A 144,179-nucleotide genomic window follows, 5' to 3' on the forward strand; every position below is an offset into this window, starting at 1 on the left:
GTTGAGTCCTAGCTTCTCTTCTAGTTCCAACTTCCTGGTAACAGCATAGGAAGCCAGTTAGATATGGCAGAACATGGGAGAGACAAAGGCAGTGGGAGAGGGCAGTGAGGGGGAGAAAAGGAGAAAGAAAAAGACAAAAAAGGAAAGTGTGCAAGCCATGGAAAAATATCAGGTTTGTTCAAGTGGAGTTGGTGTTGAAGAGAACAAAGAGAAGGAGGTAGGGGTGTGGAGTATCTCAGGTCGGAACACACCTTCATCCTTCTCTGGGCATTGACTTCGGATGCAGGAAGATGCCCGACCTAATACCATGCTCCTCCTCTGAGGGCACTCCATAACCACTTAATATCCATGCAGCAGGTGCCTGCTTCAGTTCAGGATGTCTTGGAAGCTCACCACAGCTTCTCTGTTGCAGGGACTTGAATGCTGCTGCTACCTCATTGCCATTCAACTCCTCCATGGTTCGTGCCCTGCAATCTACATTTCCTTGTAATGCTATTCCCAAGAGCATTCACCAGTAAACCTCTCTGCATGCATGCCAGTCTCAATGTCTCTCTGTCTCAAGAAGTCATGACCTGATACAGTGAGTGATCAAATTTCAGGAAGATTTCCCAAACTTGGGATGCAGGAGCAATATTTCAATCTCGGATGCTCATGAAGGATTACCTGAATTAAGAACACCAGTATAAAGATGAACAAGATTCAGAAGTGCATGCACACCCAGTACCTATAAAACTGTCTCTCATAATACAATGTTACTAACAATAAAAAAAAAGTGCATGCACAGTCCAAGAAAGATGTCCTTAAATGTCACTGAACTTGACATGAAACGAGACTTCTGTACACCCTCCCAAGAGCCTCTATGGGTCCACATTCCCACTGTAAATGTCAGAATGCTTCCACTGCAGGGAGTTGCTTTTCTTCTAGATTAGAGATCACCCATTGTTGGGTTCTACTTGCAAAAGTCTGAATTGAATGGCTGAGTTCTAAAGCCTCTGAACTGGATTAGGAAACTGCAGCCATTGTTAAGGCGAAGGTGTAACCTCCTCCCTGGCCCTCTGCACCTGCAGACCTTTCCATCACAGGGATCTTCACTGGTCACATTTGCCTTCAGCATAGCCCATGGGTTCACAGCTTAGTGGGGGTTGTGCCCAGTCTGCCCAGTTTGCTATATCTCAGTTCAGTAAGATGTCTGGATGCAAAACAGTAGTAAGGGATATAATCAGAAAAACAGTTTAAAATTCGTATTACAGGATGAGATGATGAATGGGATGGAGCACAGAAGAGGAAATGAAAGTACGCAAAGTGGGTTTCTGGCATGCACTCCTGGATGGATGATAGTACCACTCAGTGAAGGGGATTCTATAAAGGACTCAGACTAGGGGATGGGAACAAAAGATAGTGATATTATTTTTCTGCACTTTGAGTATTTGATGCCCCTGAGACACATAAAAGGGCAATTTGATGTGGAGAGAAAATTTAAAATCTACCATTATGCTTTTCCGAAAAAAAAAAATGACCAAAGCTGGAAATTAAAGTCACATGAGTTGAGTTCATCTGAGATGAGAGACAACCTGAAATCAAGACAGGGACAACTGCTACATTTTTGTTAAGAAACATTAATTATTTCCAAAAAGCAAAAAAGAGGAGAGGGGGGAGAAGACAAAGGTGGGTGGAGGAAGGAAGGAAGAGGAGAGAGGAAGGGAAACAGGGGAGAGAGAAGGAAAAGGAGAGAGAGAGATTTCCTGCTTGCTAATTCACTTTCCAAATGATTGTAACATCCAGAGCTGGGCCTGGCTGAAGTCAAGAGCCAAGAACCCTATCTTGTTTGCAGACACGCGTGGCAGGGATCCAAGCACTTGGATTACCATCTTTGTCTTCCCCAGATTAGCAGGAAGTCATATTGGAAACAAAGTAGCCAGGATTCAAACACCTGCTCTGATTTCGGATGCCAGCATCACAAACAGCAGCTTAGCCTGGGGTAGCACAATGTTAGTCCTACAATGATGATATTTAATAGCATTTTCTGGAGGAGTATGCAAATAACACAGAGAAGAAGCTTCCACAAAGTTAGAAAACAAAGAGACTGTAATGTTACAGAAACCGAGGAACAAGTACTGAGGAGAGAAGAGAGAGAGAGAGGGGCACACACTCATTAGAACAGAGTCATGGACAGGACAAGGGAGACAACAGCTGACAAAGGTCTACTGACTGTAGAAAATGGAAGGTCAGCAGGACCCTTTCAGGAAATGACACGAATGAAAGCCAAATGAAATGTGGAAGGAGAAGCACTTTGGAGGTAAAAACAAAAGTGCCCCAAAAAAGGCACAACACTTCAGAGAAATCTGGCTTTCCTGAGAGGTTCCAGATAAAGGAAAGAAGCATGAGGGAAAGAGGTAGAACTTTGGCTGTTTCGTGTTTTTAACAAGGAAGTTTTGAGTATTTCAAAAACTCAGTAGGGAAGCTTCTGGTTAGAGTTGGAGTTGAGTTTATAAGAAAGAAAAGGAGTGGTATGTCTTGCATAAAGTGGGAAAGTCTGGGACCCAAAGTACAGATGCAGAGAGGCAGAAAGGCAGAGCAGGTGGCAACATCTGTCAGCCCCTCAGAAGATAATGAGGAGGTTCATCTAGCGCTGTCTGTCCCATGTCAGATGAGTAACTGAGATCATCCATTGGCGAGCAATGAGGAGCTTGCATGCAAGATTCAAGCCAAGTGAAAACAATCTGAAACACAGGTCTCAGGAAAAATGAGACAGTGGGCTGACCTACGAGATGACTTCCAGGGAGCATGAAGATTGCATCTGGTGCCCGGCACAGTAGCCTAGCAGCTAAAGTCCTCACCTTGCACACACCAGGATCCCATATGGGCACTGGTTCATATCCCTGCAGCTGGCTTCTCAACAGCTCCCTGCTTGTAGCCTGGGAAAGCAGTCAAGGTTGGGTCAAAGCCTTGGAATCCTCACCCACATGGGAGACCGAGGAGCCGCTCCTGGTTCCTGGCTTCGGATCAGCTCAGCTCGGCCATTGCAGCCTCTAGGGGAGTGCATCAGTGGACATAAGGTCTTCCTCTCTGTCTCTCCTCCTCTATGTATATCTGACTTTGCAATAAAAATAAATAACTCTTAAAAAAAAAACTGAGTCTGAATAGAGATGTGGATTTGCCTTGGAAATGATTTTCCCCAGTATGTAACTATCTCCAGTTGTAGAATACTGGAGGTAAAATGAAGAAAGGAACTTGATGGAGCAATTTCTGAAAAAGAAAATTTCACTGAACAGCTTCATCTCCCATTCATCCACAGGGGCATCAACACCGGCTCTAGGTTTTAGTTTCAACATCTGCAAAGTGAGGATAACAAGAGACACCATTCTAAGTCTTGGGCTGTGAGGGACCCGGAAGAGAAAGCAGAAGGCAAAGAAACCTGCAAGTGCCATAAAGGATCTGTCTTCACGCATCATGGCCTAGGCCACCATTGTGTCTACAGTCCTAACCAACCTCAGTGGAAGAGAAGAAGGACAGAAGCTACATGATCATGACCCAGCCTTTACTCAGGGTAGGAGAAATTCCTGGTGATATTCTTAGGAGTGTCTGATGAACTCAGAAGCACCAGAGACTTATGAGAGAAGCTCTAGTCCATGGGATATGATCATCACGAGTAGTAATGGAGAAAAGTGATGGAAAAAAATGTGAATCAATGAATGAATGGATACACATCTCCCACTCACACACACACACACACACACACACACACACACACACACATCTGCATACATGCTATGAACACAGAGCATCCTCAGATCCAACCACAGAGAGCAAAGATGGGCAACAAATGTGCATGTGACACGGAGTCAGGTTTCATCTGGGCTTTTGTGTTTCAGGTTCACTAGGCACTGGGTGGGAGTAGAGCAGGAAGAAACACCATCATTCCATTCCTTTAATCTAAAGAAGTCAGGTTTGCATCTGAAAATCAGCTCGTTATTGATCTTAACCTTGTTAATATTCATGAAGTTCTATCAAGAGGTAGGAGATTTTAACACAGTGGCCCCCACACTCTAAATCAATTTTCATTGATTTCAATCGGCTTCTTCCATACAAGCATTGATGCTGCCCCCCTTCATGAAAGCCTGTTCCCAAGGTCCTTTGAAAATGCTTGTGTGGTGTAAAGCGCTGGCCCGCCCTGCTTGCCATTGTCTGGACTGTGGGTGCACTCAGAGTTGGGGGAGACTGTGCTTTGGCAGCATTTGCTCCTCTTCGGGGTTATGAGGGTCTGTCTGCCTCCTGAATGCATTCAGCCACAAAGTCCCCTCCCCTCAGATTCCTGCTGGTAAGAAGAAAGGACCCTTGCCATCTTAGACACACCAACTTCACGACAAAACTGATGTTTCCAAACACCTAAATGACACTCTCTTTGAGAGCCTCCAACAAGTTCGAATGATAACCCACTCTGCCCTCCAACACATCGAAGCTGAGCGCAGAACAGGAACCTACAACCCAAAGCACAGGGGCTCAGCCCCTGATTTGCAGCTCTGTCTTTCTCACAGCAAATGTTTCCTTTGAAAGCCTGGAGACCCAGTGCTGATGACTTTGTTTTATTTTTATTGCATTTTCTTGTAATTTTATCTATGTTCTTTTATTTATTTTATTTTATTTATGAAAGTGTTTGCCTCCTGCTTCAAAAAAATATATACATTCAAATAGCGTGCTGTAGGGCAACATTAGCTCCTGATTACACCCCAAGGAAGGAGAGTTATAACTGATCATGGCAATGCTTGTGAGCAGTCTAATGTGATCATTTGACTTTCATTTTCCTGCACACAAGGGAAAATCCCAGTGGTCCCCAAGGCAAGGTGAAAGCGACAGCATTACTCTGTCTTAGTCTGTTCAATGCATACTCAGTTCAGCCAATTACTGCAGATAAAGCCTTCGAGCCCATTCCTTAGCTACCTGGGCACTTCTTTCATCACATCTACTCTCAGCTGCCTTCGGAATGCAGTAGTTCATTCATTCCTTCATTCTTCCAAACATGCGCGTGCATGGGCACCTATACACTACTCACACACACAGACTGGCCCTGAGTCCAGGAGAGGAGGGGAAGATGGACTCAGCCAGATCCTCTCCATTCAGGAAAGGTATATTTGTCATCTTCACTGTCATTTACTCAACACATTCATTTCCTTAGGATTTAGAATATCTCCAATAGAGTTCTGGGGAACTGGAAATTCATCAGGGAATAAGAGGAGTGGGTGGGAGCCTGCGACTTGTTTTTTAACCAACAGAATTCTGCAAGAGTAATGGGCTGTTACCTGATGACCGACATATAAGATCACAAGACCCTTCTTACTTAGATTCCAGTTCTTGGCTGCTACCCTATAGAGAAAGCCCAATGGCAGCAAGAGCATCCTTTGGCCACCCGCCAGCCAGAAACCAAATTTTACCGACAAACAGGTCCTTCCCAGTTGAATTTCAGATATATTTTATCATGGGTCATCTACATTCAGTAGGACCAGAATTGGAGCCTGGGTCAATTCATTTCAAACTCTTTATTTTTATTCCTTCCACTGTTTCTGTATAAAATTGTAAACTGATCCTACTCTGCTTTATTTTAATTTGTCATTGCAATATAGCAAACTCATAGGAATTGCTCCTATATTTGTTCACCCAGCATGTACTGAGCATTTATTTTGTGCCACGTGTATTTTAGACCTTGGAAATGCTATGGGGGCTAAGGCCACTTGCCACTGCCTGGTGTGGATAAGTGACAACAGGTGGGTGGCTAAAGGCACAAGTACACTATGTGCTTTGGTATTTCTACTGCTTAGCCCAGATCTCAGTAATTCCTTTATTATTATCATTTTTAAATCAATGGCTCTGTGTGTTATGGGGAAATAATAATTTCTGTCTTCCCACTCAGAGACTGTTCCTTTAACTTGTAGAGGTGAATGTCTCATCTCCATCTTACTACCGTTCACATCCCCATTGCAGGAATTCGCTTCTGTTCTCCCTATAACTCCGGATAACCCTCAAAGTCCTGAACATGACCTCTGAGCTGCTGCTACTCCAGTCTCTACTAGCACAGTTATTTATACTTGGGTCGCTCTTTCCTCAGCAGCTGTACACATTTCAATTACGGTATTTTAAACACTCTATGTGCCCGTTTGCTTTTTAATTTCTTCACTCCGCTAGGCTGGGAGGAGTAACTGTAACTCCAGTTCCCATCTCAGCAAGTAGCAGTTCATCAAATGCTGAATGAACTACAGTTGGCTAGCTCATTCATTCCACAAATATTTATTAATCACATTCTACACACCAGGAATTTTTCTAGCTTTGCGGGTTCAGCTGTGAACAAGAGAGGCCAAACATCTCAGGCCTCGTGCGGAGCTTCTACTGTATTGATTCCACTTGAAATGTCTGCTTCTGTCAGGTCCCTCTGGCCAGGCTTTAATTAATTTCCTTTGCACTGTCTTTCAATTTAATGCCAAGCCCTGGCTACGTGATGTGGGATTTATCTCAGGAAACTGTTTTGTACAAACCCTGGGAAAGCTGGGAAAAGCCTGAAGAATGAGAAGGCCATGTTATTCACAGACACACCCACATGTGTCTGTCCAAATGAAGTTGTCTTCTCGGAAGCAGCCTCTGCAGGAAGCCACACGCCTTCCCAGTGAAACTGCCAACATTTCAACCATTTTTTTTTTTCGGAACGGGAAGTAGAGCTGGTGGCACACTTAGGAAAGGACTTAGCAGGCAAAAGCGCTCTTTTGCAAGTCTGTTGACCACACGATAATGCCTAGCAGCATTACTTGGACAAGGAAAATGAATGAGCTTATCACCTACATGGGGACACAGGAGCAAGAAAAAAAGGAAGAACTGCAGGTGAGTACTTGTGCTGCCTTGAAGACCAGTGGCGTCATCTCTCAGCAAATGCCCCAATAATTACTTGCCAAACAGGCCCTACTATGACATGACCTTATACCCTGTATTCTGATTGGTAACTTCGCTCTCCTGGTTAAGTATGACAATGATAGTGAGAGAACTGGAAGTGTATTAACAACCCTTCCATTCCCCAGCAGGCAGAAACAGAAGATGGGGCTCATGGAGAGCCTGCCGGACAGTCCTAGTCGCCGAGGAAGATGGCAGCAATGTGGCTTCTGGAAGGGTGGTTGAAACATCCATAAAGGTCCCTGCCCAGAGACACCAGGGCACCTTCTTATTATCTCAAAACTAGAGAGCACACACACCATTCCCCTAAATCTCAGAAATAGACCAGAACAAATCAATAGTTAAGGTCCTGCTGAGAGTGGAATCTTCCCTCTCTCTATTTGGACACCACACTCGCACTGAAGGCAAGGGCATGGTAATGTTAAAAGCAGTCTCCAGTTTATCTGTAATTTCCAAGTATTCCATAATATTCTCAGGAATATAATACTCTTAAGAACCTAATGCCCAATAGACTAAGTATCAGAAGCCTTACATTAGGCTTAATTTCAATCCTCTCTGTTCTTCCATTCCTTTATATATATAGAAAGTAACTTATATATATATATATAAGTATATATATATATATATATATATATCCTTAGACAAGTTACTTTCTTCTGTTTCCTTCATTTAAAAACAGATAATAATAACTATCATAGTATTACAATAGCCCATGGACAATGAGGAGAATCAAATTAGATAATACATAAAAATACACTTAGTACAATATCTTTTGGTAGATTATCAATAAACATTACTTACTACCATTGCACTAAAAATAAACATTTTAGAGCCAGAGCCTGAAGGACCTACAGACCACACAACACCATGGATTGAATTACAGGGACTCAAAGGGATTATCTAATGGGTTGGGAGTATGAGACACATTATCTTCAACAGGGTTTCAGGCTGTTAAGATTCTGAGATTCTTTCTTGCTGGTGGTACTCATGGTTTCGTCTGATTCACTGATTCTACTTCATGTAGTGTTTCTCAGTATAACTAACTACCCCCTATTTATTGATTCATCCCCTACTCCATTTCCCAGACTTCAATGCAGCACTGCCGTGAGCAGGTTTGAGCACACGTAGGAGAGATCAAGGAGGGTAAAGACCAAACAGCTGAAATCCTCAGCTACAAGATGTGCACATCTTCAGCTTTATTTGTTATGGCTAAATTGGCCTCCAGTGGAGTCGCACCAATTTGCAGCTGCTCTGACAGTGTGCAAGAGCCTCTCTTTCTCTACACACTCAGCAATAAGTGGGTGGGAAATGGTGTCTCATTTTAACTTGTAGACCCATGACTTATTAATGTGCTCGAGCATTTATATATATATGTATATATATATACACATGTTGGCTCTTTGGCTTTTGTCTTCTGGACTTCCTTGTTTGTATCTTAAATGTGTTTTTTCCTGGTGGAATGTTTGTATTTATATCATTGACTTATGGGAGTACTTTATAAATTCCAGAGAACCTTGTGCTATTAGAGCAAATATGTATTGCTATAGAAAAGACTATTTTATCTAGTTGAATTTATCAATCTCATCCTTTGTGCTTTTTTCGCATTTTTGTACACTGTTAAATCGCTCTATGCTGAAATCATAAACACAGCCTCAAAAATGTCCTTCGGAAAGTCCTATTATTTTGATATTTATTCTTTCTAGATTTGATGTTGGTCTCAGTTCAATATGTTCCTTTTCTCTAAAGGAGCATCCAACTTCTGCCACCTCCCCTCACCCCCACCCAATAGCATTTATTGACTAGAACATACTCCGTCTTCACTACTCATTTGTCACGCCACATCTGTCTTTCACCAAATTTCCATACATGTTTAAGGGATTTTTCTGCTCTGTCCATTCTGCTCCTTTGATTTCCTTGTCTACCTCTGGATCATATTCACACTGCTTTAATTGTTGTATCTTTGAAATAAACCTTACTGTAGAGAAGCTGTAAGAAAGTCCTGCTCCTTACTCACAAGTACATCTGTTACTCTTTTTCCCTTTAATTGTTCCAAGAATACGACAGGGTCAAGTTCTACCAAACTAAACAAACAGCTTTTGGATTTCAATTATATTTACTTTCCTTTAAAGTGAATGCATTGTTCCTTAGAGGATAAAATGTGCTGCTAGGAAAAGGAAGCAGAGGGGCCCTTTGGTATCTCTGTATTGTAGTCACCTCTGAGGCAGGAATTTTCTTTGGTTTCTTATACTTTCTTGGTGCATAATACATTCTTAGAGAGCTGAAGAAAAAGAATGGTTTATCAAAAGCAGGCTTCAGATCATTCCAGAGTCACAAGTCAACTTTAAAGACCTGCTCAGTTTCCTATCACACTCTAAAACTGGATCCCAATCTGCTCAACCTTGAGCTTGCAGATACTACAACCTGTTGCTGGATTCCAGCTACAGATAGGGCAGCAACTGCCAGGATCCCAACCCCGGACCTTGCTTTCCACATGACACCCCCCAGGCAAGGGCATTCTGAGCCCTTTTCCTGGTTATGCCCTTATCTCTACTACCATACATTAGTATCCTATTAGTTCTCCATGAAATATCAGGCCCTTCACCTCTTCCCCTTGTCACACTAGCCAGATTGTATTTCTGAAAATATGGCCATGCCCTCTCTCCAGAGATACTCGATTTCTCAAACTTGTGTTGCTAATACAGTAATCATCAACCATCTGGGACATTTAAATTTATACTTTAAACAATAGTTTAGTGCTTCAGTCACATTAACTATATTTCAAGAGCTCCGCTGGGGTTGACATAGACATTGAGGCACCACTTGGGATGTTCATACCCTGTATTAGAGTACTTGTTTCAGTTGCTGGCTACTCCATTTTAATCTAACTTCCTTCTGATGCACACCCTTGGGGTCAGCAGGTGATGCCTAAGACTGAGCACCTGGGATCCTGCCACCCATAAGGGGGACCCAGATGGAGTACTGGGCTCCTGGCTCTGATCTGGCCTTCCTTGGGTGTTACAGGCCTTTGAGCAATGGACCAACAGATAGAAAATCTCTCCATATCTGTCTATCTCTGTTTCTGTATCTGCCTTTCGACAAAAAGAAAAGCAAAGAAAGGGAAAGAAAAGAAGAGAAAAGAAAAGAAAAGTGAGCCCTGTAGCTTAGTAGCCACGCAAGGCTGCCACCTTAGACACCTGCCTACCACAGCAGAAGCTTCCGTTGGACAGTTCTGTTGGAATCTGAAGACACCTAGCCTCCCACAGTCACAGCCACATATTTTTAAGACCTCTGTGCCCTGACATCTTGCCCTGCCTCCATTTCTTTCCCCATTCTCCCAATATATTAAAATCAGGCATTCTCCCTGTCTCCTTTAGGCAGCTCTGACTGCCTAACTCTGATCTTCGGCTCAGGCCCTTCCTAAAGCCCAGAGTACCTTGCATTCCACAAGGTCTCTCTGTCTGAATTGTTTTCTTCCTTCAAGGCTTTGCTCAAATTTCACTTTGCCTCTAACATTCCCCTCCTCCCGGCTAAGTTATCTCCTTAAAGTATCCCCCCATCCCACTGTCTGCTTCTCTAATGCACTCAGACATTATGTCTTCTTGTTAATACATACCCTTACTCATCTAAATGCATCTGGAGCAAAGTCTGAGCCACAAGCAGCTCTCTATCCCCAAAGCCTAACTCAGTCCCAGGCACCTAGACATGGTCTGTCTGTAATTACAAAGTCCAGTTAAATGCATCCTCCCGCCCCTGTGTTCATCTAAGCATCTCAACACTACTCTGCCCCATGACTTAACCTTGGCCTGCCCTCACCTTCTCTACTCACTCCTCCACATTTAATTACATTCTCATCAGATGTGCAAAATGGGCTGCTTGGCTCCCTGTGTCGTTTTAAGTGTTTGGGTAAACAACAGAGAGATCCTGTTCATTATAAAGACTTCCTCACATTCATTGCAGCCAGTTCCGGTCTCCCCTGATTGTAAAAGAGATAGAACCAGCCACTTGGAGACAGGAAGAAGTTTATTGAAAGGGACAACAGCAGCCCTGAAGTGATAGAGCAATACTGGTTCATACACACAGTTCATAGAACACCCAGTACCCTCCCAAAGGCAAAGCACAAAAGGACAAGGAAAGAGAGAAAGGGAATGGGAACAGCAGAGGGAGAAAATAGAGATAAATAGCGAGAGGAAGAGAGCCAACACAGAGGAGAGAAAGGGAGAGAGAGAAGCAGACTTACGGATGAAGAGAAGGAATAGACGGCCTGGGAAACAAAGTGTCTGAGACAAGGGGTGGATGGTGAAGCTGCTCAAGCCGCAGCCTTCCTTTTGCTATGTACCAGACCGGCTCTGGTTCACTGCAGAGCACAGCTGAGAACGGGGAAGGCTGGTACACAGCAAATTAGAGCAATCACCAAAAGAACAAATCAGTAACCCAATTCTACCAGAAAGCCAGCAGGAACTCTCATTGTCATCCACATTTGTCTAATTACCTTGCTGAAAAGAAAAGCTTGGATATCTAGAATGGGCTCTGGCTGTAGTCCTTTTAGAGTGCTAGCTGGCATTCTTAGCAATGAATTGTGACCTTGCTTTGGGCAGCACCAATCTGAGGCCTCCTTGGAAAAGGTAAAGTGTGACCCAAACTCCTCTTCCTGACCCTGTAACATCTGGGGGTTTTCAGAGTTTGGAATATGCCTGATCAAATGATGCTTAGTCACCGAAGATCGGCAATTTTTTAACGACAGCAAGAGACTGCTTTGGGGCCATATAGGAAACTTGGCTTAAAGTTATAAAACTTAAAAAAAAAAAAGTAAACTTCACCTTGTTCCCATTCAGACACATCAAACAGCTGTTCCAAGTCCCATCGCCTTGGTGGCCACTCTATGTAACTTTCTTATGTGCTCAGTCATTTATTGAATACTTCCTGGGGCAGAGACTCGTGCCTAGGGCTACCACTGTGAGACAATCAAATGTTCCTTGCAGATGGGGAGTTCATTATACAGGGTAGACCAGCAGACACTAAACACAGAGCCATACAAATAAATATCACACTAGGAGTACACACAGGTGCATCTTGCCCCCAAGAGGATTGAAAACAGAGTTCAAAAGATCCTTGTACGACAGTGTTCGCGGCAGCACTACTCACAGTAGCCCAAAGGTAGAAATGACTCAAATGTTCATCAACAGATGAACAAGCAAGCTATGTTATACACATACGATGAAATATTATTTTGTCTTACACAGTAGAAATACGTGAGCTGCAACATGGATGGATTTCAAAAAATATTATGCTAAGTGAAAGAAGACAGGTAAGGTCACATATATTATATAATTCTATTATGTGAATTATTCAGAATAAGCAAACATATAGAAATCAGGTCCAAACTAGTGGTTTCCCTGGGCGGACGAGTGGGAGGAGAATTGGAAAGTTTACATGGGTATGGTATTTGTTTTTGGAGTAATGGAAACGTTTTGGAAGAAAAGTTGCACAACGTTGTGAATATGCTAAATGCCACGGGTTATTCATGTAAAAGGTTAAGTTGGCATTATGTGAACTTTGCCTCAGTGAAAAGGAGCTAAACACTGGAATATTAAAGAGTAGATTAATTTGTATTTTGAGTCAAAGAAAGGCAACTTTGAGAAAGTAGCTTTATGTGAAATCTGAGCCATCAGTGGACATTAATATAGGGAGGCTGGAGGGTGGTAGACTCCATAGAGTGAATAATACCAGGAACAAAGAAGCTTGGCACATTTGAGAACTAAAGGTATTAAGGTAATGGACGATGTTTAGAAAGCAAAGGAAATTGTGGCTTTAGATAGGACGGGACTGGTGGGCTGGGCAGAGAGCTTTATATGCATTTAGGTGTTTTGTTCCTTAAGCATGATCTGATACCCATTTGAACATCAGTCTAGTTGCCTGAGCAGTAAAGGTTTGGAAGGTAAACATAAGTGGAATTGGAATTTTGACTAGACACTTCATGGCTTTCCCTCTCCTTTCCTTCCCTCTCCTGTCATCTCATCTCACTGCCCTCTCATATTCTCTCCGTTCCTCTCCTCTCCTCTTCTTCATCTCTTTCACAAGTGTACTCTAGATCTCAGAAAACAAAACAAACAAAACAAAAAATTTAGGAGGAAATAGATAACCTGTTCAGATGTGAATCTAAACTCAAGGACCGAAAAGAAAAACATGCCTCTTGTATGTCACGAGAAACGCAGCAAAGCATAAAAGCAAAATGAATATAAATACAAAACCCAACAATGAAATCACCACTAATTGTGGATAATACAATTGTATACACAGAAAATTCATGACAGTGTACAGACCATGTATTAAAATCACTAAGAGGATTCATCAAAATCTGTACAAACAACAAAGCATCAATATACCAATAAAATCATATATAAATAAATTGGGAAAAACATAGCATTTACAGTTACAACCAAGAATTAGAGATCTCACATGAACCTACCAAAGATGTGGAAAATGCTGATGAAGAAAATGATTAACAGCTATTGGAGGACATTTTAAAAAAATTACAAGTGGCGAGTTGTGTCCTGGGAAAACTCAGTATCACAAAGATATATGCACCTTATATTTTCAGTGAAAGTAGTTCCAATTAAAATCACAAAAGTTAATTTTTTTAATGAGGCTTGATAAACTGCCATCACAATTTGGAAGGAAGGGAAGAATGAAGGATGACTGCCCCAATAGGATATCAGTGTTTATTCTAACATTTCTACTGATGTCTAATGCAGTCTTTAATATAGTGATGAATGTATTGACTAATGAGACAAAACAGATCCACACACTAGGGGACTTGGTGTGCATCAAAAGTGACATTAAAAAATCACTAAAATCAAGGCAGGCATTTGACATCAGTGGTTTAGGATGCCACCTGGGACACCTGCAACCCATTATATCCAATGCTTGGGTTTGAGTCCCAGCTCTGCTTTTGACCCCAGCTTCCTGCTAATGTACATGTTAGAAACCAGTAGTTAATGGCTCAAAGTCTTGAATCCTTGTAACCTATGTGGGACACCCTACTTTGGATCTAACCTCATGGTTTTGGCCTGGTATAGTCCAGCAAGCATCCGGGAATTATAAACTAATAGTTGGAAGATCTCTCTCTCTCTCTCTCTCTCTCTCTCTTTCTCTCTCTCTGTCTCCTATTAAATAAAGAAATAACATGAAAAATACATAAAAAGTTTAAAAATTTTTAAAAATCATTCAAATTATTGAAGAAGAATGGGCCCACTCAATAAAACAAGGTCAATACTGTGATAGTGTTGTTAAGCAGAACATTTCTAGTAGAAAGCAAATTCACCACAACTTTAGAGAACAAAAGAAAAAGACTTGTTTCCTGAGCCATTACAATCTGAAAATAACTTCTGTTACTTTCTTGTTGCTTTTGAGGTGTGATTTATTTGAAAAGTAGAGTGACAGCACGAGAGAAAGATCTTCCATCCTCCAATGCATCTTCCCATTGCTGGCAACAGGCAAGGCTGGGCCAGACTGAAGCCAAGAGCCTGAAGCTCTATCTGGGTCACCCATGTGGGCAGTTGGAACGCATGCCCCAGGCCCATCATCTGCTGCCTTCCGGATGCATTAGCAGGCAGCTGGATCACCTAACGTGGCAGCTTAATGTGCTGTGCCCAAAGCCCACTCCTGTCTTAATCGTTTCCTATAGGAACAGAACTTTGGCTGAATTCAGAATCCCTTCAGTCCAGTTTTGACAATAAAATTCAATTGCCATTGTGTCGTTTATTTCTCCTAATATTTCTTGGGGTGGTAAAGAAGTCCAGAGCTGGATGGACTTGTCCTGTCTGCTTAACTTTTTGACATTTAGCCTCTTCCCTTTTTTGACACTTGCCACATTCCTTTTTATTTTTTCTTTTTCATTAAGATTAGAAACAAATGACCACAATGGATCTAAGTGTTGCTTTGTTTTCTTTAATGCCCACTATGACTTCCAAGGAACAAGTCATTCTTTGTCTTGGAAAGATTTCTTCTATTAAATCACTGATTTCTGGGTGTTTTTTTTTTCTTATTTGGTGGGGAGGGATCTCTTTTGCAGATACTAGTTAGATCTGCTTTGTCTCTCTCCCTCCTTTCCCTTTCTAGGCTATTCTGCCATTACCTACATGTGTTTGACCCTCTCCTGTCTGTTTTAGGCAACAATGTCTGATTTGTACTTCACATAACTTCTTAAAACAGGTTCTGGGAATCTGTGTTCACACTCCTCTTTCTTATGTAACTTAACTTTCTTTTTTTAAACTGTCTACTTCGGGTCATTTCTCTTCCTGTTTAAATCCAATCATCCCATTTCTTGTCTCTGGTTCCACAGAGCAGCTCACTTCTCAACACAGAAAATACAAGAAGCCATTTTTGGCATTGCTTTATTATTATTATTATACCCTTTGAATATTACATATTCTCAATATTTTCTAATTGGGAATTTTTCATGATGTTGATGTTGGTGCTGGATTAGTTATATGCCTTTAAGCAATGAGATATGTAACCAGGGCTGGTGTTTTTCCATAAGCCTTTTAAGCAAATTGTCTTTGCTTCCCCTTCTGGTTTCCCTTTGGTTGTTCTTGGCTTCTCAGTTCTCAAACTGGAGGGCTTCTTCATTGTAAATTTACAACACTCTCATTGTTATTGAGCAGCCAGAGGGGAGTTGGGAGGAAGCCTGAGCCATGAGGAGTGCTCACAGAAATATTTATCTCTGTAGCAATTTTTTCCATGGCCAGTGAAGCTGTTGTTCCCAGCTCAATGTTTTGTATTCACCTTTTATTTGGCACAGCCTCTACTCCAGTGTAAACTTTGGCTATGTCCAGGATCCTTCCTGGTGCTACTGCTTGATACATGGAGGAAATGTAGCCTTGAAAGGGTTTTCTTTGATGTGCAACTACTTGAATACTAGATACCTGTAATGTCACTGATTACAGAAGCGTCTGATCTCTGTCAATATGGGCTAGGGAACCCAGGCACCAACTTGGGAGACTCTCTTTGCGTTCAACACATCGATTCCATGCTAGGAAAACAATGTTTTCCCAAGCATGACCTCCAAATCATTTATTTAATGCACCCATCATCAGCATTCTGACCTCTTTCTTCAAATGGACACATTTCTTACGCTAGGCTCTCAGTTTGCTGCCGGTACCAATGATACGGAATGCACAGGTCACTGTCTGCCATATAGCCTCCCCATTCACCCAGTTCTCACCCCGCCAAGTAAGCACCTGAGTCCTTGTGTCTTATACCAGACAAGAACAAGACCTAAGTTAGACCATTGGTGTTCTCTTCAGTTCAATGCCTCTGCACTGTGAACAATGCTTTCTCAAAGTCTCCCATAATTTTATTAGACCAAGTTTTCCCTTCCTTCCCACCAACTTCACACCCCTGTTATTTTTGATAGGAATGTGGCTGGGGGCAGGATAAAGACTTCAAAGGAGTTTAAGAGGAGATGCTCTCTGTGCTTATACTGCATTGAATCTTAACATCTGGATTTACTCTGTACCCCTTGTTGCAATGTTGTCTGTACCACACCTATCTTAAGATACCAGTGTTTGCAGGTAAGGATCTAAGTAAGGCATAGGGTTTTAGTCAACCCCACTAGCATTTTCAGAAGAACATATACAAGATTAATTCCCCAAATTGCAGAATTTGAACAAACACAAAAGCTATCCACTAAGGAAGAATTGGAGGGAATCCTAGTTTAAATCATTTAGGCGCTCTCTCTCTCTTTTTTTTAATGGAATACTACACAGAATATGAATCAAGTATTTCAATATTTAAAGAAAACAGAAATACCTTGGCTTTAAAAGATCTAAAAATGTATGTCAAACTAAACACTAAAGCAACAAATTATTAAAGATCTCTATTATCCGTGTTTTTTTGTTTTGCTTTTATTTGTTTTTGTTGTTGTTGTTGTTATCAGGTGGGGAAGGCAGATACAAAGAGTTTATGTTTTACTACAGTAAACAACCCTATGTAACATTAATAAACCTGAAATTGGAGAAAAAGTAGAAAATGGGACTTAATGCTTTTTCTGACAGGATGACCGTGTTGCTGATAAAATAAAGGGGAAACCTATTTTCATGTGTTTCAAGGATAAATAGCCAGCCCAACCCACCCCTCCCCTTCCTTCCTGGTTGTGGACTAGCAATATGGAGTAAGAAGTTTGAAACTCAAAGGAAGAGTCCTTTAAGAACCTTTGGTCAATGCGGCCAGGAATCTACAGAAAGTACTGACCTCACTTAACAGAAGTAATGAACTGACATAGATCATCTTTACAAAAAAATCAACGTGACAGCCACCATGGAAGAACCCAATTGGATCTTTTTATGAGTTTTTTACCCAGTGATGGGTACTTGCTGGTTTCCATGTTTCTTTTGGCTCTCACCTCCCTAGATGTTGGCTAATGAAGAATATGTGTTTATTCTAGAGAAGATAAATAGTCTGTAGAACGAAGACAGTGAGAACTATCTGTTAGGGAAAAGATGAGGTTACCTTTCCCAGGATTGATAAAATGTGACTTATTGCACGTATGCAAGGATTAGGGCTAAGGGTAAAAGTCATATGCTTTTATGTACTGTAAAATGTGACATTAGGTACTCTCCAAGACATGCCTATTATGATGTTCGATCCTAGTGTTTTGATAGTTTTTGTAGAAAAAAAAATCAATTCTATTTTCTAGAGTAAAATGGGAGATTTTCACACTATTGGTTCACTTCTGCTGAAAATTTACAATTATTGCTTTATATAAACCCCCCCTTGCTTTAGAAAATATCTTCCACTATGTTATTAGGAAAATTGCAATCATCCGTTTTAGTACCCTTTAGGCAGGGCTATGGGAAGCCACCACTGAGAAGAAGCAGGGTTCTGTCCGCCTCCCATCTTGGAAACAGCACTGGTGACGATTATTTATTTACAACAGCTAATACAATTGGTAGTAACGACTTCGTAGGCAACCTCTAAGTGCAGGCAAGATGAAAAATTTACTAAATTGGAGAATAAAAATGCATAAGAAAATGTACAGAATCAATATTTCATGGCCTTTGCTTTACCTTGCTGTTCACAAATCTATTCCCGCGTATGCATTAAAATTTAAAGCAACGTCATGCGACAAGTTCAAGTCCTGGGTTATTTCTCGTTCCTTCAGCTTTAGAGGAGTTTGGTTGCTGCTTCTTTCATTAAGTCATGAGGAGCAGAGGTAGGGGACACTCAGGAAGCCAGTCAGCCAGGTGACTTTTTTTTTTTTTGACAAAATTGCGTCTGACACACTTTTAAAGCTTGTTTTGATCATTCTGCCTCTGTTCTAGTTCCACCTGAGACATCTTCATCCAAGTCCATACCAGGTTAAAAAGATTGTTTTTAAAACCTATGAAACTCTATTTAGTAGGAAATCAAACGTTTGCTGAATAGCTTCAATATGTTTATCACTGAGTCACAAACGTAAAACTTAATTGTACTGGAAAAGGGGCATAATTCCTAAATATTCCATGTTTCCATGGCTGCATGAAACAATATCCTGGAAGAAAATCATCAAAAGAAAAGGCAGACCATTGATATGATATGAACACTTGAGGCAGAACATCTCCTGATGCTGTAAGTTTTGAATAATGCAAACAGAAAGGTAGAAACTAATAGCTTTCTTCTCCATACTGCATCAATATCTTGAAGAGATTTAAGATACAACAAACCATTGTAGCAATATTCAGAGCTATTCTGCTATTGTTGTTGTTGTTATTATTATTATTAATTTGTTTTGGCCTATCCACAGGAATTTGGAATTTGTCATTCAACATTTCAAATATTTACCATGATTCTAAGGACCGTAAACTATTGTATTACCTCGCTAAGACATGGCTTATAATTGGAACAAGAGAAACAAGCAAACGTGGTCACCAGAGAGCCAGCACTGACATCTTCCAATAAACGACTTCTCAACAGCGCTTCATCATCACGGAGCGTAACATCATGTAAAGATTTGTGAAGTCTTTCGTGTCAATAGCAAGAGATTATTGTGAACAGGGATCTCTCTCTCACACACTTTGCTGGGAGTTGTCCAGCACACAGACAAATATCAGCAAACAACAGCACAAGGCAGCCAACAGCCTTTCTGTTTAGGTCTTGAGTTATTTCTAAACTCTCTTGGGTCAAAAAGTCGCATCGTTTCAGTGCCCCATTCCCATTTTTATTCTAACTTTACTTAAAAAGGGAGGTTGGAAATCTGTTCAAAGATTTAAGGTATTTAAGTACAATAATCTCAGTACAATCCTTACTGTCATTCATGTCTGCTTCAATTTTTTTAGGTCAAGCCAATGTCACAAGTAAAAGGTAGGTTAGTGGAGCAGGTAAGGAAATACCGAAGTGACAGAAACACATTTTCAAGTATTTTACTCTCCATATATTCAATCTGTTGCATAAATGGGTTTATAGACGAGAAGACAATCAGGAAATAGACAGTTGAGGATGTCTCTTATTGAAATTCTTTCTTAACAAGAATGGATGTGAACAACAAGATGGATATGAATTCCTCTACTAGAGGCAGAGCAAATGATGCTTTAGACAGAGAAGACACTTTAGAACTGTGTCCTAAAAATGCAGTCCTTGGACTTGCAACTCAGTAGTAACATGGGTTTGTTACAGATGTACACTTATCTGCCCACTCAAACTTCTAGCTCAAAATATGCTTTCCCTCATTATCTACCTCATTGGGAAAGACTTCCTACATAGAAAACAACATCTATTTAAAGTGTAAGTTTTTATGAACTGCTAGTTGCCTACAGCCATGAAATTGCCATGAAAATTAAAACACAGCAGACTTTCATCACCCCAAAAGATAACTTATCCATGCCCGCTTACCTTGATTTCCTTTGCCCCTGTCAGGCTTGTAAACATTGATCTGCTTTCTGTCACTACAGATTAATTTACATTTTATGTCGATGGAATCGTAGAGATGCTCACCTTTGGGTCTGGCTCCTTTCGCTCAGAATAATACCTTTGAAATTCACTTGTGCTCTGAAGCATTTGTCTGGATCATCTGCTTTTCTTGCGGGACACTATCCCATTGTGTGTATGCACTACCTTTTATTTCTGCATTTACCAGTTCATAGCTATTGGTGTGTTTCCAGATTTTTCACTATTATAGGCAATGCTGCTTTAGGCATTCATATGTAATCTGTGAGGACATACTTCATTTCTTTTAGGGACCGGAATGACTGAATCATCATCTGTGTGTATGTTGTTTCCCAAAGTAGTGTTATTGCTCTACATCCCCTCCAGCTGTGTATACTCAAGTTGTACCACATTCTCAGCAAAACTTACTATGATTTGTCACTTGCATTCTGCTATTCTGGAGGTATATACGGCACCTCTTGGGAGTTCTGGTTTGTGTTTCCCTCATACTACTGAAGTTAAGAGAAACACATTTTATCAAGATCCCACATCCATTGATCTAAAGTATTGAGCAGACGGAGCATGTTTGGCTCAGTGAACGGCAAAGGCGGTAGAACAGCTAGACACCATGATAAGCTCAGTGGAGGATGCTGACCACGGATTAGTAGTAACTACATCTGACTTGCTTAAATGCTTTCTACAACAGCATTTGAACAGATGCACCACACATTGGGCACCTGTGATTGTTTCTTACAACAACATTTTTCTTCTTCTTTTGGAAAAGAGAAACAATTTAAGTAACTGAAAATCTTTCATATATCAATACTAATTAATATCTTTAGCCATAGTTGTCATGCTTTTTAAATTTCCTGTCACTGCTATAATGCATCACCACACACTAATTTACTATACTTTTAAATACTATTTATTCCCATCTACAAAGTAACATAGAGACAAGCAGTGGTCATCCATTGGTTTTCTTGCCAAACCTGCGTCAGTCAGGTCAAGAGTAAGTTTAAGCCAAAAGCTAGGAATCCCATCTAAGTCTCCCACATGTGCGGCAGGAGCCAAAAGCTAAGCCAGCTTCTAATGCCTCTTGTGATGCATCAGCAGGAAGCAAGATCAGAAGCAGAGTAGCCAGGACATGGCCAGTGCTCTGAAATGAGAAACAGGAGTCCCAGATGGTAGCTTAGCTTGTTACAAAATAACATCTGCTCCTAACTTATTATCTTAAAGTTCTTCAAGTCAAATGTCTGGAAATGGACCTAAAATCAAGGCATTAGTAAGGCTGGGCTCCTTCTGGGTGCTCTGGGTAGGACCTGTACTTTGCCTATTCCAACTTAAGGGTGTCCATCTTCCTTGGCTAATGGTTGCCTTCCTGATGGCATCATGCCAACCTTTGCTCCCTTTCATTCCCTAATTCTTTCACTGACTCTGACTCTCCAAGCCCACAAGGAAAATGCAGAATAGCTTTCTGATTTCAGCGGTGTGGGCAGTGGGGAACACATCAGGTTTTGTTACAGGTTCTTCCTGTAACAAAAACTTCACCTATGAATAAATTCAAGTAGAAGTATAAAATGTGGAGGGGAAATAGGACTTACTAAAGGCAAAAGACAAGTTCAGACAAGTTCAGGAGAAAGAATGAACAAAAGCCAAAGAACAAAAAGACCCCAAGCAAGGAAAACAAAACAAAACAAAAAAGCCTTGACAAGGTTGGGGCCATCCTTTGATACCATTAGGAAGCATGGGTTGTGGTGTCTTGTGTGAAACTTCACTGAGTATTTAAAAGGGGTGGAGTTTGGAGCAGGGTTTGAGAACCACCTACTCCCATGCTCTTTTTTTGGGAAATAATAGTAAGTTTGAGGTGTATGAAGGAAGTGGAGTGTCCCCATGGTCATTTTATCATGATGGCATTATAATGACCTATGTCCTGTTGCCGTAATGGGGATTATCAATTGATGCTGGTCACTGGTTTCTAAGTTAGCAACATTGTAGAACTTGCACTTTTCACTACACAGAAGTCAGGTGGGGTTGAGGAGGTGTCCTTGGTGGTGTATAGAAGGCTATCTCGGATGGTGCACATGAAATGTTATGCTGGCAAGTCTGGGTCACTGAAACCATCCCGCAGAGTTGTCAAACTGCAGGAGCCCATGTTACTACCACAGGTGGGATAGAGTTCTCAGCCAGTGGCCCCACTGCCAAGTCAACAGGCCAGGACTACAATCAGTGGCTCAGCTCCTCCTCCTAGCCATCCACCTTCCCACAATACCAAGATCCTTACACTAATCCCTCCTGCACAGGTCCTCTTGTAACATCAGTTAAGATATGCTGTCAGCTTCTTAGGGGACTAGAATGGAGGCACATTTGGAGATCAACTATTTCTCCTACCACAGACGCATTTTCCTCCACCTTAAGCAAGGTTTGGATACATAATGAATTTTGAATTATTTGTAAATCCACACCTTTCTTGTTAGGAAAAAAGTTAGTTATGGTGGGGCAGATGTATATGGCTAGAGAAGGCTCATTAATCCTTATTGTAGTAACAGTTTATTTAGTTCTTCAACCAACAAATATAAATTTACTCATCTAATTATTCAAAGAACCCTATAAGATTTTAAGTTAGCCGTTAATATTTTGATGTTGTTATTTTATAGATAACAAACACAAACACAGAGAGATTAAGAAATTCACCCAAGATTACACAGAAAGGTAATCTTGGAGGCTGACTTCTGACCCAGGCTTTCTGGGTCTAATTTTGATTTTCTCATGTTTTGGTCTAAACATAGTTGTTAACTGAAAGAAAATAACAAAGAGAGGCAGGAAAGAGAAGGCATTTAACTAGAAAGTGAATTGCAGCACGTACCACGAAACTCATAAGAACTGAAATATTTGAGAATCAAAAGCTATTAGGAGAAATCATTAATGTATTGTTTTAATTATTATAATTCATTTATTTCAGAGACAGACGAGAGAACTCTTATCTGCTGCCTCATTCCCCAATCCTCTGACCACCACGGCACTGGGATATGGTTAGGGTTAGGGATCTAGGAACTCTTCTGAGGGTAGCAGGTACTCAACTCCTGGAGCCACTACTGCTGCCTCCCGTGGTCTGTATCAGCAAGGACCTGGGGTGAGGAGTCAGAGCTAGGTGAGAACCCAAACACTGCTGTGGGATACCAGCTTATCAGAAGTGTTTTGATGTTAAGCCAAGCATTAAGTCAGCAATTGGAAGATGTAAGACTGTGGAAAAAACTATAGAATGGGATTTGGAGGAACAAATTCCCATATGATTACCAGTGAAGCCCCCTCCTGAGTATACAAAGAAAACCATCCTAACAGCTCATATTGCTGCTCAGGGCACTTGGAGTTAGCAGTGCTGTTATCCCCTTCCTCCTGGTTGATGCTATGCTGAGCTGAGGTGACCCTCAAGGTGGGAGGAAGCAGGCTTCGCGTCACTCAGTGGTTTCTCCTAGTTATTGTCTGCTGCTTTTGATTAACTTTCTCCTCCTCCCACCCCTTTTTAATGCTACATCAGGAGCATTTTTCTGTAATAAAAGAGGTTTTCAAAAACATGACTTGAATGGCTGCTGACCATTTGTCATCCAAATGTGCCATAACTGTTTGCTTAAGCGACAGTAATTGTAGAAGACTGGAATGAATGGCCTTGGTGAAGAGTGCAGCTTGTCCTTGGGAAAGGAGGCAGGTTGTCTCCCCCTTCCCAGTTCAGTGTCCTCCCTGGCCCTGCTGTGTGTATTTGGGTCCAAGGTGTTTCCTGAACATGTGTTTGAGAAGCAATGATTGCCATGCAGTGACTGCTGTGTGTTCCCTTCATCCTCACAAAGGGGCCATGCTATGAATGTTCTACACACATGGTAGGAAAAGGCACACTCACTCTCAGCATGGGCTTTGCAGGTGCCGTAGGACACAAAGGGTATTACTGACTTCTAAGGAAGGAGAAGTTGCCGAGCTGACACTAATTACACTCTCAGAAACAACCTCACTTTGGTCATTATTTTTTTTAGGCCAAATAGTCATTTGTCTATATTAATGATGAATACTTCTCAAACGGTATAAAGCGTAGAATTCTATGATTTTTTTTACAATGTTATAGAATTAATTGACATAGTATTGAGTAAACAATATGTTAAAAATAATGCAAGTTCAATTCTTCAAAACACATGGGTTGAGACAGTATCAATGACAGGTTCAAAAACAAACAAACAAACAAAAATTACAGGTTAAATCAAGGCAAACATGTGGTATCTAACCTTTTGGTCATTATTATTATGCTCTCTAATAATAACTCATTTACTAAATGTATACAGTTTGGTGAGCACTGTTTTTGTGTGCTTTGAGTAAATTCTCTGTGAGAATCTTCCTAAGAAATACATGAAAGATATCATCCGCATTTCACAGCTGAAGGAACTGAGACTTGGAGATTGTCCCTTTGTCCAACGACAAATAGGTGGCAAGTTGAGGCTCCAAATTTGGTTCAATTTGATCCCAAATCCTGTGCCCTTATCACCTCTTCAGGAATACTCTGGGTCCAGTGCTACTTGCAGCAGAGCCTGATCTCAATGGTGACCACACAGAACTCACAAGAAGCACGTGTGGATACTCAGTATCTCACACTAGGAATTCCCAGGGACATCTCTTCGCTAGCCAACTCTCCCACTGAGGACCAGAGCTCTCTTTGGAACAAAACAGTGGCCAGTGGAGTTCAGCCTTGCTACCTGGTTATCTGTTGCTGACTCTCCTTAACCTATGGATACTGCTAAATAGCAAAGTCTAGCTGAACAACACTAAAGTTCACTCTGTTCTCCCAGCTGAAGAGCTAGATACCACCTTCTTTATTTGCATATCAGGGTCCACTGTCCTGCCTTACCTGGATTGAGATTTTTATGCATCACACCAATTACAGCCACATATCCCATTAGCTCAGGTAAATACACTCTCTGTGCTGGTGTTTGGAAATGGTTTACATGCGTGGAGGTGGAGTAAGATACCAATGGGCACATAAACCATTAGCCATGCAATGTAGGTAACACTTTCATTTTCAAGTTAAAATCATATTACTCACATATCCGCCATCTTTATGAATTTCCATGTTTTTCCTTTCATTCACAATTGACCATAAATTTAACTCTTCGTATTTTACATTCAAAATTGACCATAAATTTAATTCCTATTGCTAAATAAGGTAACTGATGCTAATTAAGAAGGTTAGGTCTATTTTATCTATGTCATAGAGGACAAGGAAAAAAATATAATATCATTGCACTAAAAGTCAAGAGTGCCAAGATCTAAGAAAAGGAGGTAATCACTTATTACTTATTATAATTCATTAAGCTTGTAGGAAATATTTAGATACTTAATTGGCATTTAACAAGATAGCTATAGAGAGTAAATGAGACATTAAATTCTCTTCTTAAATGCCCATTAGGTTTGCTTTAGAAATTAATTGATATCTAATTCATTTGCCATCAACTATTTTATCCCTTGCCAACTTATAAGTTCAACATATTAATGATAAACAGTGGCAGAAGAATGGGAATTTATGCTTATTGAGCTTTTTCATCAGCTTTATTTAGTTATTTTAAAGTTTATTTATTTTTATTTGTTTTAAAGCAGAGAGGACAGAAAAGGAGAGGTTATTTTTCACCCTCTGGTTTACTTCCCAAATATCTACAACAGCAAAGCTGAACCCAGGGACTTAATCTCAGCTTCTGATTTAGGTGGGAGGGACTCAAGTACTTGAACCATCGCCTGTTACTTCCTAGGGTGTACCAGAAGGAAGCTGAAGCCAGAGGGCATCCCAGACTGGAACCCAGAGTCAGCCTAATTTTAGAGGCAAAAGTCCTCATGATGCTTTAGTCATTGGAGTGAAATTGTTGTTGGTTTTGGAGAGTGAGAGGTTCTAACCACTCGTGTGGTTGAGCTTCCCCAAACCCTCAACATCAAAGGCCCACATAAGGCTGGTGAACAAACAGCAGGGTGGTGTAACCAGAAAGCTTTTCCACAAAGAGTAGGTGAGATATCAGCACAGGTTCAAACTGAACTACAAGGGTCCCACGGCTCCCGACCCAGGTAAAGAACAAAATGAAGTAAGTAAACTGATTGCTGATAAATAGAAAATAGAGCACTGGAGTAAAATTATAGGAAAGGGATAGCAGATAAGCTTTCCACATCCCATTTTAAAAGGATTAATTACCCATTTCCTGAAATGGCTCCATCAGGTTTTCATGCACCCCACAAGGGCGTACTCCTTGAGGCAGCCTACAGACATGAGTAATTACAGGAGGAATCATGAGGCAACTCTGGTGGTCCATACGTAACCCAAAATACCCATGGAATTGGCCAACAAGTCCCTGCGGACACATGACAGTTCGCTCTTCCTCTGTCAAGTCCTGTGTCTTTCTTTTTCCTTCCATAGATATTGATTCCTTATAAATATCCGCACTGCAAAATGCTAGCATTGTCTGCTTCTGAAAAGTCCAGCAAGCGCCCCCCAGGGAAGGATAGGGATTCTGGGTTCACTCTGAGTGTTTGTGGTTCCTCTCTGATGTGGCTACTAGGTCCCTTCAAATCCTCCCCCGACTATTCTTGGGGCTGTACAGGGTGTCTGCTGGGCATTCCTGGTGCTATAGCATGTCTTCAGTCCTCTTAACATTCCCTGCTCTGAATCTACTGTTGTAGCATTTGTCCTAAGTTCCCTATTTATGGCCCCATTTTTTCGTGGGACAGAAACTGCCAGCTAATTACTTAATTAGTTTATTTCACCTTGGCAAAAAAAAAAAATCTAGACTACATCTGTCCTAGAGTCAGGTGCAGCCTTGTGATTACAGTCTAGAAAATAGAATTTAATTGGCAGACATATGACATAGAGGTTAAGTAATGCACAGTGGCCAAACACCAGATGGGACTTGAACATCCCTCATCAGAGCAGCTGGATTTAAATCCTGGCTCCACTCCTGATTCCAGCTTTCTGCGAATGTGTACCCCATAAGGCAGCAGGTGATGGCCCAAGTACATGGGTCCCTATTTGAGTTTTTACCTCCTGATTCAGCTGGCCCAGCTCCAGCTATTATGGGTAGAGGGGTAGTGGGCCAGTGAATGGGAGGCCCTTTCTCTCCCCACTTCCAAGTAACTCTTTTTTCTAATCTCCAATTAAAAATAGATTGTGATCTTTTTTAAAAAAAAAATTTAAGTTAACAAAATAGATGTGTGTTTCTGCCAGTCCTGGCATATCTCACCCATGGTCTTTCAAGAGCTCTTCTCCTTTGCCCAGCTACATGCAAGTGACTTACAGGAGTTAAGACCACAAATGACCACATCCTTGTGGTCCTTCTTCACATCAGGAATACACACTTCTTTAGGTGAGAGGTAAAAATTGTGTTGTTTCAAATTACTGAGATTTGACAGCTTATCACCTAGAACATATAGTTCTTGCTAAACCAAGATAACTCCCATCAACAGACAGTTCTGCTCATTGCTGGGCACTCACCTGATTACCTACACTCCTTATTGGTCATCCTTTGTGCCAATAAGACACGGAGACCTAAGGTCTCAAAATGACTGCATATTCTCAGTGTAGAACAGTCAACAAGAGCTCACAGAATGGGAAGCGTCTCTCTCCCTGAGTGACACAGTGCTTTGAAGAATGAATCTGAAAGTGATGCTCATATCCTGATACGGTGTCTAGAATCAGGTCACTGCAGTTTCATTGAAGCAAACATTCCCTTCATGGAAAGCTTACCCAAGAGATAAACAGGTCAACAACATAAAATCCTACTGAGACTCTCCCCCTTTCCCTTCGTGACTGTGAATCTGAATCAAGTTCAGTTATATCTGACTCTTTTCCTTAATCTTGTATTTCCCACATATGACCCCTCAATTGGCCTTTAGTGCAGACAGCCTTCTGAAGTGTTGGCCTCCCTACAGTCTCACATATGACTCCATGAGAGAAGGGACCTCACTGGCCTGATCCATCATTCTATCCCCAGCAGCTAACAGAGTGCTCGATACACAGAAGATCTGCAAGGGCGCCGTGGAATGAACAGCAGGTTGTGCCAATGAGTGAGGAGCATAACTATGAGCAACAGATATCTTTTCCACATCCTGAACTGTGCTCATTCTTGAGAAAGAAAGGGTCAGGCCAAGCACCATGCGATATTGAGAATTCTGTCCCTGCTATTTGCCTCCTGGGTTAGTTAATGTTTAGATCTATTTATTTTTATTGGAAAGGCAGATGTACAGAGAGAGGGAATACAAAGATCTACAATCTGCTCGATCACTTCCCAAGTAGTCACAACGGCTAGAGCTAAAGCTGATCTGCCAGGAGCTCCTCCAGCTCTCCTGAATGGGTGCAAGGTCTCAAGGGTTTCGGCTGTCCTCTACTGCTTTCCCAGGTTACAAGCAGGGAGCTGGATGGGTAATGAAGAAGCTAGGACACGAACCAGCACCCATATGGGATCCTGATGCATGCAAGACAAAGATTTTAGCCACTAGGCTATCAAGCCAGGCCCAGGTAATTAATTTTGTGAGAAAGTTCAAACACTCATTCTAACATTTCTGAAGGTGTTTTCTTTTTTTAAAGGAACTAAAATAAAGAGACAGATAATAGACAAATAGGTTTTCCTACACACATACAGACACACAAACACCCACGCTTTACGGATTCTGTTTATCTAGGGAATCCCGTCTAACATGCCATTAAGGAAACATATTTAAATTCCCTTACATCTCTCGCCTTTCTCCTGAAACCTCTAATCCTCCAGGAAGACAGAAATGTCACCTTCTACTGGGACCCTAAATTCATGATTTGTTCTACTCATCTGGAATTTTTTATTGACTAACATAGAATGCCTATTATATGTTGCAGTTACTTTCTTTGTGCAGTTAGATGGAAACCTGCTGATGCGAGTTTCAAGAGGGGGAACACAAACACGCCTCCTAGTGAGGCACCTGGCTTATTTGAGGGTTCAGCGAAATCCTGGAAAGGGCTGAAATGTGTTCCTGTAAGATATGTAAGAATAGTCTACAAAAGCTCATTTTCCTTCTTGCGTCATACCCTGAAAGTCTTTTGTAAAATGTACCCAAATGTCCTCGGTGGTGGGACACAGAAGTCATGTAAAATCAATCACTCTCAATGTTTACCAATAAAGCCTTGTGTGCATGCCAGCAAAGCAACTGGAGTTTCAGTCAATTTTGTCAGCTGTAGTAAGCCAATCAATGAATTGAAAAGTTATCCTAGTGGTCCATCTTCTGTCTTTTCATACTCTCTTACATGATCCTCTACTGTATCATTTTGCACATATTGTATGTAGATACTTCTCAGTGGATCACAAAAGCAAATGTCTTTTTCATCTCAGGTTCTCAAACACTGATGAATAGAAAAAACACCTGGGGGTCTTCTTTTACGCCTCAGCATTCTTCCAATTCCCAACATCCCCCCCAACAGCTTTACCTCGACATTCCAAATTCACTCCAGAGGGAATGGATCTTTGGCATGTGCGTAATAAGCCCTTCCAGTTGATCACAACTCCTCTGGTCCACAGACCACTCTGAGAAGCTCTCAGATGCAGAATCTGAGTCTTTAACTAGATTCATTGACAAACTCAATAAAACAGTCACGTCAGTGACTCTCCCCTAGAGTTGAAAGGTCACTTCAGTTGCTTCCATCTCATAGACTAAGAGCTAGCTGGTCTTTGTAACCACAAATTGTTGCTATGAGTAAAGTGGGAATTACATCTCTGCATAGACACAGGGAAACGAGATTGATCTCAGACTCCTTCCTGTGAATCCAGCTCTTTTAGTCTTGACTGATCAAATGTAAACAATAGAAGTAAAAGACCTTAAGAAGAGAGACCAGGAAGGAAACATCGAGGTTCTCCCTCACCCTTACATATAACATAGTATATAATATTTTATGCAGTATACTTTATATAAATGCTCACTTTCCTACAATGATTCAATTTTATGGCCCTTTTGTGAATATGAATCAAAATGCAGCTGGTCAGTATCATATAGGAAATAAGCCAAAAGCCCCCAGATGACCCAAGGATATTCTGAGTCACCAAATCAGAGTATGAGTGTCCATGATAACCTTAGCCAACCGAGAACCAAGCTCCACTGTGAAGCTCACAGAAAGCTCAGCTTATTAAAATTCTGTCTTATGACAATTTAGGCTTTAGACTTTCAATGAGGTTAATATTATAAGATGGAACAAAAATATGCCAAGGATTCTATTGAAACCAGTGTGCTGGATAAGATGTAAGGACCACAAGAGAAGGCTGGTCCTCTCTCTGCTGCTCTGTTCATCTCCAGTGTGTTGGATTCTGGTCCATTCCCCCCTCTAACATATTCTAATCATGGTTAAAAAGCTGTAATTCCAGCAAGGGCCCAAAGTCTCTAGGAAGCCACTCGAAATGTAGCTCGTGACTAGACGCAGGTGGCTGAGAGATTTGAAGCCCATGCCAACACTTAAAATAGAAAAATGAGAAGTGGTTGCTTTTTGCTAAGAGGAAAGAAGTTTAAATATTTCCCAAAGTGAGTTCAACTTAATCAAAATTATACTTGCTTGAAACGTTCCAGAACAAAATGAAAGGCACATTTATAGTCAAAACCAGGCCTACAATCCAGGAAACCAAAATAAGTAACACAAAACAAAGCAATAAACTTCAGTGTGTGTGAGTGGACATGGCTATGTTCCAATAAAGCTTTATTTACACAACCAGATGGGAGAGGAGATTTGGCCTCTGGGTCAGAGTTTACTAACCACTGATCTAGACAAGTAACAACAGAATTTAAAAGAGTTATTAATGCTAGTGAAAGAGAGAGAGGGAATATTTTTAATATTTATGATATTCCAAGCAGGATTTCATACAGAGTAAGATAAGTGCATAGGATGCAAAATGCAATTGGTGCTCATTCTCAGAGGCCTGAATTGTTCAGCCCTGTGGCCTGGCGCTAAAAGATGTTTAACTTCATGGCCTGATTTTACCTTCACAGCAGTCATTCATGTCATCAACATTCCTTTCACAGGTTAGGAATGTGAGGTTCCTAACAGCTAGGTGACAAACTCAAGGTTGGCCAGCTCATATGTGGCTGAATTAGAGCTTCCACTCAACTTCAACGCTCATATTCTCCAGAATAATCACTGCTAGGCTAAACATGGAACAAGGTCCTTTTACTCAAAAAACATAACGTAAAAAAAAGATACAAAGTTGTAAATGTTCTTAGTAAGTTTAATCTGGTTTTTTTTTTATTTGTTTGTTTGTTTTTGAGAAGAGAGGAGAGGGAGCAGGGAGACTCCTTCCTTGGAGAAGTCTAGATAATCCATCTTTGTGCCCATGATGTCTTTTACAGAGAACAAGCTGCAGAGTATAAAGGCTGCACCTGGCTTTGCTCACCACTAGATTCCAAGTCCCTCACGGATTATGGTACATGTGGAAGGTGCTTACAACTACCATGGCTGAATTAATTCATCACTCAAAGCAAAAATGAATTACTATGATCAGAATGGTAGCTTCTGCCACTAGGGGATTAAAGGAGATGTATTAGGCAAAAATCTACAGATTCCACCAGGCCCAAAGAAGATCATCACAGACAGCCAGAGGAGACGGTGTGCACAGGAGCAATCTAAAAGGCTCCTAAACATGCGATAAACACACACTCATACTTATCACACACTAACACACACATATACTCACACAGGGGACCACGAAGCAAGCAAGAGGCAGACATTTGGTTAAGATGTTGTGGAGGATGCCCCACCTGTGTCTGTTTCTGATTCCAACCTGCCTGCTATGACGCACCTTAAGAGGCAGGAAGTGACAGCTCCAGCAGTTAGAGCCCCTCCCCCAAGGCAGCCCCGACTGGGTTCCCAGATCCTGGCTCTCTCCCATCTCTTCTCACATATCCTCCTTTATTTTTGCATTAAATAAATTAGTTAATATTTTTTAAGATTCATTTATTTTCATTGGAAAGGCAGAATCACAGAGAAGGAGAGACAGAAAGAGGTCTTCCAACCAATGGTTCATTCCCCAAGTGGCTGCAATGCTGGAGTTACACCAGGAACTTCCTCCAGGTCTCCCACACAGGTTCCCAAGGTCTACTGCTCTCCCAGGACACAAGCAGGAAGCTGGATGGGAAGTGGAACAGTCGGGACTCCAACTGGCATTCACATGGGAATCCAGTACATGGAAGATGGACATTCAGCCACTAACCCACTGTGCCAAGCCTTTAATTTTAAAACAATACAAATAGATGTGACTTAACTAGAGGGGTATATTCATTTCCTACAGTTGCCATAACAACTAATATAAATTAGGTAGCTTCAACAGTTTCTTCTCTAACTGTTCCAAAACCAAGGTCTTGCTAGGTCCAGGCTGTCTCCAATGTGTCTAGGGGAAAATCCTTCTTTAGCCTTTTGGGTTCTGATGGCCCAAGATCTTTCTTGGATTATAGCAGTATCACTCTCACCTCTGTCTCTATTTTCATATGGCCTTCTTCTCTATGTGCCTTCCTATGTCTGCCTTGCTCTGATAAGGAAGGTTACCTTGATTGAATCTGCAATGAAGTATTCGGACATAACTTTTGGGAGTCATTACCCACTACCTGTGAGTCAGAACCAGGAAGCACACTTGGTGTACTGGAGAGTGTGTGTCCCATGCAAAGCATTTGATATTTATCCTGTGTGGTCCAGCAAAATACTTCTAGATCTTAGATATAGTCCACAGGTGCCCAGAGAAGAACTCAATAACAATCCCAATAGCAATTCATAGGTAACAGCTTTAACATGACATCACAGTGAATTGTTGAGATTCAAATTGGAATTGACATGGCAGCTAAGGATATTTTGATCTCTCTTCATTCCTGAAATTCAGGTCAAACCTGCCTTCACATCCACTCTTACTTGGTAGAAGCAGGAAGAGAGAGCTCATCACCTACATGACAATTGAGCAGGAGGCTAGGCTCCATCCCGGTTATGCATAACTCTAAATTTGACTCACATAAGCAAAACTCAGTTTACTGATCTGAGCCAGGGCTTTCTCTGTCGTTATTACACTTAGCAGAAATCAGTCTTTGGCTGCTTTACCTAAACAGTTTTGGAGGCCAAATCCTGCGCTTTCAATACCTCTGCCACAATGTTAAAAAGTGTGATGTTTAGCATCCAGAAAACAGGAAGCCCCTGGGGTTTATACACCTGCCTTTTCACTTCGTCTCTGATCTCTGAATCTCTTCTTCCTAAGCCTGTTTTCTGACAAGCAGTTGATATCATTAATTCAGCTTCCAGAAACACTCAAAATAATAAGCCAATCTCTGCAGCCTACGTAAGAGGGGCCAAGTTCACAAGTAGGTGTTACAGAAAGGTTTGAGTGGTAGGACAAGAATAGGTAAGGGAGTTCTACTAAGGAGTAAAAAGACTCCCAGAGACATGAAAGCAGAGTGATTCCTCAGCATGAAATAAAAGTCTCTTCATCGGCTGGGGGTCTGGAATGCTTGATTATCCATCAAATGGCAGGTGTGGTGTCATATCACATGGCTGTGGACTGCAGCACCTGTAAGCAGCCACCAGGAGCTTTCCTCCTTGCTGCATTCACAGCCAGGATGTGGTGTGATGAAACCACAGCAACAAATCCCAAGCACTCGGGTGGGAAATCCCCCTGAGAAATAACACCTCCTTCTTGCACATCCCGGCTTCCCCCTGGGTCACACATCTCACACACACTCCAAGCATCACTTTGCCTCCCGCTGAGCTCTGCACAGGTAAGCCTTTGAAAGTCTATCTCCCAGAGTTCCCCAGGCCCTTAGAGGGTTAATCTTGTCAGTCCAGGCTTCTCTTCAGATGCCAGACCAATTCAGCATCAGTTTGACATAGATTTCTTTGGGGGATCTGGGTTAATCTTTCTGAGCAGGCTGTCCATTTGACAGGCATGCTACAGTTCTGGAGTCGGTCCACGCATCTCCTCCTTGACTCTCCTCCAGCCCTGGATTTGAATTAAATATTTAAAAGGGCAATTAAATTTAAAAAAAAAAGCAATCTGATGTTTACAGGCCCTCATAGGTAATTTATAAATGCTGCATTCCCCGTCCCGTTTTGTATAAAGAATTTAATTTGGAGAGAAGCTTCTGTGAGAGGCAGGATCTGTCCCAGGTGCCCAAGAGAGATGAACTGAAAAAAATCAAAAAGCTTGGTGCACATCCACAGGCTAGGATAGCAACGGCTACTCCACTTTCTGAGGATTTCTTTAATCCTCTTTGCATCTATGTGTGCAGACTGCCTCGTGCAAGTTACACTTTGCTCCATTTCTGGCCGGTATAGCTGGGTGCTAAATAAGCCCGTGGAGTCATGAATACAATATTATGGTACCCTTAATTGGACCCTGATATAGCAACCACAAGAGGACAGCAGTGGAAAATGTGCTGAACTGTAAATCCTGGTATCTGGTGATTAGTAATGTAGTGATTTTGATTTCTTCATAAAGTATCATGGACGATGTTAACATCAGGGAAATGGGGTGAAGGCTTCACAGGAATTCTTTGTCTTCACTACTTCTCTGTAAATTCAAAAGCATTCTGAAACAAAACATGTCTTAAAAAAATAGTAAAGAGTACCAATACTATTCAGTCACCCCCAAAATGGAAAAGTGAGCATTTGCACTTGGCCAAGCATACCCACCACCAAGGATAAGGGGAGCAGTTTGCAAACCCAGTGCCTCTTTCTTATCCCTGTCTTTGCCATCTCTTGCAGTCTAACTTCCTCAGTAATCTGTTTCTCACAGGAGAACCAAAGTTCCTGAGGGCCAGACACACAACTTTGCTAGCTCCTTTCTCTGCTCCTAGCAGAGTACTGGTGTCATATACGGTGACAAAATCTCATGGAAAGTTACTCTGCTCCTCATATTTCTTCTCATGTTCCTTCTCGCCTCTGAAGATCTCCCATTTCTGGAGACAGTGGCTCTGGCAACTGTTGGAGGAGGCACCAAACAATATCAAGCCGAGTAAGAAAGATATGAGGTGGGTTTTTTTGGGGGGAGGTATTTAAGAGAAGGTGAGCTCCATAGCTCAGAACTTGCCTGTACCATGGTTAATGGTTCCTAAATATCTTTTAGTTAAATGTCATGAAATACTGAACACAGAAAGAAGACTGGACTGCATGTGGAACTAACAAAGGATTCTTGACCGCACAGGAAGACAGAAAGCTCTTCCAAGAAGATGCTTCCTGAATCTACATCCCCCTTTTTCAGAAATCTCTCATCCAATGCATTGATTTGGTTGGCCATCATCTCTCCAGAATCATGACATTTTTGCTTCCATCAAAGCATAATCCACATTCAACCACAATGACAATGTTTTTTTTTTTCTAAATAAAAGCTCCAATCCTGTTACTCTCCTTTCTTAATTCTTCATGAATCTCAAATGTCAGCAAAAAGGAGCAAAATGTCCATAAATGTTAATGTCCAGGTTCTGCTTCTACCTGTGTAATATTTGGCATTCTAAATAAACCATGTGATACTCCGATTCTTGCTCTGTACAATAGGAGATAAGATACCCATATACAATATATGAAAATTGCCCAATACAGTGGCAGTCACACTGAAATGATACATTAACTCGTACATTGTCCTCCTGAGCAAGATATTTTTAGGACCAAAGAGAAAACAGGCATGGGACAAAGAGCACAAGTGGAAAGCTCTCATTCCCCAGCAGGTCACATCATCCAGTGCTTAAATCCCTGTTTCCACTTCCATTTTCACATAGCAGTAGGATACATTCGGTTTCAATAGATAAAAAAGCTTTGATGAGAAGGAAAGTGCAACTTCTTCTCAGTAAAGGGATCTAGCAATGTTTGTGGTTTGGAGATCTCTCCTGAGATGTGAGAATAAACCAAAGGCATATCTCAGCATCTGAGCATACAGTCAGGCCGTGCACTCGGGGACCCAAGGATTTGAGCCATCACCTGCTTTTTATCATATCTACGAGGGTACATATTAGCAGGAAGGTATAATAAGGATTTGAGCCAGGTCTTGTACCCCAACACTTAAAATGAGATGTAAACACCTCAATGTTGTTCTAACCACTGGAAGAATTCCACAGCTATAATATATTTTTAATACTTTAAACTGTAATCTTTCTCACTGAACTTTCAGATACAACTTGCAAACTTCATACAGTTGGCTTGTCTTTAACTCAATAGAATTTATGACTTACTAAAAGAAAAAAAAAGACCATTTGCATTCGTTGTGGCAACTCGTGCATGAATTATTTGCTTTGGTTACTTTCTTTCCATTTCAGTGGAGAGATTGTGATATTATGAATAACAAGATAGTAAAAATGGCCAGTTTACACACTCACACATATGTAATGGTTAAAGTTTCTTCCCTACATTCTTTGGGTTAAATAGTTTTAGTTGCTTCTCTAGTTACACGGCCCTTAAATTTTCTTTATTGATCAGATAGGGCCAAGCTTTAATAGGCAAGCTGACCTAGTGGTTTACAGTGCTTTTAATGCTCCCCAATATGTACAAAAACATACAATACTAGAGTGAAACCGGTCAGTCAGTGTTGGATGTGAGGAATTACAAAGTTGTGTAATTGCTAATGAGGTGTCTCACAAGGTTGTGCAAATTTTCCCTGGAAGCCAGGAACTTGCAAGGAGAAAACAGGCAGAGACCTTCTAGAATAAGCATTGCAAAGCTCAGGGGAAGTCACCACCTTTACCGGTATCCCCACAGGGCTGTCTAACTACATGTTGTGGCTGACATGAGAGACAGCCAGTGTCTGCAGCACATCATAAACGGATGCACGGCAGAAACATTTTATCATGGCCTGAAAAAGTCTGCACTAAAAATATGTATGTTTGACGCAACTCAGTCTAATTTCTACTGTTTATTCTTCATATTCAAGTCTGATAGATGTCATATGAGATGTTAGATCAACATAAAATATTTTACATCACTTATCTTTTTTCCTTCACATATTATAACCACAGTAATAAGAATCACTTATGCTATACTTCGTGGTTTATAGTTTTAGCTATTTTCTACCAATCCTTTGCAGCCATAATTTCTTACGCATTGGTGTGTGTGCATGTACGTGTGTTGTGTGTATGTTGAAACTTCTCTGCCAGATTACTTATATGAAAACATGTCTAAGCTAAATGTGTTCACTTTTTGAACATTTGCATTTCTGAAAAATACAGCTCTTTTGCTATTGAACAGGTGCACCTATCTTAACTAAACTTTTATATCTTAGTATTTCCTTCATTAAAATATTACAATAATTATAACAAAGCTTTTAGAGTCCCCTCTCCCACACAAAGTCAACTAGATCTGGGATTTGTTTCTTTCTAACCAATCCATTCATTTTACTTCATAGATTTTTTTTTTTTACAAAATCTATTTTAACCTTAAAATTCAAAATAACTTCATAAGGCAATCTCTCAGCTTTGCTGTCTTCTTATATGTTTCTGATAACACATGCATGGTAGGTCCACCTGACTAGCAAAGCTTATTTCTTTGGACCTAAAGTTCATTTTCTTCCTTAATTTTGCCTTTCCTCTGACTTGCTTTTTGTCCTCCTCAGAATCCTTCTGGAACTGCCCGTTTCTGTTTGTTACTATTTTTAACAGTGGTGCCTTCTGAGTTCTAAGATAATCCTTTGGCTTTTTTTCTCCCCCCTTTCAGTTCTGGCCTTCTGAACCCTCAGCTGCCCCTAACCACATATAACTCCTTAGATGTAAATCAATGTAAGAAAAAGATAAAGTTTAATTGTTCAGTCATCATTTTCAAGCGATTATCATAAGCAGAAAACAGCTACCTGTGAATAGGGAAGACACCGACTATCAGTGCAAATCTTAGGAAAACTTGGATTGTCTTCATTCTTTTCTCTTTTCTGTGGTAAAACATGCAAAACTGACCATCCATCTTCATGTACATGATTCAGTGGCATCTCACAATTCCCAGGGTTGTAGCAACTTTACATCTAGTTCCAGAACTTTAAAAAAAAATCCTGTGTCCTTGAAGCAGCCACTCTTTCTTCCATTCCTCCCCTAAGTTGTGGCATGTGGCAGGCTACTGTCTGTCTCTGATTTACCTATTCTTGGTTCTCAGAAAAATGGAAGGCATCTTTTTGTGTCTGGCTTTTTTCATTTACTAGAAAAACATTGCTATCATGTTTCTGGAGTTCATCTATGTTATACCAAGGTCAGTACCTCATTGTTTGATATGAAGATCCTACCTCTGTGTGTCCACTCATTTGCTGCTGGACATGTGGAATGAATTCATCTTCTGGACATTATGAATTGTGCTGCTGTGTACACTCAAGTACAGATTTCTGTCTGCAAAACCAATTCCCTGGGTTATGTAGTTAAAAGTGAAATGGCTGGTGATAATTCTATGTTAATTTCTTGAGAAGCTGACATGTTGTTTCCTAGAGAAATCATACTTTTTCACACTCCTGCCGAGAGTGTATGAGACTTCCTGTTTCTCCACATCTTCATCAACATTTGCTACTGTCCTTTTTCCTTTCTTTTAGCTATAGCCATCTTATGGGGGTATAAAGTGGTACATTACATAGTTCATAGGTTAAGACTTCCACATGGTTATAGAGTGTCAGGAGCCCTCAAAGCCTAAGCATTTTTTTTTAACTCTCTAACATTTGAGAATAGATGTGTACCAATACATGATACAGAACGTTGCCACGACCGCCAAAATGTCTCCTGGACGATGCTTTGCATTCTAACGGTCTAAATGATGACTCAGCTACAATTTAAGTTCAGCAACCTTAGATTTTCAACTACATTCACTCTTTACTAGTATTATTTCTTGTTTACACGTGCATCTCATATATAATAGCTTCCAGAATACTGTTGAAAATGAACCCTCACTTTCTTGAGATTTTCCCAAAGACAACTATTTAACACAGAGATGCTTATGCAGACAATTTAAAAATATCCCCTTCTCTTGACACACTATTCTTTCAGGTGCTAAGAGAGTTGTTTTTCTTTGGGCATCCCAAGAACTAGCACAGGAGTTAAGTCTAACTGTGGCAGAAATGGTGTATATCTTTTTCTAAAATAATAATAATAATAATAATTTGGATTTCCTTTATTTAATAATGGCTAGCTCAAAAATCCAGTAGACAAGGAAAATTGAAAATGGGTCCAAGCTAGACAAATTTCATCATTTCACCTCGAGGCAGGTGCCCTCCTTTATTTGCAGGCAGGCACAAGTTCACTGCACAAGGCCCACGCTCTGACAGGCATGGTTACTCAGCTAGGAACTATCATTGGCACAAACAATGTTCTCTGTCCAGCTTCCTTGCCAAGAGTACATGTGTAGTGCCATCCACCGTAACCCAGAGTGATGGATGGGGCCCAGTTTTGTTTCCCAAAGATCCCTGCTCTTCTTTCTCAGTCATTCTTGGTTGATCGATTATGTTGTTCTACTAGTTTCTTTTGCAGGTCTTACACAAACTCTTGCTTTCCATATGCGAAGTGACTGTTCGGGAAGATTCATCCTACACTCCACCCCTCTCAAGTATATCTACTATAACTGGTAAGGATTTTTTGATAATTCCGACATTTATATGGCATCTTTCCCTTGTTTCCATTGCTGACACAGAATTTGTCTTTACATCCTGTTGGTAAGCAACCAGGCCATGGGCACTTTCGTAAGCTACTCACGCTCACAATGTCCTTTTTCCATAAATCTCAATTTAGATTTAATCTTAGAGTTTGGTGGAGTGCAATTTAGAAAAATGATGCATTGTTCTCAGTCATCCATACCTTTGGAAATTCTGGAGGTTAAAAATATGAGGCCAGAAACCAGACCTCATCAAACCTTCGGGAACATGCCTTGCCTAATTCCAAGAAAAAGTGCCCACAAGAAAACCAAAACCTTTAAACTAATAACAGATGTGGCAGATGTTATAAGAAGTATTGTGTGTGCTGGGTACCCAAGGTTCAAGATGAATTATGAAAAGGAATCCGTCTTTCATCTGGATGTTTGACAGCGTGTAGATGAAACACCCGTCTAAGACAGTAGGCACTAAACAAATATACGGTGAAAAATGTCTGGCTGGCTGACTTGCTGAAAGGTTGGATTTTTCACTTCTCATCCAGATGTTTTGGCTCCACGGAGGTACTAGCAGGCTCTGCCAAGCTGATTTGTGATCTCTGAGTGAAGGGTGATACATAACCACGGAGCGTTACACCAGCAAATGAGTACACAGCACCATCACACTTGAAATGAGGTCTCTCCAACTTCAACAACTGCTGGTGACAGACCTGCCGGTCCACTCACAACTGTTTCTGACAGAGGAGCCCCTCATTTGCATACAACTCAGCATGACACATGCAAAAGTCGTTCAGTTATTATTGGTACTGATAATAGAGTCATCACCAGGAATGTATTCATATTTCTAATGTTGTCACTGCAGATTGTTTTCCTGTTAAAGAACAAGCCTATCAGGCATAAATATTTATGCTTAAAGGGATGTCAGATTCTTTAATCAGGGACTGGATTGGTCTTAATTGAATCTCAAGGACAAATCTAGATTCAAAGCTGATTTTGCAGATTTTTGCCCCGCATGACCAAGGATTCCTTAGTCTCTCTGGTCCCCAGATGGAAGCCAGATAGGTTTTCTCTTACGGGGTGCTGGGATCTAAGCTGTGTCAGCGGCTGGTCCTTTTGGAGAAGGACTTTATCTGGCATGCTAAGAACATGCCCTTTATCCAGAGCTTTCTTCTCAAAGATAGTTTACAAATAATACTTATCTGCAGCAATGAGGACCGTGTTCTGATCTGTGTGTGTCTGATTCACAGCCTGGTAAAACATAATCCCACAATATGTGTGGGATAAAAAAAATAAATACACTAAAGGCAAGAGGCTGTGGTGTAGAAAATCCACAAAGCAGACCATCTTAGTCACATTTGGAATGTTCATGTCATTTGAGATATGTGGACCATTCAGGGCATTCTTTCATCAGAACAGGTGGATGAATTTCATGAATTCAGACTCTAGTCCCAGGTACCCTAAGGTCCCAGATCTCATTTTTACCTGTGTGACATTGGACAGGCCTTTTGGTTGCTTGAACTTCATTTGTTTATTTCATAGTGTTGCATGTTAACTATGATAATTGAACTAGCTGTTATGTACTGGACTCTTAACAATAGGTCAGGAACTTCTCCAAGCATTTTATAAATTCTATCTCATTTAGTCCTTATGTTAACCTCAGTGAGGACAGACCCTCGCTTTCGCTCCATTTTGCAGACATGGGGATTGGAGGTGGTTAGGTCCTGTGCTGAGTACTGATAGTAAGCAGGTTAAGTAGACACAACACATGGCTTTAATTCATTCTCGGTAAAGTGCAGTCTGAAAGACGGGAAAGAATCCTACCCAACAGGGTGAGCAACTGGCATAAACTGAGTGTATGAAATTAAATTTTTAGAAAAGGAACAACAGCAGCCTCATGATATGTGATTGGTGCAATATTCTGGGCAGGGAGGGTCAGAGTAGAGAAGGCTGTATATTCCACAGCAAAAAAAGAGAAGGACTTGAGGCAAGAAGCTTGCTGAATTAGAAAATATGTTCAATTCATTTAGACACTTAAGGGTCCCAGTTCTTACTTGGTCATTTTTTCACTGATCTATAAATGTACCAAAAAAATTATCTACCTCAAAGAGTTTACTATTTCTAGAAAATTAAAAGAAACGAGTATATTTATGTCAAGTGCTAGGCACACAGTAAAATAAGCACACATCTTTTTACTTGCCTGTTGATATCACTGGGATCCCAGTAATGGATGGAATAGAGTTGGGTAGCAAGTTCACTTGATTCAGAGAGCAAGGTGGAAAAGGTAGATGCTCCTGGCTTCCTCGTATTCTCACAAAACACAGAACACCAAGCTACTTAGCAAGTGCCGTGCCAATGGATGGCTTTTGTGTTTGTGTTTCATTCAAGACAAAGCGACCCATTCCATGGTTCTTATTCCTGTTTCCTCGGCAGTAGTGGCAGAGCCTAGTGTCTAAATGGTGTTCACTTCATTGTTGAATGGACAGAGGGAGCAATGAACAGATTCATAGATGGGGATACAAGGGAATCACCCACAAAAGACCCAATCTTCAGTGTTAAGCATCTTTCTAGAAATGTTCTTAATTTTTGTAAATAAACCAAGGATACCTTTAGGAGCCAGTCATTCCAAGATCAATGTACTCTTGAGAGGCTAGGTTGATTGGATCCACTTAAGGTACTGGTGTTACATAAAAGATGTTCCAACTAAAAAGAACCCAAGACAAGCAGCATCTTTCCCTGTCAACCAAATATTCCACTATCCCAACTAAAATACAACAAAAATGCGCTGTGGGCCACACTAGGACCAAATGCTGAACACTACACTTCTCCTGTAGGCAAACTATCAAACGCAAAAAATAATCTAGAATAATCTTCTGGGGTTGGGTAGGTAACATTCTGATGCATTCATTCAAAAATAAGATGGGTGGCCTGGCGCGGTGGCCTAGCTGCTAAAGTTCTTGCCTTGCACATGCCAGGATCCTATATGGGCACTGGTTCTAATCCTGGCTGCTCCGCTTCCCACCCAGCTTCCTACTCATGGCCTGGGAAAGCAGTCAAGGACGGCCCAAAGCCTTGGGACCCTGCACCTGCATGGGAGACCCTGGCTCCTGGCTTCAGATTGGTTTAGCTCCAGCCATTGTGGTCACTTGGGGAGTGAATCAACAGACAGAAGATCTTCCTCTCTGTCTCTCCTCCTCTCTGTATATCTGATTTGACAATAAAAAAAAATAAGCCTTTAAAACAAATTTTAAAATGTAAGATCATTAAAGACAAGACCCTTAAAATCATGTTTTCAAGTGATCTGGCCTTTGGTCTCTTATAATTTTTCCACCAGTCCAACCCAGGTGGTGTGTACCTCTGGTGCACCAGCTCCACAGCTAGATTATTCAGTTGGGCAGAAATGGACGTTCACTGTTTTCTTCTCATTTTGCAGCCCTCTGGTAATCCCAGATGTTTTAATTACAGAGGAAAGGGAGCGGATGATTCTGACCATATGTCTCCATTCCACACAAATAAGTCTCCTCACCCCTCTGCGCAGGTTTGTGGTGCTGCAACTATCCCAACGAAGCTGATGCTGTCGGGCCTCATCACCATCTTCAATCCTTCAGTGAGCATGTTAATTCCAGGAACACCGGCTGGGACTCCTGTCCCAGGGAAATATGCAATCTAAAAACAATTATTCTCCTATCTCAGCAAGATGCTGTCCCTCCTCTCAGGACCTGGGTGTCTTTTCCCACTGGGTAGAAGAGGCCCACAGGCTGGTGGTGGGAAGAAGCAGGCAAAGCGATCATTTTGAGCTAGGGCGTTGACATTCCTCAGGCCATCTAGAAACTCAGACACTGGACTATTGTTTGTGCGGTGCCCGGCTGCAGGAATGCCCTGCCCTGCCAACAATGCTGGAAAGAAGTCAAAGGAGGTTCCCAGACATAGGAGAAGCCCTCACAAAGTTCATAGAAAATGTGCATTATTAAAAAAAAACTACATATGAACTTGAAAAATCCCTACATCAAAATGAGCTGATCTGTTTTTTTCTATGAGCATATGGAAGCTCCCTCTCTTAGCTGTAGCAAACACACACGCTCGCAAACACAGATCCATACACAAATTACAACGAGCAGTTCTGAGGAAGTAGCCAAAGCTGACAGTCATATTTAGTATCCCAATTCTGTTTCACTAAATGCTAAATTTGCTTTTAATCTCAGCATCACCACACACAGATTAAGAGCAAGCCCAAGAAAATTCTGTATGGTTTCGGGTTAGCAATACAGTTCTGTTTTCTACAATAATATCCAAAAGAAAAGAGAGAGGAAATTCCAAAGGGATAAGTATTTTTGAAGTGCAGCAAACACAGTAATGAAGTGCATGCATAGCCAGTGTACATCTTGATGCAGTTTTACACATTTTTACATCCATGTAACCACCACAGAGATCAGAGTGCAGATGTAACCAGCATCTTGGAGACCTACCCCATGCTCTTTCTGAGTCAAACCCCATAGGCAGCAGATCGTCAAACCCATCTCTGTAGACTAGTCTGTCTCTGAGTGACACAAAAACGGAACCACATGTGTACAAGTGGGTGGCTTCTATTATCAACAACATGTTAAAAGATGCATTCATTGATTGGGATGAAGCAATACTTCTCTCTCTCCCTCATTGCTGTACAGTGTTCCGTTATCTGAATGTTCCACAGTTCCTTCTACTGAGGGTGAACTTGCCAGATTTCTGCTTTGTTCTTTTCATTTGAACCTACTGTGTTTGAGTCTGTCACCATAAGCATTTTGACATGTGTGCACTCATATATTCAGGTATGAAAGAAGACTTGAATGTAGAACACTTATTTCTTGAAGTCCAGTTCGGGTGTTCCCATATTAGCTCAACATTATTTCTGACATGAAAGTCAGATGATTTAACAAAAGTGTGTGTGTTTGTGTGTGTGTGTGTGTGTGTGTGTGTGTGTGTGTGTGTGTGTGTGTGTATGCACATGCACACTTGCTCAGGTTCTTAAAATCCCTCCATAATGACCTACTGCCCTCATGATAAACTCCCAACTACTCCCCACCCCAACTTTCTCCACCCAACCACTCCGAACAACTCTCCATCCATCCCCCCTCCTCAGCCTGCTGCTCTCCCCAGCCCAGGACTGTGTCTGTGTTCTGCTGGCTTTCCACCCCTTGAAGGAACTCAGCAGAGCTGTCACTCACCCAGGAAGCCACCTCTCAGCTTCTTGCCAGCTTGCTTCCCTCTCAGGAACTTCTCTTCTCCATTCTCTTGCTGCTGCTGGTGGGCATGCAGCTTTGATTCCTGGTGTGGCAGCTTCTGAGTTTCTTTTATTCTCTTCTGCTTTGATCTGCTTGTGCATATCTCTTGTCACTTCTGGAGCTCTGTCCAAATCTATTGTTCTTTCCGTGAAATGTGTATTGTGTAACTCATTCATGCCGGTGTCCATTCAAAAATCTTTATTGAATATACAACACTCTTGTTAGTATCAAAGTAAGAGTGTAGGGGGAGGGACACCCAGGATATATAAAAGGGAATTTCTGCTCTTGGTAATCTTTAATCTAGAGAATGTGAGGCTTGAAATGAGGCAGACATGGATTTGAGTTTTGTCATGTGACTGCCACCAAATCACTTCTCTGACCATGAATTTTTTTTACCTATGTCTCTGATTCCTAACACAACCTAGAAGAGGAGAAGTAAATGACAATGAATATGCAAAACACTCATACACACTCACAATCTATTAATAGCTACATTAAAGGTCTTCAGCTTGCAGCTTTTTATAACAGAATACAAAATAACAAGGTCCATGAAAGATGTTCCAAATAGGAAATCTGACACACATGGGTCTGACATGGTGTGACAGGTAGAGCTGCTGCTTACAATGCAGCATCCCATAGTGAAGTGCAAGTTGGAGTCCCAGAAACTCCAATTCTGACCCAACTTCCTACAAATGCATCTAAGACAGCAGAAGATGACTTAAAGTACTTAGGCCCTTCAGGTCAAAGACCAGTGTTAAGTTCCTAGCTCCTGGATTCATCTTGGTCCAGCCTCATCTCTCTCTCTCCCTCCCTCTCTCTCTCTCTCTCTCTCTTTCTCCCTCTCAACTAGTGAATCTAGATAGTAATATGAGACCACAGAAACAAACTTTTGTTTTAAACAGATTAAAAACTGTATCAATACCCAATACCAGCAATTAAATAAACAAAAATGCTCTAATAATGAGGAAAGACTTATTAAACTAAAGCCACTGGCTATATGTTACTTTTTGTAAGCAATGCATGAAAAGAGTAGAGCGAATGTGATAATTCCAGGGAAAAAGTGAGATAACAGAGGAACTAGTTCCTGCCTTCCTGCTGCAACTCCTTATACATGAAATCTGTCTAGCCAAAGTCACTTCCTATTCCTGATGCAGCTTCTCATCTGGAAAAAAGGGAGATTGGATGAATCAGTCCCCACATCCCATCTAGGACAAGCATTCCTTAAATCAGTGGAGACAGTCATTCGAGGAGAAACCTCAGTCCCATTGCGAGTACTGCTCCTTGAAGCAATGGAAAATGTGATTCATTCAACACAAAGTCAAAACCTGGAGGTCCATGGAGCCTTTCTGGACCATGGTCTGCCCTGCTGGAGGGCTTGTGTCATTGGCCTGTCTGCAGCTTGAGAAAGCCGGTGAGAGCCTCAGGCAATGTCAACAACAACGGGTGACATTAATGTAAGCCGTCCCTGCTAAAATGTCATAGCTTCTCTCACGTTTAGGCAGCACCCTAGAAACTAAGTATGTCCATTCCATATACACTTTTAGGCTCTCAGGAAAGAGCCCCTGATAGCTATGTGCTCACTGCAGACTCCTGTGAACTCAACCTGAGCCAGACTTTCATTTATCATCTTGCCCTGTGCACCCCATGTATGACAGGCAAGAGGGAGAAAGAAATGCTTTATATTTCTAATGTCAACTCATAGTGTGATTCCAGGTATTTTGGACTTTTCTGTTGATTCCTTTTTTCCCAATGTAAAATCACCCAATAAATTCCCACTGATGCCTCTAGAGAAGCATCAAATGTAACTTCACCATTGACGTTTGCTTTGGGTCGCATGTCTGGCTTCAGTCAATGGGTTTAGTGTCCAAAACTGAGTTATTTCCAGAAACTAGACACATGAGTATAGCTTTTTGGGGGGTGGCTTCCCTAAGCCTCTGGACCATCCATCCTTGATGTTTTTTAGTTGCTTACGTTAAAAATAACAACTGTTGGCTGCTCACCTATCTTGTCCCTAGGGTTAGCCTGTTTTATAAACTATTCCACAACTCTGTAGCTTATGCAATAGTTGCATGCATTTCTGTTTCTTCCCAACCATGATTTTGCTTCCATCACCAGCACCAATATTGTTATTTTGGTAAGTGAAAGTTACCTTGGGACTCTCCCATAAAATATACCTAGCTAATGAGCTTCCCAACTTACATAGTGTATTCCATCTAGCATGTACACTTCTCTGGACAATTTTGACTCGGTTTACCAAAACTTCTCCCATGTCTGTTTCTCAACCTGTATGGGTCATGACTTTCTCCAAGTTCTCAAAAGTCACCTCAGCAATGTGTCTGGACCCTCTCCTGGAGTACACCCCAAATTTCCTGTATCACAGGTTTGTGTATGAAATCACAATCAACCCACAAATTCAACTTCATGTTCCCCTCACATGAACTCACATGTTTAGGATCCAGTACCAAGGATGTCCTCTGAGATCCTGTGTGTGCATATTGGCTAAGTTATATGGTACCTTTGGCTCTTCCTTCTTCAGAAGGCTCAGAACTCCCTTGCTCAGATTATATTGTATTTTGAACATCGCAGTTGCTTATCTGATGGCAGTAAGGATGAGTGATGTGTAGATCATGCAGGTAGTATATATTATTTTGCAAACAAAGTGACCTCTGAGTCCTCTTCAGGCAAAGAGAACTAGATTGTAACAAGAACATCTGTATTAGCTTCAGATCTCACAGTCTCCAACCTATAAATCCTCTTTTTAAAAGGAATCATTTCATTAGGTTAGGGACAGGACACTCAAGAAGAGAATCATACAGGATTGACACTCCAAGGGTGAAAGGAAACTTAGAAATATCTCAGAATATTGCCTATTACATTCCTAAATTCAGTGACCAGAGATATCTCTAAAACTTTGAACCTGAAGGTACCAAGGGGTGGTCATGTGGACACTTTCAAGACATCCAAGTTCATCTTGTTCCAGGTTCTTCCTTACACCCTCTGGAGCCTCCTCTCCAGCCAGTGTAAGACAAACTTCCACAAGTTTAATTCTTATTTTTGCCAAAGACCTGATTCTGCATATTGCAAGCTCTTTTTCAAACTCCCAGGTTTATTACAGTTCTCTACTCATTGTTCAAATTAATTTACTTCTCCTTTGTAAAAAATGCAAAGAGGGTTTTGGCCAAGCATACCTTTCCTCAGAATATGAGACAATAGACATTCAGGGAAATGGCCCAGGAAGTAATCACTGCAGGACCACAGTCTTCTGTCATGGGCCAGCCCTAAGGTTGGTATAGTAACACAAGAGCAGGGTGGGGAGCCTCTGTTCTCTGAAACAGTCTTTTCATCTCCAGCTCACTGCTTCCATGCTATTCTGAATGCATTACAGAAAATGTATGGGTGCAAGAGCCTGGAATTCAACAGCTCATAACTACAATTAACCACCATTAATTAATGGCTGCAAGAGAAATGAGCCATGCAATCCGTTTATTCCTGGGTTGTAAGTATTTAAATTCACAGTGGGATACAAGCCCATTTTTCACCAATGTGAATTTAAACCAAGTTTGAGTCAGGGCTGCATGCTATAGGAGACAGATGACTTCTCTGTGTGGTTTGTATTTTAAGTCTTACAGAGTGGAAGGAGACAGCAGAAGCAAAGAATTCTCATACACAGCAGAAACAGTGAGTGGAACCTAGTATCCAAGTACATGCCTTTCTATGTAAAGGTCTCTGACATGAGGCTTTGGGATACACACCATGTGTCCAGCAAGTATCTAATGTTGATCTTCACCAAATCCCCATGAAGGGTGTTATTCTCCTTGTTTTACAATCAAGAAAAGTGTTGGTCGGGGAAGTAATGAATTTCTATAGGAACTAAGTTCTGCTTCTTCATGACTAGCCCTCTTCCAGGATGTCTGCACTCATGTCTTTGGGTATCAGTGATTTCACAAATCCTCCATGGCCTGTGTCCTCACTTCCCAAATATTCCAGATGGCAACCAATATTCTCCTTGCCTTTAGATGTTGAAGCCATCACAAAGAAAACAATACAATTCAAGGAAAAGAGGAAAAGATTTTGATATTATTTAACAACAACCACCAAAGCACATGGTGTTCTTTTTTCTCAAGATATTAATAACAAAGGAAACATAGCGTTGAGTAACCAAGCGATCAAAGCCAACCTCACCAGCAATACATTCTATTAACATGACCTCGCTCCTAATATAAAAAGGAACACAACCTCACTTACACAATACGTATGTCCAAAGTGCCTAATGTCAATCTAACCATGAGGAGAAAAAGATCTGATGAACCGAGATTGAAGGGCAGTCTACAAAATAACTGATCAATACTTTTGAAAGCTGTCAAATCATGAAAAACAAGGAGACTAAGGTCTTCTCCACTTAAGACCAAAGAGACAGGTCAGAATCTTATAAGGTGAGCTCTGGATTGGATTCTGGAGCAAAGAAAGAACATCAGGAAGAAAATTGCTGAATAGGATGTATAGTTGAATTACATTGCCATACATTAGTATTATATTTTAAGTGATGTATTATAGAATTGTACCAACATTAATTCTTTGGATTTGATGCTTGTACTGTGGTTACGAAACACAACACCATGAGAGGAGGCTGGATAAAGGGTATATAAGAACTCTCAGCATTATTTTTGTAATGTTATTCAAAACATAATCTTTTCAAAGGAACGACATCCACAAACTTCCGAGTAATGCATTTTTTCTGAAAATATCCTTATCTTTATGTATAGATATGAAAAAAATCACTCCATTTAAGAAAATGTTTCATCCAGCTAAATTTGATATATGTGAAAGATTAGAGAGAAACGTGTCCTATTGATTCACAAAATAGTTCAGAAAAAAAGTGAATATTCTGCTTGAGGACTGCTGCTTGTGGAAGCAGCGCTGAATTAGTAAAGAATACACGTTCCCCTCAGTCGCAGTGGGGACTCACATGGCGAGATGCTGCTGGGAGAGATCAGCCACCGGATCAGAGTGGGAAGAGAAAAGAGGCCCTTCTGACATGGAGAGAAGAGAGCAAAGAAAGCAACCATCTTCTACAAGAAATAGAAATTGCCCACTCCTTTGACTATCCAATTTGCAATTTCTCTGTCAAATGGCATTTTTGTTGTTTATTTTTATAATGCATCTCATGAAATTAAAAAAAAAGAGAAAAGATTAATGTCCGTGTTGACATTTGGAACCTAAAGGCAACAAAGTGAAAAAGAAGGATCTCGGTTCCCTATAAACAAGTTAGAGACACAAGAACACAAGGAAGAACCAGGCACTGGAGGAAGGTCAGCAAAGGTCAGACCCTTGCAAGACAAGCTACATTATAAAACATGGCACAGTCTTTCACAGCAGCTGGTTGACAGGACAAACATCTGACACATCAGTAAATTCAGCTGACTGCTCTGTAAGCTTGTACCCTTGAACCCTTCTACATCATTTTTTCCAAGTTAGAGAATTTTACTCAAGGAATATAGCCATTTAAAAACAAAACAAAAATGGTAAAAAGGACTGTACATCAAGATGTTTAATTTCTGTTTTAGTTTCATATATACTATTAAGAACAGTCGAAAATGCTATGACTACTCAGTAACAGAAAAAATGGTTAAGTCATAAAATGATATCAACTTGATGGGACAGTATGTAGCCCATAAAAATGTTAATTAGGAATATGACAAAGAAACTCCACATTTGTTTATGATCTAATACTAAATGAACAAAGCAGAAAACAAAATTATGTGTACACTATGAGTAAAACTGTAAAAATTATGCCTGCATGTGGACAGGATCTGGAGTAAATATGAAAAATGAAAACAGCTTTATTTGGGATTTTTGTTATTGTCGTTATAATGCTATTGCACAGTAAATGAAGAACTTCAAGAAGATGAAAGAGTTCAACCAAAAATGGGGCAATTTTCGAAGGAAAAACACTTATTTTGAGTACCTCGGCTGTGTTTTCATTCCCAGGGGAAGTTATTGCATTTGGGAGAATGGATCGTATTTAGAATTATAGGGGAGAAAAAACCCCAGGACAATACCCTTAAATACAACAGCGCAGTTTCCCTACAGAACATTCCCTAATAGCCGGTTCGGACGAGAAAAGGGAAGCTGAAGAGGTACAAAGTAGGAGACTGTTGTTCAATCTCCCAGAGAGCCCGTTCAAACTCAAGGAATCTCTCCAGCAGTGGAGATTCCACAGCCCAATCTCTTCCCCTGGGAGAAGCTTCCACAAAAAATCCCTTCTTGCCCAGAATCCCACCTACCCTATTGAATCTGTGATGTTTCATCAATGCATTCACTCTCTGCAAAGGCTGGCCATTGGCCACAAGTCTAAAGTGAAGAGAAAGCCTCAGCTTTGCATGTGGGAGCAAACCATTTGCCCAAACAAAGGCGGTATCTAGGATTCTCCTAGCATTTCCTTGTTCATCTGCCCAGAGCTGCAAGGACTGAACACAGAACTCAGAGAGGGTGAAGGAATCCTCCTACAGGGCCTACAGCTGATGAGTGCAAACAAGTACAGCTTTGATGTTTGTGTCACATTGGCTTTCTTCATGCTTTCCGTAAGTTCTCATTTCTCCCTGGATGACCTCACTCCACTTCTCTGCCTAAACAACTCCTAGTCTATCTCTTTGAAGTAGGTGTTATTGTCACAAGCCCACTGATGGTGAAAATGTAGTTAAAAGAATCACTTGAGGTTACAAGCTAGAGAACTGTGGATCCTAGATTCAAACACAGGTCTGACATCAAATCTGCATTTGATTCTATCACAATACTCCCACTCAAAAAAGCATGAAATTTTGGATCATGGGTTTTATTGTGCTGTTTTCTCTTTCGACATTTATTTATTTGAGAATGAGAGAAATGGAGTAGGAAGGAAAAACAGGAAGAGGATGAGAGAGATCTTCCATCTGCTGGTCTGCTCCCCAAATGGCGACATTAACCAGGGTGGGTCTGGGCTGAAATGAATAACCCAAAACATTGTCCAGGAGTTGATCATCCATGGGTGATTTTGGCCTAAGAACTTGGCCATCTCTGCTGCTTTCCCAGGCACATCTGCAGAAAACCACATAAGAAGCAGAGCCACTTGGACTGGAGTTAGTGCTCCTGGGGGTGCTCGCATCACAAGTCATAGCTTAATTTACTGTACCACAATACCATCCCCTTACCAGACTGTGAATATCATAGCTATTTGCATCCTGTCTTACCCACTAGGCTATGAGGTCACATTGTGAATCCAATGTGCCCTGAATGAATGTGAAAGCTGCCTAATCGTGTTCAAACATATCCATAGATACACACATAGCAGCCTATTTCAAAAATCCCTCCCAGTCTTCTCTCCATGGAATGAGATTCACACTCCCACAAGGTGGGTGCTTTTAAGGTTACCCATCATGACTCTGAATGTTCACATATAAGCCTGGAGTCATGACGACTTTTTCCTTTCCTCTTAGCCAAATGATGAGATTATAAATTTCAAAAAAACATTCTGGAAAGGGAAAAATGCCATTTGCAAATATTGCTTCATTTGTCTCAAAAAATATGCATCTCCAAATGCAGAAAGATGACTCAACACATCCTTTGTAAAAGTAGGAACAGGCCTGCTAACAGGAGGAAAGGCTTTCACGAAAACTGTGCAGGTCACACTCTGTAGTAATCCCAACACTGGCCTGGACACCGTCTGTTAACTCAAACAGGACACCAGGTCCTTATGTCATCATGTGGGCCTGGGAAGGGGCCACTCGGGCAGTGCCTAAAGGGTTCCAACAAATGTTAAACAGTCAGCTCTGTTGGGGTGGGCTGGGAAAGATGTGTTTTCATTTTGTAACATTTGCCAATTCCTGTTGTGCAAATATTTCCAGTCTGATCACTTTCAACCTACCAATGTGATACTGGCTACATCTGCAGTTACTGAAAAGTTAACATGGGTTCTTTTTTTTTTCTATCCACTGGTTTATTCTCAAATGCCATCAACAACCAGGGCTGGGCCAGGTGGAAGCCAGGAGCCAGGAAATTGTTTCAGTACCTCGATGTGTGCAGCAGGAAGCTAAGCACTTGGTTTGTAATCTGCTACTTCCCAGGCACGTTGGAACGAAGCTGGATCGGAGGCAGAAGTAGCAGGGGCTTGAACCTTCATCCTAATATGGAATAATAGTGTCTCAAGTGTTAACTTAGTTACGTGTCACAATCCTACTCTCTAGCCCCACTCTGTTTTTCATAGCTTTGACACAGTCTCGCATCATCTTCTGTTTCCTCTTTATTGTCTATCTCTTCTTACACTTGAAAGCAGGTTCCATGAGAACAAGAAGCTTCATTCTTTTGTTCAGCTATCTCCCAGTGTCTCAAACAGCATCCAGCCAATAATAGATGCTCACTGAAGTTGGCGGAATGCATGAACAATCCTTTTGTTTCCTCCTAGTTGCTGCTTCGCCATGTGCAGCATCTTTCCTTCTTGGCTCCCAGCTCATCTTTGTTTTTCACCCAGGATACCAATGTCTTCAATTTCTCATCACCAGTTCCTCCAATTAACTAGACACAGGCTCCTCCCTGTGTCTAAAATGTATACTTGACTACAAATGACTGATACTTAATGTTTCTGTCTATTGCCTTAACATGGATTCTTAAAGCTGGTACAAACTAGTTCCTGCACAATGCTGAGAACTGCTAGCACTTTCTTGGAAACTTTTTTTAGATTAGAACTCCTGGGGGGTGATGAAGTGTTCATCAAAATCTATCACCAGAAATTCTCTTTAAATAGTATAAGCCAGATCAGCACTATGAAACCTTTCTTAGCACACACAAAACAATTTGACCCAACTGTCATACAGCAGCAAAAGAATAAACAGCCTTGTTCTAAAATGAGCAAAGGACCCACACAGACACATTTCCTAGGAAGACACACAAACAGCCAACAAAACATCACTGAGTATTAGGGAAACACACATGAAAACACAGTAAAATATCAGCAAACACTTGCTAGGACAGCTGTGACGAGGAGGACAAGAGACAGCCAGTGTTGGCAAGGTATGAAGCAGAGAGAATCCTCTGACACTGCTGGTGGGAATGTAAATTATTCAGCTGTTATGCAAAACAGTAGAGACTCCCTAATATTCTTAAAAAAGAGTGATCATACAACAGAGCAACCTTTTTGCTGGGCTCGAACCCAAAGGAAACGAAACCACCATCTCAGAGAGGTATGTTTGTTCCTGTGGTCATACAACATTGTTCATGATAGCAAAGACGGAAATAACCTAAATGTGGTTCATGGATGAATGAATGAATAATATGTGATATGAGGGAGGGGAGAAGTGTGTATGTGGTGTTAGTCAGCCTTAAATAAAGAGACACTGTCATTTGGAGAACATTACAGGAAGACATCTACTGCATGATCTCATTTATGTAGAATAAAAAAACAGTAAAGACACAGAAACGGAGGGAAAATAACCAATAGATGATTTTCTTTTTGGAGGTCCAGGTATCTGTCTAGTTTCTGCTTATCTTTAATAACTCTTTATAACTTTTTTCTACAGGAAATGAGCCTTGGGACAAATCTCAAACCTTATCAGGGCTGCAGTGATGGGAAAGTAATGATACAGTTTTAGAGTTTTCATAATAGCAATCATTGTCTCAAAGAGACAATGAGAGTTCTTTTAGTTTATTTTTACTTCTTTTTCTATTTCAAAGACAGATTTTTACAGAGAGAAGGAGAGCCAGAAAGATCTTCCATGCATTGGTTCACTCCCCCAAAGTGGCCGCAACAGCTGGAGCTGAGCTGATATGAAGCCAGGAGCTACAGCTTCTTCCTGGTCTCCCACAGAGATGAAGGTCCTAAGGGGGCCATCCTGCACTGCTTTCCCAGGCCACAAGCAGGGAACTGGATGGGAAGTGGAGCAGCTGGGACATGAACCTATGCCTATATGGGATCCCAGTGCATGCAAGGTGAGCATTTAGCCACTAGGCTATAATGTCAGGCTACAGGACAGCTTTTTTTTTTTTAAGATTTATTTCTTTTATTGGAAAGTCGGATATACTGAGAGGAGGAGAGACAGAGAGGAAGACCTTCCGTCTGCTAATTCACTCCTCAAGTGGCTGCAACAGCCAGAGCTGAGCCAATCCGAAGCCAAGAGCCAGGAGATTCTTCCAGGTCTCCCATGTGGGTAAAGGTCCCAAGGCTTTGGGCCATCTTCAACTGCTTTCCCAGACCACAAGCAGGGAGCTGGATAGGAAGCAGGGCCACCTGGATATGAACCAGCACCCATATGGGATCCCAATGCTTGCAATACAAGAACTTTAGTCACTAGGCTATTGTGTCAGTCCCGAGGAGAGCTTTTTAAAAACATACCTCCAATCCCTGAATCCTGTTGTTTCTGATCTGACATGAGGCACTGAGCACCTGGTTCCAGAGGTAATTTATACACTCGTTGAGCCCATCTTCCTTATTCAATTGACAATACCCTAAAATGAGTATTGCATAGAAGTGAATTATGAAGGAAGAAGGGGTTTGGGTGGTTAGTGAGGACTGGAAGGTGAAATGAGGAAGCAGAACAGGGCAGGGGCAATGCCAAGCAAGGCTGAGATTTCATTCCCAGACCCACAGCCTATTCCTGCATAGAGGTAAGGAAGCTTTCCTCTAGCAAGGGGCACACGGACACTTATAACATCACTAGCAGTTCATACAAAATGGTCAACTTAAAAACTAGCCTGCTACCGACTTGCTGAATTTTGAGTCCTGCCTGTGGTTGCTTTGGCATGGCCACACTAAATGATCTGATGAGCCATATATGGTCCACAGGACAGACATTCCCCACTCCTTCCACAGAAAACTGGAGTGCAAGCCACCTCCAGCTCTTGTCACTTTCAAGCAAAGGAGAGTCCACACTCCTGAATTCCATTTGTCACTGGTTAAAGGCTATCTTGGAAAGCACAATTCCAGGGCAGTTCAGACTCACCTCAGTGTAGCTAAAAGGGCTCCAGGTCCCCGGAAGCAGTCATTTCAGAAGCTGTTACTGGGAATAAAGTGCAAAAAGAAGGGAATAACCTAGGATCTTGTCTCACATGAAAGGAGAATTTCCATTTGGAAGATCACTGAATAAATTGAGGTTTTTTTAGGTCAAAAACCTACTGCCACAGCAGTAAGAAAAGAAGCCTTCAAAAAGACTCGAAAATCTATGAGGGTGCCGGGCACAATAGCTTAGCAGCTAAATCATCACCTTGCATGTGCCAGGATCCAATATGGGCACCAGTCCGTGTCCTGGCTTCTCCACTTCCCATCCAGCTCCCTGCTTGTGGCCTGGGAAAAGCAGTAGAGGATGGCCCAAAGCCTTGAGACCCTGCATCCAGGTGAGTGACCTAGAAGAAGCTCTTGGCTCCTGGCTTTGGATTGGCTCATCTCTGGCCATTGCGGCCACTTCGGAGAGTAAACCAGCACATGGAAGATCTTTAATTTCCTTCTTTCTATGTATCTGCCTTTCCAATAAAATTAAATAAAATCTTTTTTAAAAAGCCATGAGGGACAAGCTTTTTAACCACAATTTCTGGGAGAGGAATGAAAATGGAACAGCAGTGAACAATCAGAGAATGGGAACAAAACTTATGAAAGGGCCAGAATGGGTAATTTCATCCAGCTTGCTCACAAGAAGCCATCCCAAGGCTGTGAATGATAACCCCTTCTTTGTACTCTCATCAACTGAAAGCTCAGAAGAGTGGAATTGTTGTCTCCTTGCTTTCTCGTAATGAACCAGGAAGCCCAGAAGAAAAACAAGCACTTCATGGGGGCCCTACCTCACTCTCATGATACAACTAGAAACTCGGTGGAATTAATATTTTTGCCTTTCAAAGTCAGCTTCTAGGAAGAAGCAAGGTCTGTACACTTTCACAAAGTTTCCCCCTCTGGAGGATACACACTCTGTCTAAAGGTAGTCATAGCAATTACCTACAAGCATCTGGACATCAGCATTCAAACTAACTCTGTGGTTATCGAGACAGGATGCATTTTGCTCAGTAGGATTTCTTTGTTCTAAGGGAAAAACTTGGCAGATGCCCTCTGCTCTTAGAATAAATATTCAACCATTTTATTTAACCCTGAGCTACAGGATATCCCTGTTTTTACCTACTCTCTATCCCCAGCAGGTGAATCAGCAAAGAAGAATCAGCCAAACTTAAACATCACGAGAGGCATGAAAGAGATCCCCAAATTCCAAACATGTTGAAGAACTGTTTGCACATAAGTATGTGTTCACACCCAACAGGAGTCCAAAACATTCTCTTGGCTCCTTGATAAACTGGATGCTCCTGAAGGCTAAGGGAAGTGTGTCCCAGTTCTGATTGGAGCAACATTTCCTATCACAAGATCACCAATCCCTGGAAAGGTGTGCTAGTAAAAACACAACCCCCTTTTCCCCATTGCATAGTTGTGGCGGTCACTCAATGAACCCTCTATTGATTCAGAACAGGCACAGGAGACAATGTCCACACATAGAAAAACCAAGAATTTTCTACAGGGGTTTGCAAATGATGGCCCACTCTGCTGCCAGCCTTTGTAAATATTTTGTAAGAGCAATACTGGAATGCAATCATGCACATTTATTACCATATTGTACAAAGTTATGCTCATGCTGCAGGAGCAACACTGAAACAGTGTGACAGAGATCGAGTGACCTGCAAAAAATAAACTACTGAATACCTGGTCCTTTTCCGATAAATATCTGCTGGCCTCTTCCTCCAGATCTGGCAGCACTCCCAGACACACATGCATGAAGTTTGTAAATTGTAAATGTAATCTCTCAAATGTTTACCCAAGTCTTTCAAAAGGAGGGAACAAAAAATCCCCTAGGGTAGATGGCGCCTGAAACAAGCTGATTTTCAAATTATGAGCTTGCCAAAACACGGGCTTCACCGACAGACCAGGGGGACAGTTACTTGGGATGCAGAGGGTATGAAACGCTCTCATAAGATGACAGCAGAGAATGGGGTCTCTATTTCTCCTGAGTGGCATCATCAACATGGTGAGCTTCTGAATATTTGGCTAGAGTCAGGCCCAGAATGGGTGTTCCACATGGGGATTTTGCAGGAGAAGAAAAGCAGAAAGATGAATGAAGAGGCAACCAGAGAAAAAGAGAGAGAAGGAAAGGAAATTTGTACTATCGCTAGCTGCCCTGCTGGAGCAGCAGCAGTAGCACTGTGGTCCACAGGGTTCTGAGCAGGGGCATATTTCATCAGACGATGAGCATCAGAAGAGAATTCCAAACCGTGAGTCTTTTAGCCTTGGCTTCTCAAACTTCTCAATGTGATGGCACATGATTTTCTGCAATGCTTTTAAAATGCCCTTGTATTCTCACCTAAGCCTCCTCCCACCCATATTGTAGCAGCAACCTTCCTTGTGTCCCCTGATACTGAGTAATGATTTCCAAGTCTTGACAGAGGCTCCTTGGAAATCCGTAGACAAGATCTGCATGTCAGGCCAGAAACCTTCTTGGTGCAAGGAGAAAGCCAAGCCTTGAAGCAAGACAGGGCTAATCATTACTCCCTGCAGTATTTCAATTCCTACACCACAACTTTCCATCAGAGTGAAATGGCTAATGGCATAGATACACACCGCCAGCCCCCAGCTTTGCCACTCACTATCTACACGGACTTGGGTTATTCAGTCTCTTCATCCACAAAATGGGACTGATAATAGCAATATCAATCTTGCAGCCTTGTTATAGGCTTACGTGAAATTATTCTCATAAAGCATTTAGGTCCATACTGAGCCCATAACAAGCCCTTTATAAATGTTTGTTAAATAAAAATCTAACCTCCACAGCCTGCTAGATCTTATCCCTGAGGTCAGGCCTCCTGAAGAGTTGGAAAAAAATCTAAAATGATAAAAGAAAGTAATAAAATATTCCAGAGCTTTGATATCTTCAAAGAAAAAAAATGTTGAAAAAGAAAAAATATATAATGCTAAAACAGGGTAGTAAAACTTAATGGGGTGGAGTAATGATATCATTTTAGTGCTTACTAAAAAGCAAACTTGGTCTTATACATTCAGAAGTGGGTATTAGATTTAAGAATATACCAACATGCAGGGAAGCCTTCTGGGTTTCTGAAACCTTGCTAGATATCGAGTACGTGCCCGGGGAAATGAATTCACACTCGGCTGAGCACATCTTCTAACCAAAGACCTTCCCTGGGAAGTATTGGAAAGGCACCAGTGGCTAGGTAGGGAGTGAAGGTGAGGCACAGGCTGATAGTAAGAGAGGTAAACTTTTATTTACTGGTGTTAACTGCTGATAAGTAGTGAGTCCTGCTAAGCTACTTACTCTTTAACAGGGACCGGTGTCAGCCACATTCCACATCAGAGTGCCTGGATTACAGTCCCACCTGTTTCTGATGCAGCTACCAGCTAGTGCACATACTGGGAAGAGCAGGTGACAGCTCAGATACCTGGGTCTCTGTGACTCAAGTGGAAGACCCAGGTGGAGCTCCTGGCTCCTCGGACTAGCCTGGCTGTTGCATGCATTTGGGGAGTAAAGCAGTAGATGGATGATCTCTTTTCCTCCAACTCTTCCCCATCCTTCTCCTCCTTCTCTCTCAATTCTGCCTTTCAAATAAACACAAAACATTTTGAAGAGCAGTCTGCAGTGACTTCATGCACAAACTTCAGCATGCTCCTTAAGCTCTATGTAATTTGTCCTCCATCATTTACCAAGCTCTGCCACCCTTAACTGAGTTGAAACTGCACTCCCAGACCTACACTTCAAACACACTGGGTTCCTTCCCTCCCTCGTTGGAGCTCTGCACACAATGCCATCAGTCAGAGGCCCCTTTCCCCTCTAGTGAAAACCTCCCAGTCAAAGACGTCGTCCTGCCCTCACTATGCTTGCAGTGTCAGGCACCCCATCACCCTTGTCCAAGCCCACTGCATGTTTTCTTCATTAAATCACAAAAATTTATAATTGCATATTTCTTGGTATTTGTTGTTTTAATTTTGCATCTGTCTTGCTCTATTAACACATGACTTTCAAGATAGAATTATGCTTGCTTTCTTCTCAGCTGTAGTAAAAGCAGTTTTCACAGGTCTTGTCATGTGCTGAGGGCTCTATAAACACTTATCAAGCTAGTGGTAGTCCAAAGGTAATCATAGCCAACAGAGGTGTGAGTTCCACTCCTAACAAATGGTCCATCTATGTCTCCACGTCTATAGGCAGTATGTATTAAGAGATAAGAAAGCAGCCTGGTACTCGATGCACATGCAATCATTATTGGTTATTATTATCACTAGCAATCACGTTGGTGACTCCAGTAATACATCTCAATTTCTTCTGCCAGTAAATGGAATTAAAAAATTCTATCTCACTTGTCTCTCACGAATTGTCCCTAAATAAGTGACTTCGATCATTCATACCAACAAGGGCATAAATGTGACCCTCTTTCTGTCTATACAAAGAGCTCCAAGACCTCAGCCCCAAGGTCTCACACTGTCAGAGCATGTGTGTGACTGCCAGGAGGGCATGCTGCGGATCCAGCTCCCTGCACATTGCAGCAGACAGGCAGCCTCAAGGCTGGCAAAGGGGAGGGGTGGCCCACATAGCATATGGACCTGCAGCGGAGCATATGGGTCTGGTCCTAGAGAAGGGGCTCCCATATGCTCCCCGAGCTGGGCCCATCTCACCCACTCCCAGCTTCCCCACACTTCAGGCTGGCTCATAAATCAGCCGCTTCCCACCATCCAGGAGCCCCAGCTGATCCATGCGTGATTAATGCACCGTTTGCCAGCAGCCTGGAGAGAACCCCAGGTACAGGTGGAAAGGAAGGAAGACGACTTAATTGGAGTGGAGGTGGGGAGCATGCAGGGAGAGGAGGTCATTCCTCATTGCCGTTGAGCCAGCACTATCTTTAGAAGTCCTGGCTTCCTACGGACGAGCTTTCTTGGAAATTTTTCTTATGGGCTCCCCCAGGGACCCCACTGTGGCCTAGACTATTGTCTGGACTACACCTAGAGAGATTTATAAAGTTAATTTCTCTGTTCTAACTTGTCTTATCTGCCGCGATCCTCTTGGGCCTCTTCATCTGAGCTTAAACAGGCATTCAGACCCTGTAAGGAACCAACAGGCAAGGGTCCCTGGAGACAGTAAGACTAGATGTGCCAGGCAGCAAATCCACTCAACTGTGTATCAGACCAATATTTTCCAACTGTGCTTGACAGAGGGCAAAGGGTTTTATGCAGTTGCCACAAGCACGGAGGGTTCCAGGGCTTTTTAGCTGGGTCACTCAAAGCAAGCCTTCTTTGTTTTCCCATCTTGGGCTTTTCAAATGCAATTTTGTCTTGATTTTGTGAAGGCTCATAAGACTGAAAAGAATTTGAAACACTCAAATTAAAATGCCAGCAGAGCAGGCATTTAGCCTGGCAGTTAAAACACTGATGAAGACGCCAGCATCTCACATTCAAGTACATGGGTTCGATTCCTGGCTCTGGCTCCTGACTCGCCTCCTACCAAAGTAGATCCTGTGAGGTAGCCTCGATGGCTCAAATAATTGTGTGTCCACCTATGTAGGACATCTGAATTAGGTTCCCAGCCCACAGCTTCAGCCTAGCCCCGCACTTCACTGGGAGAGTGTTAAGGGACCAGCAAATGGGAACTCTTTCTCTGCTACTTTCTTCTAGCTTGATCTTTCTGCATTTCAAATAATTTTTTAAAATATTTTTGTTTTTATTGGAAAGTCAGATTTATAGAGATAAGGAGAGACAGAGAGAAAGATCTTCCATCCGCTGGTTCACTCCCCATGGGGCTGCAATGGCCAGAACTGAGCTGATCCAAAGCCAGGAACCAGGAGTTTCTTCTGAGTCTCCCATGCTGGTGCAGGGTCCCAAGACTTTGGGCCATCCTCAACTGCTTTCCCAGGCCACAATGGGAGCTGAAAGGGAAGTGGAGAAGCTGGGCTACAAACTGGCACCCATATGGGATACTGGCACATGCAAGGTGAAGACTTTAGCCACTAGGCTACTGCACCAGGCCTTTTCATTTTTAATGCTGACAACACTGTGAGGAAAACAGCAATGAAGTACAAGACAGTTGCCAATCATGGGCAAGAGAAAGGGCAGTGCCATAATTAGTAGCACAATTTCAGGATCACTTTTTCATTGGTGGCTATGTGACCTTGGGCAAACAGCTTTCCTCTTTGTGCCTCAGTTTGTTTACCTAAGAAATGGGGATTATAAATGCCTGGGACACAGTAAGTAACAAGTACGTAGGTATTATTATTTTCCCTCTTATTCAATGTGCTACTCACTGTGCCAACCCCATTATGTGCAATATATGTAATCTTCATACTCTATTCCATGAAAGTTTATTCTAATTTTCCAATTTTACAAATGAACAGCTTGGCCTTGAACAATGTTCCCATAATGCCTACGAGGGATCTTCATACAATTCATTTTAAAATGCATTTAAAAAAAAAATCTGTGCATGGATTTCAACTGTTTGCAATAAAACAAACTCATTTTTTAATTACTTTTTCCATAAACATTCTGAAGTCCCCTCCTATTAACCTCATAGAGGACACTGATGTTCTAGGCGACCCAGTATGTGAACCATTTACCCAGCCATTCGCTCTGCTCTCGTGACACTGTCCTGAAAACACTAAGCAATTTAGATAGGGTAGGTGTGAAGTCAGTGTTGTAGCACTTCTGGTTAAGCCTCTGCCTGTGATGCCAGCATCCAGCATGGGCAATGGTTCAAGTCCCAGCTGCACCCCTTCTGATGCAGTAAAAGATGGCTTAGGTTCTTGGGCCTCTACACTCACACAGAAAACCCAAGATGGAATTCCAAGTTACTGGCATCTACTTGGCCTAGTCCTGGTCATTGTAGCCATCTGAGCAGTAACGTGACCAGCGCATGGGAAATCTCCTCCTCGCCACCGCCCCCCCCCCCAGTCTCTTTCCTATCTCTCCCTCTTTGTAATTTGGCCATTCAAATAGATAAATACATTTTTAAAAATATATCGAGAGAACACTGTGATGTTAACAGCTTAGATTAACACCTTCAAGACTGGCATCCCACATGAGCTCCAGTTTGCATCCAGCAGCTTCACTGATGATCCTGCTCCCTGCTGGTTAGCCTGGGAGAGCAGCAAAGGATGGCCCTAGAAGGGATGTACCCTCTTGGGAGACCCAGATGAGCTTCCTGGTTCCTGACTTCTGCATGGCTGTGTCTGGGTCTGAATCAATGAGTAGAAGATGTCTCTCTGTCTTTCCACCTATCTCTGTAACTCTGCCCTTCAAATAAATAAATCTTTAAAATTAAAAGGATTAAACTGTATTCTCACCATTCTATACCTATTCTCATATATCCATTCATCCATTCACCCATCCATCCATCCATTGAATCACCCATTCAAGTCAACAAACATTTATCGAATGCCAAATGAATGTCAAGAAGCCTAGACAAGTCACTTTATTTCTCTTAAAATCAATTTTCCCTGCAGTAAAATGAGGGTGTTGAGATGAATGGCACTATAGGATCTCTTTTTTATGGTTACTTTAGTTACAGAAATAGCAGTGGTAACAGCGTCTATGTCCATTGGTTTCTCCAGAAAAAATGAACACTTTTTATTTTGCACAACTTTTGAGATGAGGTGAGGGTTAATAAACGTTTGGGGAACATTTTGAAATATGAACTACTCTCCCCTACTTGCAAGAAATCCATCGAAAACCGAACCGCTAAAGGATGATCAGTTTTGAGGTCAAGGTATGCTGGTGGTGGGCAAGGGGCAGGTAAAGACAAGTAGAAAGCAATGACTTTGGAATTTAATTTTCCCCATTGATTTAAAAACCCTAAGATTCTATGAAAAGAATTAAGAAAGCATTTTATTTTGTGTCTGCTATCCAGAAAGTATTTGGATTAATTCATTCACAGGAACTTCACGGGGTAAAAGACCATTTGTGAAGTAGACTTCAACCAACTAGTTGGTTGGTTGACACCTTGGGAAAATCACTTAAACTTCTGAAATATTTAATTTTCTCATTGGAAGTTTTTAATACTTGCGTTCAGCATAGTTGTTATAAGACATGTTCAGTTAACAAAATAACGAAGTCACTCCAAAAAGCACCGTCTTAGAACAACCATTTGATTCAGCACCCTGTGGTCTGTTTTGGCCACCCTTCTGCTCTAGCTCAGGTTAGGGTCAGGCCAGGAAGTGGCTGGCCTCTGGTAGGCCATGTACATAGACATGTAGATGCAGAGATAAGAACAATTTCAGGCTTCACCCCTTGCTGTCTGAGTGAGCCTGAACTCGTGACGAAGCCCCCTAAACCTCAGCTTCTACATGTGTGATAATGAAAACTCCAGCACATCCAGAGGATAACAATGTTGTATTCCACAATGCTTAGAAAAACATGCCAGGACAATAAAGGTAACTCGTTAACATTAGCATCATCATTACTATTGTCCCAAGAGTGAACACCGTCTAGTCTGTGCTGAGCATAATGCTGGCCCCCAAAGAAACGAAGCAAAGATAGATGCTATTTTGATCACTGCCTACAGCACTCACGCCCTACTGTGGAGCCAAAAGGCAAATTCGTCAGTGACTCTGTGTCATGGGATCAAGGTGGAGTACCTCCCACTTTCTGCCTTTCAGCTGAAAGTAGGAAGGTAAAGTGCCACCATCCATCTAAATATTTGTTTCTGTCTGAATGTTTGCCAGGCTCTTAGGTGAGTGCTCGTAGCAATGAAAATAAAAAGTGTATTTAGAAGGAATGTGAGTGTATGGATACTACGTGTGAGTGTTTTCAAAAGTCTGCATAAGTGAACTGATTCAGGGTAGGTCTGGGTTGGGGGCAAGGGCTGTCTAGTGCAAGTCTCATTAGGAGGGTGACTGGTTGAAAGCCAGACCCAGATTATCACAAATGGATGCAGAGGGAGGCTGGAAATCAGGCCTCCTGCTCACTCAGCAGTTCTTGGCGCTGGCCCCATCTCAACCATCTAATGCCATTCCTGCATTAGATGCTGCAAACACAATTGACTTCTATTACTTATAAAGCCAACCACTTTACTTCATTTAAACATTTAGGATTAACTTGGACAATTTCTGAGACGCTGGACAATCAGCCCAACCAGTCGGTCACTCCAGCCACCACTCAGGCAGCATAACAAGAGAATATGCCTACATTCTACACTCAGGATCCTACGTTCACCAGCAGTTCGTTTTAAAGATTGCTATTACCGCATTTGAAAGGTAAATTCCAAATACAGATGTCTCCAAATAGTCTTTCCTAGTATACAGTCTTTTTAAAAATTATTTATTTATTTAAAAGGCAGAGTAATGGAGCTACAGAGAGATGGAGAGAGAGAAAGAGATCCTCCATGCGTTGGTTCACTCCCCAAATACTGACAATAGCTGGAAATGGACAGGCAAAGTCAAGAGACAGAAACTCCACCCAAGTCTTTGCTTTAGGTGGTAGGAACCCAAGTACTTGGGCCATCATCTGCTGCCTCCCAGGATGCATATTACCAAAAAGCTGGAGCAGAAGCACAGAGTAGCTGGGATTCAAACCAGACACTTTGCTACAGGATGTGGGTGGCTCACCTGCCATGTTTCAATCTCTGCCTGAGTCATGTAGTCGTTTGACATATATCCCATGTATTGTAGGCCTGGGAATATAAAAAATAAATGATATATTGAAATAATCTTCACCTTCTAACATGGAGAACAGAAGGCAAAGATATCAGAATAATATAATAATACCAGTGCTATGATAATTTTAATACAATGCAAGGAAGGTAGAGGAGAAATAAAAATGGTTTCATAGTTAGGGAAATGTTTGAGCTGGACACTAAAAGTTCTTACTGTTATAGGAGAAAAATAAAATGAACAGTGTTCAAGACAGAATAATGTTATAGAAGAGGTGTGGGAGATGAATTCAGGTAAATTTTGGCTAGATTTCATAACCACTTGCTTGACTTTGGGCAAGTTATTCCAGCTTCCTGAATCTCAGCTTCTTCCTCTTTACATTGAACTGAGTTCAATGTACTAAGTAATGAACTAAGTGATCCACAGGATTACAAGCCTGAGTGTAACCTGAGAGGAATGGGGCCAATGGCAGAATTCCCCAGTGTCTGTTACCAGAGCTGCTTGAGAACAGAGAATAAAGGATGTTGGTGGAGATTTGTCCTGCAGACAATATATTCCTTTGGTGGCAAGGCAAGGAGTAGCATAATCATATTTGGGATTCCAATAGATGTCAATGATGATGAGGTTAGAGATGATCTGAAGGAAGAGCCAAGGGGGTAGACGAGAAAACAATTAGTAAAGTTGGATGCTCTGAATAGAAACCTTCAATCACAAATTTCTAACTTCTCCCATCACACAGCAAACATTTAAATAACCTTTAACATTGAAGCTTAGAACCTAACAGCTGAACAACTTCCCCAACACAGAACAATCGACTTACAAATCAACGGAAAAATCATGAAGCAAAAGGAGCATGGCCTTTACTCACAGTGTTTCATTCTCCCTGCCCTTCACACCCAGGTCTGCTCACAGTCTGAATAACCACATGACTGCAGGACATGAGCATTTATCGGCATATTCTCCTTTGCCTTCGAATCCCCACAGGAAACACCAAGGAACACCGTTCTCTAATGCATCCTTCCTTCTAAGAAAACAAACATGCATTCTTCAATGCATGGCGTGCCAGACTGCAGGCAGTCCTCCATGGTGGAACTCAAACATCAGCTTCTCACCCCAGACCAGATGGCTGCCCCTCCTCTGTACGTGTGAATAACATCTCCTGCCTCATTACTTGCTTTGTGTTACAATTTATTTCTTATCCATACTTCTCTCCCTAGCTACACTAAGAGCTCTTCCAAGTACGGGATAAGGAAATCTATCTTTAAACACTAGGCACAATGCCTAGCACCTAGGAGATAAGGAGACAATGTTGTTAAGTGGATGGTTCTCATCTCATTGAAATCTACCTACCAAGATTGTTCAGCTTTCACCAGCAGGAGCTGGAAATACCACACCAGGGATGTGAACGTTCAAACCAGGAAAGCTCAGGAGTGACGACATCCTTATCTGATAACTGTACATGAAGGTGAATGCTGCTCACAAACAGAAACCCATGTGGATTTCACAAGACTAGATATGTACAGAATATATTACTGGTAGACTCAGGAGCTGTGGAAGAGGCCATGAGATGCTGGGTGCACCCTTCCTGTCATCAGTCTCCCACAGGAGGGACCATGTGAGCTGTGTTTGAATTTCCTGCTTCACATGGGCTGCAGCTACTCTTTTTTTTTTTATTGGAAAGGCGGATATACAGAGAGGAAGTTATACATTTTCCGTCTGATGATTCACTTCCCAAGTGAGCGCAACGGCCGATACTATGCCGATCCGAAGCCAGGAGCCTCTTCCAGGTCTCCCACACAGGTGCAGGGTCCCAAAGCTTTGGGCCGTCCTTGACTGCTTTCCCAGGCCACAGCAGGGAGCTGGATGGGAAGCCCATATGGGATCCCAGGCGTGCAAGGCGAGGACCTTAACCACTTGCACCACCGCGCCGGGCCCTGCAGCTACTCTTAATGAATGTGGGTGAACCTCCCTGAAACACAAGAACATTCACCTTGACACTTTCTCAATGTGGAACGGACTGATTTTTTTAATAGTAGTAGTATTTTCTAAAGCAGAAGTCAGCGTACTTTGATCTCTTAACCAAATCCTGACCAAAGTTTGCTTTTGTAAATAAAGCGTATTAGAAACACAGCCTCATTCATCTATTTATATGTTATCTGTGGTTGATTTCATTCCAGAATTGTAGAGTTTAATAATAGCAAGAGAAAGTGCACTAAAGTCTAAAACATACTTTCTAGTCCTTTATAGAAAATATGTGCCAATCCTTCCTCTAGTGTTTGATTTTGGTTGGACTAGTTACAATAAGTTCTAGTAATGATTCGTTGCACAAACTATTAGTCTTACTCATTGTAATGACTCCCATGGGCACCGTACTAAACAACAATGTAGTTTTCATAATCCAGATGGCAGATGATTTAATGACAATTCATCACTGATCAGTTAATTTATTGAACACCTACTATGTGAGCAGCCCTGGGCTAAGCATTGGACCACCACAGTCTAAAAGTGCGAAAACAATCCCTTTAGGATTTTAGCTGCAATCTTGGTTCTGTGATGCAAGACATCTGGGTTGTACTCCAAGGCTACTCTCACTGGAAAACATACTTGAAAAAGTTTTTGGAGAAATGCAATTACAAGAGAAGCTTACTTTCATGCAAAAAATAAAATAAATAAATCCATGTATAGTCTTTTCCTACAACACACTTTCCATGAGCTTTTTAAAACTTTCCATAGTGCCATTTAAAAACTCCTCTATGTATCCATTTTACGTTCTTTTTCTGAAAACCTGGGCCCCCTCAGGCCCCAACCACAACTGCTAAGGCACCATGGAAAAGTCGTTCTCTCTCCAAGCCTCCTCCATGAATGGGTTTAACCTACGGGAGGAACGTTTTTCTGACAAACCACCATGTGACCATCGGTGGGTGTTGGTTCCATTTGTCCTCATCATCAAGGTGTGTGTCAATTCCCACTGATGACCCTCTCAAACCAGGAAATTGATGATAGGCCCAGAGCAAGCCTCTTTCGGGTGCAATTGGGTCTCTAGACTCTACTCTGTGCTCCTGACAGGTGATATGCTAAATAAGAGCCGCACCCTTCCAACAAGGGCAACTTGGACTTCTTCCATTAGCAATGCCACGGACTTTGGCCACTTTCCCTTTGTCCAGCACTTATGAAGAGGCCTGCTTTATACATCCCTTTGTTTTAAATGGTTCACTATTACAAAAATGCTCACAGTGCTAAATTGCTGTGTGGGAGGAAGACAACAGAGGGAGAGCAGGACAGCAGTAGAGGCCTGCCCACCCCAGCCCAGGCCACTCAAAGCAGATCCTAATTAGAAGACTGGCAGAGCGGCCCTCCACAGGATGCCTGGATCATTAGCGCTGGCACCACACACACACTGACTGCAATATGTGGCTTCGGCTGCCATGCTGGCACCATGCAGACCCTGCTCTTGGCTGCTGCACTATAGCAGATGTCCAAAGCTGGTTGTTGTTTTTTGTTTTGTGCTTTTGTGTTGTGGGAGATTTTTCTAAAGCATTACAAGACTCTGTGCCAGAGATTTCTTGTGCTGGGACTGAAGGTTTTTGATGGGTCAAGGAAGTAAGTTAGGGGAGATTTAAACAGTGTTTAGTGGGCTCAGGGTAAAAGATACAGAGGAGATGCTAAAGGCAGTTAGACTGCCTGATTGGGATTTGAAGAGTTAAAAAAAAAAAAAAAACAACATTGCCTTTTGAATTTGTGAAAATAGTCCTGCAGAATCTACCCACTGCCTTAACTCAGGAAAGTATCAACAATCAATGTCAATTTTGCCTTCTGCACATTTCTCAAATTTACTACTTCTCTATGTATCCACTGTTAGAATCCTAACCCAACTGCCTGGCATGGTAGCCTAGTGGCTAAAATCCTCACTTTGAACACACCAGGATCCCATATGGGTGCCAGATCATGTCCCGGTGGCCATGCATCCCATCCAGCTTCCTGCTTCTGGCCTGTATAAGCAGTTAAGGACAGCCCAAAGCTTTGGGACCCTGTAGCCCTATGAGAGACCCGGAAGAGGCTCCTGGCTTTGGAATGGCTCAGTTCTGGCCATTGCAGCCGCTTGGGGAGTAAATGGATGGAAGATCTTCCTCTCTGTCTCTCCTCTCTATATATCTGACTTTGTAATAAAAATAAAATAAACCTTAAAAAAAAGAACCCTAATCTAAGCCACTACTGCCTTTCTTCCAGAACAGGGGTTGACAAATATGACTCCAAGTGGTATTATAGCAGCCTGTGCACTTGTGTCTCATACATGAATAAGTATGCGAGCTCTCATATGTGTAAAACATCGTTCTTTACCCTGAATGCTTCGGCTTGCAGCTTTCTGAGAAACTGACTTCCTCATTTTATCAAAGGTAAAATTTAGTAGGAAAGTTTGTTCAAAAGTAAGTGGAAGCAAAAGAATAATTCAGTGTAGGTCTCCTGCATTCTACTTAGAACTCTTTGCATATAAGAAGCATAACTGTAAACAAAAAGCTGGAGCAGGTCCATGGAGAAGCAGGAGACTGGAACTGTTTTAAAACTCAGGACTACTATGGAAAATCTAAGATGTATAATCACTGTATCGTCAAAACATTTTATATGTCAGAATTGATATAGCAAACATAGCCCACCCAATTTGGCATTAGTATATAGAATAAGTACCTTCTATTCCTGAATTGGCTTTGAAACCCAGTCCACATGATATTAAAACATTCAATTAAAATTCCATCTGTCCAGATGTTTGACCATAGATTGCCAACAACTGGTTTGACTAATGTTTTAAATTTAATCGACCAGATGTTTTTGGTGGTAGGTGTCTTAATGAGTAGGAGACGTGTTTGTGGAACTGCATCAAATTTCTCTGAGACTAGCCAGCCTCACTGGGAACCAGAACTTAAATATTGTCACTACAATTAACCAGAGCTGGTCAAAAGTTCCAAAACTATCTCCTTCATACCTGGCCCATTAGGAAAATGTGTCCTTCCCTTGACTAAGCTCTGAGAAGCTGGACTACACCTTTGTTAGGATCAACCCAAAGCACACCCTAAAACAAGAAGTCATGGTGACTTCAGAAAACTAAACACAAACTGTTTTTTGAATGTGAAAAAATGAATTAATTTGAGGGAAAAGACCTCATGTTCAATGACAAATATGTACCATATTTGTGTAACAGCGAAACTCACGTATTTGAAGGTCTTTCTAAGTACTCACTAAAGTCAAGGAACTAAGACAGCTGTTAACACAGTCAAAGTCATAGAGCTAGAAAGCCACAGAGCTGAGATAACCCCTTAGGCACTGTGGTTCAAAGACCCAACTGCCAACCAACCACCCCTCTAGAGTATGTGATATGGAGCTTGTTAGAACCTCAGCTTCTTTATCTCAGAAAGCAATCCTTATCTTGGAAGGGAGCCATAGGGCAGTGGAGAGGCTATGACTTTGAGATGGCACTATGTGCTTTGTTGCAGTGTCCAACAAGTCCTTGAAGGAGTATTAGTTACTATACCCAGGCAAGAGTGGCAGGTGCTTATATGTATCTGTTTTCTCTCCCTAAGGCCCTGGGATTAACCCTAGTCACTGAGGTCCAGAGGCTTTTCCTTTAACATAAAGCACAAAGCCTTATGTTGCTCAACATTATGGTAGAAATGGCCAGAAGTCACCCCATGGCATCTCTCCTTAATACATTCTTCCACTTGAACCACTACTGTGGGTTTTCCCTGTTGTGGACGTGGGAAAGGCTCATTGGCATGCAATATATGATTAGGACCATCCTAAAATATACACATTGAATGGCCTCTCAAATGAAGCCAAGAGTGTGGCAGTAAGGAGGACTAAACGCAGATGAGGGTCTAAAGAGGAACCACAGGTGCACATGACTTGCCCTGATAACACAGAACGGCCACACTCTGGTGTTCTGAAAGGCCTGAGATCTCAGGGGTTCTTCCTCCTGGTCTCACTAGTACTTATTCCTCCTCCCTTCTCTAAATCCTTAGTTTGCCACAATCATGTGTAAAATCCGAAGGGAGGGTCAGTATAACATGCTCAAGATTAATTTTCTGTCCCATACATTCCAGAAGGTAGCATGACCATAATAAGGTATTGTTAATATGTCTATCAAAATAATCCAGAAGCAAGATGATCCAGAACAAGAAAACCCATCCTAAAGGTTTCCATAAAGGGGGTTAAATGGTAAAAACTAGAACATTATAGAAAAGAAATGATTTCAGAGAATATGAGTGTTTTACAGCTATAAATAGGCCTGGGGTACAAAGAGGAAGGGATAACATGTGAGTATAAACTGGTGGCTGACGAGAGGGGGGCAGCCACATCCATATTAGGAAGAAAATGTTCTAGACACAGGACATACAGACAGAAGAAAGCTTGGTAGCTAGCTTGGAGGGACAGAAGCAGAGTCAAGTAAATATTAGGCTATGTATATCCACATGGACCTTACTTGGGAGTTCAGATTTGAATTGCAGCAGGATTTTGAAGTACAGAAGACTTTGAGCCACAGGGTCTCATGGTTTCCTTTGTCTTCAAAAAGTTTACTCTGGTTCACTGTTGTGAAGATGAACTAGGCAGGGATAGTTGGCAGCAGACCAGCACAGAGTTTCAGGAGAGGTAAAAGGAATTTAGACAAAGATATCTAGAGGTAGCCAGGTTTGAGCAGGAACTTGGTACTCCGGTGTTTATTTAGGGTCTGCATGCCAGGCCTCAAGAAATGCCTGATAAGACTATAATGTAGGCAGAACAGGCACCCAGCAATACTCAGGGAATGAGGCTAGGATTGTTCAGTGTAGGTGTTGAACATGAGACAGAAGGAAGTAGGACAGGAAGGAAGGAGAAATCTTTTGTCTGCTGGTTCACTTCCCAAGTGCCGGCAGTATCTGAGGCTGGATCAGGGTGAAGCCAGGAGCTCAGAGCTCAGTAAAGATTTTCCAAATGAGTGGCAAGGACCCAAGTACCTGAGTGTTCACCTGTTGCTTCCCAGGGTGCATGTTAGCAGAAACCTGTAATTGAGAACACAGCCAGGGCTCAAATCCAGGCACTCCAATATGGCATGCAGGCACTCACAGCACCATCTTAGCCACTACACCAAAGGCCTGCCTCCTCTGGACCTTCTTTGGACTCAGCCCTGCAGCAGAATGGTGTCACTGTCTCCCATCTTACCCTCTTGCCACAGGTTTGCTGTCCCAGAGGGACTCCAAGGGACAATTCCTGAAAAGATACACCCTGTCCTTTCCACTATCCCAGAAAGCTCAGCAGGAATTGCCCTTGGAGAGATTCCCCTGGCTGAGGATGTGCCACAAGATGGGTCTCTGCACCAGTGCTGCCCATACGGCCTGAAGTGAGCCAACTTTGAATCTATTCCACCTTCCAGTTGCCTGACTGCCAAGGATCCAGAACTACAGCAAGGTTCTTTGCTGAAACAACTGAAATAACTTTTTTCATTTCTTTTCAATTTGACTGCTATTAACTGATTATTCAATGGTTTAAATGGAAACCAGGTAAGGACATAATTGTAAGAGGATGTAACTGAATTATTTAAAATGCAATTCTCATGCATTACTTGCTTTCATCTTATTCTGTCTATAGGTAATGCTATTATTTTGCTGGCTTTACTATTAAGCAGCCTGCTAAAATAATATAGAAACAGCAAAAATGTTGCCCTTCTAATAAATTTACTCTTATCAGTTTGGGGTCTGCTATTATTATGCATGTAACTATATAACCTCTCAAATGGAGATGTGAAAATTCCATCTTCTAGTATAGTGCTTCATAACTGTACATTATATGGAGATGAGCCATGGGATCAGAAACACGTGGGGAGCATGCTGTCAAGATTTTGCCCCTCCTCAGTGTCGCCTCCATCCTCAACCTCTCCCTACCGTGTCCAGTGACAACTGCAGTGATGACAATGGGAAGGTTAGAATTTGTCCTTTACCAGGACAATGGAACCTGGACCAGGAGGCTTAGGCACCCATGTAAACCTGTGCCGTGATTCGTCTCTGAGAACCTGGCATCCTTCAGTCCTGGTAGTTTCCTCATGGCAGCTGACTTTAACCAGGTCATCACATGCACCTGTTCCTCAATCAACATTCTGCTGCTGCAAGCACTGCCATCACTCAGACCATCCAAGAATTGTAAGGCAGCACCTCACGATCCTGCTCCTCTGGATTCTTCTCATATTCCCTCCCTCCTCCTCTTGCTAGCTAGTACCACCATCATCAGTGTCTTTTATTTTCTTATCATCTGTACCACTCCCTTTTCCTGTCCCGCTAATTAACTGAAAAAGACAAAGTTCCTGGGCCTCTGCTGGCTGCAGCCTCACCAGCCTCTCATAATCCTGACAAACAGCTGTAACATCAGGATGGTGGTGTTGGCCTAAGAGAGGGACTGACCCTGGGAGGCGGCACTTGCCCTCCCTGGGCACAATACCTGGACCACAGACTTCTGCCCCAGCACAATCTCATTTCTACCTTCCCTGGGTATCTGGTCATCCAAAGAACTCTCCGGTAGCTCATGGTTTTATGCCAAACGCCTCATTTGCAACATCAGGGGATATAACCTTACTTTTCAAAATCTTTACAATCCTCCTCTCTCTATATATTTTTTTTGTCTCAGTGATGCAACCTCTTAAGTTATGAAGATGTTGTTCAGCCAAAAGAGCTCTCAACTCATTATTGTTATTCTCTCATGGGAAATAAGCTGGCTTTGATAACAGCAGGTAGATTCTTCTGAAAGGATTTGAGGTTGTATTTTATAGGTGTCCAGCTCACCACATGTTTCACTGATTTTGTCATCTTTTTTTGAATGATTCTTCTCTATTTTCACAAGGTAAAATTCTTTCTAAGTCATCTACCTGGCAAAAAGTTCCTCCACCTTCCTATCTCATCACCACTTTTGATGCAAGTCTCAGAGAGCTTGATTTTTTTTTCACTACAGCTATTTCTCTCTCTTCATGGTCTGTTTTGTTTTATTTTATTAAAGTTTGTACTAATTTACAGGGTTTTATGCAATATTTAATCAATTTTTTAAGCTTCTTTACTGAATTCAGTGTAATTTATTTTTTCTTTGGGAGTCTTTAAAAAGTTAACTCAGTCACAAATTATGTCACTAAAATCCAAATAACACAAAAGTGATCATTTTTACCACTGATTAAAGATTTATTTTATTTTTTTATTGGAAAGATTGGTATGTAGACAGAAGGAGATATAAAGAAAAAGATCCATCTGCTGATTCACTCCCCAAGTGGCTGCAAAGGCTGGAGATGAGCTGATTCAAAGCCAGGAGCCCAGAGCTTCTTCCAGGTCTCCTATATGGGTACAGGGTCCCAATGTTTTGAGCTGTCCTCTCCTGCTTTCCCAGGCCACAAGCAATGAGCTGGATGGGAAGTAGAGCAACCAGAATATGAACTGGCACCCAGATGGGATCCTGGCAGATGCAAGGCAAGGTTTTAGCCGCAAAGCTATTGTGCTGGCTCCCATTTTTTTTTTTTTTTTCCATTTTGCACACTTGGTTCATCTACCTTGCTGTGCAAGCTTCACCAGCGATTGATCCTCAGAATGTTTTTATCTTCCCACACTAAAATTCTGCATCTGTTAAATAATAACTTCTCTTCCCTCTAGAGCCTCACAGCCAACACCCTCCTTTCTTTATGGATTACTCCAGGCACCTCATATATGAGAAGTCAGTAGGTATTCTTTCATGACTGATCATCTCTTCACGGTTCGTCCATGCAGCTGCATATTTCATCATTACCTTCCTTTTCAAAGCTGAATAATATTCTATTCTATGTTGTTTCACCTATCAACACTTGTGTTTCTTTCACATTTTGGCTATGAAGATAGATTGATACATATCTATTCTAGTCGATTCTTTTGGGGATGTACTAAGAAATATAATTACTGAACCACATAGCAATTTTCAATATGGACTCTCCTTGCATCATAAGTTAAAGTCCCATCAATATTTCACAGAATTTTAATTTTTGTATATTCTCACCAACATCTTTTCTTCTCTATGACAGCAATCCAAATGGGTAAGAAGTGGTACTTTTTTCCTGGTTTGATTTGCATCTCCAATGATTAGTGAAACAGAGCATGTTTTCATGTGCTCCTTGGTCACTTGTGTTTATGGTTTACAAAAATGTGCATTCAATTTCATTTTGCATTTTAAAAAGCAGGCCATTTGTTGTTGAGTTGTAAGCATTGGCTAGTTTTCCTAGATATTAGCTTCGTTTCAGGTATATGATTTACAAATACTCTATGCCAGTCCACAGGCTGTCTGCCCATTCTGCTGATAGTACACACTGATACACAGAAGCATTTCAACGTCATCCTATTTGTCTGTTTTTATCAGTTTGCTTTAAACGGAGAGAATCGTTTCATTTTCTTTTTGAATACTGAACCCCCAGTCTTGACATACCTGGAATAAATCTCATTTGGTCATGGTTTGCCATTCTTTTCATTTATTGCTGAATCTATTTGCAAATCTTTTGCTAAAAATTTCTATCTTGATAAAAGACATTGATTAATAACTCTTCTTTTTGTATTATTTCTCAGCTTTTTTCTGTTATCCTGATAACACCAGCTTCCAGACATTTTCTGGAAACTGTTCTCTTATATTTTCTGGAAGAAACTGTGTAGAATTAGCAATAACTCTTGTTTAAACTAGTGGAATTCTCCAGTGGAAACATCTGTTGCTAGAGGTTTCTTTGGGGCCATTTTAATTAAATTTTCATTTTTTCAGTGGCTCCAGAGCTAATTTAGATGATCTGTTTCATCATGGGTGAGTTATGATAGCTTGTATTTTCTGAGGAGCGATCCAGTTTGTCTATTTGTCAAATGGGTGTATCCATTTCTCCATGATGGCTGTTGTCATTCTCTGGCTGCCTGCATCGTATGGACAGACATATTGCTTCATTCCAACAACTATGTGTAGCTTACCTCTTTGCGTCCTTGGACAGTCTTGCAAAAGAATTATCAATTCTGTTGATCGTATCTGCTTTTTGTGATATTCTCTATGATTTGTCATTTTTTTTAACTTCCTTGGTTAATCCTCGTCATATCTTACTCCAATATACTTGGGTTCATTCTGTTCTTTTCTAGTCTCTTGAGGAAGCATGGGTAATTGATTTAAAGCCTTTATTCTTTTCAAAAGTAACATCAAGCTGTGTAAGTGTGGCTCTCAGCACTGCTTTACCTGCGTCCCACATATTTTCAGACACTTCTATTTTCTAATTTTTTCTTGGGACTTTTTTTTCAAAGCATAGATTCTTATGTAAAAGTGTATTGTGCAGTTTCCAAGTGGCTGAAAATTTCCCTGCTATCTTTTTGCTTTTGATTTCTAGTTGATTGCACTGTGTTCAGAAAACACACCCAACATAAATTCAGTGGTTCGAATTTGTCAGATTTTTGTCTACGGTCCAGGATGTGCTGTTTTGATGGGCACTGCATGAGTCAATGAAAAGAACATGTATCCCGGTGTTGTTGAATGGAGTATTTTATAAATGTTCATTATAGATTCTAGTCATTGTTAGTGTTGCTGAGTTCTATATCCTTGTTGATTCTGTACTGTTCCATCAAATGTCACAGAGGTGTACTGAGTCTCCCAATGTAATTGTGAATTTGGCACATCTTCATTCAGTGTGGTCAGTGTCTCTTTTACTTATTTTACACTTCTGTTGTTTGTTGTATGTATTTTGGTTTGCTATGTGTTCTCAGTGGGTTGACCTGCCTGTCATTCTGTGATGGTACTTTTTGCACCTAAAAGTTTCTCTTGTTCTGAAAACTATTGAATCTACTGGTACAATGATAGCATCTGATCTCTATTAATATTTAAATGGTACATACACTTCTTATTTTTTATCTTTTTTTATTTTCAACCTACCTATTTCAGTACGCTTGAAATTAGTTCCTTGCAGACACATATAGCGGAGTCATGCTGTTTAGCACAATCTGTCTCTTAAGACAGCTTATCTATCTTTAAGTGAGCTTACCCTTTTCCAATTATAATTATCTGAAATATTTACCTGCTTATGTGAAAATCATATCAGCATAATATTGGTCTATTATCATAATTTTTATCACACCAAGGATTAGAAGGAAAATATATTATTTCCTTTATTTTTTCCTTAACAGAATCCTTCTTTCTGATGCTTACATATTCTTTCATCCTTTTCTTTTTATTTAAACACATTCCTTTTGTCTTTCTCTAGCTTAGGTCTACTGGTGTCAGATCATCTTAGCTTTCCTTCATCTTCAAACGTATTCCTTTCACTCTCATTTCTGAGGGTTGCCTTCAATGGATACAGGATTATAAACTGATCCCTCTTCCATTCAAGTACCTAAAAATATGCTACCACTTCCTTCTGGCATCCATGATTTCTAATGAGAAATCGATGCTATTTCACATTATTTCTCTCCCACAGCAAGGTGCCTTCTCTATAAGCTTTCAATATTTTTTTTTCTTGTTAATTTTTAGGGAGTATTCAATCTGTCTAAGCATAGGGGTGTGTGTGTGTGTGTGTGCGTGCGCACGTGCTTACCCTAATCTGGGACTCAATTAGTTCCTTAAGTCAGTTTGTGCCTGCTGGTAAGCTTACAAAGTCTTCAGAATTTATCTATTCAAGCATTTATTTCAATCATTCTCTCTTTGTGTCTCTAATAATACAAATATTAGAGCGTCTGATACAGTCCCAAAGAGCCCTGAATCTCAGCTTATCTTTTTTCTGGTCTACTAAGTTTGTGTTGTTCATATTTCACATTTTTTTTTGTTGAAATATCTTCAAGTTCACTCATTATTTCTTCTGTTCTCTTATTTCCAATGTGAAACCCATACACAAAGCTTTTTGTTTGGTACTGTGTTTGGCAAATCTAAAATTTCCATATAGCTTTTTGTGTTTGTTTTTCAATGCTATGATGACATACCTGAGACAACTAACTTATTTAAGAGCTCACAGATTAAAAGTCCCAAATCCAAGAACTGACGGTGGGATATCTATTAGAACAGCAGATGGCAGGAGGCCATGATCGGATGTGTAGAAAAGCTTATGCTGTCAAATACTAGGAACGAAGGAGGAGAGAGAGAGAGAGAGAAAGAGAGCCCAACTTGGGTCCATAATCTTTGCAAGACACACCTCCAATGTCCTAAGAACCTCTAACTAGGCCCCACCTCTTTAACGCCTAATGCTAACAGTACCACCCTGGGGACCTCACTGTCAACATAAAGGTGCTTGGGGGATATTTAACATCCAAATATATCAATCTCCATTACATATTTTAGTTCTTTTTTGTAATTTCTTTGCTAAAACTATTTTTTTAATTGAAGCATGTTTATATTTGCACATTGAGTCATTCTTATCAAGTTTTTTTTCCTGAAATCTTTGTCAGAACCTTAGAGTTCTACAATTTTGGGGTGGCAATTATTTCTATGTTTATAATTATTTTTATTTTTGATGATTTTTACATAGCTGATTAGGGTGATAAAGGTCAAGGGCTACAGGAAGGTGGGTGAGACCATTATTTCCACATTTTCTTTTTTTGGGGGGTGGGGGGAGTAGCGATAAAGAGAGAAGCCACACCCAGCCTCCCGAACACCTCTGTACCCTGGGATGGAGGACAGCCATGAGGTGGCGCTTTCCTTATCTCTGTGCCTACTGATATTTTCAGATTCTCAGCTTCCTCAGTGCCATTTTTAGTACAGATGAGGCTGAATAGAAATTTAAAGTAATGTAGTAGACCATGTCACTTCTCATGTCCTGAGGTCCTGGCCCATCATCTGCCATCTCTTCTCCTTTTAGGAGTTTCTAATATTTGTTTTTCACAGAACATCCAAGAATTCGGTGACACTTAGATTGGACATTCGGGAAGTGGTTGTGTACTCCATCTGCCCATTTATGGCATATCATTATGTGTCTGATAGGCTGGGGAAGGAGGGTAGGTGCGGCAGAGAACCAGTATCTCAGAAGCAGCTTCAACCACTGATGGACACTAGTTAGGGGATGAGCACGCAGAGGCCTCAAGCTGAGGTATTCCACAGTCTGAGCTGTACAGCCACTGGAAGGTTTCTAGTGATAATGAGCTTCATTCCTACTGGCAGTGACCTGTTCATCAGAGAACCCTGTATTAACCTCCTCCTCTTTGCTTCTTTCTTCCTCACTCCCTCATCAAAGATGCCTGGGACCCCCTTTCCAAATCAACTCCTCATACACACATTCTTGTGTGAGGGAGAGCCCAATATAAACCACTTGACTAAACAGAGCCAGGAAAGTTGGTAAAATTGACCTGCTCAGTGGAGCAAGTTAAGGGGAGACAAATGCAGAGAACAAAGGGAAAAGCTTGCAATGGTTTGCCATGCTCCATGTGTTAAGTGCACAGTAATCAGTCTCTTCTCATATTCCCGTAAAGAATTTCAGACAGAGGACTCTTGGTATTGCTGTGTCCTCAAATGACATTTGCAACAATTCCTAAATCAGCATTGTCTGCAGACTTCATTAGGGAGCCTCAGATTCCCTTCACATTCTCTAGTTTTGTACATGTTTTGTGCAAGCCAGGTACAAGTAGGAGTGCCCACCTCCCTCAGCATAACCTAGAGTTGGCCCCGGGAGGGTGGGGGCGGTGATGTTGAAGGCATCTGTAAGTGCTGTGACTGACTTTTCATAGACATTCATGTGGAGGCGGGAATGGGTTAGAGCAAAATTCACTTCAAATGAGAGTTGGCAAAGCAGAATCCAGTTATCCACAGGAAAGAGCAACTTGTGAGCAGGCCAAGATTATCACGCCATCATAAATCAGGGGAAAGAAAAACACCCCTCCCCTATTCCCCACCCTCCTCCTCCTCCTTACTCTAATGGTTTCCAGCCCCAACCATGGAATGTTGTGTTCAAGGAAAAAAGTTGTTGGATGTAATTAGTAATTCTATTATAGTAATATATCTTTATCTAAATAAACAACCTGCCTTCCCACCATGAAAAATTACGTGGTGAGCATGAGGGAGGAGAGAACCAGGCTGAGGTTTGGGGGGCCGCAGTGAATCCACCCCAGGACTTCTATCCCAGGGCACTCTGTAGGACAAGTGAGTTGGCTGACAGAGGATGTATTATCAGAGGGTGAGTCATCTCAGCTGCTTTGCTGACCTCTGATAATGTCCCCAGTGCAGTGTCCCCTGTTGCCTGCTGTTACAGAACACCCTCCCTTCTGGCAAGAGAAGGCCAAAAGAATAGACAAGAAGTCCAGCAAGCCACATACCTTCTTTAGGGTTAACAAGCAAGAGGAGAAAACAAATCCAACAACCCCAGTTCCCTGCATGAATGGAATGTGTAGTACAAGCAGCTTCCCACACAGGACTTTATTAACTCACATGGTGTCCTATTGTCATTTGCCCTGAAGTGTAAGGCTTGATGGTGTAGCCAGAAAAGTCAACACATTTTCAATAAATCAAACTTACAGGCAAAAATTAACCAGACGTTGCATTTTGTTTCTAACTGCTTCCTCGAAAGTTTCCATATTCTCCCCTGGTCAACAAAACACAATCATACTTTCCTTCAATTATAAATTTTTGAGTGGAGCTATTATTCAAAAAATTAGAAGTCCAACTATATATGATCCAGTACATAATAGTTACATGTGCTCATCTGCTGAGTATATATCCAAAGGAAAAGAAACCAGCAGTTTGAAGAGACACCCACATTCTCATGTTTATTGCAGCACTGTTAAAAATACCTAATATGTGGAATCAAACAAGTGTCCAACATTTAATGAATGGATAATGTAAATTATCTAGTGAAATACTATTCAGTCATAAAAACAATGACACTCTGTCAATTGACATGATTGAGGCTGGTAGACATTTTTCAAACTAAAATGAGTCAAATTCAGAAAGACAAGTGCCACATTTTCTCACTTACATGCAGAAGCTAAAAAGGTTGATTTTACAGCAGTAGACAGGAAAACTACAGTAACCAGAGAATGTGAAGTGAAGAACATTTATTTGAAAATCAAGAGCTACAAAGAAACAGAGACACAGAGAGATCTTCCATCTACTGGTTCACTCCCCTGAAAGCCAAAGCTGGGCCAACCTGAAGCCATAAGTCAGTCTCTCACATGGTACCAGGGGCTCAAATATTTGAGCCAACTTCACAGAGACATAGTTAAGCACTTAAGAAAGAGAGGGAGGGAGAGAAAGTGAAATAAAAATCCAGAATCCAGGCATGAACAATGTGATCACGGCACAGTCATCTTTTGTACTGTTCAGGTCTCGCTTCCTTCATGTGTCATTCTTACATCTGCCTATTGCAAGAGGCTTTTTCCATGCCTCTCTGGGGAAAGAGACAATCTCTCTCCCAACATCAGTCCTTTGTAAAAGAATTCAATTTTCCTTGCTATGATCAAGAGCCTCTGCCAGGATTTATCAGCAGGCCCTGGGAAATGACGGGGAAGAGTCAAACACTCCTCCAGATCACTCTCTCATTTTCTATACTGAGTTCACAGAACATGTGAACCTTCTTCTAGGAGTCCTCCACCACGGCTGCCACAGTGGCCCTTCCATAGCATCAGCGCAAATCAGCAGAATACCAATGCTGCCGCCCATATCCAGCTGCTGTAATGGATGACACCACACCCTCTGACAACCACTTCTATGTTTCTCCTCATCTAGATATGCCAGATCACATAGAGAGGGACAGAGAAATCATTTTAAAATCCCATCCCATAATTTTATCACCTGCTGAAAGCTCCCAGATGGCAACCATACACTGACTTTGTAACGCAGAGGGCAGAGAATGTATGAAGGGGATAAGGTTTACAAATATTCAACAACACAAACAGAAGAAGAAGGAAGTGGTGGTAATGGAAGAGGAGGAGAAACATGAGCAGCACAGACCCTTCTCAAGGGATAGCCACTGCTCACAGCTTGAATTCATTCCAATAAGAACCCAGGAGTATCGGAAGAGTTCATGTGTACGTCAGCAGAGGTAGACTTGTGAGTCATCCTATCTTCCCTCCTTGCTGCTTCTTTCTTTTTCATTTTCGATGCCTAAAGCAATAATAACAGCCAACATTCTTGACCACTTTCTATACGCTGGGCATTGTGCTAACCTCTTACGGTCTTATTTAATTCAGGCAGTGACCCCATAGATATTGTAATTCACCCTCACCTCATTCCACTTTTAATAACCAAGCAATAGAGACTCAGGGGGAAGCAAAGAAAATTGCATGGCGGAGTAAGTTTTAAGTTCCAGCTCCTATTAATGTCTGTCTATTCTGAGAGTTGCCTGAGAATGGAACCCAAATGTCCCTTGCCAAGTTGAAAGTTGGCCCCAGAGCAGGTTCCCAGCTTCTTTCTGCTGTTCATCACTGACACGCGGGTATGCTATTGACACTTTTATAGACATTTCACTTTTCCCAAATGGAACTTTCCTTTGCTGCATAAACTTCAGAGTTTAAGGTTTGCCATCAATATCTATGAAGACAGAGGCCATGACTCTTCTTGCACAGTGTGTGGTGTAGGCAAGTGCTCATTAAACACTCACTGAGCAAATACGCTCATTAGACAAGAATGATGCCTCCCACCTTGCTCCCCATCTAGCTCAGAGAAGAACCCAGAAAGTGCGCAAGCAATAGCTGCTTATATTTCTTGTTCCATTATCTGCTGTCATTTCATCATGGCTCCACAAACCCTACCATTCTTTAAGGCTAAGCTCAAAACTTTTCCCTTTTCTAGAAATCTGTTCATGTTCTAGAAATCTGGCATTGTGGTGTAATCAGGAAGAGCTGATTACATCAGTTGGGATCATTCTCAATTACTTAGTCCCGCTGTGTCCTTGGCAAAATTACTTAATTTGTTCTGTAAGATCGTCACATCTCTAAAGTGGGTAAATGTTGGTCTCCATCATTCAAGGTGATGACACATGTGAAGTACCTACATCTGGTGTGTAGTAAATGCTCATCGAAGCAAGTTTTTGGTATTTTGTAACTAAATGATTAACTATGCTTTGAATTCATCTTCTTAACATCAAAGAGACTTTCTAGGTAAAACCTGCACATGCCTTAGAAATTTCTTCTGCACTCCTTAGTGTCATCAAGTAAATTCTCATGACATCAGAGCTTGTACTCAACAAATACATGGATGTCTCATGAGGACATGTTTTCTCAGGTTTAATGAGGAATTTGTGACATATGAAAATATGAATGAAATAAGAAAAGGTAATGATCTGTAATTTCTACCACCAACCATGGATGGTTCAGGCTCTTTTTTGTTAGCTTCATAAATAAATCTCAACTAAAATGGTATAAACAAATTCATCATCTGAACTTTTTATACATTTACTGTACATTTCTCCAAGATCACAGCACTATTTCAAGTCTTTATACACCACAACAATCTGATATAATTTACTTAACTAGATCCCTATGTTTAGGGTTATATTGCTTCCAATGTTTTGATACCATGAACAATCTTGCAATTAATAGTTGTATGTAAAAAAAAGTTTTTAAACTATTACATAGTACTCTGTTTATATTCATATTAGCAGATTTTATGCTAAACTGTTAATTAAATCGTGCTTAGTCCCCATTTACTGTTCTCACTTTTTTGTGCTCCCAATTGATCCCTCTGCTCTTCTATAGCATTTAACTGCACTTATCATTGCTGGTTTAAGTTCTCCTTCCCCAATGGCCAATTAAGAATGGACACGCCCAGTACATACCCTCAGTCATACCGACTGCACTAAACATGAAGTGTCAATTCTGCTACTGTCATTTATGGAGATGGGTGTTTTTGCAGCTGCTCTTCACTAACATTCTTTTTTTGTTCCCAAGATTCCCAATTCAAGATCCTGGAGCAGTGTGTCTGATTGCTTATGCCTCTGTCACGTACCCAGGCCTCAACCACAAAGTAAGCAGGGATAGAAAGTACCAGTCCTTTGTGACTCTATAGTTAGAAGCAGACTGCAACTCCCCACTAGTCTTACAAGGTGAAAAGCTCCCCCAGCACAGAAGGAGATTCATGTACAAGACAAGGCAAATGACAAGCACTCACTGGACTCCAGATCTCCAGGCATTCACTAGAATCTTGCATTATGTCACAGCCAGAGCAATCACATCTTTCTGTGCTGATTGCACATCAGGATTTCATAATTGTGCATGAGAGTAATGTCTTACCACAGCCATGCTGGCCCCCGTCCACTCTAAGAGGGCTGGGATCTATTAGGCACCGGCCTACTCCTGATGACCTCAAAGCCAAAACACTTGTGATGATGAAGCCTCTGTGAAGTCTTAGACACTCTAGGCGTGTTGTGCTATAAGCAACAGGGGGAATGTTTTAATCAACTTGGACTGCTGTAACAAAATGACATAGAAAGGGGTCTTGTAAATAATAAAAAGAACGTTTTTCACAGTTCTAGATGCTCAGAAGTCCACGATCCAGGTGCTGGCAGATTTGGCACTGGGAGGGCCTACCTCCTGCTTCATAGATGACTTCTTCTCACTGTGTGCTCTCTCAGTTCTTTTTAAGGCTCCAATTTCCCGACCTAATAACCTCCCCATAGCCGTACTTCCTTACACCATCACATCGGAGTTTAGATTTCAACAAGAGAGTCTCAGTGTGATCCCAATATTCATTCTATAGCCAAGACCTCCCTCTCTCCCCAGTCTGAATAGAACTGTGTTCCTACAGCCCTAAGTTTCCAGGACTGAGGTTTGGTTTCTGTAATGCACAGATCCCTTAGCTCTTGAACTGGCAGTTATCCCTCTTCTTCTTTCTCCATAATACTCATCTGTGACTCTGTGAGTCTGATCCAGAAAGTCACTCTGTGCAATCCTAAACTCTTCCATGCATCCCTCTTCCATATGGCTGTGTGTGCAAATCCTCTTTCCCATTGATTCCAAAGTTTTCCTGCAAAGTACCTACAGTCACATCTAACGTTCCTCCTGTACGCATTAACTCTAAATCATAGTAAAAACAAAGCATAAGACAACCAAAGATGTGATCCTGGGGCTATAAACACGCAAACCAAAGGAACAGCTTAGCAAAGGCATCAGCAGGGGGCAAGGAGGTGCAGAATGCACACTGCCTGGAGAATATGGATGGTTGGCCTTGTTTGTTCTATACCAAAAATGCACCTGTATGCACCTGCTTACCCCAGCTCGGTCGCCACTACTTTCTCACAACTGGAAGCTTGTCTACGACTTGTACACTTACCCTCCCCCACTCCATTGTATAGTAAAAGCCAAAGGGATTACTTTTATATGAAGCAGACACCATTGTCTAGCTCCTTAAATTCTTTGCAATCTTCCCAAATAGTTTGATTTTATGGGTTGAACTGTGATGCCCCAAAGCAATGTTGAAGTCCTCACTCTCAGAATCCATGGTTGTGACATCATCTTATTTGGAAACAGTTACTTGAGTTTTGTCAAAGTTGTTAGGGTAGGCCTTCCTCCAGCAGGATTAGTGTTCCTATAAGATGGAAACTAAGGTATGACACAGGTATACCGGGAAGATGGTGTGTGAAGGCAAAGGAAGAGATCAGTTATACTTCAAGACTCCCAAGTAACATGCTAGGACAGCAGAAGCTAAAGAAAAAAAAGAGGGGAGGGTCTCTCTAGAGACCTTGGATGAAGTCTGATTCTGCTAATGCCTTAATTATAGGCTCTAAGTCTCTGGAATCTGAGATAATACATTTCTGTTATTTTAAATACTCAATCTGCAGTATTGTGTTATGACAGCCCAAAGAAACCAATGCAACTGGAAGAAGATCAAAACCCCCTTACATGGCACCAATGCCATACCTAATCTAGCACCTGACTTTCCACCTTCATCTCCTAACATTTTTCCAAAAACAGAATCCAAGCTTTCCTGAAATGTACAGGAGTCTCTCCCACTTTGGCTTCTTGGAATCACTGCCCACTCTGTCCTACATCTTACATGCCTTACTTCTTCCTTCTTCTTATCCTGTGTCTCAACTTAAGTCTTCTTACTCTGAAAGCCAATCATGACTGTAATCAGATTCTCCACCCCCCCAGGCAGCCTTATCTCTATCAAAGGTTGCACTCATTTATTTTATAACACGAATCACACGTTGCATTTCATCATTTCTGTATCTGTAGGCTTTCCCAATAGCTTGCCTTTCCAACTAGAATGTCAGGACAGCACATGATCAGATCAGGATCTGTCAGAATCACCATTTCCCCTTCAATTCACCCTCACAGGCAGACTCACATGCAGCCCAGCCAAGCACATAACACGGTACAAAGAAATATTTACCAAAAAAAAAAAAAAAAACAAATACATGCTGCCATCGGGGGGGGGGGGGGAAGATGTGAACCAAGTCATGAAGGCCCAGGTGACTACTATCTCTTCTCAGAGTGCTGAGTAATACAGTTAGAAGGAGAGAAGTGTGTTAGAGAAACCTGCTAGGAAATACATAGTGGATGACAACTGCTGGCAAGGGGCCTGATTAAGGATGATTTGCAATGTCCACTGAGGTGTCTGGACTTAATTCCATATTAAAATATAGGTCATCAAAAATTTTTGAGCAGCAACATCCCCAAATGATCTCTGCTTTAAGGACATATCTCAGGTAGCAGCACAGAGAATGGATTAGGCAGGCAGGCAAATGAAGCCAAGGAAACCTATGGTTCAGGTATTGAATATTCCAGGTGAATGGTGAAGACAGCTTGACCCAGGGCATGAGCCATGGGGCTAGAAGAAAAGAGCCAGCTATGCAGAGGTTGGGCTGATAGAATTCTGACAGCAGAGACTTTGGGAGAGCAGGGTCAGTTTCTCTGGCTGGAGTGACCATATCATGGAAAAGGCATTCTGTACCTAGAGAAAGCAGTTTCAAGTAATTTTGTTATCCATTCCCCAAAAATGAACAAGCAAATGCTTGAACTCTTTTAAATGGCAAATTCAATGGCTGAAGTGTAACTAACATGGCCACAATACATTCTTACGACGTTTTACTGCTCAAAAATGCAAGAAATAAGAATGGATCCTTCCACATTTCCTCCCTCTCTTGGGGAAGGCTCATACATCCTGACCATGGGGCAAACCAACAGACTGTGGCCAGCCAAGAGGACCATGAAAACCCAGCACAACTCCTGAGCCAAAACCACTCCACTTAGGACTGCCTAGAGGCCTCTCTACGCCCATCGAGCCAGGATGAATTTTTAACTCACTATTGATCAGGCAATTTTAAAATCAATTTTAATTAAATGAAAGATTTCTATCACAATTGCTTCTTTCTGGACAGTAAATTGGACCTTGTAATAATACTTACATTGGAACATCTCTCATACAAGTAACAGAGCCCATCATAAATAAGTAAAGACCCTTCATTTTATTATACATTTGGGGGAAACCGAGGTTAGAAGTTTTGCCTGAGGCCTTGCAGTAATGGGAACAGCAACTAGGAACTTGAATCCTAGGGATGCTGACATCAAATCCTACTAATACCACTCGCAGCCTCCAAAAAAGTCTCTCCTTATGCACGAAATGGAGAGAAAATAGATTCTTGTCAGTTAACAGGGATGAGAAAATTGGGTATATTTAAGTGACAAAGATGAAGCAAGCTCACTGAATGGTGTGGAGAGCACATAGTTTATTATCTGAAGGCATTTTCCTATTTAGAAATGGTCGTGCTTGGTTGATCTGTAGAAATATTGTCCCAACAGGAAGTGCTCCTGCCTAAATCACTCCCTTACATGAATCATTCATGCAACCCTATCCCATCTTACAGCAACTACTCAGTCTCAGGCTGGGAGACTAGATCACACAACAGGCTCCAACTTTTCCACTGCATCCATCTATAGATTCACATCCGCAACACACACCCCATAGCTCCTGAATCTGCCTTGTTAGGATCTCAACCAAACACATGCGAGGGGGCAGAATTCATCTTGCTTTCACTGTCCCAAGATTCCAGCAAACAGGGACGAGGCATGACTGCCAAGGGTACTCCAATCCACCACACATCAGAAAGTCTTCCTCAGTTGTCCACATCAATGTCCTTCAAAACTCAAGAGCTCCAAATTATAGCTCAGGATCTAATCCATCACCATTTTTCCAAGTTGCTGCTCACAACTGTGCTTTGGCCAAGTTTAATCAGGTAAAACTAAATATAGCAAAATTTATCTTTTTTAGTGTTACAGCTCTATGAAATTTGACAAATGCTTAGTCAGATAGTTAATGCTACCACAAACAAGACATAAAATACCTCCATGATGCTTCAATTTTTTAATGTCATTTTAGAGAAAACCGTATGCCAGCTCTTGGTAACTGCTAATCTGTTTTTATCACTGTATCCTGGAGTTTACCAAAAGTCATATAAATGGACTCACACAGTGCATATCCTTTAAAATTTTTTTTCACTTTTGAGTATGTACTTGAGACTCCTGTAGGCTGTTGCAGATGTCACATATCCAGTCTTTTGTGTTCTCCACAGAATTCCATAGATGTACCACCACTTGTCTATCTATGCTCCAATTGCAGAACAGGTATTCGGCCCACTTCCAATTTGGCATGCCTATTAATAAAGCTATATTTCCAAAGGTCTTTGTATTGACCTATGATTTCATTACTCTTGGATAAACTCTTCTTAGTGGAGTTTCTGGAGGTCAGAGTAAATGTGTAAGTTATTTTTTTTTTCAAAGCTATCCGGAGTAACTGTCGATTCTGCCTTCCCTCCAGCAATGTACGAGAACTCCAGTTATTTCAACCCCCCACAGTACTTGGTATCCTGTTTCTTATTTATCATTCTAGTAAAAGTGATGCCTGATTTAATAATTTGAACTAAAGGACAATTCACAGTTGTCTGCTTTTACAAAGATTGTCTGCTGTAAAATCACCCGCCATTCTTCCTTGCTAATACAATTCAAATTTATTTTCATCCTCATCATAGCGATCATATCTTTCTTGGGGATTCAGGGGGAGCATTATGCCAACACCAGTCTTCAGATGAATCCAAAGCTATGAATACCAGCATCTTCTACACATTCCTGCAGAAGGGAATCACGTGTAGTGCTTATTGCTGTTGAAGCCTGTACCCTGTAGCGTCTGCTTCAGTGAATCAAGAATGGAAGCCAGAAACAACTTTATTGAAACAAGCACTCCAGGAAATTCTGCAATCAGTGGTAATCGGAGAACATGGGCCAATATCTGTGACAGCAGAATCTTGTGCTCTGCCTTCACATCACCTAGCGTTCAGAAGATGGAGAAGTCTTATAGACTGAGCCCTGGGACATCCTAACCACAAGAGTCCAAAGAGAAGAAAATCCCCAACAAGAATACTGGAAGCCTCAGCCCAGTGAGTTAGGAGTAAAACCTGACAAGTGTGCAGTCCTCAAGCCAACTGGAACAAGGAGAAAAGATTGAGCAGCAGGTAGGTCAAGTGCTGCAATCACCTGAGAAATAAGAGACCTAAGAAAAAAAGAATTGCACATCAGAGTCAGCCAAACGGTTGCAGGTCGTGACAAGAAGTTTTTACAGAATGGTGAAAGAGAAGAGCATTGGGTATAAATTCAAGGGGAGATCAAGGAAAAAGGAATCAATGATGGATTAGCTAACTATTTCAAGAAGTTTATTTTGGGAGATGAAACAAAGAAAAAGGTATGCAATGAAAGGTAACACAGGCTCAAATTTTACATTTTCTTAGACTTAAAGGTATTACAACATGATAGCAGGGATGATCCAGCAGCAAGGAGAATCCTGATAATGCAAAAGAAATGGAGGCGATTCCTGGAAGATGCTCTTGAGTAGTAGACAACATCGGACAAGATTCAGGTGAAGAAATTGACCTAGCATAATACCAAGCATCTCTCTTGTGTCATACAGGCCCAGTAGGTAATATGAACCAAAGTGAGTAGGTAACAGGAAAATATAAAAGCTCTTTCTCAAAGACTTTAATTTTCACAGTGAATTGCAAGGTACCAAAGGTGTGAGGCAAGAGAAAGAAACTGCAAAATAGCCATACTGAGAGCAGAAGAGTATACTCACTTGTGAAATATATTGTAGAATCTCCAGGTATAAGTAAAGGACTATATGAGTAATCACGAACTTCAAGTGAAACCTGTTAATGAGACTGTGCTTTCTTTCAATGTGCCTAGGTTCTGGTGCAAAGCAGAGAATTGAAATAACCAGTGCTGTAGTTTTAGCGATTAAGTCTGCCAGTGGGCAGAAGCCAAGGAGGCATAGCTGTGTGTACAGAAAGGATTTTGTGCAGAGTGCAGGATTGTCTCAGGGCTGTGCACAAATCCACTTCCTCATCAGAGACCCTGTTAAGAATAGACATAGTCCTCACAAAGTTTCAGTTCACTCAGCCTTCATGTGTCCCAAGTTTCGATTTAAGAGCTGACTCCATCATATCAGTCTTGTGCAACCCAATTTCCACCTTCAGTCCATACCACAGACTGGCCGAAGGGAATTTACAAAAACCCCATGAGCATCTTCCGAGGAAGTCAGTTTGCTGGGAGGTGTCCATGGAAACCTTATTCAAAGTCATCACAAATTTTGGTCAAAACAAGATCAAAAATTCTGTTTCATCATCTTGGACATCCACTTACAGCAGATCCCCTTTCTTTGCTTGTATCATCAAACAGTAGTAAGGAGTTCTGCATCGAAGCCACTGTGTCTGGGCTCAAACCATGCCTCTGACTTGGAACAGTTATCTAAACTAATAAAACACCCCCTCCTCCTTTGAGAAACAAAGGTAAATGTGGAACATACCTTGAGGCTTTCTGTGGCAGTCAAATGAATCAATGTATGCAAATTCTTAGCCTTGTGGCCAACAGATAAATGTTTTCATGATTATAATATCAAATGATTTCCCACACCCTGAATCATCATGATCACTGAAGAAGTTTGTATCCCAATATTTAAAGATCATGAACTGGGTTCAAATATGACACACATATTTCAAACCACTTTCTTGTCTATTAGACAAATCAACAACCTTAAAAGGGCTTCTTCCCCTAAAAAAAAAAAAATGAGAAGCTACCCCATGAAGAGGGCCATACATAACAGGTTCATGCCTTATCAGTTTATTGGAATGCAGTGGATTGCCGGATGCATCTCTGCACAGCTGTGTACCTGTGGCAGCCACACTAAGACTTGGGCATCAACGGGAAAAGCTTGCCCTGAAGTGACTTATTCTCCGGGACGCATCCCAACAATGCACAGTCACGGCCACTGGAACTCCTGTTGCTCATTAAGGGAATCTCCTCTTAACCATAAAACTCAAGGGGTATAATTTCATTTTTGGATCATCTACCCATTACTCTGGATGGGCAATGAGACATCTGTCTAGCCCTTGTCTAGCCCTTCCATTTAATTTTGTTCTAAGTAATAGCAGGCTGCCTCCACATACAATATAACTAAAGGGAAAGTGGTAAATAAGAGGTCAAGAAATACTTTTTTTTTAAAGATTTATTTTTATTATTTTTTTATTGGAAAGGCAGATATACAGAGAGGAGAGACAGAGAAGAAGATCTTCCATCCGATGATTCACTCCCCAAGTGAGCACAACGGGCCGATACTATGCCGGTCCGAAGCCAGGAGCCTCTTCCGGGTCTCCCACGCGGGTGCAGGGTCCCAAAGCTTTGGGCCGTCCTCGACTGCTTTCCCAGGCCACAGGCAGGGAGCTGGAAGGGAAGCGGGGCTGCCGGGATTAGAACCGGCGCCCATATGGGATCCTGGGCGTGCAAGGTGAGGACCTTTAACCACTTGCGCCACCGCGCCGGGCCCAAGAAATACTTTTTTAAAACCTCTTTAAAGTCTGGCACAATAGCCTGGTGGCTAAATCCTCGCCTCACATGTGCCAGGATCTGATATGGGCATCAGTTTGTGTCCCAGCTGCTCCACTTCCCATTCAGCTCCCTGCTTGTGGCCTAGGAGGGCAGTGGAGGATGGCTCAAAGCCTTGGGTCACTGTACCCACGTAGGAGACCTGGAAGAAGCTCCTGGCTCCTGACTTCAGATTGGCACAACTCCAGCCACTGCTGACACTTGGGAAGTGGACCAGCAGACAGATGGTCTTTTTCTGTCCCTCCTCTCTGTCTTTCAAATAAAAATAAATAAACCTCTTTTTTTAATGCTTTAAATTTTCCATTAGTGTTTAACAGACTCAATGTGGGTTGTAGATATAATTCTAAGAATTGCACCCCCCTTTTTCATCCTGCTTCCTTCATTTTTTTAAACTTTTTGAGACAACATATTTTAAATTTACATTACAGTAAAAATGATTACTACTTCATTAAGTTTAACAAGTCCAATGCTAAAAGACCCTATTTTAGTGGGAAAGCTACTGCACCAAATGCCCATTTTTGTAAGTACATGTTTATTGAAACATAGGCACACCCAAGTATATACATATTATTCATAGTAATTTTCTCAATAAAATGGCAAAATTGATTTGTGGTGACAGAGACTATATGTCCCAGGAAACCCAATAAATTCAATTTTTGACCCTTAACATAAAAAATTTCATAATTTCTGTTCTAAAGTAAATGTCATGTGATATTCACAGTAAGGTCACAGCATTAAAAATAAAAATTCAGCTCATTGTTTTCCCTCCCTGCCTCCTGTATATGTATTATTTTAAACAATAATGCAAGGCAATTAGCATATGTAAAACTACATACATAAAATCTATTACAGGACAGTACTGTGATATGCATTGAAAATATGGTGGTCTCTGTCCTCATGTAGACCCTGTGAGACTTGCATATACAAAATATTTTATTAAATATAAGTTATCACTGATTAATGGCATTATTTTATGCACCAAGAAAAAAAGCTGCAAATTAACTCATACATAGTTATTTCCTTATGTCTTAGGAATTTTATTTTCTAATTGTGAAAAATCTTTTAGATTTATTTTTATCACTCCTGGCATACATAAAAAGAAATATGTAATATTACTGCTTAAAAGCTTCAGTCTCTAGGATAATCCAGCTTGCTGACCCCACATTTCAAGCACTTGCACATATCCTTTTGATCTTATCAGAAAATATTAACAAAGAGTTTTCAGATCAAGTTCATGCCTGTGTAGGCAATGACAATTATGTCACAACTGCCACTTGGCCAACAGTGTTTATAAGAAGCAATCAATCATAACCTATTTTCAGATATGTTAAATGGTCTCTAAAATATGTGCATAGAACTGATGAGATAAGATTTATTACTTGATGAGCAAGAAGCCAAAGATAGGCTGAGTCCCAGGGAAATGGCCTCGTGAGATGAGTTGAGGCAGGGCTAATCAGGAGCAGCAGGACGGAGAACTCATTCGTCATGACAAAAAGAACCAGAGATGGCCCCTTGCTGTTCCCCTGAACCCCGGACCTGGTCACACAGTGCTTGAGTTTTCGGATCCTGCTCGAGACTGTGATATCCTTCAGAGTACTGCACGACCTCCTCCATTACGAGCTCCAATGATTAACAGTGCCTGGAAATAGCACACAGCATCCTCGACTCTGAGATGAGCAAGTAGAGACTCACAAAGGGGGAAAGCAAGTCGGTGAGTCTGCAGTAGGAGCTCCAGGACCGAATCCTTACAATGATCCTATGCGGTCAACATGCATGAGACACAGGTGGGAAAACGCCTCTCCAGGAAGCTGACATGGGTGGGAAGCTACCCAAGCAACAGGTGCAAAATCCAGAAGCAAAGATTGAGTCGGGGCATAACAGGGATGTCTACGTCTGGACACTGACCTCTGGTCACTGTGGGACACTGAAGAGCTTATGTTGTCAGTCTCCTGATTTTACTGTGTCAGGGACAAAACCCATCATATAACTGTATTGAGAACGCCAATCATGACTTTGCTGAAGCTTGCTTCTTTCCTGAAGGAAAGAGTAGGCATAATCAACTTCCCCAGTAGGCTTAACAGGAATCATGACTGAGACACTCCTTCCCCATCCCACCATATTTGTAGCAGCCCATGGAAGGGTTTTAATCTTTGTGAAAATCACAATAAAAATATGTAAAACCCAGTCTGTATTATATTCATCTTTAAACCAATCCGACAAAAGCACCTAATTTTCGATATTTGGGGGGAAGATAGGGGTTTCTTAAAGGCAGATTGTCCTAAGTTCATGAAACTCCTAAAGGAACCCTGAGAACAGGAAGGAATGTGGCAAAACTTTAGCATTTGAGATACTTTCCCAGGATTAAGACTCTAGGGAAATTGGAGCAATAGAGATTTCTACCATATTGATTGTAGATGTGCACATCCATCAGGACCCTGGGAGGACTATGGGGAGGCAAAGAGGACAAAAAGCAAAACTAAACAAGAACAAGACACAAAACCAAAAGGCAGTAACAGCAAAACCTCATCCATCCGCCAGTACACGAATGATCTTTCTATTTGAGATTTTTTTCCCTACTTAATTACACTTAATCCAGAAGCCATCTAAGGAGCCCCAACACACCCAACTGCACCACCAGCTATTAGTGGTGCAGCTGAACGATTTTCCAGATGGAAGGGACCCCCATGAACTTGCCTCCTACTCTTCCTACAAGCCCTGAAAATTCCAATTCCATGTGACTCAGGGGGACCCAGGTGATCACCACTCAGGGCTCACTGCTTTATCCTGGCACGACCTCCAAGCAGTTTCCTCCTGAACCAGAATTTCACCAGAACTGCAGTTGTGAATCAGGAAGGTGCCAGCAAAACAGAGTATGTGCTTACAAATGTACATTTAGTCTCAGTCCCTGGTTCTTGATACAGAGGTTCTAAGAGGAAAAAAAACGAAAGAAAGGAAGGAAAAAAGAAAGAGAGAGAGAGAGAAAGAAAGAAAGAAAGAAAGAACGAAAGAAAGAAAGAAAGGAAGGGAGGGAGGGAAAAAAACAACAACAAACGTTGGAATGTCCTGAGAAATAAAGCAAACAGGGATGTCCTTTGTTGTTTTGCTGTTTCAACCATTCCTGAGTTTATGTCAATAAAGGGGATGCTCAACAGACTCCCCCTGCCCCTTCCCCCTGCTATCCTCGGGATGGAGAGGGTTTCCAGAGTAACCGACCACGTGATCGGGACAACCATAAAGAGATCAGCCCCACACTGTTATGGTGAGAGGGGCCGAGGTTGAGCCAATCACCATAGCCAAAGACATATTCCGACACATGAGCCCCTGAGTTAGGGGATGTATCAAGGTACCGTGGGGGAGCTCCCGCACCTCTCTGTGTTTTGCTCTGTGCATGCTTTCCACTTGGTTTCTCCTAAGTTTTTTTTTTTTTTAATAATAGACCAGTAACAGTAGGTAAGCTGCTTTCCTCAGTTGTAGCAGTCCATTACTGAGCTGAGGAGGGGATCACAAGAACCTACCATTTACAGATCACTATGAAGAGCAGGGTCTGCACAGTCTTAGTGAACTTCGAGTAGTGATTTGCAGAAGTAGACAGGATAGACACCACACTCACTACGCCTCAAGTAGTGCAGTGAGTGCTTCTTCCGTACACCCTAAATATCTTTGAGACTGAAGCTTGCCCACTTCTTTTAACAAGCCCGAGTCAGCAAATAGGTACCATAAAAGTTATCACCCAAATGATGTGTTTAATAAAAGTGGTTTCACTTCTACGTTAATGCAACAAAAGCATCCCTCGTTAGTGCTAGTTTCATTCCAGCTGCTCCACTTCCAGTCCAGCTCCCTGCTAGTAGCTTCAAAAAGGTAGACGAGAGTAGTCCCAGTGCTTGGGCTCCTGCCACATACATGGGAAACCTGCGTGAAACTTCTGGCTTCTGCTTGACCTAGTGCTGGTCATCATGGATCTCTGAGAAGTGACTCAGTAGACAGAAGATCTCTCTAATTCTGACTTCCAAATAAATATTTAAAAGGGGGAAGGGAATAGTAGGGGTGCTGAGGAGAGGAGAGTGGGTAAGGTCAGTTATAAGTTTTACCTAAAGTCACTCCACTCGTTAGGAGGCAAGCTGGGCCCAGGGCCCATTTAGTTTCACCCACATGGAATTCTGAGATTTTATTACAAACAATGAATTAATTTATCTCTTACACAAACATACACACACACTCATATGTTGAATCTGTACCCAATATTAAGGGAAGGCCTTTAGACAGATTAAGTTAAATGAGGTTTTTAGAGCCCCTACTCCAATATGATGCTGTCCTTTCAAGAAAAGAAAATTTGGACACACACTCCTAGAGATGCCAGGAGTGTGCACGCACAGAGGAGAGACTGTGTGAGAACTCAGCAAGAGAGTAGTAATTTGCTTGCCAGTGAGAGACTTTCTAGAGAAACCAACTACGTGACAGAAGACACCAAACCACTGATATCTTCTTGTACTTTTGGCCTCAAGATGATAAATGTGTGTACGTTGTTTAAGCAACCTCATCTGGAGCATTCTGTTATGGCAACCTGGGACACCATGATAAGAGAACTGAGAGCCATGAGCAATGCGAGGGAGAGTCCTGAGAATGCTATTTGTCTCTATTTGCATCCCCATGGACACGGACCATAAACCCCACCTTACAAAGGACTGTCTTGTATGCCTTTCTACTTGGACAGCAAGGAGGCAGGTATGCATCTTACACTGCAAGAACCAGAAACCAAGGGATGACGATCCCAAAGAGGAAAGTAAAAGAGGTTGGGTCCCTGGTGGAAGGAAGTACTTGAGGACCCAGCTTAGCCAGGAGCAGCCTGTCCACTCCCATCACTCCCACCCCTCACCCCCACCCACATACACACATAATACTACCCTGCAGACTTAAAAGTCATAAGGTCTGTACTCCGTCCCCTAGCCCCCACCCGACTCCAGGAAGATTCAATTACATTTAGAGACACGATGTCTGCCTCCCCTGGATTAATTTCCGGATCCTGCCAAGGCTTGTCCTTATCTCCTTTTTTTTGCTGAGAATAAGAACCCTATAAAATTGTCTCTATCAAGGACTAAGAGATGAACTAAGGCAAACAACATGAAGAGCAGGCCCTCTGTCCTCATAAAGAGGTGGGGTGGGTCCAAGCACAACCATCTGCAGGGGAGTCCGTGCACTTCCTTTCTGTGTATGGAATCCACTGTGCCAGGGCAGTAGGTAGGGGCAGGCGGTATGGCGGAAATCGGTTATCTTGACTTAAAGTCCCCACTACACCAAGCCCAGTGCCACCCTGCTGTCCAAATCAAACCACATAGTGATGACAATAGCAAGAGCAAGCATTTTGCAAAGTACTTATGAAGTGCTAACTCTGCATTTGCTGCCTCATTTAATCCGCACAATAGCTCTATGAGGGAAACAACATTACCTCAGTCTTACGCACTTACAGACTGGGATCTAGACAACTGGAGCATCCTAGCCCCAGTTGTGTGCATTTAGGTAACACCGAAATCTCTTTGTTACCAATGCCCATGTAGCAACAACTCTATTAAAAATCAGAGTGGATGTATCTGGGGGAGTAGGAAGATAAGGAAAGAAAAATCGGAGTGGAAGGTACCCCGTAGAGTGTCAAGTAATGAACAAATCTTGACCAACACCATGCCTGAGTTTAGAAAAATACAGAAAACAACAACTGAGTGAAATTAATGTGCCCATTTTATCTCATTTAATCAGCAACCCAGTGAAACAGGTATTTTTTTTCCATCATTATCATTCCACAAATGAGAAAAATCAAAGCTTCTCATTGCTTCCACACATGAGAAGTGGTAAAACACATAACTTGAGCTCAACAAACCTCAGTCCAAAACTTGTGCTCTAAGAACAAAACCTTATTAGGCAAGTTGCAGGTTGACCAGTTGTCTGAATAATGTGCAGTAAAGGTTAACTAATGCAATGTGACTATTATTGCATGGGCCTGCAAGCCTTCCTTTAGGGTCTGAGACACTCCACCTTCCCTTGAAGTAGTATATGTTCTCTACCCAAATTCCCCAAACTGGCTGGACAGCACTGGATCTCTCAGATGTTGTACTGTTTAATGTTCTTTCACAGCGTGTTAGACCCTATCGCCCACGATTACTCCCAGGTGCAAAATCGTATGCACAAACAGTTGCAGCAGCAATTTACTGACTGTGAGCTCAATCAGCCAATTGTGAGCTCAATTAGCTGCTCCCTGCTCATTTGGAAAGAGCCGGGGCGATGATTGCCTCTGCAATTAGCCAGTTGTGGGCAGCTCAGTTTGCTGGTGTGATTTTGCACCCTCCTTTTGCTCAGACATGAAAATGTACAAAAGTCATGCAGGCCCAAGAACTCTGTGTTCCAAACATCCAAGCTAATGTTCACTCACCATTCTCTACAATGACCTACAGTGCTTTCTAGAGCAGAATGGAGTCTGCAACCACTGGCAGATCAAACTTCACGAAATGCTACATGGAAGAAAACTTTCCACACTTCAGCAGAGGAGCAGGGGAAAGAGATAGACATCCATTTGCAAAGGGGAAAATGTCTCCAGGAAAGGAAACAGCTAAATATTATTAATCAGGAGGCAAGAAAGATCCACTGCAAAATGGATCAGCTCAGAATGGAGAACATTTTGTATTATCACAATGACCTGCATGGGGGAATCAGTAGAAATTAGGAACTAGACTGAATGGGGAGACTGAAATGCCACTGTAAGTCAGTAGTACAATCAACCGTTTTCTCTCATCCTGCATCCTGTTGTTAAAAACAACAGCAGCAAGTAAACAAACAAATCATCCCATGGAGTTGGGCAGATTCCCACCCACCTGTCCCTGCTGACAGAAGTCCGGAAATCCAGAAAGTTTCATCACAGCTGTCTGCAAAATGAGCTGCAGTCTGATCGGATTTGTTCTAGTTTTCCTTTAGTCACAAGCTAATTTTTTTTTAAGTCCACAATAAATTAAATGAGATTTTGTCACACCGATAAGACATTCTAACCTAGAAGCAACACATTTATAGGTTTATAGAATAAATTAAAAGAGAAGGTGACTCATTGTGTGGTACTAGACCTCACTGTTGCATTATCCCAGCTGCTGTAAGTCTTCAGTATATTAAGGTTGTTCACTATTTCTGGTTACTCTAAACCTATTAGAACTGTGCAGTGTCATTCATAACAGTCAAGGCGTGGAAACAACTTGGAGACCCAAGAACTAAAGAACTGATAAAATACATCTGCTCATCAGCTTTGTGGTCATGTTCTGAGGATTGATTACACTATATGCTCCATGATCAATGCTCCCTACCTAGATAGTCTTTGTAAGGCTGATCATTTTCTTTGTTTTTTAAAGATTTACTTTATTTTTATTGGAAAGTCAGACACACATAGAGGAGGAGAGACAGAGAGGAAGATCTTCCATCTGATGATTCACTCCCCAGGTGGCAGCAACAGCTGGAGCTATGCCGATCCAAAGCCAGGAGCCCAGAGCTCTTCAGGGTCTCCCATATGGGTGCAGGGTCCCAAGGCTTTGGGCCGTCCTCAACTGCTTTCCCAGGCCACAAGCAGGGAGCTGGATAGGAAGCAGGACCGTCGGGATTAGAACCGATGCCCATATGGAATCCCGGTGCATGCAAGGCAAGGACTTTAGCCACTAGGCTACTGTGCTGGGCCCAAGCCTGATCATTTTCTATAGCCCTCAGTCAGGAAAAGGCAGAAATAAATCAAGAGTAATTTCTTGCTCGATACCAGTCCCAGTGGCATCCCTACCCAAAAAGGACACATGAGCAAGTCTCAAATGAAGCAAACTACAGGCAGATCTAGAGAAGATGGGCTTAAAGGGTTCTTAATGAAGAATCTCCAACACATTAATCCTAAGTGAGAATGAAGGTGCATTCTATAAAATTATAGTGGAGGACAGATTACGTTGGGCCATCTCTGATCACTGGAGGGCACAAGATAAAGAATTATGCTGTTTTCTTACCAAAAATCTCCCCTGCTACTCACAAGTTACCCAGTACTGGTTAAAGGCCAGCAACTGGAGGATTTCTCTTGTGGTTGGTTGGTTGGTTGGTTTTTGGCAGCAGGGGTGGGCGGTGGGGGGCATTGGAGATTACTTCCCAAGGAGAATATATTCCTTGGAGTTAGGAGAAAAGGAAAAGAACATTTAAGCTGTGCGTGTGCAGTCCCTCACACCTCAATGCAAAATAGGCCAATCAATCAATTGCCTTTTTAACAGCTGCCTTAAATGTCTGAGCCAGTTCACTCACAATCTCTAACACCAAAATAGAGATTGACTTTCCACTTAGTCCTTACTATTGACCCTTCCTCTAAAAGTGTCAGCGTGAAGAGAAGGCAAAACTTCGGGATCAGTCTTATAACTGCATCTCCCAATAAGTCATACTCATTTCTAGATTCCTCCAAGTGAGCAGGGGTGTGTTACTACTGGGGTAAGAAAAGAACATCATTAAAATGCCTAGCAAACATTTGGAGGGGGGAGCAGTTGGTTGTGGATGTTGATGTTTCTCTTATTATTGGAATACCGTCAAAGTTAAATTTAATAACAGCAGTTTTTAGGGCATCCAGGAAACTTATTCATTTTATTTAATTTTATAAGTCATTTCTACACTGAATATTTATCTTTCCAGTTATTTGTATCTGTGATTTGAAAGTCACATTTACCTTCTTTTATCCAACAGTATCCTTCCTTATCTATTTCTCAGCTGTATATCCTCACTGACTGTTTACCTCACTTTCATTAACATCACTCAATTCAGTAGAAAGATCACTACTATTATATGGACTTTTGTGTAAAAACTAAAAAAAAAAATTATTTAGAAGAGGCAGACATAGCCTCCATCCTCTGATTCACTTCCCAAATAGCTATAATAGCTGGGAGTGGACCAAACCAACGCCATGAGCTGGAAACTCAAGCCAGGTCCCCCAATGGGGTGGCAGGGACCCAATCACTTAAGTAGCTCCATCTTCTAAGGTGTGCTGATCAGGAGCAGAGCGGGGACTCAACTTGCAGCACTCTGCTTGTGACAACAGCAACCCAACAGGTGCTTTAACCACCTCGCACCAAACAGCTGCCTCAAATATCTGCTGTAAACTACCACGGTTGTGATAGTTTATTATTAAAGCTTTGGGAATCTCATATGAAGTCTAACACCAACAACGTTTCTCTGACTATACAAGCAGAAGGTGTCCACCATAACTGATTGAAGAAGTACCACATAACTTTACTACCAAGAAATAACCCATTTAACATTGCAAATTGTATGAGTTTTTTTAATTTGTAAGTGAGTTTATTAGTATTTTTATCCTCTTAATATTATGAAAATCTACAAGCTATAAATAAAAGTAGTTTTCAGTTCTTTAAGGGAATAATTATAATGCTCCCCACTATATTCTATAAACATGAAATACCTACAGGTATTCAAAGATGGACATTGTTAGGAAAGAATACACAGTTATGATGTGCTGTATTTGTAGAATTTCTAATATCGATATTGCATTTTTAAAAATTTACTTATTCTGGGGCCAGCACAATGGCTCAATTGGCTAATCTTCCACCTCTAAGGCTGCAACCCATAGGGCACCAGTTTGTGTCCCATGTTTCATTTCTCATCCAGCTCCTTGTCTGTGGCCTGGGAAAGCAGTAGAGGATGCCTCAAAGCCTTGGGACCCTGTACCCGGGTGGGAGACCCAGAAGAAGCTCCTGGCCTCTGGCTTCATATTGGCCTAGTTCTGGCCTTTTGTGTCCATTTGGGGAGTAAACCAGCAGACAGAAGATCTTTGTCTCACCTTCTTCCCATCAATCTGCCTTCCCAATAAAAATAAATAATAGTGAAATTTAAAAATCTTAAAAAAAAGTATTTATTTATATTGGAAATGTAGATTTACAGAGAGAAGGAGAGACAAAGAGAAAACTCTTCCATCTCTAGTTCACTCCCCCAAATGGCCACAATGGCTGGAGCTGAGCTGATCTGAAGCCAGGAACAAGAAGTTTCATTCAGATCTCCCATGTGGGGGCAGGGTCCCAGACCCTATTCTGTTTCCTCAATTGGTAAGTAGCTGCTGCCAGGTGTTTGCCATTGCTGTCCCCTCCACCAGAAGCAGAGCTCCCAGCCAATCTCAAGGATCATCGCTTCTCCTAATTAGAGCTGGAATCTAAGAGAACTTACTCAGGGAGTCTCTTCCTGATCATGTCACCCTAAGTTTTCTCTCCTAACACCCCACACTCAGCAGAGAAGCACTCACTAATACTCTCATTGGAGGCCTTGCCATGGTCTCCAACCATCTTACATATCCACTTATGTAACTACCCATTCTGAATTGTCTTGGACACAAGATACCCTCAGTAAATATATACCCGGCACTTAGTGGGAACCTAATAAATATTATTTATTTAACAGATATTTGTTGAATGAATAAATGGCTTTCTGAAACACGTAACAGTTTCAGGGACTCGGTGGGAAACATAATAAAGGGAGATAATAAATACAACTTTAAATGATAATGAAATTCCTAAATATAATCCTTGAGATTGAAACTGAGAAAGGTGGGGTACAGAGAGTAAAGGAAAGTGGTGTTGCAAATTTCCAGTAGAAGTCAACCAGAAAAAGTAAGCAAGATCTCATTGTGCTTTTCTACAAAGATCTCCAGGGACCAAAGTCAAGAATAGTTACTTTAGGAGGAAAGGTCTATTACTGAATCTGGAGGAAAAAAAAAAATGGAAGGTTAAATAATTTGATCCAAAAACATTGATATGAAAGAGGCCATAGGGTTACAACATATGTTTTATGTTTTAGATGTATTTTGGTCACCAACAAGATCCAAATGATTCTGTTCTCATCAGCCAGAGTAAAGAAGGATAGAAATCAAAATCCTTCCCGTGCAGAACAAGGCTCCGTGTCCATCCGTACAGTGTCTTCCAGCATGGTTTCCTCTGGCTTGCTTCGGGGCACTTGGAGCTGCACTGACTTGGTATCTGAGCCCAGCATGACGAGTCCAGAACTTGGTTGCTGTGCACAATGATTTGGCCGTTAGAAGGCCTATCTCTGCCCACTTTTAAATAATGCTTGAAACAGCTCCTTTTTTTTTTTTCAGACGTAGTTTGTCTTCTAATCACTTTCAGATCCAGCAGGGTAACTTTAAACAGAGACATCTTTAGTTTGACTTTGAAGTATGTTGTTTGTTTTGGGCTAACGGCAAATTAGCAGACATTTTAATTGTTGATGTTTGTTATTAGGATTGTGTTTGGTGGCCTGTGTGGTTGCTTGGCAGAGTGAGAATAAACTCTCTGGGAATAAAGCACTGATCCTTCCACCAGTTTGAGGAGTGGGTGCTGCAGCAGCTAGGAGGGTGCTGTTGAGGGCTCCAGCTCAGCTTCAACCATACTTTGTCCTGGAAAACCCCACAATGCATTTGGCCCTGGGCACTTTTTCTCTTGATTTTTAATCTTGAGAGCAATTTAAAGGAAATTTAATCCATATGTTTTTGATTCATTTAAATCACAAAAACATTGGGTTTTGAGAGTTATTTGAAGTCCAAATGCCTTTTGAGACTTTTTAATAAACTTTCCAAGTCTTACTGCTTTAAAAACACATACTCACGTTTTGCCAAGGGTGAATGGATTCAGGCTCCAAAGGAGTTGGATTGAATTTAAAACTCTGAACTCATAAATTATGACCACGTTCAGATAAAACTAGTGTCTACACAATACGCAAGCAGCTCAGGCGAAGGCCAAAGCACTAGGTTGTCCTCCAGATGTTGTGCAACGCCGAATGCATGGCAAAACATCAGCAAAACATCCGGATGGCTTAATGACTTTTCTCATCCTTGATTCAGATATTTGCTATTAAGAATTAGAGACATGGAAGCAGCTGTCAATCTGGGAACACTGTAAGGAGTTGTTTAACTTTTTTAAAAATCTGTTTATTTTATTTGAGAGAAAGTAAGAGCAATCTCATCGTATGGTCCAATCTCCAAGTGCCCACAATGCTTGAGGCTGGGCCAAGATAAAGCTGGGAACCAAAAGCTCAGTCTTGGTCTTGCAAACAGGCAGCAGATATTCTACTCCCAGAGCCATTACCTGCTGCCTCACAGGGTGTACACTAGCAGGAAGCAGGGACTAAGAGTGTAATTGTGAACTGAACTCAGGCACTCTGCTGTGGGCATCCTTTTGTGAATTTTTTTTAATTAATTTATTTTACTTGAAAGTCAGAGTTACAGAGAGAGAGAGAGATAAAGACAGAGAAGTCTTCATCTGCTAGTTCACTCCCTCAAATGGCCACAACAGCTAAAGTTGGGCTGATCCAAAGCTGGGAGCCAGCAACTTCTTCTAGTCTCCCGCATGGGTACAGAGGCCCAAGGGTTTGGGCCGTCCTCCTCTGCTTTCCAAGGCCAATAGCAGAGAACTGGATTGGAAGTGGAGTACCCTGGACTAGAACCTGTGCCCATATACCAAACAGGATGCCAGCACCACAGGACAGAGGATAAAATTACTAAATCAATAATACACTGGGACCCCAGACATGGGCTTCTTTTTTTTTTAAATTAAGATTTTTTTTTAATTGGAAAGGCAGGTTTACCCAGAGAAAGAGACATAGAGAAAGATCTCCCATCCACTGGTTCACTTCCCAAGTCGCCCCAATAGCTACAGCTAAACCAATCTGAAACACAGAAGCCTCTTCTGGCCCACATGGGTACAGGTTCCCAAAGTTTTGGGCCATTCTTTACTGCTTTCGCAGGCCACAAGCAAGGAGCTGGATGGGAAATGGAGCAACTGAAGCACAAACCAGCACCCATATGGAATCCTGGTGTGAGCAAGGTGAGAATTTTAGCTGCAGAGTCATCACACCAGGCCCGCAGACATGGGCTTCTTAACCAGTTTCTAAAGCAATCCCTCTCTCTGTCTACTGTGAAAGTTAGACCTTGGAGGTAGGGAAGAACCTGTCTTTTTGTTGACAAGCAGACTGTTGAGTAAACTCTATGGCTTGTAGGACTGAGCAGAGACTACCCAAACATGTTTGTGCATTTGTTGAGCACAGTGGGGAAAACAGGCAAATGGTTTAATAACATGCTTGCTCTATCTTTCCAAATGGAAGGAAAAGCAAAACCATGAAAAAAGGCCTTTGTTATCACTATTCTTATTAGGGAGATCTCAATTGCTTTGTATAAAATAAATGCAGTATCAGAACTTTCATGAAGCAATAATAATTTAACAACAATAACTGTTCTACATGAGCTTTCATGAGATAAGATTAAGATTATTATAAAAATAACAATAGTGACAATCTTAAATACATTTTTCATGCTCTATATACTATTCAATTATAATAAAAATTGCCATAGTAATAACACCTAATTCATGTGATGGCATATAACGTTCTAAGGGCTTTTCAAATGTTTACACTTCAGCCCCCAATAATCCATGAGGTGAATGCTGTTCCTTTTTAAGCTTATTTTTTTATTTACTTTTATTTGAAAGGCAGATTTTATAGTGAGAGAGAAGTCTTTCACTCATTGGTTCATTCTCCAAATGGCCATAATGGGCAAAGCAGAGCTGATCTGGGAGCCAGGAGCTTCTTCCCTAGCTCCCTCAAGCGTTCAGGGGCCCAAGGCCTTGGGCTGTCCCTCTGTTGCTTTTCCAATCCATAAGCAGAGATCTGTATCAGGTGTGTGGAGCAGCCAGGACACAAGCCAGTGCCCATATGGGATGCTGGTGCTGTCCTTTTTAGAAGGACCATTTCACATAATATCACTGAGAATAGATACCAAATAATGCTCTCATTTTGCATCTCGGAGCATGATCAGCAATGTCTGTTGGAGACATTTTCATTGTTATAACTGGGGGACAGGGAGAAGCATTTATGGCTTCTAGTCTGTAAATGCCAAGGATTCTGTTAAAAAGACCTCCCAATGCACTATCCAGTAGCAACTATAGCAACCACAACAACATCAAAACCAACAATTGCAGCTGAAACATACTGAGTGCTTGCATCTCATCTGATCCTCATGACAGCCCATTAGGTTCTCTGCAATTATTTTTCTCCTTATTTAGAAGAAATTCAGGCTCAGAAAAGTTTGGGAACTCTCCCAAGGATAAGTCACTTGTATGTGTATAACTTGGATTTTTAATCCAGGCATCTGAATCTAAGATCTGCTCTTACCTAAAATAAGAGATCAATAAATAGTTGCTGATTGATTGATTGATTGAAGCAGAATTCCAGGTTGAGGGTTGTCACCATCTGTCCTCATCTGTCATTAGGCTGCCATGTAAAGTAAAGATTATTTATCTTTCTGGAGCCAATTCTTATCATTGATCTTTCAGTAAAACTCCTGTCTAACCTGTCACATTAATGTTATTTTTATTTTTAGTGAATAACAAAGAAGTACTTGATCCCAACTACAACACCTCCCCTCCCCCCCCCCAAAAAAAAGAAGAAGAAGAAAAGAAAAAGGGCATTAAGCATGGATTACAGTACATCCCATAGACTTCAGAAACCCAAATAAAATTTCCAACAATAGAGAAAAGACAACTAAACTCAGACATACAGAGTGTTTATGCAGCTTCTCAGGGCACCATAAAGCAACAGGACAATTAAAGACAGTAGTCCTATTCAGTTGATCTAGACTCTTCTGAAGGCCCACAGCCTCTGACCTGGGTTCCTCAATTCCAGTAAATAGGCAAGGTGGACCACCGAGCAAGCACAGGAGCAAAACCCATGGTGGCATGACATTAGAGACCCAGTCTCACCTTCACTGAGTGCTTGTCCTGTTATGACTTCAATCATGTCAGGGTTCTGGGCAGGATCAGCTCCTAACCCTCCTCATCCTTCCCACTTTCTGCCCATCTCCCCTGGAAAGATTTTCCCCCCCGTGGGTGGCTTTCCTCCCCCTTCCTCTGGTTCTCTCCGCTGTTGCTTTTGCACATGCTCTCCTGTCTTTCACAATCACCTTCCTCTCACCAAGTTCTGCCTAAACCTACCAGCTAAAAGGATCTTGTTATCTACATTGTTCTAGTCTATTCTGTGAAACTGGATGGCCTGCCTGAGTGTGTTACCTGATTGCACCCTCTTTCTTCTCTTTCACATGTCCATCATTGTTCTACCAGCTATTCCCTGCACGATCTCACCCATTCCTGCCGTTTTAACGCTCGGTGAGTTTGGGAGAGTTTCCCAGACCCATGTCCAGCATAGATCTGTCTGCAGAGCCACACTCACCCCATGCATGCCAGCCAATGTCTCAAACACACCACACATGCATCTGTTGCGTCGCATGTTGCCCAACCTCCTTCTCAAGCCATTCCTCCTCCCTATTTCTCCAAATCAGGCAATGAAACCAATATTTACCTAGTCACTCAAGCCAAATTCCAAGAACCACCCTAACTTTTTTATTTTCATCAATCACCACATGCAGCACAGTGGCTCAATTAGCTAATCCTCCACCTCAAGGGCAGCAATCTCATGCAGGTGCCAGTTCATATCCTGGCTGTTCCACTTCCATCCAGCTCCCTGCTTATGGCCTGGGAAAGCAGTAGAGAATGACCAAAAACTTTGGGAACCTGCACCCATGTGGGAGACCCAGAAGAAGCTCCTGATCCAGGCTCCAGATTGGCTCAGCTCTGGCTGTTGTAGCCATTTGGGAAGTAACCAGCATGGGGAAGGTCTTTCTCTTTGTTTCTCCTTGTCTCTCTAAGTCTGCCTTCTCAAGAAAAACAAATAAATAAATGTTAAAAAAAAAAAAAGTCACCACACTCAACTGACTCGTGCTCATCATCTCCCCAACTTCCATCATAAACTTCGAAGAGTCCACCACTATCTTACCTAGACCGTTCCAGTGATTCCTCACTGGCCTAACATCGGTCTTCTCCTTCCCCTCTACTTCAATCTTCAAAATAGTTATCAGATTACTTTCCCTAAAATAGTTTTTACTTCGCTATTTCATTATATAAATGCTTTTATTCACTGTTTACTTCTTTCATAAAATAAATCTCAAGATCCTTAACATGGTGTCCAAAATGCTCCAGGATTACAAACATCCTCATTGCAAAAGCTCTTGCTTATGGCTGTCCCTACTCTCTGTGGTCCAGTTTCTGGGCTTCTCAGATCTCCTCAATGTTCATACTCATTTCTGTGTCTGTTCATGCTCATTTCTTCACTGCTAATGCCCTTCTCTCCTTTTTATCCTTTGGTTACCTCCACAGCCTGGGAGACTCGGGTTTAGGATAACCTCTTTTGAGAAGTCTTCTTTCTGTATCTTCTCACCAACTAATGAGGTTAAATGACCCTCCTCTGGACTGCCATGACCAGAACTACACACAAAAATATCCAGAGGGGACAGGCATTTGGCCCAGCGGCTCAGCCAACAGTTGAGATTTCCACAACCTACACTGGACTATCTGAACTTATTGCTGTCTCTGTCATCATGCTAAAGCAAATCTCAGAGGTAACAAGTGATGACTCGAGCAATCGGCTTCCTGAAACCCACAAGAGAAACCAGAGAAAACAGGCCAGGCACGTGAATGCAGCAACGAGGAAAACCCACACTGGAAGTCTGGCTGCTGACAATGGGGCTATGCATCTGCAGGCTTCAGAGGGAAGCCAAAGTCTGTACTTAAAGTTGGGGATTGTGGGAGGAGTCAGCGAGCTGGAGACAAAGAGTAAGATTGGGAAGGATTGAGTGCAAACAGGACCTCCACAGCCTTACCACCAGAAGGTGGCACATCCACGAGGAGACAAACACCCTGTGCTTCTTCAGAAGACTCTAGTTTGAGAGAGGCGACTGGACTAGAAAACTGGAACAAGTGACTTTCGCTGAGGCAAAGGGGGAGGGGAAGGAACCTCTGAGAGCAAAGTAGCACTGACTCTCCAAGAAATGTGATTGAAGCAAGTCACAGACCTTCTTGTGGGGGAGGGGGAGGGACTGTTTTCAAAATTGATAACTTGATAGAGGATATGAAAAACTAAAGAGTGACTTCTGAGATCTGACTTAGTGTCTGGACACATCACTTGCAAGCTACGTCTTATAAATCAGTGCAAGCACACATACACAAATGCATAAGAATTTAAATGTTAAAAGGAGATTCAATGAACTGAATAGGAGACCAAGGGAATGAATCCATGGGATTTAACTAATAGGACAGCCAAAGGGAGAAAGGAAAACAGATAGGAGAAAAGTAATCATCAAAATAGAAGCGAACTCGATCCGAGCATCCTGGCTTGGAATTCCGATAGATACAAGGGGTTCGCTGAGCTCCAGGCAGGCCTGATGAAGACAGACATATACTCAAGGTGTATTGTGAAATTCCCAAACTTCAAAGATAAAGAGAGATCTGACAAGTTTTCAGAAAGAAAACAAGATTTCTAAATGATTGTTATTAATAGCCTTCAGGCTGGAATAGCTTGGGGCAGCAAATGTTAAACATTTAACTAGCTGTAACCAGGGTTGGCAGGGAACAGCGCTCCTGGAGCAAACAGGATTTAGGAAAGCAAAAGGAGCGGACAGTTGCGGGAGGAAGGTGGCTGGCAGCAGGATTCCCTGTTTTCATAGACTAGCAGCAGAGTCGCTTGGGCAGGCGATCTTGGCTCCCCCATGGGAGAATCAGTGCTTGGTGAGCCAGGCTTCCAAGTGGGAGAATTTTCAACCCTATCTTCACTCTTTCAATCATTGGACTGTGTAGCTACTATGTCCAGAGCAACAGAGAATTCTCTGGAAAAGGAACTAGGCATGGGACAGCCAACACCACTCTGCTTACGAAGCTTGTATTCTGGTAGAAGAGAGTACATTAGCAGACCAGAGAGCTGAAGACGCGGGATGACGTTATCTAGGAAGGCGAAGGCTGAGCTGTCCATGGCAGACACGGTGGTCAGGGAAGAAGGCAAGCATAGTAGAGTCCTGAAGGACAAGCATGAAAGGTAGGAAAGGGGAAGGGCACGGGCCCACCGGCAGAGGCAGGAGCAAGAGCAAAAGCCTGAAACAGGGAAGGGTTTCAAGTGCTCATAGGTATGAAGCAAGTGGTGTGGCCAGGACAGTAAGGAGGAGTGTGGAAGGAGACAAGACAGAAAAGATGACAGAGACAAGAGGGCTCTGCAAGCAGAATCAAGTCCAGAGCGAGGCCAGAGACGGTCAGCTCCTGGCCGACAGGTCTGTCCTGCTGCTGGCTCGGCCTTCCATCAGACCCAGTGTTTGCGGTGCAAAGCCCAGAAGTGGAGATGGAGGCTGCCGGTGGCGGCTGTCACACCTGGTGGGCTGGGGAAAGCTGTCATTACAAAACATTAGCATAAGAAAGGGAGGTTCCCTGTGTTTGGGCTTGTCACCCTGCAGTGACAGGGTGCACAAATGTGGGCAGGCTCTGGGAACAGGGGCCGTCAGCATGTGTGCTGACAATGTTGGGTACCACAGCTGTCACTTTGCTGGGCCCGGCACGCCCTCACTGCCCACGCTGCCATTAGAAACAACAGCTATTCGCCCACTGTCTTTATTTCCACAGAATGTGTCAGGAGTTGCTTGGCAGGTCTTTGCTGGGAGGCAGGGGCGGGGCACACCTGCTCGCTGGGGCAGAACAGGATGCAGGCACCAAGTCCTCCTCCCTCCACTTGGGAACTTGAAGGCCCCTCTGCCTGCTCTCGCAAGAGGCTCGGCCTCTTGGGTACGATTGGGTTGGATGCCCAAGGAGAAGGTTCTTTGACCTCAGTTACCCCTTCCTGGTTTATAAAGTCAGGCTGAACCACAGAGGCAAATACATACCAAGCAACACAGAACCAAAGATGATTCAGGAAATGTGTTTGCTTACAAATGAAACTTTTAAATGGCTCAAGACATCAGGCTGTGGTTTTGCTTTTGCTGGTTTTTAATGTCAAGACCTCTCTTTGCATATACATGACCTTTCTGTTACAAGCAAGGAACCGAATAACGATGCCTACTGCTCTCTGAATCTGGAAAAGTCTAGACTAGAATAAAGATAAATGGAGAGAGTTTACATTCACTGGAAATTTACAGCAACCAACAGTAGAAAACAGGCAACTACAACAATATTACTAGTCACTGTTGAGGCCTCTTGTACTCTTCCAAAAAGCTAAATGCTGAATACTGTATTATCTCTTTGGTCCTCAATAAATCTTTGCAGAAGAGCACAAGCCCAGAGTGTAAGTGGAGTAAGAGTGCCAAAGAGTAAGTGGAGGTCCTTGTGAGTGAGCTACGGATGGAACTGGCTCTCTGACTTCTCAGCTTTACCTCCTGTTTAATTCTCAAGATGAACCAGTGAGTGAGGAGTTAAGGATTAAGAAACTGAGGTCAAGTGAGGTTAAGTGGTTAGTGCTAGGATTCAAAGCAGATTTTGCTCTTTTCACTTTTCCTGGCTGCCTCTTGATACTTCATTTTGCAGCAGCTGCTTAAGGGTCGGCTGTCCCTGTGGCCGGCTTCCCACTGGATCTTGGGTTCTGTTTATGTGTGCTTCTTTCAGATGTGTGACAATGAACAGACATCAGCGACAGAGCAAAGCAAGGTCCAAGAGCAGGCAGGAAGTGCAACTCCAGTTCAGTCCTGCACCCAGCTCTCCCTTGGACCACCCCATCTTTCCATCTTTCCTGAGGCTCATACTCCTCTTTGCTTGCAAGACAAGGCACTGAGATTGGGACAATTTTGTGCCTGTAAAACTCACAGACTGGTAGAGCTGGAAAGTCCATTGGGACTACCCAATGCAACCCCTTCATTTTACAGTTGAAGAAACAGGACACCAAGGTTAAGTAACTGCCCCCAAGGTCACACAACCCATTAATGGCAGAGCCCAGATGGGAATGCCCAGACCCAAGCTTGAGGCTTGCAGGAGCAATTCGAGTGGAAAAACAGATGCAAATGCTTGTGTGTGCCTCTGGGAGCTGAGATCTGGGTGGCATCCATGGAAACCACCTTGTCAGGCACTGCCTCTTGCTTAGCTCCTGCTTGGCTGTGCTGGACTGCCACACCCTGCCCTGTGCAGATACACATGGTATGCTCATTGATCAAGCATTCATACAAGCTCATGGATGTGGGAATCCACGGTGAGGAGGCGCGTCCCCTGGAGGTGGGCTTTGGAGCCTTTGCTACAAGTTTCAGGGTGTGCAACAAGCCTTCTAGAACCACAGCAACTGACACTGCAAACACTGTGTACCTAACAACCCCAGCCTGTTGTGACTTTCCTTAAAGACAGAATGAGGCAATAGATGAGCAAACACATTTGCACAATACTGGCTTAATCAAAGTAGTCTGCTTTTCTTTCTTTTTAGGAATTATCAGAATTCTCAGAGAAATTAATATGCAAAGCAGCATCTCTATTCCTCACACAATAAAAGGTATACAGGGGCTACCTCACTTTTCTGACCCTCACTTATCTGCAAATCCCTTCATTTTACCCACCCCCTCCATTGGCAGCTGTTCTAGGGATCATTTTCGTTAGAATGATCAACATACTTGGCAGCAAAAGTTAGTGTATCTAATCTGAAAAAGGGAACTTAGACTGTTGAATTGCCCCATTGGAATTATCATCCCAAATCACTTTCTAGAATACAGATTGAAAACCCCAGAATGGGGCCCGGCATGGTAGCCTAGAGGCTAAATCCTCACTTTGCATGCGCCTGGATCCCAGATGGGTATGGGTTCATGTCCGGGCTGCTCCACTTCCCATCCAGCTCCCTGCTTGTGGCCTAGGAAAGCAGCAGAGGACGGCCCAAAGCCTTGGGACCCTGCGCCCGTGTGGGAGACCTGGAAGAGGCTCCTGGCTCCTGGCTTGGGATCGGCTCAGCCCCAGTCATTGGGGCCACTTGGGGAGTGAATCAACAGAAGGCAGGTCTTTCTCTTTATATCTCTTTTTCTCTGTGTATCTGCCTTTCCGATAAACATTTTTTTTTAATCTTTTAAAAAAAAATCTTCAGGAAAGGGACATAACCGAGCCACAGAAAAGTCGTTTGGCCTCCACAGTGATTGCGTCTCTGTGTTGGTATGTACGTGAAATCACAAAAATTAGGAGATCATGTGCAAACTTTCTGATTACTAACTTCTTTCAACATTTTGGAAGATGTGATCACATTGGTCCTGTATCCCAAAAGCAACAAGAATGCAAGTTGACAACTGTAGTTCTCTTTAGACGAGCTAGACTAGCAAGGTCCATGCTCAGGTCCTCGCACACGTCCTCCAAGAACTTACTTGCAAATGAATCACTTCATCATACACTATAGCCACATTTATTTTTATTGTGCATTTTTCTCTTTTTAGTGTGTTAACATAGTGGATTAGTTTTAGAAACATCCTCAGATCAAACGTCTTCATCTTAGTCGGTCATTCTGTCGCATTAATACATGTTCACCACATTCACAGGCCACCGCCTGCTGTTGTCACTGAAATCATCAATCACTAGAAGTGATCTCTGCTGTCTGCACTGCGTTTTCAGGAGTTTGGCCAGTGGGTTAGGGGAAAAGTGCATCCTCTCTAACATCATACAATCTTAGCTACCTAAGCCAGAAAGCCAGTTGTCAAAGTGTAAGAAAAATGTCGTTAGAGGGAAAATATGGATTAAACAGCTGAGAAATTGCAGTTGAGTGGAAGTTCCTTGTAAGATGAGCATATGATGAGAAAGCTGAGCAACAAAGTTAACATGAGCTTTATTGAGTGGCTAAGGTGATGTGGCTGTTTATTTCACTGATACCAGTATATCCTGTGCTGGCCCCGAGGTCCTGATAAACAGCACGCACATTTCCAAAGAACTGATGTTAACATAAAATCAGCGAGTGGTAGATGAAGCATCTGGAAGCCATGACAAAGGGAAATAACAGAAGGAACTGCTGCTGTTTTGCAGGCAGTTGGTACGACTTAGCATCAGATGATCCTTTGGTAGTTTTATTGAAATAATTAGCACCATCAAGCAGAAGAGGAATTAGAAACTGCTTTAGAATTCCAAAGAGTCAATAAGAATACTTAACAGGGAAATTGGATTTGTTTAATACAATGAAAGGCCTTCAGATAAGTGAAGTGCATGCTAATGAACTGAATCATCTTCTGAGGTTTTGATTTCTTCTGTATTAGACATGCATTACTCATAGCTGACCTGCCATTTCTCCAGAAAGTGATGGGGAAAAGGCACAACCAGGGTAGACTCTAAGATGAGCTGCCTTGGCTCTTTCAAATTCCAAAGTCATGTGAACTTATAAACAAATACTGCATGTCTACACATCACATGGGATACAAACAAATGAAAAACCCCAATCAGTGAGCACCCTGCATGACATCCCAACAATGGTTTTTAACATTCTTAATATACTTGGCAGTAAAAATTAGTGTATCAGATCCAAAAAGAAAAAGGAACTTGGTCTGTTGAATTGCCTCATTAGAATTTTTGTTCCCAATCCCTGTCTAGATCACAGATTAGAACAGAATGAGAGACATAACCGAGCTACAGAAATGTTGTTTGGCCTCCACAGTGGTCATGTCTGTGTGTGTGTGTACGTGAAATCACAAAACTTCAGAGATCACATGCAAAAATGCTGATTGCTAACTTCTTTCAAAATTTTACAAGATGTGATCACACCAGACCTGTACCCCAAAAGCAACAAGAATCCAAGTTGACAATTGCAGTTCTCTTTGGACCAGGCATCGTATGCCTCAGCTGCACTGTCCTTTTTCCTACTCAACAGAAAAAAAAAAGATGAATTTAAAAGTTTCATTGGGAGTCTTATTCAGAAATAGAGACACATACACATGGTATTTTTATTTCCCGGTATGCTAGTCTCCCTTGTACAATTCATATTTATTAATACATATGTATATATATATACACATATGTATTTGTTCACATGTATGTATATGTGTATACAGACATATATATATATATATGCTACTTTTTAAATTTGTTATCTTACATCAGAGAGAGATTCCACCTAACTCCAGTGAGAATGGCCTACATTCAGCAAATAGCAGTTGTAGGTGAAGATGTGGGCTCTGAGCCACTGTTGGTGGGAACGTAAACTAGTTCAACCACATGGGAGGTCAGTATGGAGAGTGCTTTGACAACTGAAAATCGAACTACCATATGACCCAGCCATTCCACTTTTGAGAATATAACCAAATGAAATGAAACCTGCATTCAAGAGAGCAACCTGGAGCGCAATTCACAGATGTCCACCAACAGAGGAATGGATAAAGAAATTGGGGTGCATCTACTCAACAGAATATTACTCAGCCATAAAGAAGAAACAAGAAATCATTATGCTTAATGAAGTAAGCTTTTCCCAAAAAGACAAAACATCATATGCTATTCACATTTTACCTATTATTTCACTTAACTATTACACTGAAGATCTCATCATGTTGTCTATTTACACATAACATTAATTTAATCTCAGAAGAAAGAAAATTTACTTAAATGGCAGAGAAAGGGCTTAAACCTTGGTATTTCTGATTTCCAAGAGTGGATGTATTTTTCTACCTTGTAAATGGCAGATTCAGGCAGCCCCAAAAAAATATCACAGGTAAGGCGACTTGAACTACGGACATTTATTTCTCACAATTCTAGAGGTTACATTTGCCACATCAAGGTATCAGCTGGATGGATTTCATTCCTCTTTTCAGGAAAAGCTGTCAGCCACTCTTTATGTACTCAGGTGACTTCTTTCCCCCCTTCTCTTTCTAAAAGGATGCTAACCCTACTAGACATGGTCCCGCTCTTATAATTTCACTTAACCTTAATTACTTCACAAAGTCCCTATCTTTACATAGGGTCAGCTTGAGGGGTAGAGTCTCAATATAGTTTGGGAGGACACAAATATTCAACCTAGGGCCTGGCGCGGTGGCGCAAGTGGTTAAGGTCCTCGCCTTGCATGCCCGGGATCCCATATGGGCGCCAGTTCTATCCCAGAAGCCCCGCTTCCCTTCCAGCTCCCTGCCTGTGGCCTGGGAAAGCAGTCGAGGACGGCCCAAAGCTTTGGGACCCTGCACCCACGTGGGAGACCTGGAAGAGGCTCCTGGCTTCGGATCGGCATAGTATCGGCCCGTTGCGCTCACTTGGGGAGTGAATCATCAGACGGAAGATCTTCCTCTCTGTCTCTCCTCTCTGTATATCTGCCTTTCCGATAAAAAAAATAATAAAAATAAATCTTTAAAAAAAATATTCAACCTATAATAATTATCAGATGGTTTTTAAAATGCAGGAATAATCAAAATGAATAGTCTCAGTTTTTGATGTTCAAACACGTGTCTATTTAAAACTTTCCAGTTTAAAGCCTTCCACTCTCTCTTAACCCACGGAAAATCGAGCATCTTCCTCTCCAGGTTCCTTACCATCCGTTTCCTTAACTTTCAAAGCCCCAGAGTATCAAAAAGCCATTCAGGGGTGGAAGCTTAACCTAGCAGCTAAGAAGCTTGTACTCTGCATCAGAGTATTGCATGAAATCTGATGCTTGGTTCTGGCTCTAGATTTGAGCTACCCACCAATGCTGTCACTGGGAGGCAGCTGTAATGGTTCAAGTAACTGGGTTCCTACCACCCACATAGGAAACCTAGATCATGTTTCTGGCTTCTGCTCTGGCCTTGGCCCAACATGCCATCTAGGAAATTTAGAAAGTGAGTGAAACAGCAAAGAGAAGTACTCTTTCTCTCTCTTCCTCCCGCCCCTACCTCTGTGTGTGTGTATGTGTATGCCTTCTCCTTAAATAAATGATTTTTGTAAAAGGTTATTCAATGCAGGAAAATCTGCAGGGACTCAGCACCATGTCCAAGTACCCCGCTCTGTTCCTCTACATTATTCTAAAGAATTATTTTTAAATATTTGGAAGAGATGGATTACGAATGCCTCAATCAAGCAATCCTATCTTCAGAAGCACTGTGAAAGACAGTAAGAGACCACGATCATTAAATAGAGTAGATAAAGTAGCATTGCATCGCATTTTGAAAATGCATTTAGTATAGTTAAGCAAAGAGAGGATGTCAGGACCAATGTTTGGGAAGAACAGTCGAGAATCTAGCCTACTATGCTGGACAAAATTGATGAGTGCAGTCCATCATGGAGGGAGATGCAAAGATCATTCAGTTCCTTTTTCTGGAATATAACATTCTCTACCACTTCACTTAAACAGTAGAAAAGAACTCCTCACTACCTGAACAATCCAGAAACCCATCCATTTAATAATTATTTCCTACACAGCTGCTATACACCATGAAACCATGTCATAACTGGAGGTATTGAAGGTACACAAAGTCTAATTTATGCCCTTGAAAACTGCAAATAACTTATACAATAGACACCTTTATGACTTACCTGCTCTTGCATATCCACCATTAAGCATGTGCCACAGCAGATAAAACTACATGCCTATATGAAATTCCTAAGGCCTTCCACAAGGTCATTGACATGGCCCACAATCTTAGACGTTTCTGAAGCTAAGCAGTGGACCCCTTGTGCACTGTATTTACTAAAACCTCAACACAAAAAAAGGCAGGAAAAGGAATATAAGGCCAAGAGAAAACATCTCCACCTGCTTCCCAGCCCCCATGCTAATACAGACTCTCCAACTTATCATCTTCTCAGGTAGACGTCCACCAAGCCTGTTACACAGCAGAGCTGGGCAGAAGTGTTGGGACTGTATCACTGTTGAGACCTCCCAACTCTCATTAGTAAGTGTAAGAACAGCACTGAGATTTTGTAGGCGTGAGGGGTGGGGATATTATTTCATATCTTGTTGTATATGGAAGCGCTGTATTTATTCAAACTGAATTCTCTTTTTCAAAAGCCACTGCATTGTGTTTCTTGGGTGGTATGCTAAATTGACAAATTCCATGCTGCTGGTACTTGTCATCTGGAGGAAGAAAAATTCAAGAAGCCAGTAATCAATCTGTATTGTGTGAAGATTAACATGCCTGCCCCTCAGGTTCACCAGAACCAAATGCAGATTGAATTGAAATGTACAGAAAGGGTTCCTAATCATGCATGCTGTGATTATAAATCCTATGTTTATTTATCACTCTCAGAATCACCAGACAACAAGCAACTAAAAGAGACAGAGGTCAACAAACCCCAAACGAACTATTCTCCTGGCTGGGTGGCAGGCAACTGATTAACTGGAACAAGACCAGGTGGCTGCATGTCCAAGAGCATGCAAGTGCTTCTCTAACAGAGGACCTCTGGGCTGCAGACTCCTGTACGTCCTGAGGATGGGCAACCAATCATGGACAAATTCAAGGGGACAACGTCAAGAATATCGGTGAGGTTTGACAGCAGAATTCCTATTGGTCCTTTCTAAATTGTCTCGTCATGAGCTGATCGCAAGGACTCTGAATCGGGGCAAAAAAAACACCTGGGAGTGGACATGCAGAGACCGGTGGTGCCTCATGTGAGTCGATAGGAAACGGGGAGTAAGAGTTTCCCCAAGTTGAAGTTAACATAGGGCATCTCCTATTTGATCTCTACATCGCTCCAATCACTTCAAATGTCTTTGCAAATACCTGCACAGTGTGAGTGCAGGTATCTGCACATCACTACGAGTATATATAGAACCTATGAGCATGGAAATAACTGTATGTGTGAATCCAGTGTGTGTAGAATGTGGATATATGCTTGTTTGTTCATTATTTATTTATTCATTATTTATGAACTAGCAATGCTTAGCTTCAAAGGAAGTTGTGCTTCCAAAATTAACTTAAGTCAATAGTCTGTGTCTTACAACACATTTACCAAAGAAATAGTGTTTCACCGATGTCCAGTGTTCTCAGAAGATCATAACTCACCTGAGGCATGTAGTGCTGACCCACATTGTAGGTGGGTCCAATCATCACACAACCAGAACAGGACTCACCTATTATAGCATCAGATACTTAATGTCACACTATGTGGTTTGAACAGAGGTTCCTAGAATTCTGTTGTAAGCACCAGATTAAAAAAGAAGAAAGAAGAAAAGAAGAAAAAGAAAGAACTGAACAACTTGGGGCTAGCCTTGTGGCATATGCACTGTCTACAATGCCAGCATCCCATACGGACACTAGTTCCTGTCCCTGCTGTTCCACTTCCACTCGGTTCCCTGCTAATTCTCCTGGAAAAGCAGCAAAAGATTGCCCAAGTGCCTGGACCCCTGCATCCACATGGGTTATCTGGAGAACTCTCCTGGCATCTGGTTTCAGCTTGGCTCAGTACTGGCTGCTGCCATCATTTGGGGAGTGACCCATTAGATGCATAGATCTCTCTCTCTTTATCTATCTATCTATCTATCCATCTATCTACCTACCTACCTATCTATCTCAATTATAAATATTCCAAAGAAATCTGGGCATTGGTGTTCAGAAAATCTTAGCTGCAAGTGAACTGACTAATCCAGACATCAGATTGACATCGACTGGCACTCTCCTGAATCAGTGCACCTCATCACATCCTTCATCCATCCTGTGGCAACATCTGGGTAGAGATCTTCAACACTGACACTCCCAGAATCAGGCAAGGCCAGGAAATACTGAGCACTTTCGTAATGAAAACACAAAAAACGGCTGTCCTCATAATTCAGGAGTTCAAAATTCCTTTTATACACATTTTCTTCCCAGGCAGGAAGAAAACACAGCCATAAATAAATCGATTACCAGGCTCTTACCCTTACCAATGCAATAGCCTTAAACAATTCAAAATGATTTTCTTAAATCAACTCTTCCAGGATGATGATCTCAATTGTATTCTTTCAGTCTAACTGTATGCCAGGTTCTATCAAAAGGATTCAATCACAGACTACTTTATTTTCAAGGAAAATTTGCCTCTATTTACCCAAAATCACAGGCCACTTTACTAACAAACCTTCATACTTCCCTCCTCTTTATCAATATATCATATTTGGCACAAGAGGCCTTCAGGAATGGCTGTTCCACTATTGATCATTGTTACACCCTGTCATCTTACAGAGAAATCCGTCAGGAATAATGGAAAGCCGTTTGCAGCTTTTATTGACCATCCATTGGCCTTTGACTGTGAACAGGAACCAGCTATGGGTTAAGCCTCATAAATTCCATATAGACTTTCAGTAATTGAAGCTCATGCAAAATTTGCATTTTAATACCACAGTAAGATAAGATTCTCAAGTTTCTGGAAGACTAGAGAGCAGTTCTGAGATGTGTACAACAAGGCTGTTACCTTCATCCCGCCACAAATGGCCATCATAAACAGAATGCCATGCCATATAGTGACTAAGTGGGGTTTTTTCACCATAATTGTATAGATGCTGCCAACTTATGCATACACTCAGTATTCATGGCAGATCTGCTCCATTCTGTCACAGAACTAGGTTCTAGGGATGTCACAGTTAACAAAATAGGCAAAGTCTCACTTGATGTACTTCCTTGGCTACAAGAAAGACACAACCATTCAATTAAAATGAACTCTAAGAGTTACTCTTGACAGTCACTACACATGCTTCAGAAAGTATCTTGGTGAATGCCATCCACTCAGGTGCTCCAATCTACCGAGCTGGAGTCTTGTCCCCTCCACCACCAAATCCTATCAAGTCCACAATTCCAAATACCAAATGGATCACACTACCATTTCAACTCAAACAATATTCCACAAGTATCAGTTTTATTAATGCTGGCTCCTAGGGAGACCTAAAGAGTTTGTCCATTTTACTAATTTACTCATCACCTCATTCAACACACATTATTGAGCACTTACTGTCACTGGTCAGAGGAAATGTGGTAGCAAAGACTGCATGCATGTCTGTGACCACAAATGAACACAAACATCCCCAAGGAACCGTAATACCACCAACTAAAGCAATTAAAAATCGAATTGAAATGTGTGTTTAAGTGAGTTTGCTTGACGGGCGGCTCCGACCCTGGTTCTCAGTCCAACCTGCACGTTCCATGAATTCATCCGAACGGCTTTAGTTGATCCTTCACTTTTTATGTTCCTGTCCCATTTGGATTTATACTCTTTAACATCATTTATTCTGATGACTGACTTCAGCCTTTGAGGACCCTAAGAATTAATGTCAAAGTCTGAAGGGCAAAACTCTGGCCTGGTTCCTGAGATGGCCACAGTGGCTTTCCTGGTGACAAATGTGACAAGTGACAGAAATAGGGTGCTGCCTAAATCCAGGACTCACACTAATCACTGGAAAGAAATAGCATCTGTCACCAGATGAAGGATGGCAAACACCTACCTGTTTACCACCACTCCTGTTCCCATGTCAGACATAGCGAATTGATCACAGATCTCTTTTTCTTCTGACCCCACACAGGACCTTAAGTTCTTTCTTCGCACAGCACTTCAGTAGCCCCTGCCAATCAATCAAGCTTAGGTCATAAGATAACATTTGTCATCTCTGCATTAGAGGCAGTGAACGGCAAATAGGAAATTTCACAAGGCAATAGCAAATGACTAAGGCAGCACTCTGCAGAAACAACAGAGGCCAGTACAAAAACTGCAGTTTCATGATCTCTACAATCCGCAGTCTCAGGAGTGTCCAAAACCATATGATCACCAAAATAGGATTCTACATGACACACCCTGAACAGGGCTCTGTACAAGAGAAATGACCCTCCATCCACCGGTCCTCCCCAGAATGTACACGGAACAGGAGAGGCCCTGCCTAATGCAATGAAATTTGGGATAAATCAGACCTTAGTATTCACTCCAAAGCCACAAAAAAAAAAAAAAAACCCGAAATCCAAAGGCTGAAGAAGTCTCACCTGACTGGAAGCTTCCCCCAAAGACTGGGGCAATGAAGTCACAACTGATGGAAAAGGTGACTGGAGGGAGTATAAGAGCTTGTCAAAGACTAAGTGATGGACAAAGCGACGGAACTGTGACCCACTCTCACACATAGCACCATCCTGCCCGCCTATTCAAAGGCAATTTGCTCAGATCCGAGCCAGTTGGGCTGACTACAGGGATCACGTCTGAACGATTTTACTAAAGACCAAGCTCAGTTAATCTTTGTGATTAGGAAATTAGCAATTGCCTTCTCTGATCCCCAAGATTATTCGAAACACAGAATACTCTCAGAATGAAGTTGGAGTGAAATGGCATGCTTTCACATACAAACTCAAGTTCAACTGAATAGTCCCTATAATTATGTTGCAGAGATTCACGCTGCTAGGTCATTTGCTCTGGGGTTTCACTACCTTCTGTGCTTATGCTCACTCTCACACTCTCATTCTTGCTCACTCTCTCACACACAACACACAACACACACACTCTGCCCTTTGAACTGGAAGAGTGATCTGTTCTCTGTGATTAAATTAGTGTAAGTAATAAGATCTCATAGATTTGATTGATTTCTCCAGCAATGGTTATTAACCAGCCCCATTCAGAGCCAAGCAGTACCATTATTCTAAACATTGATTTCTGAACAGGCATGCAGAGCAAGGAGATTCTCAGCTACAGAGATAGTCCATAAGGAATAATCAGGTAGGATGATATATAGTAAGGTTCCTCAGACATGGCAATGAACCTCATGGAATTCTCGCACACCAGGACACGCAGATGTCAGAGTCCACAGGGAGGGAAAAACAATATTGTAAAGACGACTTTACCAGTGTTCTCGGGGAGCACTTCTTAGAAGTACCACCAAAATGAAAGCGTTAAGCACTGGACTGTAACCTAATCAATGTATTTAAGCCAACAAACACATATTTAGTAACTTTTCTGAACTACATTTGTCCAAAGCTCAGCAGACAAAAATAAACACAGCTGCTACCTTAGAGAAGTTCACAGTCAGCTTGCTGCTTCTTGAGAGCAATTCCCTCTTCTCAGACAGCATGGATACCGGGATCAGGTAGGTTGTCACCCTTCAAGCAAGAGTCAGAGATGCTCACATGACAGGTGAAAGCCTCTCAGAAATGCAAGGCATGCATCCGACAACAAAGTGCAGAGAGTTGCAGCTGGTGGCCTACGTCTTCTGAACTCCTGAAAAACAACAACAACAAAAAAAATCTGGATATTAAATGGCAATCCGTTCCCCAAAGCCCTCCGGCTTCATCCTGTACACCTCACAGATGGAAGCAAAATAAGAAATGCACAGTTGTGATGCCCTTCAGCTCAGCCCACACCACACACAATAGCCAGAGAGAAACCAGGTGCTTCAAGGCACACCCAGAATCTAAGATTTGTGTGGGGTTTATGTGGATTCTTACTTCTTATGCTAAGGGCAGCAAGGTCAAAGGGAGGAACATTTGTGAGAAGAAGCCCTAGAACTGAACTTTCTGGGTTTAAATCCTAGGACTAAGATTTATGGGGCTACATTAGCCAAAAATTCTCCATTTTCCCATCTGTAATCAGGTTAATGACAGAATTATCTCTGAAGTTTGTTGTAAGAGCAAGTGACATCATTTGTTCATGCAAAGAGCTTACCCCAATGCCTGGAATACAGTGATCCTCAAAAAAATGAAGGAATCATTAGTCTTGATCATTCTTCCTAAAGAAAAACACCTTACATGGTGATTAATAAATCACAGTTTCCTTCTTTCCTCTCTTGTTTTTCTGACTCCAGTGGCACAATCAGATGTAATGAATGGATGTTGCAGGAGGGCATGTTTCACTTCCATGTTAGAACACACATTCTGGCTATCAGAGCTATGCCATAATATGGTGGGCTGCCTTGGGGTGAGGGGAAGGGAACACGAGGAGACAATGAGCTCCCTATCATTAGAAATATTCAAGCAGGACTGGGCACTGGGCACAATGGTTAGGACACCAGCTTAGACCACACATATCTCAGAGCAGAGTGCTTGGGTCGCACTTTCGGCTCTGCTTCTGATTCCAGCTTCCTGTTAACGTGCACCCTAGGAAGCAGCTAGTGATGGCTCATGTATTTTTGTCCACACCACCCATGTCACAGTTTTGGATTTGGTACTGGGTTTCTGGATTTTAACCTTGCTAAGTCCCAGCTATTGCAGCATTTAGTCAGTCTAACAGTGGATAGAAAATCTTAATTACTGTCTCTGACCTTCTGTGCATGTGTCTCTCTGCTTTTCAAAGAAATAGTAAAAATGCTAAATATATCAAAGCAAATTTATGAGGACTGATGGTAGTTTCAAGAACTTCTGTCCTAGAAGGAGTGAATTGGCTCAAAGAAGCTTTCTTAATTTAAATGGCTATAAGCCAACAACACAAGATGTAAATGCTTTGCTGTGACCACCATTATAGAAGGAAGAAGAGACAGAAGTGAGATAATACGAAGACTGGAGTTCTCTCTGCTTTGCCTTTTAGCCTCAGCACCCAGCAGAGAATTGGTGAAGGGGTGAAATTCAGTGACTCTTAATTAAACCAAGAACAAAGAGAATGCAAATGGGATTAATGGATATTGATGTTCCAGGCTATTCATAATAAAAAGTTTCCTAAAATCAGAATCCACAAACAGCTCCTCTACATTTCTCATTTTTGTTCTCAGGAGCCGCATACACCTCCTATCCTCACCTCATTCTATGAAACAGGAAGGTATGTGTCAGTATTTAAAGAATGGGTGTGAGCGTGTGCATGTGTATGAAGGTTGGTGTGCCTGTGGGATTTTTTTTCCAAGTCTCGTATTTGTCTGAATGCTATTGATTTTTCCCCCTAATTGTTATTCACTATGCTAATTTCACCCACAAATCTCACATTCTATTGATCAAAAAGTAATAAACTCTCCAACAAACAAAACAAGCATTATTGCAATGTTGGGAAAACATCAGTTAATATCAATACCATATTTACAATTATCTTTAACCCAGATTTTGCCCATCATACAGCACACAGGCAGTCTCTAAGACCTGCAGACTCAAGGAGCTTGTGAGAAAGCACATTCTTGATTGAGCAAGAAACAGGTGCAGCCAGGGAACACCTGAAGATCTCCAATAAGGAGTTAATGACTAAAACAAATGGCATTATCCTCATGAAGAAATCCATCATCTGCTCTCTTCCTTGGTGTAGTTTAGGGCACTGTGAAACCATTGTGGAAAGCACAAAGGGAGAGAAAAATATCCTTGCAATGCTCAAGAATTCATGTTTCCCTGCAGAGGAAAAATACTATTATGGGAAGAGTCTGTTGCAGTTTTTAAGATATGTGTTTATTTTTATATTTGAAAAGCAGAGAAAGAGAAAGACAGTCTTCATCCTCTGGCTCACTCCTCAAATGCCTGCCTCGACAGCCAGAGCTGACCAAAGCCAAAGGGCCAAAGTCGACAGTCAGAAGCTATATCCCCCATGGGTGGTAGGACCCAAGTACTTGAGTTATTACTACGTATCTCCCAGTGTAGCTAGTCATCACTAACTTACCTGCACAAGATATTGTACAGAAGTACTCACTATCTTCTTGCACAATAACAGGAAGCTGTATCAGAAGAGAAAGCTGATAATGAACCTAGCCATTCAGTTATAGAATGACAGTGTCCCAAACAGCAGTTTAATGCTCACCCCTTGATTTGGCTTACTCATTTTAGGTCAGTACTCTAAGTGTCGTTGCTTGAGGGAGAATGGCTATTATTATAGCTTGTCATCAAAGCCAAAAATCTTAAGAAATTGGCAAATATGTTAATTAAAAGTTCATAAATAATAAAATAAAAAACACTGTAATCAAATATAATACAGTAAATAAAATTGGGGGAGACATTTAGAATATGTGTGACATGCAACTGGTAATATTCTTCATTAATACAAATCACACCAATAAATTTTGACATGGGAGACATGGCCTGGCACAGTAACCTAGTGGCTAAAGTCTTCACCTTGCATGTGCATATCCCTGGGACCCTGCACCTTTGTGGGAGACCCAGAAGAGGCTCCAGGCTCCTGGCTTTGGGTCAGCTCAGCTTCAGCCTTTGTGGCCGCTTGGGGAGTCACTCAGTGGACAGAAGATCTTCCTCTCTGTCTCTCCTTCTCTCTTTATAACTGATTTTCCAATTTTAAAAAATCTTCAAAAAGAAAATGAGAAAGAACGTGAACAGGCAGTACACGAAGGAAAGACATCTGGCCTCAGTAAGTAACTGTGAAAGAAATGCACATTTAAGTATCCACATGCCCATGAATGTCATCACACTGTCATAGAATAAACAAATCCATATCGGCCCTTATCATTAAAGATATAGGGAAAGACATACTCAAGCTATTATGGGAACTGAAACCTAAATGGGTTTTCTGGAGAGCAATGTATCAAACATGAACCAAAACTGAATGAACACACCCTTAATTCCAGCCTTGAACCTTCTAGGACTGTACCCCCAAGGAACTGATCAGGCAATTCTGTAAAGATTTAAATGCACAGAAGTCCCTTCACAGTTGTTTATGGAAAAAAACTTGAAAAAAACCCTACAGTTCTACCTGAAAGATGAGTAAGTTGATTATTTCCTATAAAAAATTCTGCAACTTTCTTATTTTTGAATCTATTTAAAAGGCAGAGTTACCCAGAGAGGGAGAGACAGAGTTATTCACTGATTCACTCCACAAACACCCCCAAGGGTGAGGGTTGTGTCAGCCCTACGTTAGGAGCCTGGAACTTCCTCCAGGGTTCCCGTGCGTATGAGGGGGCCAGACATCTGGACCGCCTTCCACTGCTTTCTCAGGTGCAAGGGCAGGGAACTGCATTGGAAGTAGAGCAACCAGATCTCAAATTTGTACCCATATGTGATGCTGCTGTCCCAGGCAGTGGCTTTATCCATTACGCCACAATGCTAGCACCAAATATGCAGTTTTTAAAACAAATGCAATAGTCATATTTAAATGCAAATACATGTGGATATGTGCTAATACTGCACTATGAAGTGATATGAGCAGGATTAAAAAAAAGTGACTTTGTATGTGTATACATTTGTGCAGAAGTGCACAGAGGAAACATCTGAAATGTTACATCCTAAAATATTAAAAGCATTCACTGGATTTGATTTTTACAGATCTGGAATATTTAGGGTTTTAAAGTTATATCTTATTTTTATAACTAACTAGGGCATTTTCACTTAAGAGTGGACAGAGCTAGGGATAAGTCCGAAGGCAATGAAATGGAGAAAACCAACTCCTAAGAATGCACTGACAGTGAGTTAGTTCACTGTTGTGAGGGAGAAGAGCAGAACTCAAGGAGTGGCCTTGGGGAAGATTATTCAAACCGCAGCAGTTTTGCAACAACCTTTCTCCTACTGAGGGAACTGCTATATCCTTGTCCTTCCCAAATCCTCCAAAAGAAATCCTACGTGGAAAACCATGCAAGGGCCATAATCTTCGAAGAAACACATCAGGAACTCTCTCTCTCTCTCTCTTTGACACACACACACACACACACACACACACACACACACACACACACCAACGTCCTTCAACAAAAACCAATTTATGATTGATGCAACAATGTCATGTGCACAAATCATTTCCTTTGTAGTAAATTTGCCAAAATAGCTCAACTCTCAATAGAGATCTATGAAAACTTCCAAAGCACTACATACAGAAAATCTTTTGAATATATATAGATAGATAGAGATACACTTTTTAATCACATCTATTCCTTTATGTCTCTTCATGCACAGTTCCTCTGTGGCAGAGGCATTTTTCAAAAACACAGACCCTCTTTTGTTTAATTAATAATCCCCCCGGACATAAATCACCCCAGTGGCACCCTCTCTGAGCAGCCCCGTGGCAATGACCTACTTTAACAGCCTTTCATGTATAGCTTGAGTTTACTATGTATTTTGAAAATTACTGCTCAATAGCTATTTTGGGAGATCAGCATTTTCTTAGTAACTTTCGCAAGAAGGACCTTTTTTTTTTTCCATGTGGAAAGGAAGGATCATAGAATAATAGAACTAAATCAAAAGACAATAAAAACGGGCTCTTCATTTTCCTTTGGAAGCTAACAATAACAACGATAACGCCATCCTCTGTTGAGCACTTCACAAGCACCAGCTCATTTAATTTTCACAGCAGCCTTCTTTACTAGACGATATTATGGATTCCAGTGATCTGATGGAGAAACTGAGGCAGAGAGAGAAACTGAATAACTATTCCCAAACCAATCAACCAGCAAGGAGACAGAAGTCAGACACAGTTGATACGGCTCAAGAGTCCACGTGCACCCACTGAACAGTGCAAGCCCCTTGAATGGGTATAATGCTGATACTCATTTACCACCAGTGATGTGCCAGACAGCCAATTAAACATCATCACATTTAATTCTCAGGATGACACTAAGCTGGAGTGATCCCTGTTTCTAGATAAGAGAGCTGAAGCTCCGAGAACTTGGTGTGACTGAGAACCCAAGCATGTCTCCTGATGATTTTTTTTTTTTACTGTGGCAGGAGTACAACATGAGATTTACCTTCTTAATAAATTACTAACTGCACAATGCAGTGTTAGCTAAAGATACGGGGTTGTAGCACAGATCTCTAGAATGGCTTCCCTTTGTAAAACTGATACTTAATACACTTTGAGTGGCAAGTCTTTCTCGCCCCTTCTCCAGTCCTTGATGACTACAGTCACCCTCTGTCTCTAAATCTGACACCTCACGTAAGGGAAGCCACGCAGCATGTGCCCCCTGTTACTGGCTCACGTCTCTTCACATAGCGTCTTCTAGATTTATCTGTATTGCCCATGTTGTCCCATTCACATTCCTTTGGGTGTATATGCCACTTTACAACGTATTTATTCATTCATTTTCAAGCACAGTGATTGACAGACAAGAGAGGGGGGAAAAAGACAAGTGGACAGGAGACTGTCCACTCTAAACACTCTTTAAGGAAGAGAGGTCATGAGAAAGGCAGAACTCAGTTGTTGAAGAAAGGAGTTGACACCACCTGGCCTTCCTCTTATTGACCCTGATCTCCGCCCCATCTAAGTCAGAAACAGGATGTGTTGTGGCTTCAGCCATGCCAGTAATTAAATAAAGTCTTTGTGTCCTCTTGTAATGACACGATGTCTTGGGTGCTAAGCGTCCTCTGGGGGAAGAGAAGAGCCTGTGACTAAAGCAGAAACCAATCACACATCCTATATAACCCCGTGGCATGCAGCTTCTTGCCTCAGCCCCGAAACCATTGTCATCTGCACAAAGGGACATTTAGAAGGAAAAACAAACTACCGCCTCTTTTCTACAGAACTGACATTGGCTTGAGCTCCTGAAGATGAAAACAAAAAGTGATGAATGCTATAAATGTTACTTGAAAAATCTCGGATGTCATTATGCCTTGTCCTACATACATTTGCTATTAGGTAATTATCAATGAACATTTGTTGAACAGCAGCTATGTACTCAAAACCAGACTAAATGAAGAGACCATCCCTGCCCAAGACAGGAAACAAGTAGTATTTCTCTTAACAGCTCACCCCTTCTTTTAATCCCCTAGAGGAACTGTACACACTCCAAACCAATGTTCTGAAAACACATTTTCAGGAAAGCAATCCAAACACAAAGAATCACTTCCTACCAGGCAGACTTTGCATGTACTCACCACAGGGGACAGGCAGAGATTTTGAACCAAATAAAATTTAAAAGAAAAAAAAAAGAGTGAGATTTCACACAAAGTGACTAAAAATCTATTGGACACAAAGTCTCCTGGAAGTTGTAAATAATTGAATATAGACACTGAGCAAAGAAATTATTTTTCAATTTCTCACTGCAAGAATACTCTAATAGAGATGTAGATCGATCCGATAACATTTATACAAATATGAGAGACACATCTAGATAAAGAAATTGAGGTAGACTCATCATTCTTAACTGTGTTGTTTTCTAAATTGCCTCGGTGGGTTTTCACTGAATTTGGAAGGTATGTCCCAGGCTGCCTGTGGACAGTGTCTTCGGCTGAATCCCTGCAAAAGCAGCCACTGAGGATCTGGGTGACAGATGATTCTTCTGGATGCCAGGCAGCACACTGAGAAAGTGTGGAAGGGAGGAAAACTGAAGAAGCTTTGGCAATAAACCTGTGACTCCCGTGAGCACCTGGGGCTGAATCCTACAGGGGAGGACCCAGTGGAACCTGTTTGTCAAATACCCTTGGCTACCCCACTGCAAGGTGAGGGGCTGGCTCTTTCCAGAGATTTCTTATGCGTCACTAGTGATGGAGCTTGGGGATGAGCGGGGAGGAATGGGGAAAAGGAATAGTTCAGAAACTTTGGGCTGTCCTGTGTGTGGCCAGATAAAGTCACAGGACAGGGGACTCAGAGAGATACACAGGAAACCTAGTATGTGTTTTAGGTTGCCTTTCTGAATTGTACTTATTTGAAAGACAGGAAATTTCCCAGTGGCTAGTTCACGTCCCCACATGCAACAGCAGTCAGAGCTGGGCCAGGACAAAGCCAGGAGCCAGGAACCGAATCGGGTCTCCTACAGGGGTGACAAGAAGCCATGTACAGGAGCCAACAGTTGCCGTCTCCCCTGGTACACAAACACAGAAGCTGGACTGGAATTAGAGTTGAGACTCAAACCCAGGCACAGTGATATGAAATGCAGGCATCCCAAGCAGGGTCGTAATTATTAGGGCAAATGCCCAGCCTTTTAGTTGGGGTGTGTATGTGTGTGTGTGTGTAGTCTGTGTTAAACAATAGACTACACATATGCCATCTATAAAAAAAACAGGCAGAATAGTTTTTGCTCTTAGTTTTCCTTTGAGGCTGGGATTTATAGTTCTGTTTTGTAAGCATTTTGGTTTTGCTTTGTTTTGTTTTTTGTTCCTACAGCTTCTTTAAGCATTGTTCTTAATTTTCTATTTAGAGTTACTTTGATTTCTAATTTTTTCAATTCAAATTCTACTTCCAAAAATGCTTGCTTATTCATTTTTATTTGAAAGAGGGAGTGACAGAGAGAGAGAGAGAGAGAGAGAAAGAGAGAGAGCGCTTTAATCTGCTATTTCACTCTCCAATATCTTGTCACAACAGGTAGGTCAGGCCACGCTGAAGTTAAGAGAAAAGGAAATCTAACCTGCACTCCACATAAGTAGCAAGGATTCAAATTGAACCACCATCTGCTGTCTCCAAGATACATTAGCAAGAAGCTGATCATAAGAGCAGGTTGGACTTGACTCTAGGTACCACAATATGGGATGTGGGCATCCCAATCAGTGGCTTAACCTGCTTTGCCCCAACATGTGCTTGTAAATTTACTCTTAATCTGCCTCGAATATGTTTGGATCTTATCTAGAAAAAGAATCTTGTGCTCATTTTCAATGTCCATCCTGTCACTCAGGATGGGATAAAGAGGCCCCCGTCACAGATTTCTAGGAGCGTAATATTGTTGGAAAAGACATATGGAACTTTGAAATGCAATTTTCTACTTGTTAATTTTAAAATATCTCTTATTTTCGAATACAAAACTCAACTACATCTTGGGCAAGGCTCATTAGCAAAAACTACAGGGATTCTTAATCCTGGGAGTAACCTACAAAATAGGGGTGCATGTTATAACTACTGGGGATGACAGGCATGCTTCATCCAGGCAAAAGAGGCACAGCTTCACCCACTGTCTTCCTCCTATGACAGTCCTACCTTCACAGATCAGAAAAAAGAATCACAGACCGTTGAACTCCAGTGACTGGAACAGATGTACTATTTATTTGACTCTGTTCACTATTTAGCCAGTCACATGGGAAGTATCCTACATGTATCATGTGGATCACGCGTCTTAAAAGAGACAAATCCTGGCTTTCAAGTGAGAAACTGAAGCATCTTGCAACAGCACGCATCTGTTACCCTCTCTCCATCCCTGGGGTCATCTCTTATCCCACTCATCCCTGTGCCTTAGAGACGGGCCACAGGTCCTCCAGGACAGTATCCACTCTCTGATGCTTTCTCTGGCCCCCTCAGGCAAGATGCATCCATCTATTCCTTTTGCCTCCTTAGCAGTTTTAGATAGATCAATATCACCATGTATTACACCAGAGCTGTTCATGTGTCTGGCTGTTAAGTTAGATTTTTGATATCCCCTCTTTCATGGACTAATCAATCACTCATGCACTTATTTGCTTCTTAATTAATTTCTAGATACCCAGGAATCACTGTAGGTTTTGGGATACAGCAGAACACAGGCCACACAGTCACTGCCCTCTGGAGGTTAAATTCCAGTACAGAAGCTGCTGAGGTTTCCGCAGGAGGTACAATCTCTGGGTGTAGTCTCCCTCCATGCGCTCCCCATATGACCCAGTTTCTCAGTGCAGTCTTTCTCACAGGTTCCAGGTAACACAATAGTTTTGAAGCACATTCCTTCTTTGTAATCCCTTTTCTGAAACCACAAATAGTGGTAGCATTTCTCCTATCTAAAAGAATTTTATAGACGGCTCAGCCAGAATGGGGACACGAACAAGCTGCAGAGCATTTCTGTGCCTGTCTCTTCACCCATAAAGTGGGTGTACAGACAGCTTAATCAAGGCTGAATGTAACACTGACATACAAGCACTTCATTGCCATAGTCTCTTAAACATCAGCAACATCAACACTACACAAGCTTCTTTCCCGCACACACTCTTCATTGTTTCTGATGAACTAGTGAAGATAAATTCATTAATTTAGTCTGTAACTTTTTCTTCCCCTCCTCTCATCTTTTTTTGTCAGGAATGGTCACTGCTACGTAAATTGGCACCAGTAAGGAATATCCAGCTTTTCTATCAAAGTATATAGGGTAAGGAAGATATTAAAAAGGTATGAAACAAAAGAAAATACCTTCCTAATTACTCTGTGTACCATATCATAAATTCTTTTGACCAGAGGACATTCTCCCCTATCCACTTTTATATAGAGTTGCGGTTATCACAATATACAGATTGGATGCAGCAGTGCTTTAACCAATAGCAAAGTAAAAGTTCATCATCATCGTAAGCAACCATATGCATTTGGGAGTTAACTATTGTATGAAAGAAGCAAAAAGCAAGACAAATTTGCTGAAATGAAGGGAGGGATGGAGGGATGGATGGATGGAGGGAGGGAGGGAAGGAGGGAGAGAGAGAGGGGGAAAGAAAGAGAAAAAGAAAAAGAAAAAAGAAAAGAAGGAAGGGAAGGGAAGGGAAGGGAAGGGAAGGGAAGGGAAGGGAAGGGAAGGGAAGGGAAGGGAAGGAAGGGAAGGGAAGGAGGGAAGGGAAGGGAAGGGAAGGGGAGAAAAGAAGGGAAGGGAAGGGAAGGGAAGGGAAGGGAAGGGAAGGGAAGGGAAGGGAAGGGAAGGGAAGGGAAGGGAAGGGAAGGGAAAAGTTTCTTTTCCACCAGCTTCCTGCCCCTACAGCCCTTCTCAGCCCAGATTCCAGGAGAGCCCTAGTTCCCTGATGTATTATCTATGTACTAACCAAGAGATTCTGGAAAGGCCAAATTCCAATCAAAATCTGTGGGACTTATTTCTTTAGACAGCATGGTGGGAAAAGGCTGGATCAGCAACATCCCCTGATAAGTACAAATAGTTCATTTTATATATTGGGGTTTTGCTAAAGATACACTTTGGAAAAGGGTTCCACTGCTTTACAAATCATTTGCAGGCTATTGCCTCGCACAAAGGATAAACATGAATAAATGTAAATCCATCTTTCTAATATCCCTAAATGTTTATGCTCCAGACAACATAGAAGCCCGGTTCATAAGGCAAAAAGTTATAAATTAAAAAAAAACAGAACTTGAAGAAAGCACAATTATGAAAGAATTTAATATACCTTTCTCTGGCTAAGACAAACATCAGCCATAGGAAGAAATTAAGAAAATGCAATCAACAAGTTTGTTTCTGGAAGACTTCTAAAAGTAACAGCACTTTGAATTTCAGGGAAAATGATAAGTTAATGGAGTTACTCAGGACACCCTTCCTCTTACTTTCCTTCCATAAAAATGCTACATTATTTAAGAAGGAAATACTCTCTTGAGTGGTTAGCGGTCACTTTGGATCAGTAAGTTTTCCCTTTAGAATTTAAATGTGAAATATTAATAGGTTTAAGAGAGACAAAACTTATCAACTTGGAAGTATTGTCTGCTTTGCCAAACCCAGTCTTCACTTTTTTTTCTCTGGGTAAATTTTCCCTTTAACAGTCAAGATTCTAATACATGAGGATTCAGGACTTAAAAGGGATAGAGACAGAAACAGAGGGAAGGTCAGTGCTCAGTGGAAGGACTGAAATGCAAAGTGCAGTTGAAAGGATTGGGAGGCATGAAAAATTCTTGAGAATCATTGTTTTGACTCTCAAATTCAATCCCTGTTAATATTTCTTGTGAAAATTGCATCAAATGAGAATGCCTTTTAAATACTTTTAACTAATTTGAAAACACTATCTTTACTTAAGATTCATTTAAAGACTGGCCCATCTGACTTTGTGTATAATCTGTTCAAATTGTGGTTCCTACAACCAGCAGCAGTAGCAGCACCCAAAATGTTGCTATAAATACAAAATACAGGTTTCTGTCCTAATAGTTAGAATAGTGGCTTGGATACTGAAACTCCACACTGTAGTTCCTGAATTTCAGGCTCAGTTCTGCTCCAGATTCCAGTCCCCTACTGATACACACCCTGGGAGATAACACATGATGGCTCAAGTGGTTGGGTTTCTGCCGCCCAGCTCCCAGCTTCAACTTTGTCCAGTCCTGGCCATTATAAACATCTGAGGGATACCAGTAATGGTTTAAGTCACTCACATAGAAGATGTCCTTATTATCACATGGGAGGTGTAGATCAACTTCCCATGTCCCATGCTAGACCCTGACCCAAGGCCTCGTGGTTGCAAGTGGCTAGGGTGTGAGTTAGAGGACAGGGACTCTCCCTGAAGTTTTTTGTTTTTTGGGGTTTTTTGGTTGTTGTTTTGTTTTGTTTTGAGGAAGCAGAGTTGGAGGTGGAAGGGAAGGAGGAAGGAAGGGGAGAGGTAAGAAGGGAGGAATTTCTGGCTCAGATCTACTCAATAAGGATCTCTGAGGGTGAAGTCCAGGAATCCGTCTTAACAAACATTCTAAGTGATTCTAAAATTGGAAAAACACTGGCCTAGGAAAATGAGTGGCCTGTCTAGAAGACCTGAAAGTTACATCTCAGAGTCCAGGGAGAATCTGAAAGGCTTGAAGTCTACCCTGTGGGCACAATGACAGGCCTCAGCTGCAAAACAAAGCTCTTCTGAACAGTGTTTCTGAGATCACAGATCTCCTTCCCACAAGGCCTGCCTCTTGAACACTGAAATGGTCTGCTTTTGTAGACATTAAGGTAGAGGCAATTCGACAGAGGATGCTAATCTGACTTCCTACCAAGGATAAATTTTAGTTTCAGCATTTTAGAATCTTACTGTAGAACGTTGAGGTTGGAGTCCACTTCCCTGTACTTCAATAGCTTAGTGACTATATGAGCTGAAAGAAAGAGCAATTTGTTTTGTTCCAGAGGACTTTCTGTACCCCTAAATTGGATTGTTTTGGGACAAATACACAGTCAAGTGCTAAACTCTAATACCTGTGAGTATGGCCTAATGGAAACAGGACCTTTGGTGATGTACTTCGGCAAAGAATCAGAAGATGAGTGGAGAAGGAACTCTGAGCCGAGAGACCTAGGAACAAGATCATGTGAAGATGGAGGAAGACTGGGGTGATGCTGCCAGACACACAGCACCTGGAGCCACCAAAATCTGCAGAAGGCAAAGAATTCTTCCCTGAAGCTGTCAGAACGAACATGCACAGCCCTTCCAACACCTAGCTGGGCTACTGGCAACCAAAAAAATTTCTGTTGTCTTAAGCCACCAATTTTGTGCTAATCTGTTGTGGCAGCCCTAGGTAAGTAATGTAACCACCTAGTGCAAGCATGACCTTAAACTTACCCTGTCTCAGCCTGGATTCTCTGCATGAGAAAATTTGAAAAAATGGTTACAGTTATAAATATCCTACAAACTATTACAATTACTGTCTTTACACTGGGAAATGAAGAGAAAGGGAATTAATTAAATAATAACTGTCTTTGGACCAATGACAATAACAACACACCATGAACTAAACTAAAGTGACTACATTTTATGAGATCCAAACTTTGCCACTTACTGGCTGTGATCCTGGAAAACTTACGAAAGTGTAAGTATACTGTGACTCAGAATTTATCTATAATGAGGACACAAACAATGCCAGCCTACTAAGTGACTGCAACCTTTGAACAGAAAATGCACCATTAGTTCTACTCTTGCTTATTCTGAAAAATGGAATCTGTCCTAAATTGTTGTATTAGGGAGCAATTTAGGCACGGCATAAATTTTGTGCCTTTCAGCAAACACTATGTAAACGTAGAAAATCTCACCTTGTTGAACGGAGTGGTGTAGTGACACACAAAACACATGTGCACAAGGTTCTACCTGCCTGTCCCCCCTTGCTTCACCATTTGACTTGTATGGCACACCCATGCACACCTGGTGATAGAACTTCCCAGCTGATTTCAGAAAGCCTTCTTTACAATGACTCACAAGAGGCAGCCCAAGTCTTTCTCAGTGCATCGTGCCCTCTGATGGCAGTATTTGTGTATATCTGACCATATAATAAGTCAAACTGTCATACCCTTTTATTAAGCTCCTTTTCCTGTCACTGAAGAAGTTTTCCAGTGCTATGGATCTACCTCGAATGTTCCCATAAGCCTGATGTGTTTTCTTGTACAATTTTGCATAGCATGATGACTTCTATGCACTCAGATGTCACAAGCTGCATTATAGCAGACCTGACTAGACAGGACACAGTTGTGGTGCTGGGCCTCACTTGAACATGCAATAAATAGTGACCAGCAGTATTTATCAGATAATAAAGTATTAAACATGTGATAACTATTCAATAAATGCCATTTCCTTTCTTTTGCAATAATCCACTTGAACAAGACCATTGATTCCTTTATGGCATAGAAAAAAATAAGAGGGAAAGGAAAGGAATTGTGACTCTCACAACTGTGGACACTGAGCAATCCCATGATCTGTCTTCTTTAAACTGGAGGCTCGAGGAAGATTAAAAGTTTAAAAGTAGCACTCTGAATTTTCTGTTATTTCTCTTAAATGAGCAAAAGAAATCATTTTAAGTGTTTTTAGCAAGCCAACTCTTAAACAAACACGGAAACAAGTCCTCTGTTTCCTGTATGACCCTGAAACAACCTTCTGAAATCCATAAAATGTGTCATTCTATTAGAACTGGTGCCAGAATTTCTCCAAGATATTTTTACTCCTCCTGTCCTCAATGAGAACAAAGTGTGAAAATATGGGCAAGGGGATATTTTAATAGAAAGATTGGAGTTTGGGTACAGATTTTTGATTGACCTGAAGGCAAATTCAGAAATTTATCCCACTCTATTTTCCACAGAACTCACCTGCATACTGCCAGCTATGAGCAGACATGTCTTTCCACTGCCTGAATTTCTAGGTTGGTCACACAGAAAATCCTTCCAAAACACCAGCAAATGTGTGTTTCCATTTGGGTGTGCTTCTTCTTAAACAAACCACACAGCATTCTTTCCTGCATTCCTGGATTACAGTGGAACTCAGATTCAGGGCTTTTAAGGGTTCTGGGAGACTTCCAGAGAGATCAAGGTTGTGTCAACACTTGCTCAACTGAGTTCTCCAGAGAAGGGTGCTTAGGCTGTCCTGACCTTAGGGAACCACACAGTCCAAAACTAACTGAGAAAGCCAGTTCAGTTCTGGAGTCACAAATCTTCTCGTCACTAAACACACTTCCAAGGTGAGGGACTCTGGCCTCGGAAGGAATCAGCATCCAGAAAGGATGAGGCAGCCTAGAACAGAGAGAGCTTCCAACAGTGGTGCATGTAACCTCAAGGCTCCCGATGACATCCTCTTCTAGGAGCAAGATCAGAGGAATGCATCCCAACCACTCAAAAGCCATTACCTTGCTAAAACATATCTGAGTTATGCCCCCAAATGGAAGACAGATGACTTCATTCTATTAAGTCAGACAGTTATGTGTTGCCCCTCATATCATTCACAGTGCGTAATCTAGTTAGTACAAAGCAATACTTTTTCAGACAGCTTTCACTCAGGCCTACAATTTCCCTCTCTCACAGTCTCCTGTGGCTTCTTCAAGTACTTTTAGAAGAACCAGGGGTGCTGTTAAAGACTGACCTGGGACCCCTAAATTTGAACTTTGGGTCTGGCTTCAGTATGGCCTTTCATGGTACTGTACTGGCATCCCTTGGGCTCTTGTGCTATCTCAAGCAGCCAAATAGTCTAACTTTGATGTGCTCACTTCCTAATAAAGTCATCACCAGCTCATTACTCTCCCTTTCCATCGGAAGTAAAATATGAGAGAAAAGAAAGGTCATAATTACTGTGCAGAAACTCAGGAAACCTGAAATGGAACCTCTTAGCCTTTGAAAGAAACAGCACAGGAAAGAGGTGATTGTCATAAGAACCAGACAGGATCTATTTCTTACTGTTCCAGACTTCCCCTTGGTTGCAGCCTTCACTCCTCTCTTCCTAGATGGCTCCCTTCCTCATCAGTTGCAGCCTTTTTACAGCCTCCACCTGAGAGGAGTGAATATAGTCAAATTTACCAAGAGAAACAGAATCAACGGAAAGGTGCAGGAATAGGAAGACATTAAGTGTGAAGAAGTGATTCTCACAACTGTGGACACTGAGCAATCCCATGATCTGTCTTCTTTAAACTGGAGGCTCGAGGAAGATGGAGATGCAGATGCAGTTCAACCCTGGAGGCCCGAGAACCAGGGGAGCCAATGATCTACATTCAAGCTTAAGTTCAAAAGCCAAATAACCAGGAGTGTAATGACTAAGGGCAAGAAACAGTATCACATCTAAAGCCAAGAGGAATTTTCCTCTTCCTCTGCCTGTTGGTTCCATTTAGACCCTCCATGGACTGGACAGCACTCACCCACCTTGGTGATGGTAATCTACTTCTTTTAGTCTATCAATTCAAATGATGATCTCTTCAGAAATGCCCTCACAGGTATACCCACAAACATTCCTATCAGTCATCAAGGCATCCCTAAGTCAAGTAGACATGCAGATAAGGAGGCATACAAAGGAAGTACTGATAGCAATAAAGATGATGATCAGAAAGAGGAGAAGGAAATAATACAAAATAGTATGGATACCATTTCATGGTTTTTTTACCTGACATGGGTTCACCTTTGTGGCCCTCATACAATTGCATAAGGTAGGTATTAATATCATATTTTTGTGTGACACAGCAAATGAACAAAAATATTAAGTTGTTTCCTAAAACTGCACCTGGTAATTGCTGGGGAAGGGATCTGAAACCAAGCCCTCTCTCTTAAGATCTTCAGGGCAAGGAATCAGGAGTTTGACAAACCTATCGTAATCCCATCTCTCCCATATATAAGGGTCACCATGCACTGTTAGTTACCTGCTTTGGGGCCTCTACTTCATCACCTGTAAAAGGAAAAAATATCAGTAGGAATCCTTACTTTAGAGTATAGCTATGAGGAGAAAATGAAACCAAGTGTGTAAAACCAGCACACATCACAGCTAATGATATAGACGCTTTGGCTTTCCCAGTTCAGTCTGTTCCTCAACACGGATGCAAAAGCTGGCTTGTTTCATTCTAACTATGATGGGTATCCCATCTCTGATTATGCTCCTGTACCCTGAAGCACAGGAAATGAATGGAAACATGAAACACTTTTCAGGAGTCGAACCATTAACTCATTGCCCTTCAAACTACATACCAAAGGGACATCATCCATCCACCTTGCCCCCTAAGTATCCTCTGCCTTTTATTCAGATCCTGTTTCAGGGGAGCAGAGATGATTATTTATTCAACAGAATATCCTCACTCATACCAGGAACAAAACACTTCACTTGGTACTGGGATGTAGGAATGAATAATACAGAGAGCTCTCGTCCTCCCACTTCATCACTTCCCCCTGCCCTCAGTCTACTGGGGGGAAAAATAGACAAAATAAAGGGAAAATAATCGGGGTTCATTGTTAAGGGACAGTGGCATCCCATATAATTATTAAGGTTGGCATCCCATATCAGACTATTTATCCTGGCTGCTCCATTTCCTGTCCAGGATCCTACTAAAGCACATGAAACATTGGCCAAGTACTTGGAGCACTGCCACTCAGGGTGGAAGATCAGAATGAAATTCCTGTCTCCTGGCTTTGGCCTAGATTAGCCCTGGCCATAAGCAGGCATATGGAGTGAACCAGAGGAGAAATCTAACTTAATCCCTCTCTGTGTCACACTGCCTTTCAAACATATTATTTCTTTTGAGAAGGGAAGGTAATAAATATAGTTAGAATGAGTTCCTTGAAGGAACCAACAGGGAACTGACATAATCTTAGGATTGAGTGGCTAGGGAAGACCACCTTGGAGGAGAAACAGGAAGAATGAAGCAGAGAGAATCAGGACAGGGCCAGACAAACAGCATCCTGGTCCTCAGGCAGCAGAAGGGTTCCCTGGAAGACACTCCTCCAGCTCCCCAGATTCCTCTGGTAACAGACAGGAGCAGAATCTTTTAAGCCTCATTCCTCCAGCTTGAATGCTGGTTTCCCCTCTTACAGACTCTGGGATTTGGGCATGCCGTCTTTCCTCTTCTTGGTATGAGTGTCTCCATTGAACACTGAGACTGAGCAGTGTCCTGACTAAGGAGGGTTGTAGCTGGGAAGGACTAAATGCAACATAATGTTATCTCTTGCAGCTAACAGAACATCACTGCTATTGACAGTAATGGAAAGGCAAGGAGTCACCTTTATGTAAGTTCAAGACTCCCTCTATATTTGATTTCCATCTAAGTGAGCCAAAAAGCAAACAAAAAACACCTCAATGGGTGGTTCCACTCTGAAGATTTGGCAGAACTGCCCTGTCCCTCCATGTCCTCTCATCATGAAAGTGGAACTATCTGCAAGCAACTATATTCCAAAACACAAAACAGAGGGAAGAAGTGAATCTGGGAGCCAGAGAAAGACCCTGATCTCTTAGAATAAAAGCTTCATTCATATCTCAGTTCTTAGGCACAGGCTAAGGGTGTTGGGGAGGCCTCTCCATGGTTGCTGGCCAGCTGAAAGGGTCCCTAAAACAGGACCCAAGTAACTGTGACATTCTTTTGTTTGAGCTCAAATAACAGTAAAAATTCCATTTCCTCTATTTACCTTTGTTCCTGTGTTTGGAAAAGATCCCACCTCCGACTCCACCTTCCTTTCCCTTCTGGCAGGAGCTGACCTCTGCTTCTACCAAACAAAGCTGGCTGTTCAGAACTGACAGCCCCACACTATGAAAGCGAGACCCACTGGGCCCTCCTTCATCTTGCCAGCCTCAAAGGAAGCTCCCTTTGACCTCCCACTGTTATTATTGCTATTATCATCATTACTCTTATCATGACCATCATCCTGTGCCCACCCTGCCTCCCAGCTCCTTGCTTCCCAGTGCTCCATTGTCCACACCATCCATGGTCACTCCTCTGTTCCCATCACTTCCCCTGGGCCCACACACATCCTGGACAAGGCCCATCATGTAACCCCAACGTCCCGAAGCCAGCCCCCAAGCTGGCTCCTTCATCTGCTTCTGCTTCAGGCTGCCCAGCTTCCTGTCCTCACATAGAACCTCTACGTCTGACTCACTCTTAACCTCTTTCTAACCCCACTCACCCCAACCAAGCTGACCAAAATGAATTTCCTCTAAGCTCTTCCAACTCCTATGAGCTCACACAGGAGCCAGAACTTTCAATGCTACTACCTTACATCCAAAATTCCCGGCCTTCACTTCCCTGTGTTGGGCTCACATCCTTCAGCACTTCCTCCCTGGAGCTACAGAATGATCTCATTAAAACCCTAAACTTCCCCAAACCCTCCAACAGCTCCCCATTCACTAGAAAAATAAAGAACAAATTTCAAAGTATGAATTTTAAGTGTTTCAGCCTCAATTCCTACTGACATCAGTAACCGTGCTCCAGCCATTCTCCCCACCACATCCCAAATACACTGAAATTCTTATTGCTTAAGCACACAGTGTCTTTCATGCCTCCTGCCTGTCTTTGCATAAGTTATTTCTCTTGCCAAGGTTAGCTTTTTTGGGACACTTTTAGCCAAACTTCTTTTCATGCTTTAAAACTCAGTTTAGGGATTAGACGATTATCCCAGTGGTTAAGACACCTCTATCCCATATCAGGCTGCTTGGGTTCAATTTTTGATTCCAGCTCCTGATTCCAGCTTCCTGTCAACATAGCCCCAGTAAGATTTCTATATAAGGATAATGAAATAAGTTCATGTGTCATGAAATATTATTCAAATATTTTTCAAAACTACCAATTTCAGACAGCATTCTAACTCATGAGCAACACAGAATAAATCTGAGAACTATCGTTTTCTGACTCCTGCACAAAAGGGGCATACTCTCTCCTTCATCTGCACTCCTTCAATTCATGGTACCTTGAATTTGGCACTCAGCACAGAAATGTCTAATACCAGAACTTCCCTTCCTGCCATCATACAATGAGCCACAAGATTCACCCTGCAGTTCCAATCTCCTTGAGTTCACATTCTAACTTGGATCTAGAAAATAAAAGAAGCACCTTGAATGAAGGAATGAATTGCAGGGGTGGGAAGAATTTACATTGATGAAATTAGATCTGTAGGGTCACTCACACAGACTGTCTCCATTGGGGGAAAATAAACTTCTTGCAGAAGTATATCCTTCATTCAGATGAGTTGGCTGTTCTTCCTAGTGTTACATGACTCTAGACTGACGTAAAATGCCAGCTATTTAAAAATGTGATGTGTTTGCTTCTTTGTTTTCTGAGATGTGCAAAATGGAGTATGTGTCAGAGATCAACCTCCCAACAACCCAACTCTGAGACAGACATTTACGTGTGGGTACTGGGGAGTGTTTTTTGGGTCAAAATCTACAAAGAATGTTGGAAGAAAACTGAGTAAGGGAGAAACTAAACTTGGATTACAATTGTAAAAGCAGCTTCACTGAGTGCTAGCAGACTTCATAAGGTGGACAGAGCTTCAAAACTGTCCTAAATTGGGGCTCGGGGATGGGGTGGGGTAGACAGGACATTACACACTGCACTGACCAGTCACTGGATATAGGCTGCCCCAGAAAGTCATACAGTCCAGATCAACAGGCTCTCATTGGCTAAAAGCAGTTCCAAGGGAAAGATGCTGTTGCAGACTCAGCTACCAGTGCTACCAGAAGCCATAAGATAATGATAACAGGTGTTAATAGCACCCCTAGAGCTGTATTGTATATAGGGTAACCACCAGCCACATGCTACCATTTAAATTACATCAACTAAAATCCAACAAGATTTGAGAGTCAGCTTCCAATGGGTATCAGCCACACTTGTACCACTCCATAGCCACATCTGGTTTGTGGCTACCATCTTGGAAACTGTAGCACAGAACATTCTCACCATCCTACAAAGTTCTACTAGGTAGTGTTACACTAGGAAATGGGCAATGGTAGGCAGATTCTGAAATTAAATAATAGACCTGGTCCTCTGAGAGAGGCCTATCTAGCTGGGATAATAAAGTGACAGAGAAGAAATAACATTGCTCCTTATTTAAGACAATCCAGATAAAGGATTTCTAGTGACCACATCTCAAAACTCACTCCACCTTACTTAATTGTGCCTGCAGAATCCATGGTAGGGATCACAGAAGTTGTAAGTATTGATAATTTTGAAACCTAGTTACACACTTCAGCAGCTCAGTCGCACAGCGGACATATTTTTGGAACTATTCTGTGTCCTCTACACAGACATGACACTGTATACATATCACCCAAACAATTAGTTAAAATGGAGAGCGTCTGCTTGATGGAATGCTATTCTCACAACAACAAATAACTGGTTTGGCTCAACTGTCTCATTCTCCTCTTGGTGTTGTTAATATTCACAGGTTAGTTTAAAACAGAAAATGAGAATTTAAGCTTATTGAAGTTCTGGAATCTTATCCCATTTCTGCTGCCACTAAATAGTAGTTGTCGCCTTGGATAAGTTAACACATTTCCCCTCTTTCCTCCCTTTTTTTATTCACAATGTGAGTGTAACAAATTTATAATAGCCTCTCCATTTGGAGTTTTATGGGAATGAACTTGGGAAACAAAAGGGATACTAATTTATAAGCCAGCCACTCAAGTAATATCAAAGAAACTAATCAAATCCAGCTAATCAGTATTTATGTATGAGCTGCGCAGTGAGC

Source organism: Ochotona curzoniae, unplaced genomic scaffold (genome assembly GCF_017591425.1).
Source record: "Ochotona curzoniae isolate NIBS_2020 unplaced genomic scaffold, NIBS_Ocur_1.0 contig_3520, whole genome shotgun sequence".
Classification (NCBI taxonomy): Eukaryota; Metazoa; Chordata; class Mammalia; order Lagomorpha; family Ochotonidae; genus Ochotona; species Ochotona curzoniae.